Source organism: Peromyscus leucopus, chromosome 5, assembly GCF_004664715.2.
Source record: "Peromyscus leucopus breed LL Stock chromosome 5, UCI_PerLeu_2.1, whole genome shotgun sequence".
NCBI lineage: Eukaryota > Metazoa > Chordata > Mammalia > Rodentia > Cricetidae > Peromyscus > Peromyscus leucopus.
Window position 1 is genome coordinate 77,223,073 of NC_051067.1, and position 144,179 is coordinate 77,367,251.

At 42.6% G+C, this 144,179-nt stretch overlaps 2 pseudogenes; one reads left to right on the plus strand and one right to left on the minus strand.

Moving 5' to 3' along the window:
• Nucleotides 1–20,278: 20,278 nt before the first annotated feature.
• Nucleotides 20,279–93,479, plus strand: LOC114709957 (annotated as a pseudogene).
• A 31,558-nt stretch (nt 93,480–125,037) lies between these two features.
• Nucleotides 125,038–125,646, minus strand: LOC114709958 (annotated as a pseudogene).
• Nucleotides 125,647–144,179: the final 18,533 nt, after the last annotated feature.

The following is a 144,179-nucleotide window of genomic DNA, read 5'->3' on the forward strand; positions in this document are numbered from 1 at the left end:
TTGCAGGATATTTGATTGCACTGTGACACCTGAGACTGTGTTAATAAAGTTAATCTTGAATCAGGGGGTGGAGCCAGTGGCTAGCTGAATGGAACTAGCCATAGAGAAGCCGGGAATACAGATGGAGAAGACACAGGAAAGACTAGGGAGGGACCTGGAGATTTCTCAGTCTCTTAGATCTGGGACTTGTGGAGAGAGAGGCGCTTGCTGAGTCTCCTGTGGAAAAGGGAAGGCCAGCTGGTTGCTCCTCTGCCACTTCTTTGATCTATCAGGTTTCCACTCCAGTATCTGATTTGATCTATCAGGTTTCCACTCCAGTATCTGATTACTGAGTCTTTACTGGTAATAGAATAACTAAGATAAAAGCAACATCCTGGTTTAATAGAATCGACTGGAAATCAGCTAACCTTCCTAAGCCATGGTGGTCTCTCTTCTAAAACAATAGAAAGAGAGGATGAGAGGGTCCCAAATCTCACTTTCCAGGCTTGATGTTATTTGTTCCTCTGTTCATGCTGTCATGAAGATGGCCAGCACACCAACAATGTCCTTCAGCAATGGCCCCAGATCACAACCTCAGAACACTTCCTGGGGCAGAATGACTGCAGTGCAGTGGCTGGCGGATGGAAATGAGGTTAAGGCCCATGGATGGTTCAGCAGTCACTAACCTGCCACCCAGAGTTTGGGGCAGGAGCTGTAGCCAACATCGCCGTCTTTCTCTGAGCACCTGGTGGCCCTGTTTTTGATGTTGTTTTCGTCTATGTCAATAGTATAGAACGTAGAACAACACACTGAGAAAGCACCCCCTTTTCAGAACATGCCACTCTCTCCCCGAACCCCACTTGTCCCATTGTGTCCAGATAAAACAGAAGGTTTTGCCTCTCCTGGTCTAATGATCTGCATCCCATGAGGCTTTCATATCTGGTGCCCCTTCTGTTCCACACTGGCTGTGTCGCGCTGGAGACAGACTGGCAACCTCTTGGCCACAAACTTGTGTTGAGGTCATTTTGTATACTCCTAGCTGCTCCTCATCTACGTATATATTGAAAACTGTGCACACTTCCTCTAGTTTGGGAGACCTTGACAATACATAGATGTACCATACCAACAGGATAACCGTTTCTTTTACACACTTTGCTGTGGGATGCTGTCTTTACTGAAGGCACATCTCTCCCACTTTTGTATCCCTGCCTGTTTCTACTCCATAAACATAGAACCGTCTATCTGTAAATAGCCGGCTGGCCTGCCATCTTCTGATTTCTTAGGAATAGAGGAGTTACACTAGCAATTGAATTTCATCTCTACTCCCCAGTCAGCTGTGGCAGATGGCTGGCTCTGGGAGCCAGCAGATTGAAACAGGGTCTCTTGCAACACACCCCATGTTCAAGGTTCATCTTGTTCAAGGGCACAGTGCAAAGAGCAGCCATAATCAAAATGAAAGCTGTGGCTTATGAGGGTTCCCCACTTCTATTAACTCCACATCCCTTTGCCTCCAGCTCCAGCTTCACCACAGCACAGCTCTTCCTCTGTAGACTAGCTTGTCTACCAGATCCCTCCTGTCTGGTGGAGTTTGGGTGCTAATTCCAATTCAATTGATCCTACATCATCACCATGGAAAAATGATCTCAAATTAGTCTGAAATCACTTACCTAACACTCTCAGGATACCTCAATAAGGGACTGAAAGATTAAACAAAGGAAATAGTATAAGAAATGACAGCAAGCACTGACTGAATTGTGTCTCATACTATCTATGCATTCTTACTGCATCTAATTTGTACCCTGGAGATCGATAAATCACAGCTCAGACGGGTTCAAATAGCTTTGTCAGAGTTAGAGAGCTAGAAAGCACCATCATGCCGATCTGTACACTCAACCACACCTCACTTGTCTTTTGGGAAGATGTGAATGGAATCTGGATTTCTTAATCAACCAACCCTTCGTGTGTGTGTGTGTGTGTGTGTGTGTGTGTGTGTGTGTGTGTGTGCACATACAACACAGACATGACACAAGTGTGGAAATCAAAATATATCTTGGTATTGTATTTGCCTTCACTGGCCTGTGACCTAAGAGATTGTCTTGTCCTAGCCTCCCACCTTGTCATAGGGGCACTGGGACAATAGACATGTGCCACTGGTTCCACTTTTATATGGATCCTGGGGATCTGAACTCAGGACTTCATAGTTGCATGCCAAGTGCTCTACGTGCTGAGTCATCTCTCCAAGACCTTATTTATTTATTTATTTATTTATTTATTTATTTGATTTTGATTCAGGATCTCACTGTGTAACCCTGGCCACCTAGAACATGTGTGTAACCCTAGAACATGCTATGTAGACCAAGCTGGCTTTGAATTCATGGGGACCCACCCGGCTTTGTCTCTCAACTGCTGGTATTAAGGTGCACGCCACCATGCCCAGTCCTCTCTTTCTTTTCTTTTTCTTTTTGAGACAATGTTTTATGTAGTCAAGGCTGGCCTCAAACTCTCTATGTCAAGGAGGATGACCTTGAATTTCTAATTATTCTGCACATTGTGTATGGACTCTAAACTTCAAAGTCTCAATTTGAAGTGGTTAAAACGGAATAAGATCATTTTTTCTTAAATGACTTGGGTGCTGTCCAAGTGATCTGAGTGGGACCAGAATGTTGTGTTTACATTTTTGTCTTTAAAGAATTATTTCTATTTTTATTTATGTGTATGTATATGCCAAATTGTTGAGGTGCTAATACCAAAAGAAAGTGTCAAGTTCTCCAGAGATGGAGTTACAGGTGGTTGTGAGTTTCCATGTGGGTGCTGGGAACCAAACTTTGATCCTCTGGAAGAGCAACAAGTACTCTTAACTGATGTACTGTCTTTCCAGCTTCTACATTTCTTTAAAAAAAAAAAACCAAAAACCAAAAAACCATTTATTACATTTTATTTCTTTAACAGTGTGTTGGTATACAAATGGAAGTCAGCTTCAGGATTTGGCTCTCTCCTGGTACCATGTGGGTTCATGGGGATCAAATACAGAGGGTCAGGCTTGACAGAAAGCACTTTTACTGGTTATCTGTCTCCCATGCCCTTGTTTACATTTTAAAAAGGGGTGTCTGTACACAAACACTTGGCTCTTTTTTATGAAGAGACATTTGCATGCACAACTGCAAAAGACTACAGGCCATGTAATCGAGCAGAATGAATGGTTTTGCTGGTGAATGACATGGTCAGTGAAGTGCACTGTAGACACTCAAAGGTTTATGATGTGGTAGTCAAGGTAAGACCTCCAGGTTTAGCCTGTAGGAAATGGAAGAGTGGAGTGGAGAAGCCAGCTATAACACAGCCATGCACTGTGGGGAGCAGCATTGCAGCTGAGTTTCAGCCCCTGCCTGAGAAGATGCCACAGGAGAGTGAGAGCCTTGTTTTGCTGCTCTACTTGTCATGTACCTGAGAGCAAATTGAAGCCTGTTAAGGTTCTCCTTTCATTTGATGTTTCTCCTGCTTTTCTAGGGTCTGGTTTCTAGAGAGGTGTGAGAAAGCCTACACTGCAATTGCGTGATGGATTCACTTCAACGGAGGCAGCTAGATGCCACATGCTACAGGGTTCAGGTTGATTGTAGCATGGTTAGGCAGTGAGGCCTATTCAATAAAATTAGGAGGAGAGGCTCATTTTAATAAGCTGCAAGGGGCAATTGCCATCACTGTGTTGGCCTGTTGTGTAATGATGAGAGTGTGGCATTTATATTTCAACTCCACTAGGGCTCTTCAATGACCACTCCTCATCCCACTCATGTGGATTATGTCTTACTGAATGACAGTGACCAGCTCTCTAGGAAGTAGAAATACTCACACTGTGGAATTAAAAGATCTGTTGATAAATTTTGAGTCAGCCTGGCTTCCTTCCAGCATTTACAGCTCTCATCTCTGAACACTTAGTTTGTGCCTACTTGAACACATAGCTAAGGTAATTTCACTACCCAATTAGTGAGAGCACAGTTCAGGAAGCAAGCAGAAAAATATCCTAAAAACTTCACACATTACTAGCTCGTGTAAATTACTTACACTTTTCTTAGAATTTAGGGGAATGGATAACAATTGTATTGCAAACCAACTGTACAAAAATAAAGTTTTCCTTAGTTCTTAAAAACAGAGGCTCAAGCCGGGCGGTGGTGGCGCACGCCTTTAATCCCAGCACTCGGGAGGCAGAACCAGGTGGATCATTGTGAGTTCGAGGCCAGTCTGGACTACCAAGTGAGTTCCAGGAAAGGCACAAAGCTACACAGAGAAACCCTGTCTCGAAAAAAAAAACCCAAAAAAAAACAAAAACAGAGGCTCAGACAACTTGGAAGCATAGATAACTCTGAGATGTAATCACAAGTAGAGTAAGAGCGAGTACTTTTTTTTTAATCACTGTGATAGCTATGTACCCAAATGGCATGTCATACAGAGCTTTTGAAGGACTGCTAACCATAGGGAACTGCCACACAACGTTTATGGCACTTTAGTACTGTTTTGTTCATTCCCATGTATGGGATGCTCTTGCCTCACTGGTAACAGTTGGGGCCATTTCTTTTTCTAGGAGCCTACCTCTCCCAGCTGTTTTCGAGCTCAAGGTAACCTGAGGAAATGGTGATAACTATGGTGCTGTCTCCCAGAGATTTTCAGAACACAAGGAGAGTTCAATGAGACAAACATTGTGTGTGTGTGTGTGTGTGTGTGTGTGTGTGTGTGTGTGCGTGCGCATGCGGTGGTTACTCATGCTTGGCACACACGCACACACACACACACACAGAGTCTTACTTTTAAGAGTGTACCTAATTATCTAATAAATGGTATCTCAATCTCTCTGCTGATTTCTTGACTTTTCTGTGGCCTTCTTTAACTTATCTAGCTCATAGCAAAACAATTCCAATAGCTCTGGACCACTGATGATGTGAAGTACAGCTCTCAGAAGTTCTGATCTCATCTTATTGATATAGAGCTGTATGAAGAACATGGTCCTCTTCTACAGAGCTCATTTTTCAGGAAGAGACAGGCCTGAGTCTATGATGCATGTGGGATCTTCTAAATGATGACATGCTTTTTTTTTTCTTTTGTCATTTGAACTACATATCAAAGTGATTTTCAGAAATTCCAACACTGTTGAAAACCATTTCATCTAAAATAGTTCAATATTCTCAAGAAGTCTGCAGAAAACCCTAAGGCATGTAACATTCCTGTCTCTTACAAAATTATATCAAATGATAGTAATTATTATATAAGGAATTCCTATATTCTGTGTGTTAGCTTTCCATCCCTGTGACAAAATGCCAGAGATAAACAATTGAAAGGAAGACAATTTTACTTTGGCTCCTGGTATCAAAGGTTTCAGTTCAATCGGCTCCATCACTTTGGACTCGTGGTAAGGGAGAACATTATGGTGACAGCATACTGTGGAGCAAAGATGTTCATCTCACAGTGGCAGAAACTGAGAAAAGAAAGGGAAAAGCGCCAGGATACCAACATCTTTTCAGGGTTACACTTCGAGTGATATAACTCCCTTCCTCTAGGCCCTCTCAAAAGGTCCCACACTTCCAAATAGTTCCCCAGACCAGGGACCAGTTCATTAACACATTGCCTTTAGGAGATGCTTAAGGCATAAACTAGATTACTTAGTGTTATTCAGAATTCACATATTATTCACATTTAAATTTAGCACTCAAGTGAAGACGCTCATACCACTGGGCCAGATTTTAGTGGTGATGTTTGAGGGGCGGAGAGCTGACGTCACTAGGCCTGTCCCTCAATACACACCACTTTCACCTGAGTTTCTCCAGTTTTGCTTAGCTTTGTGGCCTAACAAAGGAGAACCATGATAGCCCAATAAGAGAACAAAACTGACAAGATTTGTCATGATCTCACCCACGAGCAGCAGGAGTTGATCCTATCTACTCCTGTCTCCTTCTTTTCTCTCCCTCTTAGCTGTCCTCTTCCTAAATACTGCTTATCACACTGGGAGAACTTCGCATTTGACACAGATACAAATAAAATGCTTGACTTGGCTTCTATAATGCAAGATCCATGATCAAAGAGACAAAAACAAGCACGGGAATTTTAAGATTATTTTTATGTGTGAAATTTACTTTGACATGTGTGCACCACTTATTGCGCAGGCAAAAGAACTTTTAAAAATAAATTTTCCTGCATTTGGATTTTAGGTATTCTTTGCCTCAGGGTTCAACTTTAGTGACTTCACTATTTTTATTCTCTTCTTATGTGACCACATTTGCAAGTGAGTGGGATTTTCAGGTGCCTGAGATCATTTCAATGCAGCCCTTGGGTAGCCAGCAGTGAAGATCTGAGTGAACTGCTGGGTGTCTTGCCTGGGAGGCAATGGGAAGGAGTGGGTTCTATGGTAGACCAGCGCATGCGCGTCCATGACCTCTGCATTAGCTCCTGTCTCCAGGATCATGCCCTGTTTGAGTTTCTGTCTAGACTTCCTTCTATGATAGACTATGATGTAGAAGTGCAAGCCAAATAAATCCTTTCCTTCTCAAGTTATTTTTGATCATAGTGTTTTATCACAGTAATAGTAACCCTAACTAGGACAGGTGATATCTTAGTTAAGCTTTCTATTGCTGTAAAGAGACACCATGACCATAGGAACTCTTATACAGGAAAACATTTATTTGGGCCTGGCTTACAGTTCAGAGGTTCAGTTCATTATCTTCATAGCAGGGAGCATAGTGGTAGGCAGGAAGACAGACATGGTGCTGTAGAGGAGAGTTCTACCTCTGCATCAACAGACATCAGAAAGAGAGAGACCCTGACCAGGCTTGAACACTTGAACCCTCAAAGCCCATCCCCAGTGACACACTTCCTCCAACAAGGCCACACCTAATATTGCCACTCGCTATGGGCCTGCAGGGGGCATTTTCATTCAAACCACCACAGGTGGTATACTATCCCCCCTCCCCAATTTTTTAGATAGGGTTTCATGTAGCCCAGGCTAGCTTCACAGTAGCCATGCAGCTGAGGATGGCCTTGAACTCCTGATCCTCCTGCTTCAGCATCCTAAGTGCTAGGATTACAGTGATGCCCCGCTAGGCTGTCCAGCTTCCCACAATATTTTAAAACATGATTTGAGTCAATAATTCAAAGTCAAGAGTGTTTTAAAATGTCCTATGTTTGGTTTCCTTTGGAAAAAAGAAGAAAGATTCAACAATCACAGTTCTACATTTTCGCATAGGGGTGGAGAGTGACTACACCTGTGTGAGGCGCAAAGGACTCACCAGGGAGGCTTGTTCTGAAGGGCCTTCTCCTTGTTTAGGAATAAGATAGAGGACTCTGATTTTCTGTGTTTTCTGACATGTCCGCATGCACCACACAATGCTTCTGTGCATATTATCACAGACAAAGGTGCAGGCTTAAACCTTAGATGTGTGTTTTATTAAGGGCCCTATTGGTTATACCAGAAGCCTGCTTGAGTTATTTTAAGGAAAAATCAAACAAGGGAGAGTTATTATAAATGTATAGGTATGGTGATATTTTATTTGTACTGAAATATGATTTTATTTGTATGTTAATAAATAAAGTTGCCTGGGGGTCAGAGCTAATAGCAAGCCATAGCAGAAGTCTGGCAGTGATAGCACACGCCCTTAATCCCAATCACATGACAGGCAGATCTCTGTGTGTTCAAGGATACAGTCAGCATGGAGACACACGCCTTTAATCTCAATACCAACCATAGAAGACCTGGAGGTCTGTATAGATGGGCAGTGACGAGGAGGTCATGTGGTTGGGTTTATAACCAATGAGAAGACAGAACAGTTTATAAAAAGACAGATACACAGGAAGTAGCGCTCTTGAGGAGAGGAAGGACAGCAGCGGCAGTGAAGGGTAAGGTTTTTAGCTCTTAGCTGCTGCTCTGACCTCTTGGGCTATTAACTCTGCATTTGGCTCTGTGTTTCTTATTTAATAAGACTGTTACATCTACATATAGGTGTGGCTCATGGCCCCACAACAACTCAGATTTCAGGTAAGAATGGGATTAAAGATACACATGGGTAAGAATGGTCATTTCCTAGTTTTCATCTTAGCTGCTCTGAACACATTCTTGTTCCCTCTGTTCTCCAGAATATGTGGCCACTGGAAATACCTGGGTTCCCATGTTGTGGTGGTCTGAGTAAGAATGGTCCCCCAAAGGTTCATAGATTTAAATGCTTAGGAAGTGGCACTATTTGAAAGGATTAGGAGGTGTGGCCTTGTTGGAGGAGGTATGTCACTGGGGGTGGGCTTTGAGGTTTCACAAGCCCAAGCCAGGCCTAGCGGTTCTCTTTTCCTGTTGCCTGTGGATCCAGATGTAGAACTCTTAGCTCCTTCTCCTGCACCATGTCTGCTTGCCATGCTTCCCGCCATGCCTTCCTCATGCTGACAATGGACTAAACCTCTGAAGGCAGCCCCAATTAAATGTTTTCCTTTATAAGAGTTGCCATGATCATAGTGTCTCTTCACAGCAATAGAACACTGTCTAAGAAACATGCCAAGATCCTTGCCATAAAATCCCAACCCATAGATAGTCTCCAGGACAGGATCACAGTAGCTAGCCTGATAGAGAGGTTAATGATTTTCAGAGGCACCACAGTTACCAGGTAAGGTTGAGAGGAGGCTAAGGATGAGCTGAAATTCTTTGTCTAGGAAGCATGGTAGACAAACCCAAGCCTACCTACAGGTCAGGAGAAGAGACAAGTTCCCTGGCCTACTTGACTCATGAGCCATTGTTGGCTTCAAAGAAGTATGTGGGCAGGAGAGATGGCTCAGCAACTAAGAGCACTTGTTCTTGCAAAGGACCTGGGTTCAGTTCCCAGCACTTACGTGGAGGTTCACAACTATCTGTAACAACCATCTGTAACCTTTTCACGAACACCAGGCACATATGCAGTACATATGCATGCATGCAGAAAAATAATTGAATAAATAAAATAAATATAAAAATAAATAAAATAAGAAAGTGATTGCAGACTCAATCATATCTCAGTAATAATAATAATACTAAGTCATGGCAAGGGTAGCAATGACTAGATGCATTGATTTCTTCTCTCTTCAAAATACAATGCAACCTGTAGAAATTAAGTAAAGACAAAGCTGACAGCCCAGAACAGGAAACTTCTGTGTTGTGAGTGAAGCTGTGTGGGTGGCGTTAATTAAATAGCTCATAGGAACTATCTTTGGATTTGGAGTCAGGCGACACATCCATTGCTCCATCAAATAGAGGTGTTCCAGGTGTATTTCAGTGGGTAAGAAAATGGGGTTAAATGTGACACATGGAGAAAAGAACTAAGTGTTAATAAGACAAGGAGGAGCATTCAGATGTGCACATTTACTCTCTGTAATGAGATCTTGGGTTACCTGTAGAAACATTTAGCTCTGATTGTTTTAAAGAGAAGAGATAAAATGTTTAATATGTGGTACCCTGGAGTGTGCCTTTTTTCTATTGGAAATGATAATCCTAATGCATCAGCTATACTGTGCAGAGATCAGCTTGTACAGCTTCCTATCAAAGGATGCAATTGAGAACAATGGTGCAGATGTTACATATTCAGATGATGAGGTGAGAGCACTTCTGAGGATAAGAGATGCTCAAGTGCCTTCTGTAGACTGTGGAAGCTCCCACCTGGCCCCAGAACTCACCTGTCTGACTTTGACCAAGATGTGTCACACTGCATGGGCCCAAATGCTGCGTCTACCCTGTAATTAAAAATATCCTCTGGGGCTTTTCCTTGAGATCTGAGAAAGTCTGACTAAAATTACAATGAGTCCTTGAGACCCAGACAAGTGGTGCCAGAATGTGGGATCAAGAAAAAAAGAGAATCATCTACAGGGAGGAAATAACCTACTTGTTCTGAGGTAAAATCTTTGGCTAAGGTTTGCAGAGGTCCTTACGTTTATTTGCACATTTTCCTGACTGCTCCAGGCAGATGCATCCGAGAGCTGCCACGTTCTCCTGTCACACTGGGGTCTCTCTTGGAAGAGAAAAGTTACACTTTTCCCAGGAATTAAGTAAGGAATGAGATGGGAAATACTCTTTTACAGAGGTCAAGTGACAGGAAAGACAGCTGAGTCATTCTGGCTTTCCGTTATTGAGTCCTTAAATTGTTTCTTTTTAAATAATTTTTCTTCTCTTATTAAAAATAGATTCTTTTCTTATTTAATACATCTCGATTACAGTTTCCATTCCTCTACTCCTCCCAATTCCTCCCTACTTCCCCTCTGGACCCACTCCTTTTCTGTCTCTCATTAGAACAGAATAGGTCAAAGAAACCCTGTCTTAAAAAAAAAAAAAAAAAAAAAAAAAAAAAAAGAACAGAATAGGCTCCTGGTAGATAACAACCAAACATGGATATATATACAAAAACTATCACGTTGAGGCTAGACAAGGCAATTCAACAGAAGGATAAGAGCCCCAAGAGCAGGCACAAGAATCAGAGACCCATTTGTTCCCACATTCAGGAGTCCCATAAGAATACTAAGCTGAAAGCTACAACATACACTCAGAGGACCACGTGCAGACTCTTGTAGGTTCTGTTCTTATTGCTTTGATCTCTGTAGTTCATGTGAGCCTTGCTCAGCTGATTCAGAGGGCCTTGTTCTCCTGGTGTCCTCCATCCCCTCTGGCTCTTACACTCTTTCTATCTCCTCTTCTACAGGATTCCCTGAGCTCTGAGGAGAATGATTTAGTGGAGACATTTAGAGCTGTGTGTTCCAATGTCTCTCACTCTCTGCATATTGTCTGGCTGGGAGTCTTTGTATTTGTTCCCATCTGCTGCCAGAGAAAGCCTTTCTGATGATGGCTGAATAAGGCATCGATCTATGAGTATAGAAGAATATCATTAGGAGTCATTTTATTGTTACATTTTTTTTTCACTCTAGGTCTCTGAGCTATCTATTCTCTGGTCCTTTGTCACTCAGTGTCAGCTATGGGTTCCATCTTGTGGAATGGGCCTTAAGTCAAATCAGGCATTGGTTGGCTATTCTCATGAGTTCTGTGCCACCATTGCCCTAGCATATTTGCAGGTAGGACCTATTAGGTTGAAGGTGGCTGGGTTGGTGTTTATGTTTCTCTTTTGGTAGCCTTTAGAGTACCTCCCTGCATCAAAGACACTAGATCTTAGAGGTGAAGCCTCCATGCAGGCTCAGCTCGATTTATCCATGTTTAATGAGTTGTGTGGGTGTTGTCCTCAGCAATGGGGTCCCACTGTTGTTGGAAGGTTTCTCCAGTCCTGCCTGGTCCCACTCGGCCACATGGTTCCTCAGCCACTTATAAAATAATCATTCAGAGGCTTAATATTAATTATCAACTGTATGGCCTATGGCAGGCCTCTTGCTAGCTAGCTCTTATAGTTTAACTCAACCCATAACTATTAATCTATGTATTGCCATGTGTTCTGTGGCTTTACCTGCATCCCATTACATGTTGCTTCTAGCATCTCCCTCACTCTGCCTTTCTCTTTCCTGTCTCTCTCCTTGGATTTCCCACCAGCCTCTAAGCGGCCTTGCCACAGGCCAATGCAGCTTTATTTATTGACCAATCAGAGCAACACATATTCACAGCATAGAGAAAGACATCCCACAGCATCCCACAGTCAGTTTGTGGAGAGCAACCCTTATCTTAGCACTAGCCTAGGTTGTTTGGGGATTCCTATGGGATCCCTTTGACCAACAACTCAATTGAATGCAACCAGTCCTAGTACTAGAAGACTGGTTTGGTGACAAGAGATGACCAGTTGTGACTCTATCACTCCCATTATTAGGAGACCTCATTAGGCTCACCTTCATAAATTTTAGGGAGTTACCACTGCACTAGGTTTTCATACCATCCCTCAAGTACCTCTCAATTTTATCTGCCTCTCCCCAAATTTCCTCCCTCAAACCTATCTCTCCCCTCCTTACCTAATATTCCCATTCACATCCTAACCCACTCCCAGTCTACCCCTAAAATTTATTCTATTTTCCCCTTCTGGGGAGATCCATATGCCCCCTCCCCAGCTCCTGCCTCCATACCCAACTTCTCTGGGTCTACAGATTATAGGTTGGTTATCATTTATTTAATGGCTAATATCTACATATAAATGAATACATCCCATATTTATCTTTCTGGGTCTGGATTACCTCACTCAGAATGATTTCTTTCTAGTTCCATATATTTGTCTACAAATTTCATGATGTCATTTAAACAGCTGTATAATATTCTATTGTATAAATGTATCACATTTCTTTATCCATTCTTTGGTTGAGAGACATCTAGGTTGTTTCCAATTTCTGGCTATTATGAATAGAGCAGCATGAACATGGTTGAGCAAGTGTCCTTATGGTAGGATAGAGCATCCCTTGGGTATATGCCCACAAGTGGTATAGCTGGATCTTGAGGTAGATTGATTCCTAACTTTCTGAGGAATCACTATATTGATTTCCACAGTGGCTGTACAAGTTTGCACATCCACAAACAATAGGATGAATGTTTCCTTTATTCCACATCCATGGCAGCATGAGCTGTCATTTGTGTTATTGATCTTAGCCATTCTGACAGGTGTAAGATGGAATCTTAAAGTAGTTTTGATTTGCATCCTTTACTGATAACTAAGGATGTTAAACATTTCTTTAAGTAATTCTCAGCCATTTGAGATTCCTCTGTTGAGAATTCTGTTTAGATCTTTACTCCATTTTTAAATTGGATTATTTAATTTTTTGATATCTAGTTTCTTGAGTTTTATATATATTTTGAATATGAGTCCTCTATCAGATGTGGAGTTGGTAAAAACAAAACAAAAACCATTTTTCATTGTGAAGGTTGCCACTTTGTCCAAATGATGATGTCCTTTATCTTATAGAAGTTTTTTAGTTTCATGAGGTCCCATTTATTAATTGTTGGTCTTAGTGCCTTTGCTATTGATATTATGTTCAAGAAGTTGTCTCCTGTGCCAGTGCATTCAAGGCTAATCCTCACTTTCTCTTCTATCTGGTTCAGTGTATCTGGTTTTATGTTGAGGTCTTTGATTCATTTGGATCTGAGTTTTGTGCAGGCTGGTAAGTATGGATTTATCTGTATTCTTCTACATGCAGACATCCAGTTTGACCAACACTATTTGTTGAAGATGATGTCTTTTTTCCAGTGTGTATTTCTGGCTTCTTTATCAAAAACAAGGTGTCCTTAGGTGTGTGGATTTATATCTGAGTCTTCAATTCAATTCCATTGATCAATGTGTCTGCTTCTTTGCAAATACCATGCAGTTTTTACTATTATAGCTCAGTATATAACTTGAAATCAGGGATGGTGATACCTCCAGCAGTTCTTTATTGTACAGGATCCTGGGTTTTTTGTTTCTCTATATGAAGTTGAGAATTGTCTTTTCAAGGTCTGTGAAGAATTGTTTTGTTATTTTGATGGGGATTGCATGGAATCTGTAGATTGCTTTTGGTAGGATGCCATTTTAATATGTTAATTCTACCAATCCATGAGCATGGGAGATCTTTCCACATCTTCAATTTCTTTCTTCCGAGACTTGAAGGTTTTTTTTTTTTTAATCATACAAGTCTTTAACTTGTTTGGTTAGAATTACCCTAAGATATTTTATGTTATTTGAGGAGATTATGAAAGCTGCTGTTTCCCTGTTTTCTTTCTCAGTCTGTTTGTCATTTGTACAGAGGAGGGCTACTGATCTTTGTGAGTTAATTTTGTATCCAGCCACTTTGCTGAGTGTTTATCAGCTGTAGGAGTTTCCTGGTGGCATTTTCAGTGTCACTTATCATATCACCTGCAAATAAAGACACGTTGACTTCTTCCTTTCCAATTTGAAGTTCTTTGATCTCCATTAGTTGGCTTATTGCTCTAGCTACGACTTCGAGTACTGTATTGAATAGGTATGGAGAGAGTGGACAACTGTGTCTTCTTTCTGACTTTAGTAGAATTGCTTTGAGTTTCTCTCCATTTAATTTGATGTTAGCTGTAAGTTTGCTGTAAATTGCCATCATTATGTTTAGGTTTATCCCTTGTATCCCTACTCTCCCCAGGACTTTTATCATGAAGAGGTATTGGATTTTGTCCAGAACTTTTTTTTTTTTCTTTCAGTTTGTTTAAATGGTGGATTACATTTAATGGGTTTTGTATATTGAGCCATCCCTGTATCTCTGGGATGAAGCCCACTTGATTATTGTAGATGATCTTTTTTTATGTGTTTTGGGATTTGGTTTGCAAGTATTTTATTGAGTTTTTTGTATGTATGTTTATGAGGGAAATTGATCTGTAATTCTCTTTCTTTGTTGGGGTTTTATGTGGTTTGGATATCAGGGTAACTGTGGCCTCATGCAATGAAGTGGGCAAAATCCCTTCTGTTTCTATTTTGTGGAATGATTTGAGGAGTATTGGTGTTAACTCTTCTTTGAAATTTTGGTAGATAAAAATCATCTGGCCCTGTTTTTATTTGTTTGTTTGTTTGGTTTGGTTTGGTTTGGTTTGGGAGACTTTTAGTGACTGCTTCTATTTCACTAGGGTTATAGGTCTGTTTAAATTGCTTATCTGATCCTGATTAACTTTGGTAAGTGGTACCTATTGAAAAATTAACCATTTCTTTTAGATGTTCCAATTTTGTTTTAAAGGTATGTCCTTATGATTCTCTGTATTTCCTGGTTGTCTGTTCTTATATTCCTTTTTTAGTTTCTGATTTTGTTGATTTGGATGTTTTTTCTCTGCCATTTAGTTGGTTTGGATAAGGGTTTGTCTATCTTGTTGGTTTCCTCCAAGAACCAACTCTTTGTTTCATTGATTCTTTGTATTGTTCTCTTTGTTTCCATCTTATTGATTTCACCCCTGAGTTTGATTATTTCTTGCCATCTACTCTTCTTGGGTGTGAATACTTCTTTTTGTTCTAGAGCTTTCAGGTGTTCTGTTAAGTTGCTAGTACAAGATCTCTCCAGATTTTTTTTTTAATATAGGTGCTTAGAGCTATGAACTTGCCTCTTAGCACTGCTTTCATTATGTCCCATAAGTTTGAGTGTGCTGTGTATTCATTTTCATTGAATTCTAGAAAGTCTTTAATTTCTTTATTTCTGTCTTGCTCAATTTTTCATTCAGTAGTGAGTTACTTAGTTTCCATGAGTTTGTAGGCTTTCTGTTGCTTCTGTTGTTGTTGAAATCCAACTTTAATTTATTTTGGTCTGATAGGATGCAGGGTGTTATCTCAATTTTCTTGTTGCCTGTTGAGACTTTGTGTCCACGTATGTGGCCAATTTTGGAGAAAGATCCATGAGGTACTTTCTTTTGGGTTTGGGTGAAATGTTCAATAAATATTTATTAGATCCATTTGGTTTTAGCATCTGTTTGGTCCAACATCTCTCTGCTTTGTTTTTGTCTGGGTGATCTGTCCATTGGTTAGAGTGAGATATTAAAGTCTCCCACTATCAGTGTGTGAGGGTCAATATGTGATTTAAACTGTAGTAGTGTTTATTTTGCAAATTTGGGTGCCCTTGTATTTGGAGCATAGATGTTAATAATTAAAATGTCATTGTGGTGGCTTTTTCCTTTGATGAGTATGTAGTGTTCTTCCCTATCTCTTTAGGTTAGTTTTAGTTCAAAGTCTGTTTTATTGGATATTAAAAATGGCTATGTCAGCTTGCTTCTTAGGTCCATTGTCTTAGACTATTTTTTCCAATTCTTTACCGGAGGTAATGTCTATCTTTGATATTGAGGTGTGTTTCTTGTATGCATCAGAAAGATGGATCTTGTTTTCATATCCATCCTGTTAGTCTGTGTCTTTATATTGGGGGAATTGAGACCATTGATATTATGAGATATCAATGACCAATGGTTTTTGATTTTTGTTATTTTTGTTTCTTTGTGGTGTTGTGTGTATGTGTTCTTCCCTTCTTTTGGTTTTGCTATTGTGAGATTATTTATTTCCTGTGTTTTTGTAGGTGTAGTTAACTTCCTTAGGTTTGAATTTTCCTTCTAGCACCTTTTGTAGATATTGTTTAAATTTGATTTATTATGGAATATCTTATTTTCTTCATCTATGGTGATTGACACTTTTGCTGGACATAGTAGTCTGGATTGGCATCTGTGGTCTCTTAGAGTCTGAAGCACATCTGTTTATGACTTCTGGCTTTTGGAGTCTCCATTGAGAAAGAGGGAGTAATTGTAATAGTTCCTTTATATGTTATTTGGTCTTTTTCCCTTGCATATTTTAATATTCTTTCTTTGTTCTATACATTTAATGTTTTGATTATTATCTTCCAAGGAGATTTTCTTTTCTGGTCTAGTCTATTTGGTGTTCTGTATGATGCTTGTACCTTTGTAGGCATCTCCTTCTTTAGGTTAAGAAAAATGTCTATGATTTCATTGGAAACATTTTCTGGGCCTTTGATCTGTTTCCTCTCCTTTTTCTATTCCTATTTTTCTCAGGTTTGGTCTTCTGATAGTGTCCCTGATTTCCTGGATGTTTTGTGTCAGTACTTTTTTTGGTTTAACATTTTCTTTGACATGTTTCTGTTTCTTCTATCATATATCAATGCCTGAGAGTCTGTCTTGCATCTCTGGCATTCTGTTTGTGAAGCTTGCCTCTGTAGTTCCTGTTCCAAATCCTAAATTTTTTATTTCTAGGATTATTTCAGTTTGGGTTTTCTTTATTGATTCTATTTCCATTTTAAGATCTTGAATAGTTTTTTTCATTTCCATATACTGCTTGTATTTTCCTAGATTTCTTTAAGACTCAAGAGAAGCTAAAAAGTTCCAGAAATCTTAAAGTTATTATGATTATGAGATAGTTTAGGAAGAAGAGTGAAAATAACAAAACTTTCCAAATTAATTTTCTCTCTAAGGACCCTTATCATCTTTGTATGGGCAGTTTTAAGGTCTTTCTCTTGTGCTTCAGCTATGTTGGAATATTCAGGGTTTGCTGTGGTCAACTAGCTGGGTTCTAGTGGAGACATATTGCCATGGATGTCACTGATTGTGTTTTTCTGCTAGTGTATATGAATTTGGGATTGGGCTAATTATAAGTCTAGGTGAGGATTTCTGGTTTTGTCTTTATTGAGTGGTATTCTGTTCCTTGGTTTCTGTTTTCTCTCTTGGTTTTCAGAGAGTGTGATGCTTGTGTGTTGCCTGATAAGAAATTTTCTTTGGACCTAACAGTTGTGGCCACTGGGGGTTCCAGGTAAAATGTGTTTCTGGGCATTGGGAGCTGACACTTAGGAATGGAGATAGGCTAAGTGTCTGAGGGTTCCACAGGAGGGAGGAGAGCAGAGTGTTCAACAGAGATATGTTTCATTTCATCTCCTTGGAGTTGGGGGAGACAGTGAAGAGAGGTCACCCCAGAAGGCCTGCCAAAGCACTGGGGATGAGACTCTTGGGTTGGGTCTAGAGGAACAAAAGGAGAGGAGAAGATCTACAGGCAGTCTGCTTGCTTTCTTGGTGGGAACGATCTGGGTTAGCAGGGAGTGTCTGCTGGAGTTGGGGCCTGGGATAAAGCAACAAGTGGAGAGAAGGAGGTTAGGAGGGGAAGATCTGTGGAATCTACAGGAGGAGTGGAGGAGGGAGAAGGAGGGCTGCAGCAGAGCTGGGGATGTAGCAGAGCTACATGTACAGAGCTGTTCTGTAGCAGAGCTGGGGATGAGACTGGGGATTGGCTCTGGGGAACAGAGGGAGAAGATAGGATCTGCAGACAGCTTATCCTACTTGGTTTTCTGGAAGGCATGGTAGGTGGGTTAACAGGGGGTGCCTGTTGGTGTTAGTGGCTGGGATGAGGGAATAAGCGGAGAGGGGAGAGGTTAGAAGGGAAGACCTGTGGGATGTGCAGGAGATTGGAGCAGAGAGTAGGGAAGGCTGCCATGGGTGCTCTGCTTCAGAGATGGGGTTGAGACTCAGGTATTGGATCTGGGGGAACAGAGCAAGAAAAGAACTCTTAAATTGTTTATAAACCACAAAGTCCTTTTGATTTATGAAGTAGTTAATGCTTTAAAAATGGATCTAAAAAGATTTGTTTTCACACAAAAGTTGAAGTTTATCACTAGCATGCTCTCCCTGAAGAAAACACTAAGGAAATAGTGAACACAGGCACGCACACACACACACACACACACACACACACACACCACACACACACATGAATGCATACACACAGACATACACATATATGTACACATGCGCACTTATACATGCATACATACCCACTTGAGTTGAGAAAAACCAGAAAAATGAGATGAATAACAATATATCTATAGAGAGATATAAATAAGTAGACAACATAAAACAAGAGAACAAAGACAAAAATTCTTGAAATGCAGGGGAATGAGGAAGTGGAACTGGGAGGTGGGGACTCAGGAGAAGCTAAAAAGTTCCAGAAATCTTAAAGTTGTTTTGACTATAAGGTAGTTTATGAAGAAGCGTGGAGACAGCAATAACATTTTTCAAAGTTCCTTCCTTACTGCACTAATGTACCATGTGACATGACCCATGAAAACGGCCAGTTAAAAGTGTTGACTAATTTGGCCTCATCTTTTTCTGCAATTGCACAATAAAATTTGGACTAAAGTTGACTCCACATATTGTGAGCAGTAACCTATCTTGATTTGCAAGCAAATTGTAACCTAATCCAAGTGAGTACTGTAATAACTAAGTAACTGAAGCTCCGCAATCACAGCAACCATACCTTCAGACAATCCAGTCTAACAGATGCCATGTATTTTAGGATTACCATTACTGTGAAGAAACTTTGTGACCAAACCGAGTTGGAGATGAAAGGGTTTATTTGGCTTACACTTTGACATCACTGTTCATTGTTGAAGGAAGTCAGGGTGGGAACTAGAAGGAAACCAGAGACAGGAGCTGATGTACAGGCCATGGAGGGGTGCTGCTTACTGGCTTGCTCCTCATAGCTTGCTCAGCCTGATTTCTTATAGAACCCAGGACCACCAATCCAGGATGGCACTACCCGCAATGGGTTGGGTCCTCCCCTATCAATCACTAATTAAGAAAATGCTCCCACAGACTTGCCTACAGCCTGATCTTATGAAGGCATTTTCTTAACTGAGGTTCCCTCCTCTCAGATGACAATAGCTTCTGTCAAGTTGACACAAAACTAGCCAGCACACCACATTATGACTAGATAAGGCAAATGTCAACTGTAACCAATCAGGATGTTTCTGTATGTCACTTCCTTTCATGGGCTATAGAGTCTGTGCATAGGGTAGGATGGGACATTATGAATCAACTTTCTCCAGGAATGCTGCTCAGTGATTTTCTTCCTTAGTAATTCTTAAGTTTAACTCACCTCAGATTTATCTTTAACAGTTAGTGTGCAGTTTAGGACAAAAGCACTAAACAGGGTAAAGAAGAAATAATAAAAACTACAATGTGAAAATAAAGCAAATCACATCCATGAGGAAGGCTGATCTCATGAAACAGATCAAAACTAACCAGTGGACATTTTAATCATCCTTCAGAATTGAGTGTGGTTGTGTATACACCTTTGATCCCAGCACTCTCAGCCCTCAGGAAGCTTGTTAGTTTGAGGGTAGCCTGGGTTACATAGACCCTGTCTCGAACAACAACAATAAACAATCTGTCCTGGTTGGCTTCTGTTTTTTTTTTTTTTTTTTTTTTTTTTTTGTGTGTGTGTGTGTGTGTGTTTGTTTGTTTTTTTGTCAACTTGGTACAAGCTAGAGTTATTGGGGAAGAGAAACCTCCATTGAAAAAAATGCCTCCATCGGATTGCCTGTAGGCAAGTCTGTGGGCAGCATTTTCTTGGTTAATGATGTTGAAAGATCCAGATCATTGGGAATGGTTCCACCCTGAGCAGGTCATCACAGTGGATGGTATAAGAAAGCAAGCCATGGTCTTTCTGTAGCTGGTCTGTGTTGATGTCCAAGCCTGTGTCACCACTGAAGGCCATTGGATGACCATGGTCTGTGCTGTAGCCTGAAGCCATGTTGATGTTATGGGCTGTGCTGCCACTGGGGGCTATGTTGATGTCCAGGTCCATTCTGCTGAATAGGGCCATGTTTGGGTCCATGGTCTTTCTGCATCCAGTTCTATGTTGATGTCTGTGGCCCATGCTACCACTGAAGGTCATTGAATGTCTGTGGTCTGTGCTGTAACTTGAAGCCACGTTGATGTTCATGGGCCATGCTGCCACTGGGGCCATGTTGATGTGGGTGGCCTGCGATGCCACCTGGGGCCATGATGATGTCTAGACCCATGATACTGCCAAAGGTTGTATGGGCAGATGTCTGTGGTCTATGCTGTTGTCTGAATCAATGTTGATGTCCCTGATCCCAGATGCATTATAGGGCCTTTTCTGCGCCCGTGGCCCTACAGCAACTGGGAGCCCCATTTGTAGTCTGTGCTGTCAACAGAAACCATGTGGAAGTCCATGACCCATGCTCCATGGTGCGTAAAGAGCAAGTAAGCTACTTTGGCAGTGATATCAATGACTGCAGATGCACAGTTGAGAAAAAGGGACATGGAAGGCTTCTATGACAACTCCTACCTTCACTACAACACCTCCTCCCTCCCCACACACACATATGCACAAAATAGTAGCAGCCTAAACAGGAAGCCATCAAAGAGAATTCTTAAAAACTGTGATAGGGGGGGCTGGAGAGATGGCTCAGAGGTTAAGAGCACTGACTGCTCTTCCAAAGGTTCCGAGTTCAATTCCCAGCAACCACATGGTGGCTCACAACCATCTGTAATGAGATCTGGTGCCCTCTTCTGGCCTGTAGTCATACATGCTGTATACATAATAAATAAATAAATCTTTTTAAAAAAAAAACTGTGATAGGATGCTGAAGTATCTCTCTCTACAATAAATGGCTTTCAGTAGGGGTGTGAGGTGTGTGTGTGTGTGTGTGTGTGTGTGTGTGTGTGTGTGTGTGTGTTTTTGTGTGTGTAGGACTCAGTTCTATTTAAGGAATATGCCCCTGATAGCATACAGATAACATAGATTGAACTTTTTTTTTTTTTTTTTTTTTTTTTTGCTAGGGTGGGTAGGTCACAAAGGTGGAGGGAGGGGTGGACAGCAAAGGACTAGGAAGTGAATGTGATAGGAGTGTATGATGTCATCTTTCCAGAGAATCAATGAAAATATTATGTTGAGAAAAAAAAGAAAGAAAAAAAGAAAGCCAAGCAAGCCATGTGGAGCAAGCCAGTAAGCAGCACTCCTCCATGGCCTCTGCTTCAGCTCCTGCCTCCAGGTTCCTGCCTTGAGTTTTTATTCTAACTTCCCTTAATGATGGACTAAAACTGTAAGCTGAAATAAACCCTTTCCTCTCCAAAATGCTTTTGGGTACAGTGTTTTATCACAACATCAGAAATCAAATGTAGAACATGACTCAATCCTATAATTTTATTTTATTTTTCTAATTTTTAAAAATATGCATTAATTTATTCTTTTATGTGTATGAATGTTTTACCTGCATATAAGTCTGTGTATCACATACATGCTTGGTGTGTATGGAGATCAGAAGAGAGCATTGGATCCCTTGGACTGGAATTATAGATGGTTGTAAGCCAACCAAACCCAAGTCTTCTGCAAGAGTAACAAGTGTGTTTGGCTACTGAACCATTCTCCAGTGCATATCCATATTTTTAGAATAGTAGAGATAAAAGAAAAATTGTAAAGATTGTATAGAATTCCTATGTACCTTACATCAAATTTTCCTATTAATATCAACTATTAACAACAGTGTGGCATGTTTGTTATAATTAATGGACTGACACTGATAAATTTGATTAACTAAATACACATTTTATTCATCTTTCCTCAGCTTCTACCTAACGTTTTTTTATTTCAGTATTTCTTCCAAGAAACAACACTCCATTTAGTCACCATGTCTCCTTAGGTTCCTCTTCTCTGAAGTAGTTCCTCATATTCTCCCTGTTTTTGATGACCTTGAAAATCATCAGAAGGCTTGTTTGGACCACACTTCCAGAAGCTTCCATCCATAGTTACTAAACTTCAGGGCTCCTGGGCCTATATGGAGACAGAACATCACAGTGGACAACATGTGCTGGAGCAAGGTAGCTCATTTCAAAGTGAACAGGGGATAGGGGGAAGGATTGGGAGAGAGGGAGGGAGGGGAAGGGAAGAGGAGAGTGAGAGGAAGGTATAGTCCAGGGGTAAGGTGTATTCTTCAAAGTCATTCCCCCAGTGACCTTCTTCCTCCAACTGGGCCCTTCCTCCAATAACCCATTCATAGATAAGCTCATCAATTGGTTAATTCTAATTCATCACAATAGCACTACTAGCTGGGGTCAGGCCTTTAGCATGCAAGCCTTGAGTGGGATACTCCATCTTCAAGTCATAGCATGACTTTATATCTGGCAACTCTGTTGAACTCACTAATAGTTTTGAGTATATGTTGTTTATTTAGAGTTTGACTTCTTTTGCAATCTGGATGTATTTCTTTTTCTAGACTAGTTACTCAACTAGAACTTCTGGAGCAATATTGTGTGGCAAAGGTGAAAACAGGCATCAATGTCTTGCTCCTGATCTTTGGGGAAATCTTTCAGTCTTGTATTGCTTGTGGTTTTTCAAAATGCCTTTTATTAGATTGAGGAAAGTCCTTCTATTCCTAGTTTACTATGAAAGAGTATTGAATTTTTGTAAAATGTTTTTCTGCATCTACTGGGTTACTTATGGTGGTCTACATTTATTATTATATGGCATATTAAACATAGTATATTACATCGATTAATTTTCCAATGCTAAGCCAACCTTGGATATCTGAGATAAAGCTGACCTGGCCATGAAGTCCTGTTTGGCTTTTTTATATGCCATAGGATTTCAGCATTTTGTTAAGGATTTTTGTTATATTTTCATAAGCCTTTGCTTGGCTTTTGAATTAGGGTAATGAATCTTCCCTGTTCTTATGGGGAAGAGAATTTATAATAGACTGTTGTGAATTTGATTCTTTTCGGTATGTTCTTTATTAATTACATAGAATTGTTTCATTATGACGTTCTTGCACAGGTACATAATGTATCTCCATCACATTTGCCACCACTACTCTTTCCTGCCCCTTTCCCACTCCCGTTGGTCCTCTCCCTCTTCCTAATCAATCCCTTTCTCTCTAGCTCTCCCCTATGCCCTCTGGTGGCCTAATGGGTTTCATTGCAGTTGTTTACCAGGAGCATCCATGAAGACTTGCCTACAGGAGTGTGAGCACCTTATCAGTGCCTACAGCACTGAAAAATAATGGATGCTCCCTCCTCCATCATTCAGAATTGATGGTCTCAGTCTTGTGCAGGTAAACACAGCTACTGTGAGTTCAAGAACACAGCAGATGTTCCATGCCCAGGATTCAGCATTCTACACCACTTTTCTTATTTTGTATCTAAACTTCTCTCTTTTGTGAAATTTCCTGATGCTTGGAGGGATGGTATAGAGGTTTAATTTATGACTGAGAATGTTGTGAGTTCAATTATGCATTTAGTAGATAGTGGAATTAGTGACAGTACTTGGTGCTTTCTCTCTCTCTCTCTCTCTCTGTGTGTATGTGTGTGCAGTTTTGATTTATCATTAAAACACTTTCTTATATGCCTATTCAAGTTTTCTCTCTTCTTTGGTACTTTGCCCCTTTCTAGAAATGTGTTCACTTCACCCATATTATATAATTCGTTGTGTGTGGTTGTTTATAACCGCTTTTACAAATTTTTTTTTAAAAATAGGGTTATCATTTTAATTTCTTTTTAAAAACAATTTATTTATTTTTATTTTATGTGCACTAGTATTTTGCCTGCATGTATGTCTGTGTGAGGGTCTCAAAATCATGCCTTAAACTCTGTCATCACTTAGCTTAAGAACTAACAGGGAGGAACAGGAGCAAGTCTTGTTTTTATTTTGTTCTTTTGAGACAGGGTCTCTCTGTGTGGCCCTGGATAGTCTAGAACTTGCTGTATAGACCAGGCTGGCCTCAAATGTATAGATCCTCCTGTCTCTGACTTCTGAAAAGTTTTTTTTAATTTTTTATGAGCATTTAATGTTTTGCCTGCATGTATGTCTGTGTGAGGGTGTTAGATCCCCTGGAACTAGAGTTACAGACAGTTGTGAGCTGCCATGAGAGTGCTGGGAGTTGAACCTGGGTCCTCTGGAAGAGCAGTCAGTGGTCTTAACCATTGAACCATCTCTCCAACCCCCTTAATGTCTTACTTTAGCAGTTTGAATTCTCTTTTTCTTGGTCAATCTAACTAGAAGTTTTCATTTTTGTTCATCTTTTTGAAGAACTTTTACTCTAATTGATTTTCTCTATTGTTTTTCTGTTCTTAATTATCTTAACTTACTATTTATTATTATTTCCTTCTTCCTAGTTGTTTTGGTTCTAATCTTATCTCTTCATTCTAATCTTGAGGGGGAAGGTTAGATTATAGATTTAACTTTTTCTGTATGTGTAGGTACATAGTGTGCTGCTTGTACATGGCGTATGTACTTATTAGTGTTGGTGTATGCAGATGTGTGTGCATGCATGTGTGTGCACAAACACATGGAGGCCAGGGGTTGGTGTCAAGTGTATTCCTTGATCTCTTTACATCTTTGTTTCTTGAGACAGAATCTCTCCCTGAACCTGAAGATCATTCAGTCAGCTAGACTGGTTGGCCAATGTGCATCATGGATCCTCCTCTGTCCACTTCCCCTCTCTCCATCTCAAGGTAACAAGTGTGTGGACTGTACCCAGGTTTTTATGTGACTTGGAGATCTGAACTCAGGTCTGCTTTCTTGTGGGGCAGGCGCTTTACTGAGTGAGCCTTCTCTCCAGCCCCAATTTTTTTCTTTTAGAATTGTAGATGTTAACTTTTATAGTGATTTGTACATTGTGAATTCATTCAATTCCAAGTATTTTCTGTTTTGTTTTCTTTATTCTGTAGTGTGTTGGTCATTTCACACAAGTTTGAATCTATCAAATTTCCTTCAGCTATTTATTTCTAATTTCATTCCACAATAATAAGAAAAATACTTTGTATGCATTCAATCCTTTCAAGTTTACCAAGACTCTATCCTGAAGAATGTTCCATGTCCACTACAGAGGTCTGAGTGTCCTACTTTCACTGGGTGATGTTCTATATCACCTTGTTGTCTAATTGGCTTATGATATCTTGTTAGCCTTGTTGAGTCTAATTGGCTTATGATATCTTCTACTTGCTTGTGTGTCTTTTGTTTAGTTGTTCTGTATGCTATTGAAGATGGGGTAATGGTACTTCTTTTTTTATTTTTATTTTTATTTTACAATACTATTCAGTTCTACCTAATAGCCACAGATTCCCTTGTTCTCTCCCTTCCTGCCCCCCCCCCCTTCCCCCCAGCCCACCCCCCATTCCCACCTCCTCCAGATCAAGTTCTCCCCCAAGGACTGGGATCAACCTGATAGACTCAGTCCAGGCAGGTCCAGTCCCCTCCTCCCAGATTGAGCCAAGCATCCCTGCGAGGTACTGGTACTTCTAACAATGATTGTAGAGCTACCCATTTATTCCATCAATCGTCTTTTTTGAATTCTTGTATTTTGTAGTTCTGTTGTTGGTTATATGGAGGCCATGATAGTTTTATCTTGTTGGTAAATTTACTCTTAATGTTACAAAACATTTCCCTGCATTTTTCTGAAGTTCTAGTTTGCCTTCTACAAACATTATAGAACTATAATAAATTATAGTTATAAACATTCTGGCTCTTTCTGGTGGTTGTTTGCAGGAGCCTGGCTGAGCAGACTTAGGAGCAGAGCATTCTAGAGTTAGTCATATTTGTGTCTATAGAATAAAGTACCTTTGAGGTGGTACTCAAGCCTAGACATGGCAAATTGTTACCTGCCCCTTCACCGTTGCATGTTTAATTCACTCACATCCACGAAGACCATTTTTAGTGTGTTTCGGTGTGCCTCTGCTTGAGGTCAAGTAGAGGGTTTTGTACTTGTGGTACCATGTGTGTTCTGCAGCACTTGAATTTTTTAACATTTTGGTTTCAGATTTTAGATTAGAGATGCTAACTCTACATATCTCTCTACGTCTCACAACACATTTATGTCTTTTAATGGAAAGTGAATTTTGTGTAGTATATGGTTGAATCATATTTTTAACCCCTTCTGTTGGTCTCTAACTTTACTACATCTATTTTTACTGTAATTACTGATAAAGGAGAATTTATGTCTGATGGTCTCTTATTCATACTGTATATTCCATGTTTTTAAAAAACAAACATTTATGTGCATGAGTATGTATGTGCATCATGTGCATGTCTGCTATCCACAGAGGCTAAAAGAAGGCATTGCATCCCTTGGGACTGGAGTCACTGCTGGTTGTGAGTCACCACCTGGGTGCTGGGAACTGGAGCTGGTCCCTGCAAGAGCAGCTACTGCTCTTAACCACTGACCCAGTTCCCTAGCCCCTCTTATCTTTCTTCAGCTCATGTGGAAGCCTATTCCTGCCTGAACTGTAGCCTCTCTGGCTTTATGGAGATGTCTCTTAAACTTTTTGTTTCAAGTTTTTTGTTAGTCTACTGTTCATTCCACATATTATTCATAGCCCAAAGCATCCAGGATTTTAAATTATTTGACAAATTGATGGACATGATTCTAATGAAGTTACAGAAATGCAAGCCAAAGAGCCACCAAAATGGTCAAATGATTTCTCTTTGATAATGAGACAGTGTTTCAGCTCCATTCTGTCCCTTCTCACATCTGGAATGCTACTATTATTTTATGGGACTTTCGGAGTGGGATGGGGGAATGGGAAAAAGTAGCTGAAATGCACAAGGTGGCTTGATCACTAAACTCAGACTTGCCCCTTGTTTTTGCTAAATTCTCCCAAGTTTTCTATGAGCTCTAAGTTAACTTCCAGAGTTCTGGAAGAGCTGACTTTAAACATTTCTTTCCCATTACATGTTTGGAGAGACAGTTTTATGGAGTCCTCTATCTGATGTTTCTGCTGGTGTGTCGACCTTGACACTTTGTATTGTTAACTATTCTGGAGAGGCCCTTCACCACACTGTGTCACCAGTGATTTGACTGAAGCATGTTCTGGGGAAGGCACCACGGAGATAGAGTGCCTTTCCCCTTACAAAACATCACCTGCACTTCCCACATGCACAGTCATCTCAATCAGTGGGTGATGGAGCACTTGTACCACCTACTGAAAGTTACTCTCTGCCTCCTCCTTTCTGTGCTCTACTCTGAGGAAAGAAGTCACAAGACATGGCTACTCTTGAGAAGTGTGAAGTTAGGGTCACATCATTGTGGGTGGAGTTGCTGTGTAAATGATTTGGAATTTTGTGTGTAAATAGATTTATCTATTTCACCCCATGTTTAATTCAAGGGTTTCTGTACAAACATGAGTTTGTGACTCTATTCTATACTTTGGGCTGTAGCTTTGTTTCAGGCAGCTTTACATCACTGCGACAAATAAACAACCTAAAAGGAAGATGTGTTCTGACTCCTGGTTTCACGGTTTCAGGCCACTGTAGACAGATTTTTCTTTGGGCTGCCAGCTTACAAAATCATGACACGAAGACTTAGTATTAATTATGAAATCTTGGCCTATAGCTTAGGCTTGTCCCACTAGCTCTCATAACTTAAATTAACCCATTTCTGTCCATCTACGTGTTGCCACATGGCTCATGGCTTTTACCTCTCCTCCTGCATGTCTTGCTCCTTCTTGTGTCCAGATGGTGACTCTATTTTCCTTTTTCCCAGACCTCTTTCTGTCCAGAAAGTCCTGCCTATACCTCATGCTTAACTATTGGCCATTTAGCTTTTTACTAAACCAATCACAGTGACACATCCACAAAATGTAAAGGAATATTCACAACAGTCCATGGTCACTTGACTCCATCAGTTTGGGCCTCTGGCAGCACAAAACATCATGGTCCTTGAAAGTGGCAGAGATTTCCCAGCTCAGAGCACTCAGAAAGAGAAAGAAAGAGAAGGGGCCTGGGGTCCCAACATCCCCTACAAGGGCAGACTCCAGTGACCTCACTTTCTCCCTAGGTCTAGTGGTCCTGTCATCTTCCAGGAGCCATCCCAGATCCAGATTAGAATAACCCTACACTGCTGTATCTACTCTGCTACTCAGATCATTCATGGTTTATCAGCAGTTGTTTTTCAAGTTGGCTCCAGTGCACCTTTGAGAAAGATTTAAGAAAGAGAGAGAGAGAGAGAGAGAGAGAGAGAGAGAGAGAGAGAGAGAGAGAGAGAGAGAGAGAGGTGGGGGAGAGAGAAAGGAAGAAGGAAAGAGAGAGAGATGAAGAGGAATTTGATCATATGTGCTTGATCTGGTAACTGCAAACAAATGTTCATGTCATTCAAGTGTAAAAGACATTTTTTTCCTATATTTTCATAAAAACTAAAGTTAGCCATGGAGAAAATCTTTAATTCTTAAAGAAAAAAGACAAAAACACTTCAAAAGCAAAGCACTCAGCATTTAAAATTCAGAAAAGTAAGCAGATAAACTAAGTAACTAAGAAGAGGGAATTAATAAGATGAAAGTTGAAATAGTGAAACAAAAAATGAAAAAAGATAATTGCAGAAATTGGTTCCTTTGAAAAATGCTGTAGCTTTCAAGCCTAATTAAGGCAATAAAGAATAAAAATAGGCAACATTTGGCGTGAGCAAGGGGCTATATACATTTGAAAAATTACAAATAAGAATTGTGTGTAACTCTGTGACATTCAGATTTAAAGCCTTAAGGAGATAGGGAATTTTTAGAAAAACAAAATTACTAAATATAACTCAGGAGTTGGAATAGTTGGCTGAACAAAGACTGTAGGAGAATCTAAAATTTTATTTAAATTCTGTCCTGGTGAGCTCCATATGGTTGAGAGGAGTTTATTCCATAGAGAATAGATTAATCTCTTAAAAATTATTTATTCATTTTGTGTTTATGTGTTCATGTGTGAGCATGTACCTGCATATGTGTGTGTGTGTGTGTGTGTGTGTGTGTGTGTGTGTGTGTGTGAGTGTACATGCCTGTGTGTGCAGTGGCCAGAGGAGGTCTTCTATCACTATTCCTTGGAGGCAGAGTCTCTTCCTGAGCTTGGAAATCACATTTTTCTCAGCTAGTCTTGAAGCTAGCACACCTCAGTGACCCTCTGTGTCTGTCCCTCTTGCAGCAGGAGCTACAGCATGTGTAAGATGCCTACCAAATTTTAACTGCTAGAGCCATCTCTCTATCACCAAGAATAAATCAGGATGGTGCTTGGTAGACATTTCAGGCCATGGAAAATACAAACCTTCACATTCACTTTATAAAGTGAAAATTTTGCATAAAATTTGCTTTAAACAAATGTTACTTATGAATAAAGAAGCATTTTTAGACTTTCCCCACTATGTTTAAATTTTATATCAAAGCAATAACTATGATTTATTCAAGGAATGAAAGATCAACATTGTCATATATCAGTATAATTTATAACAATAATGAAATAAAGGAGAGAGTCATATCAGTAGGTAGAAAAATATTTAATATAATTTAATAGCTGTTAAAATTGTGAATAAAATGGCAGTAAGAAAAAACAGAGTTATGATGTCAAATAATAGTTCAGAGGTGCAAACAGCAAAAGCGAATTTAAATAGCAAATAAACAAATTTCAGTCAATCTAATGATAGCTGGAGAACAACCCGTACAGCCAGTGTTTAATACTGAGTCTTTAAAAGTGAGCATAAAAACTGGGCTTGCTGGCACATGTCTGTAATCCCTGCACTTGGGAGGTAGAGTTCAAGGCCATCTTTGGCTACACAGCATGTTTGAAGCCAGTGTTGGTTGCATGCGACCCTATCTCAAAATAGAGAGAGAGAGAAAGAGAGAGAGACAGAGAGAGAAGAAAAAAAGCGACAACAGATACAAAGCATGAAACAAAGGATATGAATATTGAGGGGGAAATTAACAACTATATTATTGAAGGTTATTTGCAAACTTAGAGAATCAAAAAGTTAGAAATTAAAGTTAGAATTAAAAATTGTTTTTTAAAGAAACTGAAAATTTGGAGAGGTATAGAAAAATGAATTACACCACTCTAGAAATCATTCCATCAAAATATGCAGACATTATTTATAAAAAACAAGTTATACAGTGTTTAAAATAAAATATACATTTAAAGCTGCAGGAGCTATTTGATGACAATTATAAAACTGTACTGATATTAGAAATATCTTCCAGAGAAACTTATCCTTGAATGGGAACTCATTTTAAGTCAGCTCTTCCTAAATGGATATATGGAAATTATGCAATTTCTAAATACAGATACTTTGTGGAACCGCCAAAGAATCTCATAATATATGTTAAAGAATAAGTCTCTAGGAATAACCTAGAAAACCATAAAGAATACTGATGATGGAGAATTTTCCTTTTAAGATTATGTTTGTATGGGTAGACCAGATGTTTCACTGGGTAAAGGTTCTTGCCTCTAGTCCTGATGACCTAAGTTTTACCTACAAAGCTCACATGGAGTAAGGAGAGAAGGACTCTTGAAGGTTGTCCTCTGTCCTTCTCAGGAGCACTGTGGATCATGCATGAATGAACACCACAACACACACACACACACACACACACACACACACAAATAAATAACTATTATGAAGTGAAATCACTGTAAATCTGTGCCATACTTGAAGACCAGAGAAATAGAAAAGATACTTCAAAGATGTATTTGTGTTTGAAAACATGATATAGGACAAAAATGGTTAATTATATGGGGACAAAGATGATGGCCAGTTTAATAAATGTGCTAGAACAATTGCACATATAGCTGTATCAATTCTTATACTCCTTTCAAAAATAAGTTTCTCACAGACTCCTCCACGTTTCTAGTTATAATAGGACAGAGCCATGTTAGATAGCACATGACTGTGTTTAAGTATGTCCTCCAGTATTTCATGTCCTGGAAGCCCGTCTGTACTGGCTTACAATGGGAGGATGTGAGACCTTTAAGAGATGACCTTTGGTGGAAGACAATTAAGTCATTGGAGGCACTACTCTTGAAAGGCATTATTACAGTTACTCTGAGACTCCAAGTAGTCCCCACAAAGGAGGGTGCTATAAAAAGAGTGAGCTTGATCCTTGAACTGCTCCGGCTTCCCCTCTGGTGTCTGATCTCTCTATACAAGCCCTTCTGTAATGATGCCGTCTTCCATGTTGTGATACAACTGGAGGGGCTGTGAAATCCACAGGACTGATGATCCTCATACTGAGCTAAGAAAAGCTCTTTTCTTTATCTAGTCTCAGGAATTTTATAGCAGGAAACAGACAAAGACAGTGCCTTATACAGCCAAAAGCAAACACAAGACCTAAGAGCTTGAGGCAGCAGAGAATGAGATCTACAAGAGCAGAGCATGTGGCCAAACCTGCCTTCATTCCAGCCTAGGGAACAAGAAAACTAAATTTGGACTACTAAGTGCACTGAAGAGGATGTGGAATGGGGTATGTGTGGCCATGCTTGGCTTCCAAATTCTTAGTATGCAGAACACTCAAAGCAGCACCAACAGAAACTTAGATTTGGGCTTGGTGAGGCTGAGGCTGCATCTCCAGAAGCAGTGATTGGAGTTTCAATACAGTCACAAAAGGATCTGCAAGAACAAAGGAAAAAACACTTCTGCTGTTCAGCAGAATCTACAATTGTTACTATAACTTTCATAATAGAATTGTTACTATAACTTCTGGATCCCATCCAAAATTATCTAATGTACAAAGAACTAGGAAGATGGCTGGGTGTGGTGATGTAGGCCTGTGAAACCAGCACTTGGAGTCTGAAGCCAAAATATCATAAATCCAAGAACAGTTTGTTCTGGGTAGTTCATTCATTAGATTCTTCATGTCAGCCTGTCCGTTATAGGAATACTTTTACTCAAAAACAAACAGCCACCCCAAAACAATCACAAGAGAACTAAGACAACAGGTCACTTTCTCGAGAAACTGTGACTATTCTATGGTAATAATTTTGTCTTTAATGAGATAAGACAAAACAGGTTGTCAATGAATGAAAGTCTCAGACAGACAAGGAAACATCACCATAAAAATAGGAATTTTCTAGGATTGAAAAACAAAATATTTAGAATTCAATGGTTAGATTTAAAAATCTAAGCAGATGTAGCAGGTGAAAATTAGAAATTGAAGACAATGATAATGAAGACAATGATTGAGTGGTAAAATTGAGAAATAAGAAAATTGAGAAATAAGAAAATTGAGAAGGCAAACAGTTTAATTGCATGTTTTACGTATTTGCTTGCATTTATTTGGTGTGTGTGTGTGTGTGTGTGTGTGTGTGTGTGTGTGTGTGTGTGTGACAGTTCATGTTTGGAAATCAGAGGACAACTTGTGGATGGGAGTCAGTTCTCTGTTTCCACCCTGTGAGTCCCAGGGATGGAATTCAGGTCATCAGGCTTGGGGACAAGACCTTTACCTGCTGAGCTGTCTTGCTGGCCCTGTATGTTTTATTTTTAAATATTGTCTGCGTACTGCATTTTGGTCAATCTTCTTGGGCTACTCAGAATGCAATCATGATGCTTCTGTTCCATAGCTTTTTTATTATCATTGTCATTTCTGGGTCAGTTTGATTGACTTTCCTCATTATGGGTTGTACATGTCCTACTTTGCTCACTTCATAATTTTTGCATATTTGCCAAGTTTTGTCAAATTTTCCTCCGTGGATCCTTTACATATTCCCACATATACTTGAGCCACACTTGAGCATACAGTCCTGTTCCTTGGAAACAATTTGATCCTGTCAGGTCTGATTTAAAGTTTGATAACGAAGCAACAGGGCAATGTCTGTTTAGGGTAAAATTTTCTCTTCTACTAGGCAAAACTCTTTTGAGTGTTCTCCAAATCCTTAGGATTCTGAGGATTTTCCACTCCAGATAGTGAGAGCAGGCATTGTTCTGCTCCTCTGCAGGCCTCTTCTTTATAATCGTTTGCTGCCTCTCATACCTGAACAGCACTGGCACTCTGGCAGCTCTCGGACTTCCCTTGCTCACAGCTCTCTCTCCTGTAGCATGTTGCCCGGTGATTCCAAGCCCCCACTCATGCCCACAACGTCTGGAACACAGCAGAGCATAGGGTGAGATCTGTACCCTTCCTGGGTTGCCCCTGTGTGTCCAGTGAGAAGTTCTCTCCAGACCATACACAGGTGCTCTAAGGCTCCTCCTACTTGTAGCCTGTCTTCCAGGGATCACTATCCTTAACCCAGAGGCCAACATCTTGAGACTTTCCCATAATGCTTTGTCCCAGTTGTTAGTTGTTTCAGGCAAGAAGGCAAATCTGTTTCCTGCAACTCTCTCACTAACACATGCCTCTAATTCCGAGCTCTGCCACCCAGGCACTCTGAGAACCCAGTTTCCATCTTCTGTTGGAAAACAGCGGACCTAGTAGCTGATATAATCTTGAAAAGCATGAGTAATCTTGGAATACTCATACTATCTGATTTAAAGACTTGCTATAATACTACGGGCGGTGGTGGTACATGCCTTTAATTCCAGCATGTGGGAGGCAGAGGCAGGAGGATCTCTGTGAGTTCGAGGCCAGCCTGGCCTACAGAGTGAGTTCCAGGAAAGGCACCAAAGCTACACAGAGAAACCCTGTCTCAAAAAACCAAACCAAACCAAACCAAAACCCAAAAAACAAACAAACAGAAAAACCCAAAAAACAAACAACAACAAAACTATGGCAACCAAGATTGTCATAAAGATGGCCATATGACCAACAGAATGGGGTAAAGTTCAGGACAGTACATATGTGTTTGTGTGGTCAGTTGAGTGTCAAGACAGCTGAGAAGGGATCATTTTTTTCAAACAGTGGTGGAGCAATTGTATATTCACATGTAAAAATACAAACTAACACCCTTGCCCACACTATACAAAATTAACTCCAAATGAATCTTCACATAAGAACTTAAATTATAAAACTTCTGGAGAAAAACATAGATCTTTTGTGAATAGGATACAGAAAGCATAAAATGGAAAAACACGGACTTTATTTGGGTTAAATGCTTTTGAATTAAAAAATAAAAAAAACACAGGCGAATAGACAGGCAGTCTATAGAGTAGGAGAAAAGTTTGGGAAAGCATGCATCAGACAATGGACCTGAACGTAGAAAACACAAAGAACTAGAACTGAAAAATAAAATAATTACTCAACAAAATTTGAAGAATGTGCTTGGTAAAACAAGGGCCAGATTTGTAAACAGATATTGTACAAGTGAAGATATGCAAAGATAACCAAAAAGCATATGAAAGAATTCTTCACATCACTATTCATTACAGAAACACCAGTCAAAATTTATATCCTGTTTCATTGATATAAATAAGTACTGACAATACCCAGCACCACTGAGGATGCTCGAAGGACCCTGAGTCCAGCTGGAGAGGTACTTGCACATCCTTGTTTATTGCCATTCTATTCATAATAGCTGGGAAATAGAACTAGCCTACCTACACGAAATTGTCAAACAAATTAAATTTAAAAAGAATAGTAAGAAAAGAAAAGAATATGGTAGTGATTCTTGCCATGTGATCCAGAAATTCCATTCCTAGGTATTTACTCAAGAGAAATCGAAATATTTCCATAAAGACATACACACAATACTTTACAGTGGGGTACTTTGTAATCATCGAACAGCGGTGAACAGAAAAGCCATAGTTTATCTGTTCTATGGAATTCTAGACTTCAACAAGAACAAAGATGGCAAAGGCATTCTACATCACGTTTGCATCTCAAAAACATTGTAAGTGAAAAATCCAACATGTACAACCATACTGAGTGATCCTTTCCGTGAAATTCTAGAAAACGGCAAACCCATAGTAGCAGAATGTAGACCAGTGGCCACCTGGGTTGAGTGCGGGGGGTGTGAGGGGCTGTTGGATTTGGAGCTGTTCCATGGTGACTATGGTTACTTGATCCTACACAATAATCACAGCGTATCACACAGTATACTTAAAATAAGGATGTTTTATTTTACATAAATAATACCTTAATTTTAAAAAGAGAAAGTAAGTTTCATATTACCAAGGTGCTCAAGTTTGAAAAAAAAAAACAACAAACTCAAGAAAATCTTGCAATTTAAGAATCAGGGAGAAATTCTTAGCTAAAATAAAAATACAATGTTATAATTATAATTCCAAGTACTCGTGAGTTCAAGGCCTGCTGGGGCAACTTCACAATAACCTATCTCAAAATAAGAAGAAAAAGGAGGCCTGGGGATATAGTTTAGGGGTAGAGTGTTTGCTGAGTATTTACAGTGCCTTAGGCTCAATCTCCAGTGTGGGGTGGGGGAGGGATATGGAAGAAATGATATTTCTTTCTTTTTTTTCCTGAGACAGGGTTTCTCTGTGTAGATTTAGAGCCTTTCCTGGAACTCACTTTGTAGCCCAGGCTGGCCTCAAACTCACAGAGATCTGTCTGCCTCTGCCTCCTGAGTGCTGGGAGTAAAGGTATGTACCACCACCGCCTGGCACAATAATAATGTTTTTATGTGACTAAGAAGGCAATTAAAATTAAAAGGCAAGAACATCAAGAAAAAAATCATGTAGTATAAATGACACATAGAGGTAAGTAATCCGTATATTCAAAATTCTTGTCCAAACTGACAAAAGCAAATCCAGATGGCTTAAGGGATATGAAAAGATGGTTAATGTCAGAAGGATCCAGGGTCAATGGGCAGTGATGTCCCAGTTTGCACTTATCAGGAAAAGCTGTAGCTCTTTGTACTCGGAGGACCATAAAGAAGACAACACACACACATCCTGATGGAAGTGTTTCATGTCATGGTCCTTGGCAGAAGTAATCTAACATCTATGAAAAATAAAATCATATAGTATGTATCATTTAACCTTACTAGGTCCCTACTGAGAATGCCAATGGAAATCAAAATAGACATATCGACACAATGAAATGTTTATTGCTGTGCTGTGTCTAATGGCACAAAACTAGATCACAGTGGGTGTCTATCAAGAGACAAACACCCACTAAATTCTACTACACACATACAGCATTCCATTGAGCCATCAGTAAAACAAATGATTTGGAGCTACCAGTGGGTGGCTTTGTCTGCCACTTACTATGGAGCAAGACATTAAGATGTAAAACAGTCTATTTGTTTTTATAAAACGAAGTAAAATCAAACTGCACGTACACATTTCTAATCGAATGGCAGTATGAGCATTAGGATAAAACACAGAAAGCTGCGACCAGGTCTTTAACCCTTCTCTGAAGGCGACCACACCATCAATGTTGATGACCACGTGGGTGCTGGTGGACCCAACCACCAAACCAGCAAGACCAGCAGTAAGTCCCAAATGGAAAAGCTGGTCTCTGTCCACACATGCATTGCACGGAGACAATTAGGTCCCAGCGCACAGCTGTGGGTGTGTGCCACAATAAACAACTCAAAATCAAGTGTTCAGAAACCCAGGGTGTTTCTGGCAGCACCCGGATATGCTGCTTTCCTTGACTGCACCACAGCCTTGGTTCTGAACACACACCACGAACACCCTGCTGGCATTGCTGCCATTCAGTGAGGAAGAACACCACTGGAAACATCTGGCTCAGATTCCAGACTAGTGTCTGCTAGGGATTTCAGTGGCTTTACAGTATGCACAACCGTTCTGCTCTTTCAGACATCTAACTGTCTAATTATGGGAAAATGCTCTTAATATCTCCCTACTGTCGTTTCTCAGCATGTAAGTATCAAAGCAACCCATAGCACATTAGACTGCTTTTTTGAAGAAAAAAAAAAAAAAACCAAAAAACTGCTATATAGTTGCTTACTTAAACTCCATTAAAAAAGAACTCATCAAATGAGTGTTGGCTTGAGGTTAGGTCAGAATTTCCAGCAGTGTCTGAAATGGCCTGACCATATTTCTGCCATTTTGTACTGTGTATTTATGTGAAGGGGTGCCCCCAGTCATTTCCCACAACACTGATCAACTCTAAAAACCCCGAAGCTGCTCAGCTTCCTAGAGCCTCCAAAGTTCAGGTGAGATTTAACTTGTTTTTGTTTCTAAGAAAGCCTAGAATGATGTGTATACCAAATAATTGTTTTAAAACAAATTTCTTTGGGATTTATTATCAGTAAATATTCGGGTACTTGTATATCTGGGATCATGCAAAGGTTTCTCAGATGGAAAAGAGTCACAGTTGGGAGGATTAGGAAGCCTTGAGTGAGGTTACTCTATTCATAAACTACCCAGTGTCTCCATATTAATAATCAAAAAACTGTTTCTTGCTCATGCAAAATGTGAGGATCTGAGTGACTTCCTCGGCAAATGTTCTCATTGAGCTAGCTAAAACTTTCATTTGGATGTTATGGAATCTCCCTACTAACGTGTTTTCATGATTGCTACCATGGGGAGGTACGTCCAGAGGTGGGAGGGGGGATTGAACCAGACTACCACAAATACAGGTTTTTCTTCAGAAATAGATGCCCCTTTTTCTTTTTCTTTCATCTTTCTTTTTTATTTTGTTTTGTTTTTTGAGACAGAGTTTCTCTGTATATCCCTGGCTGTCCTGAAATTAGCTCTGTAGACCAGACTGGTCTTGAACTCACAGAGATCCACCTGCCTCTGCCTCCCAAATGCTGGGATTACAGGTGTGCATCACCACTCCCTGCCTTTTTTCTTTTTCATAAATCAAGGCACATGGCATAAATAAGTCCAAGGATTAAGAAGAAGGCAACAATACGCTGGTGAATAGCAAGGCACTAGATTCAATATATTTTTATGCATAAGATATAATATTTTGGAGCATACACTATTCTATGTATTATATATGCAATATATAAAACACAGCCTTGGTTTTGTTACATAAAGATGTAGAATATATGCATTTTAACACTATTCTAAAGCAAGTATGATTTAGATGACTTTTTGTTGTTTAGTTTTTGTGTTGTTTTGAGGATTTTTTTTTTCTCTTTTGAGACAAGATTACACTAAGTAGCCCAGGCTGGTATTGGAATTAGAATCCTCCTGCCTCAAGTCCCTAAGTGCTCATATTCAAGATGGTGACACTAGCCCAGTGTTTATAAAGAATAAAAGTCATTTTAAATAAAATTATAGGAAATGAATGATAGAAATTCATTCGGTTACTCCAACCCCAGCAGCTTGGGTAGGATCGCAAAGGCTGATAAAAATGTGGGGGAGAGTCTCTCCTGAGATCCTAAGGCAACGGCAAATATGCCTCCTTCTGAAACATAATCAGGTTGATGATACCAAAAGTAACTTCAGTTCTCTTTGTCTCAGCAGTCCAACATAAGAACTCATCCTTCCAGTCCAACAGATGTGAATCGATGCACACAAAGAACCGTTCACTCCTTCATAGCACAGTGGAGGGTCTAAAGCACACACACCAGGGATGAGTCATCAGCACATGCTAACGACACAACACGAGGGCATTCAAGAGAGGAGAACTTTTAAATTTGTTTCCACATTTAAAAAAGTTCATAGTATGTTATGATTATTGGTAATGTAACAAATATTCCTATTAACAGCGGGCCCAGGGCTCCCTGGTTGGATTGTCTTTGGCCCACAGCTATGTGACCTGGGGCGGAATACCTGGCTGGTACCCTAGTCCAATCTGACGTCTTTGCTTTCCAACCAGAAGTCTCTTCTTCCAGGTTTTCTTGGGCTTTCTCACAATGTGGTGATGCCAGGGTAGTCCTACTTCCATTACAGGAGGAAGCTGATGATGAGCAGGACGTGGGAGTGGCCAAAGTAGTGACAATTTGTGTATGGAATTAGCTTAGTAGTATGCCTGCATAGTCTGTATATTGAAGCAATCTAAAATCCTGCTCTAACTCAGTGAGATGGACAACATTTACTGCTAAAGAATAGGAAGGACAGGGAGAGATCATAGGTTAGGGGGCATGTCATAGTCACCTTTGCATTGAGGTCTGTGCTGTATTATAGGACTCAACCTATATAAATATTCATGATTTTTATATTTAAAATTCAGAAAAAATGTAATAAAACTATGTTTTTATAGGACCTAGCTCTTCAGGATACCTTTTATTTTAGCTTCAGTGTTTGATTTATATATATATTTTTTTTTTAACATAGTGAACACAAATTACTTTAGTAATCAGGAACAGTTTTTAAAACCATGATTTTTATATTGAAAACAAATTCTTTAAAACGGTATTTTTCATTAAATTTGCAGTGCCCACAGCACACGTTCAAATGGTTATTTTTCCCACTGTGGGAAATTTCAGGGAGGAGACTCTACATTTAAGTTTCCAGATTTGCAGATGGAGTGGGAGGGATGGATGGCTTCTGTGTAAATCTGAATTTGAGTAGTGAATTTAAATAAGACGCCATGGTTCAGGTTCATGAAGCCCAATCCCACCCAGATGAGAGACTGGGGCACGAGGCAGAGCCATTAGAGCCTGGCCATCTCCTGCACATGATGTTGCATTAGAAACAAACAAAACTGAAAACTGATGCAGACCCAAATCTTCAAAGAGAAAGGTCTGAGGGAGTAAGCGCCCTTTGCTGCAGTGGAAAGATGATCGCAGGCTTTTTAGTCATCTGTGTGATACTCGCTATTTTCAGCAACATCATTCTCGTAGCTGTCAGTTATCAGAATATCAAAAAAATAGAAGTGTGTACCCGAAGATTTTCCAGTGCTTTCTCCCATCTTCTCAGACATACCCAGAAGTCATATGTTGGAATTACATTGACACAATCATCCCCATGGAAACAGAGCCTGGTGTCATAAACATGGCATTATGACTTCTCAGCAGGAGGATGCAGATGGAATCTTGGCACTCAATGTGTAAGGTTTATTCAAAAACACAAATGTCTTGGAGAATAACACCAAGGGTGGGGAGGGAAAGGAGAGAAAAAGCGTGAATTTCTTCCTATAAAATATGTGTTTAAAAAGATGGCTTCTGAGGATTTGCTCACCTCTGGCAGACTCAACTTCATTCTTTTTTTTTTTTTTTTTTTTGTGCATTACTGTGCTTGGCATGGCATGCTTCCGTCCTGGTCTTGCCTGTCCAGAGTGCATTTTAGAAGGAGAAACCTTGAGACCTACAGAAGCAAATGGACTTGTCCAAATCACATCCATCAGTGTCCCTACCAAAGCCTTCGCCTGATTCTCAAGCCATGTTTTTCTTTTTTCTGTCTGTTATTTTTTGACAACATAATGTGTGATCAGTTGGATTGATTGGGCTGTCTGCTATCCTTTAGGTATGATTTGAGTGTGTCCCTTGGTGGTTTTGCATGCTATGAGTATGGTCTTCAGTGTGGTGGTAATTGATGGGTGGTGGGAGTTGGTAGCACCTTTAATAGGCAGAGTCTAGCAGGAGGTAGTTAGGTCATTGGGAACATCTCCCTCAGAAGAGATCGCTAGATTTGCACAATTTTTTCAGGACCCTGGTTAGCTCCCACCAGGGTTCCCTGGCCTAAAACAGTAAGCTTGAAGCTTAATTCTCTGACTTCCTCACCGAGTAATCTGCATTTGGTCCCATCATCATGCTGCATTCCAACATGAGACACCAGAAGCCAAGCACATGGATACCCTGATCTTCGACTTTCAACCCTCAAAATTGAGTTAAATAAATCTCTTCGTCCTCTAAAAAAAAGTATTAAACTCATTTTTTTTTTGTAGTAACAAGAAAGGGACTAAGATGCTGTTGTTATATTGAGATCTTTCTCTGTACCTATCAAAAGTATTTTAAATAGGATAGAATTCCTGCCCCCTCATAGGAGGCTATTTTTCTGCAAGCTCTATAGTGTTACCCTTACCCACTAGCATAGTCAGTCCCCCACCATATTTACACTGTAGATGGAGTAAGCAGAGAGCACACGCGCACGCGCACGCGCGCGCGCACGCACACACACACACACACACACACACACACACGCACGCACACGCACACACACTGCTTCCCAGAGCACAATTTGAAAGCTCCTCATGTTTACATCCTCTTGGTCAAGACTTGGTCATCTACCTGGTTTCAGAGGAATCTGGTTAGTCCCATCTTCGGCTAAAAGTGGGAGAACAGGAGACCAAATCTGGCTAACTATGCATCTCCCTCAGAGCAATGTTTTTATAGACTCTCAATCCCTTTCCAGTCACACCTGTGGTGGCTGAAGACTGGCTACAGTATTTATTTACTCAAGAGTAGTTAAAACTATAATGATTCTAATAATGGAGACTATTGAATCCCAGTGACCCTGAATACTGAGACTTGAAACCATGTCAGAAATGAGTTGCCCATTAGAATATGTATTAGGATTTGAACAGAGACTCTCCAATACTATGACTGTAGGAATAAATGATTGTTTTTTCTTTTTCGAGACAGGGGCTCTCTGACTGTCCTGGAACTCACTCTGTAGACTAGGCTGACCTGGAACTCAGAGACCACCTGCCTCTGTCTCCCTAGTGCTAGGATTAAAAGTGTGTGCCACTACTGCCCAGCGAATGTATTATTTTTTTATTCGACAGTCGAAGGTTTGTGGGCTAAGGTTGGTGAAGCTGTTTGTACCGTGGGAGGAGGCAGAGTCATTCTTATTGGGCAGCTAGTGCTTTTCTCCACAGGCAGCACAGCTGGAAGAACTGCTTCCAGTTCATCCCATCCACCTCTGTATCTCTCATTAAAAGATAAAAGCAGGAAAGGGAGATCAAGAAAGGGAAAGGGGGGGGAGATGGTTTCCTGGATAGTTAGGTCTGGGTTTGTATGCTCCTAGGTAGCTTCTGGGAAGCAGGAAGGAGGGCCATGGTATTTCCTTAAATACTTAGATTACATTGCCACCAAGATTGTTCCAGTGCAGTATTGGTCAGCTGTTTCCCTTGAGGCCCCCCTGGATCCAGAAATATTCCTTATCACTGTTGTTATGTAGCAGCTGCAGTCTGTAGGAGGAAGTTTATGTCCCCCCAGGTTCCTCAGCTGTTCAGTCCCAAATAAACACACAGAGGCTTATATTAATTACAAACTGCTTGGCCTATGGCTCAGGCTTTTCATTAATTAGCTCTTGCAACTTACTTCAACCCATTTCTATTAATCTAAGTTTTACCACGTGGCTTCATGGCGTTTACCTATGTACCATTACATCTTGCTCCTCTAGCATTGCTCTGCACCTCCTCCGACTCCACCTTCTCCTTGTCTCTCCTTGGATTCCCCACTTGGCTCTATTCTGCCTTACCATAGGCCATAGCAAGTTATTTATTAACCAATGGTAGCAACACACATTCACACGTACAGAAAGACCATCCCTCAGCAGCAGTTTACTAGTTTCCAAGTAGCTCTAGTATTTTCATGTTCTTAGTTACCTTGGTCTTTGGTCTTATTGGCCACAAAAAGGCAGACTATTCCATGTGTACATTTGTATCATCTCAATATACATACTCATCCAGGGTCTGTGCATCTGCAACAGACTTAGGCTGGCTTTCAGTAACAGGATTCATTTTTTTTTTCCACAATGACTCAAACAAATCCTGTTTTCAGACCCATGACATCATTAATCACACAAGGCAAGTAGGACCAGTGCTGTTCACTGCTATGTCCTTAGGGATTAAATGATCAACCACCTCCCAGCAGGCATTAGTTCAACTGCTGCTTGGGCATCATCACCCATTAAATAAATTGAGTTCAGCTCTCTTCAGACTCATAAGCATTGACAGTTGTTCCCGCTCATCACAAATGACATCATCCTGTGTGAAAAAATGGAGCTGTTGGTTTGTGGTTCTCCTACCTGCAAAGGTCGGGTTCAAAATCATTTTTCACAAGCAAGTAGATTCTTATGCTAGAAATGCAAAGTTCATAGAAGAATTTGAAAATCAAGCACTTATAATTCACCTTATTAATAGTTCTTAATTTTTGACAGAGAGTGCTAGAGGAATGTAACATCCTCACTATGGATTGGCTTTTCTCTTAACATTGTATGTAAATATGCAATGATAGTGCAAAATGGGGTATAGACATAAATGTAAATCTACAACAGCAAAAAACCCTCAATATATAACATAAAACAATGAAATCTTAAATATGACATTTACAAAACACAACAACAACAAAAAGGAGTTTACGGAACTGAGAGCACTTCTTAGGAGTATTTGCTATTCTTCCAAAGGAGGAAATGTCGTTCCCAGCACACAAGTGCTTTTAGGTCCAGGTCCAGGGATCTAACAGCTTCTTTTGTTCTCCACAGGCATCCATACCCATGTGCACACACCCACCCACACAGACACGTAATTAAAAGTTAAAATACTTTGGAAAAAAATAAAATTATCAGTTTGATTTCACCAGAATTAACCCCACCCATTTAGTCTTGTCTCTTCTCAAGACAAGAAGGGGACTGAAGAGATGACTTAGTTGGCGAAGTGATTATTTCACTAGCATGAGGGCCTGAGATCCCAGACGTCCATGTTAAAAGCTGGAAATGCTGTGTGTGCTTATAACCTCAGCTTTGGGGAGGGAGGGTACCTTTTATGTAGTTGTAGTCTGAGAAACTGAAAGGAAGGAAAGTTGATTTTGGCTCACAGCATCAGAAGGTTTTCAGTCCGCCATACAGGAAAGGCATGATGGCAGGAGGCATCTACCCAACATGGTGGAAAGCATGCATCTACTGATGATCTCATGACCCACAGAAGCAGGGACTGAAGAAAGAAGCAGGGGCAGAGATAACCTTCAAAAACCTGCTCCTACAGAGTGTAGTGGCACACTCCTGTAATCCCAGCACTCAGGAGGCAGGGGCCGGTAGGTCTCTGAGTTTGAGGCCAGTGTGATTTATACCATGAGGTCCAGGCCAACAAAGGCTATGCAGCGAGACCTTGTCTGAACAAATAAAAACAAACAAACAAAGCAAACCTACTTCTAGTGACTCCTAGGAAGGTCCACCTCCTAAGGGCTCCAGAGCCTACAGAATAGCTCTGAAAGCTGGGACTTAGTGCTCAGAACATAAGCCCATGAGGAACATTTCAGGTTCAAACCCTATCAAGGCAGAAAACACTTAGGTAACAGCTTCTCTACTCTAGCTGAGCACCATGGGAAAAGAAGGGCTCCCTATTCCCTCACATACCATCAAAAACCAAGTTAGAAAATTCAGCTGTCATCTTCAAGAGCTGTACAAAGGCCCCAAGACCCATCCCAAAGAGATGATACGATGGAAGACCAAGCAGAGAGAGCTAGGACCTTCTGCCCCATAGTGTCAGTGAAGCTTCTGGACTTGTACTAAAGTCAGGGTTATTACAAGGTATCCCCTCTTCCTCTCTGGTAGGCATGAAGGCAGGAAGAAGAGAGCTGGATCTTTCTCTACTGCCTAGTGGTATTGACGTCACCCCTGACATAGAATCACTGGAGGTCACATTGTAAGTTCCACCTCTGCTTAGCAGAAATGAGGGGCCCCCAACACTGAGGGTCAATGGATGCTGAACAGGGACCTTCAACTTTACTCCCACTTGGTAGTACCAAGGCAGTACCCCCTTCCCTTACCAGAGAAGCTTCAAAAAATACAACTAAAAATGTTTAAAAGAGTATTTTGAGTTTCATAATATAAATAAAAATGTCCAATTTAAAAAATCATTTATCTGAGGGAGACAGGGTGGGGCCACTAAGGAAGGCTGAAGGGAAGTAGTGGTTGGTGGAGGTAATCAAAATATTCTGTATGAATGTGTGAAATGTCCACAAAATCAATGAAAATATTATAAAAATCATCTTATAAGGATATACAGAACAATATCAAACTTAATGAAAAATGACAACCAATACACGTTGACACAGAAATTTTAGACTTCTCTGACACAATAATAAAAGAAACTCAGTAAACAATTATCAACATTTTGTCAGCAGTGAAGAAATAGACACATCAGTGAAACAGAAGATATAAACAATGAAGGGTGGAGAAATGAAGTAGCTGAAACCAATCCCAGGGATGCTCCCTACCCACAGCAGAAGGAGGGAGGAGACTGGGAAGAAGTGAAACTCCAACAGTAGAGGTTGCTTAATCTAAACAACTGAGAGAAAAGGAGTCAAAAAATGTGAACAGCTCGGGGACATGGGGGACTATTACTGCAGATCTACTGTTTGTGCCATTCGGGTCTCAGGAGGAGGGGACAGCACAGGGCTGATAGGGAACCTGAACTAGTAACGGCTGGAACGCCCCCAAAGTTGCCAACAGATAGAAATCTACAGACGGGAAACGCTGAGCAAATTCCAGGCAGGATAACACCCTCCAAGTCACTCCAGCACATACCAATGTTGGCCTCCAGAAACTAAAGAGGAAAACAGTCTTGAAAGCTGGAGGAAAGTAACAAAAAGGGAACATGAGCAATAGTGGGCTTCTAGAAGAAGTCCAGAGGGAAGCAGCCTAGTGTTGTTCTGATACAGAAGGGAAAGAGCTCCCAGACCCGAACCCAGGGTGTATATTTTTCAGGAATAAAGGAGAAACCATGATTTTCGTGGATAAAAAAATCTAAGAGGATTTATTGCCTAATTTGCTTGTATAAAAGTAACTACAGGAAATTCTTTTAAACAGAAAAGGCAGGAGAAAAGTAGGAAGCAATAGCCGACAGTTCACGGGGAGAGGCAGGACCCAACAGCCCCTCTTCTGTTCATGACTGACTGTTGACAGATCCAAGCTCACACAGGCCCAGTAAAGGGAGCAGTTGCTGTGGGGGGTGGCGTCAGGCCCAGAGGACAGCATTTCATAGCGTTTCTCCATATCATCTGGCCCTTACACTCTTTCTGTCCCTTCTTCGGCAACGTTCCTGGAGCCGTAGAGGGAGTGGGATAAATGTCCTGTTTAGGGCTGAGCACTCAATTGTCATTTATTCTCAATACCCTGGGCAGCCAAGAGCCTCTGCATTCCTCACAGTTCACTGCAAAGAGAGTAGTGTTTGTCTATAAGTATGATGGGGAGTGGGAATTGTCTTTAGTTGTATACTCGTTGGTGAGCTCGGCAGGCTCCTGTGGATAGTTCCACACTCATGGTCATGTGCATGGCCTGGTTAAATTCAGTCATAAACCAGAACAAAACACAATAAGACAAGAATGAACATGTGGAGAGGACTTGTAGGGAGGAGGGGGGATTTGATAGGGACTGGAGGAAGATAAGAGAGAATGGGGGGGCCATGTAAGAGTAATCATAATGCATAATATATGGGTATGAAATTGTCAAATAAATTTTTAATTAAAAAGAGGTAGCAATCTCAGAATATCAGCAAGGAAGCCAGAATGTGATAAGAAGTAATATGACTGGAATGACAAATTTCTCTTATGTATTAAAATTATATTCTTTTGAAGCCAAAATATCATAACTTGCTGTAGCTTTAAATGTTAGCTACACGTGAAAATAGAAAGCACAAGGAAGTAAGGCTTCTTTCTTTATGGTGCTAAATTGTTGGCAGATAGGTTGAGGCTTGATAAGGTGTATACGTGTGTGTGTGTGTGTGTGTGTGTGTGTGTGTGTGTGCTCATGAGTGTGCATGTGCATTTGTGCATGTGTGTGTGTGCACATATGTGTATGTTTATGCGTGTGTGTGTGTGTGTGTGTGTGTGTGATGCAAGACTTGGATTAGGCATGTAAACCTGTGGCTCAAGTAGCCATGAATTCAATCTAACTGCAAAGGATAAACTTATCTAAAACATGAATTTTTGTGTGATTTTTTTTCTTGTTTGTAGCTTGATTGTGTGGTTCTTGATTGTGAACTTTGTAGATGACAAAACCTTGCCACAGTGTCACACAAACGTGTGTGTGCTTTTATTATTTGTACCCATGTGTGGCTTCAGCGTGGTATGCATCTTCCAGTTGCCTTCAGCACAAATGGTCGAACTGGTACCATAGTCATTATGTATGCCCATGGAGAGCTGGTGAGTCAATAGTGCCTTACCCCACTGTCTTAGCTAGGGTGTCTATTGCTGTGAAGAGACACCATGACCATGGCAACTCCTATAAGCAGAAAAACATTTGTTGGGGTGGCTTACAGTTTAGAGGTTTAGTCTGTTATCATCATGGTGTGACATGGTAGCATGCAGGCAGACCTGGTACTGGAAAAGGAGCCGAGAGTCCTGCATCTTGTCCTTCAGGCAACAGGATGTGACCTATTTCACGGTAGCTTGAGCAAAGGAGACCTCAAAGCCCAACCCCACAGTGACACACTTCCTCCAACAAGGCCACACCTACTCTAACAAAGCCACACCTTCTAAGAGTGCCCCTCCCTTTGGGGGCCATTTTCTTTCAAACTATCACACCCACCACTGTAAAAATAGGCATTTGATGTTCTTTAGATGACTGTTAAGTCTTATTATCAAGGACACTTCTACTCCCTGTGGAAGTACCTGTACCTCACTCTTGTGATTCAGACTACATTGGAAGTTGAGATGTGGAAGGACTCAACCCCAGCTTTTTATTGCCCTGTCCATTAATTTTCATAAAAAGTAGACATAGTCTCTTGTCAATTATATTTTCAGTTCCAGCATGACTTCTACAAAGTCTCAAGAGAAAATAGAACCCAAAGGGAAAAATTATAAGTGATAATAATACATATTCCAGGTTAAATCTTTATTTTTTGTTCTCGTCAACTTTTGTACTTGGCTTTTTGTGCATTGCCCGATCATTTCCAAAATTACATATCCATTTGTTTATCAACATTTTAAGTGTCTCCACATTACATCTTCCTTATGACTGCTTTAGGTTAGGGATGTCTGAACTTTTGGCTTCTTGGGCCACACTAAACAAAGACTTGTCTTGGACCACACATTAAGTACACAAATAGTAAAGAAAGCTGTTGGAGTCCAAAAGGACTGTCTGTATTTTGTGGTATATCTGCAAACCAAATGACCTGATTGAAAAAAAGTGGGCAAAGGACTTAAACAGGCATTTCTCCGCATATTGTATGCAAATGTCAACAAACATTAAAAAGCCCAAATGTCACATTACAGCTATTAGGACGGCTACTATTAAAAACTAACAAGCCCCAGGAAACATTTTGGTGAAGATGTAGAGAAGTTGGGACATTGTTTCCTGCTGGTGGGATTGTACAAAGGTGATGCCAGTATGGAAAATAATACATAGTTTTTTAAAACACTAAAAATAGAATTATCACTGGGCGGTGGTGGCACACATCTTTAATCCCAGCACTCAGGAGGCAGAGCCAGGTAGATTTCTGTGAGTTTGAGGCCAGCCTGGTCTACAGAGTGAGATCCAGGACAGGCACCAAAACTACACAGAGAAACTCTGTCTCAAAAAACCAAACCAAACCAAAAAAAAAAAAAAAAAAAAAAAAAAAAAAAAAAAAAAAAAAAAAAGAAAGAAAGAAAGAAAAAAAATCAAAACAAAACAAAAATAATTATCATATGATCCAGTAATTCTAATCCTGAGATTAACTCACGAGAGTGAATTTATTTATATATGTATGTATTGTATTTATTTGTTCTGTACTTATCTATGTACAAAGGATAGAGTGGGAGGATGCCAGTGCATGTTGAGGCTGGAGGTCCATGTTAGGTGTCTTTCTTGATCACTCCCCTTATTTTTCAGACAGTCTCTCACCGAACATGGAGCTCATTGATTTCACTAGATTAGCTGGCCAATGAGCTTCAGGGATTTGCCTGTCTCTGCTCTACCAGTGCATCGCTGTGCCTGGCTTTTTACAAGGCTGCTGGGGACCTAAAGTCAGTGCATGGTAAGCACTTACCAGCTCAGCCATCAGCCCTACTCAGGAGAATTGAAATCAGGGTCTCCAAGATATCTGTACACCTGTGTTCATAGCAACACCACCATGTAACTGAGAAGTGGAAGCAACCGAAATTCAACTGATGATGAATGAGTAGACACATGTGATTATACACACATGGGCACACACACATCCCTGCTTTAAAGGGGAATAATATAATCATGCTATAATGTATTTAACTTTTGATGATATTGTGATAAGTGAAATAATCCAGTTGCCCAAAAAACAAATACCATGTCATTCTATGCACATGAAAGTCTTTAAAATAGTCAAATTCATAGAAGTTTCTAGAGTTTGGTTTGTGTGTGGTGGGGATTAGGTGGAGAAATGAGGAGTTACTTAATGGACAGAATTTCAGTTTTGAGTGGTGAAAAACTGGAGGTCTGTTTATGATCATGTGAATAAGCTCAATGTTCTGAACTGTATGTTCAAAAATGAACCAAAGCTCTCTTAGCTCAGCAGCAGGAGTGTCTTTGTGTGCTAATGAGGCGATGGAGTAATGAGGAAGCCCTCCAGTTTCAGAGGAAGCCCTCCACACTTTCAGAGCAGCTACTGATCACCAGCATAGCCAAGCGCAGGTTTGAAGACTTCAGTCTTCTAGCTTTGCTCTACCTCTCAAGAGTGGAATGGGCTTCGTTCTCCAGCAGATATTATTTAACAAGTTGTGCCTGTGTAATGAAAACTCCTCTAAAGCTTGAAACATGAGGTTGGGAAAACTTGCCGGTTAGTGAGGCACATTTGTGCCTCAATGTAGGGTTTCTGAAGAAGGTGTAGCATACCAACCTCATGCCTTGCCCTCCGCATCTCTTCCATTTGATGGTTCCTGGGGTACATCATTGTTCGTTAAATAGTTGTAATGGCAAATGTAGCACACTTCAGAAATCTTTGAGATCCTTAGCAAATTCTCTGACTTGGGGAGAAGAGACAGAGTTGGCATAACCTCAGCTACAGCCTTCACAGAAGTGCAGATATTTTGGGGACCCCAGCTGACCATGGCTAGGTTCTGAAGTGGAGCCAGTCTTAGGGGACCAAACCTATAACATGTGGAGATGTGTGATAATTTTGAGAGTTAGTGTCATAATTGAATTGAATTATAGGAAATCCAGTTGATAATAGATAACTGGGGATTGGCTATTGAACAAAAGACACACTGTAGCCATTGTCTGGAAGGTGGAATGATAAGGGTAAACTGCAGATGATTCGGGGGACAAGTCTCAAGCCCTGGGTAGCCACCCAGGGGAGAGGGATGAGTGGAAAAGATGAAGATTGTTTGGATTATGGACAGACTATGAAGGCAAGGCCATGGTGATATGCTTATAGACACAATGTGGCCCTGGAGAGAGAAGAGTCAAGATTCATTTAAGGGTTTGGAAGCATAGATCAACAATGTATTTTTCCATTATTTAAAGAAAGAAATGTCATCTGAGCCACTTTCTTTCTGTGACCCAAACTGGCTTCTTTTCCCTCTTGGAATCGATAAAAGGACCAAGTGCTGATTGAACAGGAGGAAAGTTTATTACTGGGTGAAGAATAGAGGGATTGAGGTGACAGGCTCATAACTCAGCTTCTCAGCTTTTGGAGGTTGGGGAAGTTACAGGATAAGAGAAATGAGAGGAGACAGACTCTTTAGGGGAGGGACATTTCATGACTTTGGGGACTAGATGGGGTTTTTTCAGCAGTTTGTGAATCATCTCTTTTCACTTCTTTCATGGTTCTTCCAGTAGTTATGGCAACCATCAACTCTCAAGACTCTGAAAGGCGTGTCCTACAGTAGGCGGTGGGTTATATTGAAGGGTGTGTCCTATAGTAGGCAGTGGGTTATATTGAAGGGTGTGTCCTACAGTAGGCAGTGGGTTATATTGAAGGGTGTGTGTTATATTGAAGGGCAGTCCTAAGTAGACAGTGGGTTATATTGAAGGGCAGTCCCTACAGTAGACAGTGGGTTATATTGAAGTGCCTTTCCTATAGTAGGCAGTGGGCTTATACTGAAGTTAGAGGTAGTCCGGAGGTTACTCTGTCAGTGGTTTTTGCTCCAACAGGTTTTTAACTAGCCTAACTAATGAGCAACCTCTGCCATAAAGGCATCCTGCCCTCAAAAAACAACAGGGTTGTGGCAGGGAAGAAATTTGTCTGGGTCGCTTGGCAGTGCACAGGTAGCCAGCCCTTAGGGAAAAACTTCAGAGTTGTGTGAGCAGGTTACATGTGACTAACCCATTCCAACACTCCTGCCCTGTCTTTTCTGTGAGATTATTTTTTCCATTGCATGAAAGGATTTCTTGCATTTACATTATATTCTGTACAGATCACCATCTAGTCTGGTTCCCCTCAGTGAAATAAGCAAATAAAACCTCAGTGAGCTGAGTTGGACCACTGGATTAGTGTCTGAAAATACAGTCACATATGTAGATGTACATGAAACTAAAACTGCTCCTGCCTCTTGTGCCTAGCACTTTCAAAGTCCATTTCAGACATTTCCCCAGGTTGTTAGTAAGAAATCTGCAAACTCTGAAGTTGGTGTGTGTGTGTGTGTGTGTGTGTGTGTGTGTGTGTGTGTGTGTGTGTGTGTGTGTTGTCTTCTTCTCTGGGGCTTGGCTTTGAGTTTAGTCTGAATCTGAAGTTGAGAGTCCAACCTGAAGGCAAAGGAAGGTTTTGGATATGGAGCACGAGGAGAATTAATGTCCCTTGCAATGTAAAGGCCTAAAGTGAGGTTGCTATGAACTCCTCAAGAGAAGCAGAGTTATAATCTCCAGACAGAGCAGGGACGCTGTCTCTAATGCATGACGATTATCAGTGAGGCTCAGAGGCTCAAGATACTCAGAGGCAGCCAACTCCTCAAAAATCACCAACTGAATCCACAAGGTCACATTCATACCCAATGTTGACAGAAAACATTGGAAGATTGTGTGAGTCCAAACACTACAAGATCTGACTTTTATCCAGATTTTGCTTGTGTCTACCCTATGGACATATAAATCATATTTTATACAATTGTACAAATTGTATTTTATGCAATTATACAAATCATCTTCTATAACAATTTTGAAAGTTCCCTGAGTCTCCTACTGAGTCTTGAGCTGAAGATACCCAATTCTTTTCAAGTTATTAACATACTGAGAAATACCTCACATTCTTCACAAGCCCAGAATGCCCTATCCCATCAACCATTCTGTCCTCCTGAGCCTCGATCTCAACAGGTCTTCAATTCCAGGTGACCATATAAAATTTACCATTGGGTCCCAGGACCACTGGTCAGATGCAATGTAATGGCAGCTAGATGCCGTTAGTCCTTTTGTCTTCTTATCAACCACAGCCAAGTCTATTCTCACTCTCCTGAAGACTTTAGTCATGAAGCAACTACATGTAATATATCCTGGCTTACTTTATTGAGTGAAATTCTTAGCCAAACGAAGTTAATTTAAGAGGAAAAAAAACGTTTATTAAGAGCTGAGGATAGATGGCAGAATCAATCAGAGCTTCAACTTGACTGGACAATAGGATTCCAAGATATTTGGTCAAACATTATTCTGGATGTTTCTGTGAAGGTCGTTTCTAAGATTAATGTTTAAATAAGTAGACTAAATAAAGAAGACTGGCCTCTGTAATGTGAGTTAAAGTCCCATCAGCTAAAGCAATAAAGATTTCTTTGCCCAGGAAGAATTCACACTGCCTGACTGTCCTCTAATTGGGTCAGCAGCTCTCCCTGTTTGGACTTGAACTGACCTTTATCTCTTTTCTAATTACTCTCTGCAGCTCTTGGGACTTGCCAAGCTGCCACAATCACATGAGCCATTTCCTTATAAAAAAAAAAAAAAAAAAAAAAAAAAAAAAAAGCCTTTATCTGTCCCTTCTTCCCAAATGGTGTTCTTCATCTGAAGAATCCTAATAGGAGTCTAGGAAGATCTTCCAGTACCTGAAAATTAAACTGTAGCACCAGGCAATCAAGAAAGTGATTCCTGTGTCATGGGATGGAAGTTACCACCACATCCACAGTCTGGGCAACATTGGAAAGTGTATCAGAATGTGATTAGCCAGTCCGGGATTGCTGGGTGGTTTCAGCAAGATGGTGTGATCACAAAGGCAAATAGAATGAAAATTTTAAGAGATGCCAAGCCTTGGGGTTCTCAGACACCACAGATGTCCAATACAACTACTTATAGTTACAGAAAGGTTATGAATATATACTATCAAAAATATCCAAACCAATATTTGTACCTTCTGCCCTACTCAAATCTTACCAATTTCCTCATAGTCGACCATCATCCAATTTTAATCCTTCTAAGTCATTTGCCATGCATCTGTAGATGCTTGTGCAGACTAGTATATATGCTACTCTTCTAGATGATGGCCATGAGTCAGGGTAACCTTCAGGGTGGGTGGGAGAGCTGATTTGATCTCAATCCCTCCCACTTTCTAGGTTCCCTGGTACATCTTCACTGACTGGGATGACATGGATGGCTGTTGATGTGGCCTATAGAGGTTAGCCTCTTGGCACAGAGAACAGGGTAAGAAGAGACCTAGAGAGATGAGAGAAAGCTATCCACCAGAGAGACATTGGGAGGTAAGTGACAACTCGTGGATGATTGTGAAGAATAACAGCACATCAGTTTGTTCTCCTGGTCAGTCGCTCCTGTATGTTGCAGGTGTTAGGATCCTGCCCTCACTCCTGCACATGCGCATCTCGGGATCTTGCGTCTTATGTCATCGGGGCACTGGCAACTATGTACACATGGTGTGGTCACATAATCTGTGCCTTAAAAGCCAGATGCAGACCCCACCATCTCTCTCTGCTCTCTGTTCTGCTCCCCTCTTCCCCCACCCCACTATCTTTCTCTCTCACAAGGCCTGGTCCCCTTCCCCCACCTTTTCCCTTCTAATAAAACTCTGAAAACTAACACTGGGTTCTGTTGTGACCGTGACCTTTCCACACAGTAACCAGCACCACCACCAGTGCCGCTTGTCATCCTTTCAGCAGGAGCATACATGGAGTCGATGTGTCAGCATCATTATTTTACCACCAGTATAGGAAAGAGACCCATGACCAAGGACTTGCAGATACACTTCTCTCCCTGTCCCTGCTCAGTGCTGACTGTCCTTTAGCTGTGAGCCATCTGCTCTCAAAGCCACCCCTCTGTCTCAAGTTCATTTAGTTCCCTGGAGGGCATATGGGAAGACCCAACTTCGTAGTGGCAGGGTTTGCTAATCTCTCAATATTCTCTGCCCTTATCAGTGAGTGAAAGCAAACTCACACTTTCTTTCCTGGCTCTGACTACAGGAATAAACACACAGGAGGAACATCTGTCTGACCCACAGATGTGGGTCAAGCATTGACATCTTTGGGAATTTAAAATTTGCAAATCCCCAGCAGACCTTTTGATATGTTTTGGATGAGTGTTCCCCAACAGGTGCACATCTCAAAGACTTGCTCCCCAGAGTGTTGCAGTTGGAGGTGGTGGGACCCTTGAGGGGTGGGACCTATGAGAGGTCCCTCAGTTATGGGGAGCCATGCCTACAGTCTCAGTCTCTCTGCTTCCTGGATTTGGTGTCTGCACTTTGTTCTACTACATATTCTGGCTATGATGTGATGCTCCCTTCAGAGAGGCCCTACACTCCTTCTGATCTTGAATTGGAATCTGCAGAGGCACAAGCAACACAGACCGTTTCTCTTTATTAGGTGTCTTAGGTATTTCATTGAAGGGATGTGAAACTAATGCACATTTCATGCTCTGTTTGGCTTGCTTCATGTGTTTGTGTCTGTGTAGACAGGTGACCCCAACTCCCTATTCTTACTCATTTGTTATTAATATGTTTTGAGGACAAGCATAAATGAAAGACCTCTACTCTTCCAGACTAACTAAGGTACCTTCATCAAATGACCCCGGCGACTGGTGATTCTTTGTAATCTTCTACTTGTCCAGGATGGTACACACTCAGCCATGGATATCTGAATAATTGCACCCTGCAGCCATTGTGCAAAAATTCCTGTGTCATATCCTTGAAGAGGGCCAACACAGTGAGCTACGGATCTGAGGTTTTTAGCAACTTTTTCTCAAAAACTTGGAAAAGGATTGACTTCTGCTGGATCCTGGATAAACACTGAACATTGTTGAGAGCCAGGCTGATTCAAGGCTTTTCAGAGGTCCTGATGAAAGGACAGAAAGAAACTGGGTTTGTGTCCCTGCCAGGGGAAGACTCAGCAAGGTCTGGTCTGAGGCTGGGGCTAGAGTGTTCTGGGGCTGGGGTCAGGGTGGTCTGGAGCTGGGCCAGGGTGGTCTGGGGCTGGGCCAGGGCCTCATAGGAGTTAAGGTTTTCTGGGAACTTGGCTTTTCTCCCTGAAGAGCCTGGAGTTACTAGGTCTATGGCTGCTGTGTGCTTGGCCTATGGTGCCCTTGACGTAGCTCATGTCCCCTTTGTGCGATGACTTTGCTTGATTAGCTTCTTGTTGACTTTGTTCCACTGTATGACAGTTTTGTTTTTTGTTGTTGTTGACATGGTCCCATTTTCCTTTAAGAAAAACTGTATATAAGATGTTGTATTTTTTTTTTTTTTTTTTTTTTTTTTTTGGTTTTTCGAGACAGGGTTTCTCTGTGTAGCTTTGCGCCTTTCCTGGGACTCACTTGGTAGTCCAGGCTGGCCTCGAACTCACAGAGATCTGCCTGGCTCTGCCTCCCGAGTGCTGGGATTAAAGGCGTGCACCACCACTGCCCGGCCAAGATGTTGTATTTTTAAATAAACTTGTTTACATGAGTCACTGGCTGTGTGAGGCCTCCTTATTCCAAACTTTTTAATCTTTTCATTTTTTCATCTCCTGATCATTCCTCTTAGAACTCTTTCACTGAAGAATGACCTGCTGGTCCAGTTCAAGACATGATCACTACTACTGAACTATTTCCTGTATGTATAAAAAGATATTTCACAGTGCCTTTGCACCCATGAACCCACAGAAGCTGTGGTTGTCTGTGCAAGATAAAGACAACTGATATTTCAGCCTAAAATGGGAAGTGTTCACAAAGCCTACTCCAGCTGAGAGCAATTGGCAATTGGTGTCAGCTTGGGAAGGAAAAGTAAGTTTTCTTTGGGTGTTTGGCTCCTGCTAGGTTGTGCTAATTAGACTCAATGTGTTATAATAAAAAAAAAAATAAGATGACATGAAGCTGGGAAGTAATATGGGGGAGAGGAGAGGAACATGAGGGTTGGATACGGTCCAAATACAATATATACATGTATGAAAATAAATAAATGAATAAGACATTTTCCAAGATCAAGAGATTAAGTGACTTGCTTCCAGATTCCACAATCTATTGATGGTTTCCATTAAATCACCACTGAGAACTGTCTGAGTAGGATTCTGGTTTTCAGGAGGTAATAGCAAGAATTGACAAGTGGCATTGTGTGAAATTAAAAAGCTTCTGTATAGCAAGAGAAACAATTATCAGGCAAAGAGGCAGCATACTTATCTGACAGAGGATTGATACCCAGAATACATAAAGGACTCAAGTTTAAGCACCTACAGAAAAAAAATTTAATCAATAAATGAGCAAATGAACTGACAGGATAATTTGTAAAAGAAAAAGTACAAATTGTCAATAAACACATAAAATATTGTTCAGCATCCTTTCCACTGGGGAAATACAGATCAAAACTAGACTGAGATCCCATCTCAAAATGGCTTAAAATCAAGAAAGCACAAAACAAAAAATGTAGTGAGGATGTATGGGGGAAAGGAACCCTTATATACTGTTGATGGGAATGCAGATGGCATAAAAATTGATATGAAGGTTCATCAAGAACCTGAAATTAGAGCTACCATGTGGTCCAGCCACATTCCTGGGCAGTACAGAGACCCCTACACAGCAGTGCTCACGTGGCTTTTTATGGCCACCTGGTTATGTTCTCAGCCTAGGTGTCCATCATCAGAGGGATGCAGGAAATGCAGAGCTTTATTCTGCCATAAAGAAGAATGGGATCATGCCATTGTAGGAAAATGGATGGTGATAGATTAGTCTTTAAAATGAGCCAAGCTCAGGAAATACAGGTACCACGTGCTCTCTTCTCATAACTGGAGTCTAGGTTGAGAAAAAGGCATGAAAGCAAAATGGAGACCTTTAGGGAAGCAGAAGGAGGAGGTAAGAAAAAAGTGGGGAGTAGATATGGTCCAAGTACATCATACACACATATGAAAATGTCACAATGAAATTCAAGTTTTGTGAAATTAATATGTGCCAATAAAAGATGTAAAAAGAGAAAAGTATGGGTAACCTCTCTGTTTGTGTGTGTGTATGTGTGTGTGTGTGTGTTCATGTGTATGTACCTGCGTATGAGGGTGTGTGTGTGTGTATGTATGTGTGTGTGTGTGTGTGTGTGTGTGTTCATGTGTGTGCACCTTTGTATGCGGGTATGTGTGTGTATGTTGTATGTGTGGTGTGTGTGTGCACACATGTGTGTAAGACCAGAGAGCAACCTCAACTGTCACTGTTCCCCAGGTCCTGCCCACCTTGTTTCTTAGGACAGGGTCTCTCATTACATTTATGGACTTGGTGCTTATGCTAGATTACGGCAGGCTGGCTGCTGGTCTGTCCCAGGGGTCAGCTTGTCTCCGTCTCCTCAGCATTAGGATTACAAGCGTGTACCATTACATTTGGCTCTTTTTCTCTTACATACACTGAGTGATTGATTGTGCGTGTGTGGTGGGGAACATGGCAAGGTGCATTTGTGCAGGTCAGAGGTCAACTGGCAAGAGTTGGTTCTCTCCTTCCCCTTGTGGGTTTCAGTAATCAAACTCAGGTTGTCAGGCTCAGACGTCAAACACCTTTACTGCTGAGTCATCTTGAGGGCCCTATATGTTATGTGCATTTTGGGAATCAAACTCAGGTCCTTATGGTTGTGCAGCAAGCACTTTGGTGGCTGAGTTATCTCCCCAGCCTGTGGTGGTTAATTTTCATTGTCAACTTGACTGGATTGATAAATACCTAGGAGATTAGTGAAGCATACCTCTTGGGGTGCCTGGGATGGGACCTTGAGAGGCAGGCAGATCATAAAGACTCTGGCCTAGTGAGTGGATCAGTCCATTGGTGGATTTGGAAAGTGGTGAAAGGTAGGAGATCAAATCTCACTGAATGAAGTAGGTCAGAGCGGAGGGTGTTGTTACAGACTCTGTTTTGCCCTGGACCACTTCCTGTCTCTTTCTCTACTTCCTGTTTAGCCTGCTGTGAACTACTCTGCTCTTGTGCATCTTTTTTATCATGATGGACAGATACTTTCATAGCAACCAAATTTAATCTTCCCTCTGTTTGAACCCTGAACTAACATAGCAGGAGAGAACCAATTCCCACAAGTCGTTTTACACACACACACACACACACACACACACACACACACACACACACACGTCCTTCAGGAGATCCTAGAGATCTCCCAAACAGCACAGACTATTGCTGTTGCCCTTGGTTGCCCATGATAAGAGCTGCACCACACACTGGCTTACAGGACACTCTTCAACCAATCAAGAAGCTCTCTCCCTTCAGTATATCTTTCTTAGTACCAGAAGGTGCTACACAAGCTGCCGGGGAGAGGAGGAGGAGCATCAGTAGTCTTTCCCAGCTCTGGACCCTGCATGTTGCTGTGGGATAATGCTTTTGTACACTGGTTTAATAAAACACTGATTGGCCAGTAGCCAGGCAGGAAGTATAGGTGAGATAAGCAGACAAGGAGAATTCTGGAAGAGGAAGGCTGAGTCTGGAGACACCAGCCCGCCGTCCAAGAAGCAGCATGTAATGGCACCCATGTAAAACCACGGAACATGTGGCAACATATAGATGAACAGAAATGGGCTGAGTTTAAGTGTAAGAGCTAGTCAGTGGTAGGCCTGAGCTAATGGCTGAGTGGCGATGGGACTGTGAGGCCGTGGGAAACAGGCGGACACAGGCAAAGTTTCAACTACAGCATGTTGTATTACTAACCTACCAGGCAGGACATACCCACTGGTTTAACAGTACTATGACTGTTATGGGGGTAAATAACCACTTTCTAATTTATTTGAGGCCTGTTCCACAGGAGGGAATCTTGGGCCTGTGTGATTGGTCAAAAGCCCATGACTGGGAAGTCAAAATAATCTGGCTATTGTTATTTTGCTGAATGGACTATGTTGACAATCATATACCTGGACATTGCTCAACTTTGGTCAGAAATGCTTCTTTCTGCAGAGACTGAATGCTTAAGCTCTAAATGCAGCATCTGTATAACTCCCCTCTACCACCCTGAGCTCAGGGAAAGAATGTAAGAGCTGGAGGATAAGGAAGAGTGTTGCAAAATGCTGTCTTCTGGACATGGCATGGTTATTGTACTCATGAACTCACAGCCTCTGGGGTTATCTGCGTAAGACCTGCACAAGATCATGCCAACCAAAGTTCCTGCATAGATGTAGCAGATCAGTGGTTCTCAAACCTTCCTAATTTGTGACCCTTTAATATAGTTCCTCATATTGTAGCTTCCAAACATAAAATTATTTCGTTGCTACTTCATAACTGTCATTCTGCTACTGTTATGAATTATAAAGTAAATATCTATGTTTTCCAGTGGCCTTAGGTGACCTCTGTGAAAGGGTCCTTCAGCTCCCAAAGGAGTCTCAACTCATAGGTTGAGAACCCCCGTGTGATCTCCAGGCCCCACCCCTTATGTAGAGCTACTGGCAGTTGCTATTTTCTGAAGGGGGGTGCGGAATTCATTCTGTTTTTAAAAAAAGATTTACTTATTATCTTTATTTATGTGTATGTGCCTTAAGAGTTTATGTGCACCATGCTTGTGCAGTTGCCTGTGGAGACTGGGGATATCAGGTCCCTGGAACAATCGGCCTGATGTGGGTGCTGAGAACTGAACCTGGGTCCTCGTCAAGAGCAGTTGTACTGCTGAGCCATTGTTCTAGTCAGGGAAAATAATTCTTTACGCAGGATGTGGCCACTAGCAGAATTCCCATTCTCCAGTGGATGACTCCAAACCCATGTGTAAACTGTTAGCACCAGCTCTACTTAATGGGAGATGTGTGTGTACATATAGATGCCATGAAGTCAGGAGGGGTACGTATTGGAGGTGGGGAGAAGTGACAGGCAGATGTGATCATATTTCATTGCATACATGTATTGGAGGTGCATACGGGGAGTTGGAGAGAAATGGCAGGCAGATATGATCATATACAATATGATCTCATTGTATACATGCATGAAATCCTCAAGAATAAAGAAAAAATTTAAAAACTATTCTTTTATCTACTTCAAAACAAAAGAGAGAGAGAGAGAGAGAGAGAGAGAGAGAGAGAGAGAGAGAGAGAGAGAGAGAGAGATTTTAAAGACAAGACTTTAAAAACTGGCCATTGTGACCTGGGAGAAGTTGTGTGGGACCTTCCTTTCAGGGAAGGTGGTAGTGGTTAGTGTTTACTAGAATCACCTCCCAGGGAGGGTGGATATGTGCGTCATGGAGTCATGGTGTCAGTGTTCTAACTGTCAGCTTGACATGGCCTAGAATCACATGGGAAGGGAACCTCCATTGAGAGACTGTCTGGGTCAGATTGGCCCAGGGGCATGTCTATGAGGAACTGTCTTGATTCTTAATTGATGTAGGAGGGCCCAGCCCACTGTGGTGGCACCATTCCCTGGGCTGGTGGTCCTGGCTGTATGACAAAGCTAGTTATGAGTGAACCAGGGAGCAAGTCAGTAAGCAGCATTCCTCCGTGTTTTCTGCTTCAGGTTCCTGTGCTGACTTCCCTGAATTGCAGGCTGTAATCCATAAGCTGAAGCCAGCCCTGTCCTCCCCCAAGGTGCTTTGGTCAGTGTTTTGTTACAGCGACAGAGTGAAACTAAGACACAGGGGAAGCAGTGTGCCTAAAGATTCAGCTCCACCCCTACACCATCAGTGATGGTTGGAGTCAACTGACCTTTAGTAAAACTGACGCAGCACTTGGGACAGCTCCTGTCCCCAAAAGTTAGGTCAGTTAGACTCTAGTAGGTCCTTTCTGTAGTGCTTAGAGTTGCTGAATGTGTGAGGACTCCGGCTCCTGCTTCTCAGGCTGGGTTCTTGGCTGTGGAGGGACTTAGAGGGAAACAAGCTGTTAGCTAGCTTCTATGGCGTCCCCCTTACTCTCACAGAGTAGCAGGAGGAGGCCAGTCCCCTCATGGCTCTCTACTTCCCTCCATGACAGCTTGTCCTGTCTTTCCCATCCGCCCCTGGGCTTCTGCTTGGCCCAGCACAGCAGCTCAGTTCTGACCTTCCACTGAGGCTCAGCTCAGGAGCCACAGGGGCCCCCTGAGAGATCTGAGAAGGGACTCAAATTCAACAAGAAAGAGACCCTCCACCAAGGCCATCCCATGGGAAATGTGGTCATCAGTAGCTCCAACTCAATTACTGGTTAGTACTGATGGAATACTTTACTCCCCAAAGTCTCTTCTCAGGCATGGTTTCATTTCTCTCTGAAATAGCCATGGGGCATTTCACATTCATTTCTTCACTTTTCTGTTTTTCATTATATTTCACAATAAAAAGGTGAAATAAAACATATACAACTTGAGTAGGGTGGCAGCTTTATTCCTTTTTTTTTATATTACAGATGGGGAGAGGAGCACAGAGGCTGTGAGGCTTGACTGAATAGAGATGCTACATGGAGTTGTGCAGGGTTTTCAGTGTGCACGGGACCCAGCAGAGAGATGAGTGGAAATAATACAGCTTGGGTTAGCCATACCTACCTTCCACCAGCGCCATCTGCTTGGAGGAAGGGATACCCTTTTCTGCTTTGCATACGGAGTCTTTAGGGTTAGGAACAGCCACTTCCCAGGGCTGAGAGAAAGATCAGTAGCATTGCTGGGCACAAAGGCCTGTCTCTATACTCTTGGGAGTCATCCAGCATACTCACTTCCCTGCCTTCTGCCTCTCCACCTCTGGTTACCTGTACCTGGGCTCCACTTGCCTGCACCCCCACCCTTCTAAATCCAACAGTGCTGGGGAGAGAATGAAAAACTAAGACTAAGGGGAGTCAGCTGGAAGGAAAAACCGCCCCCAGTGGACAGCCAGGTATGCAATAAGAGGAAGCGTTCTGTGAAGTCATTGTTTGCTCCTGTAGGGACCGGTGGCCACCCCCAGTGCCTAACACCTGCCAGCTGTAGCCCAGGGGTCTCTCTCTAATACATCATTTGGTGATTTCTTCTTGGGTTTCTGTGCAGTCTTCACTCTATTTATTTTTATTTATTTTTTATTTTTTGGCTCTGCTGTGGGAAAGTTTCTGATGTGCCTACAACTTCCTTCAGTCTCCACATGCCTTCCCGCCCTTACTCTCTCATTTCCAACGCCTGCACAGATAGCATTGGGTGGGGGGAGGAGAGATGAAAGGGATGGGGGAGAGGGTGGCTTTCCTGCACTCTTGGCAGCTCCAAACACCAGCAGGAAGCTCTGGGCTCACAGGAACCATCTTTAGTGCCAGAAGATGAGGGAGGTGAAACTCCGACTCTCAGAAGCTCTGTGTCACCAGGGCAGCACTGACCCCAAGGTGTGCATCAGTCATTTCTGCACCCCAGAACCCACCTCTGTGCTGTTGCACCACATTCTTGAGGGAGTTTTCTCTCTGCCAGCATCTGCCATCTGGGAGAAGTGGGTACTCTGGCGGAGAAAAAAACTAAAGGGGGCACTGCCTTCTCCCGGTCACCACCTGGTTGCTGAGGACAGTAGATCATGAATGAGGGAGAGTGTAAGAGTGGAGGCCACACAAATGGAAGACACCCGGAATCCTATTCCATTGGGTGCCAGGCTTCTTAGAAGTTGCTTTTGCTAAGTAACATTGGCTCTTTATTTAGGACAACAAGGCAGGTAAAAGCAAGATGGAAACCAGACAACTGCACTTTGGGTTTGTTGCCCTGGCAGCCTTGGTTGGAATTTCTATTGCTGGGATAAAACACAATGACAACCAACCAACCAAACAAACAAACAAACAAACAAACAAACAAACAAAAACAACTTGGAAAGGAAAGGGTGTATTTCATCTTACAACTTGCAGTCAGTCCATCAGTCAGGGCAGGAACCCAAGGCAGGAGCTGATGCAGAGACCATAAAGGAATGCTGCTCGCTGGCCTGCTCCTTGTTGCTTGCTCAGTTGAAGGGAGCAGACAAAACACCTTGGCTTGAGTACTGCCGTTTTGACTTCAGACTCCATTTTACCTGAAAGATGAAATAAAGTTCAGGTTTCCAAACCCTAGAGGAGCTGAGAACTTTCCAATAGCTGATCAACCCCCACCCCCACCCCCCAAACCATAGAAATAGTCGTTATGCATCTTTGGTTCTCTAGAAACATTATGGCTGTTCCCAACAACAGAAGGAACAAAAGAATCTGATCAGTTGGTCTGAAAGGCTTGCATTATATATTCACTGACAATGATGGAAGTCCCTAATCTCTAAATCCCCTCTGATGAAAATTATAACTGTAACTTGGCAACAAATGTTTGTGAATTTTATGCTTATAAACCTCACTTCTGCCTTTGCTTGGGCTGTCAGGAGAAACAAGGCTCCCGAGTCCTTGTCCAGCAGCCCTGATCCATCAGTGACCTGCTTATGTGGTGAATTATTAAAATCTTTGTAACACATAAATGCTGTCTCTCTCCTTCCTCATGGTGCATAATGACCTAGGAGTAACACAGCCTACTTTCATACAGAACCCAGGACCTCTTGTCCAGGGGCAGCACCATCCACAGGGAGCTTTACCCTCCCATATCAACCATCAATCAAGAAATTCCCCAAGGCTTGTCCTCGAGGCAATCTGGTGGGGACATTTTCTCAACTGAGGTTCCCTCTTCCCAGGTAACTAGAGATTGTGTCAGGCTGACAACAAACTAGTCAGGACATTGGGTTTAGAGCAGACATTCTGCTTGACTCTGCCCAGGGCTTTTAAGCACTGAGGAATGTCTGTCTAAAAACTGGGGATACCTGACCCACTTCATCCCCTTGCAATGCTGAAAGCACAAAGAAAAGAGGAACTGAGACATCTTTTTGTCAGTTCTACAGCATCCTGCTCCAAGCTACAAGAGCATCTGAAAGTTTCTAGTCATTGTCCTAAACCTGTAGTCACCTTGGATTGTAGGGTAGGCAAAGCCTTACAGATAGATGCGAGCCCCCCTCCAAGCAGAACAGATTATCCCAAGCAACAAGGACTTCTCAAGTCATCTTTGAAAAGCAGAACTGAGCTAGTGATCAACCAGACCACACCTTGGCCAACACTGCTTAGTTCTTTTCAGGGTCTCTGTGATCTCTGAGGGACAGTCCTCTGTGGGATAGTTTCCTAGCTGTCAACCTGGTCAACTATTTAGTTCTTTCATGCCCCTAGGTCCTTCCAGCTGCACAGAGAGGTCTACAGCACATGGGCACACTCAGTCCAGAGATCCAGCTCCTCTTCTCACTCTGTCTTGCTGGGAAGAAACCTTCTCCAGAGATGGGCCTCCTGGGGCCGTGGGACACCATCACTGGATTGGGGAAAGAGGGGCCCCCAGGCCTCTTACTAAGGACTATTCTACAACTCCAAAGCAAATTTCTAGGATCTTAGAACTCAAGAGTTCCAAGTAACAACTACCAGCCTGCACTGAAATGTTCACAGTGCTGGAATTACATGACCATTATAGGTCATGTGAGTAGAGAAAAAAAAAAAAAAAAAAAAAAAAAAAAAAAAATGACAGCAAGAGGCCTGCCACCCAGCTCCCAAGTAAATCACACAAGGAGGCTTATTAATTATGAATGCCTGGCCTTAGCTTGGCTTGTTTCTTGCCAGTTTTTTTTCTAACTTTAAGTTAACCTGTCTGTCTTTTGCCTCTGGGCTTTTCCTGTTCTCTTACTTCTGTAAATCTTACTCTTATTCTCACTCCATAGCTTGCTGTGTAGCTGGGTGGCTGGCCCCTCCCGGATCCCCGGAGTTCTCCTTCTCTGGCTACTTCTTTTTTCTCCCAGCTTTCTCCTGCTACAGATTCTCTCTGCCTGCCAGGCTCACCTATCCTTTTTCCTGCCTTGCCATTGGCCATTCAGCTCTTCATTAGACCATCAAATGTTTTAGACAGGCACAGTAACACAGTTTCACAGAGTTAAAATAATATTCTACAACAGGATCTCTTCCTTCTGCTCAGAAGCATTGCTAGAGGAGTCCTCACTCAGAACAAGGCCTTTCTTCACAGGTTTATCACATTTCTCCCTCCACTTCCCCGCCTCAGATTGTCAGAGAGATCACATTGTCCAGTATGCAATTTGGTTGTTAACCTGTCCAACTGAGAACAATGGAGAAGGTGATTTGCACAAGAAGAGATTCTCTGGCCACCTCTCCCTTCTGTCCCTCCTGGTATTTGCTGGGCAGTCTGCTTCCCATAGCATCATGCTTTCTTCCTGGTACCCTGGTACTTCTTCTGAATCAGTCAGCCTCGCATTGGCCTGGAGACTTTGAGGCTCAAAGCTGTCTGACTTCTTTTCAGGTCTCACTGCAGATTCAAAAGTTTAATAATTGACTTTAGGGGCACAAATTCAGAGATGGGAGATGCTACCAGAAGAAGTCAAATCTTTCTCATCTCATGAATGCAGGAGAGTGCTTGCCCTCAGACATTTGTTGGGATTTTTGTTCCACTTACGAGGTCTCCATACAGGTTAAGCATTTTCAAGTGTGTTGGAGTTCCATTCTTTTGGGAATTATTTGAGCTGTTAGCTTGGATTAGGGTCTTCGGTGTGTAAGAGGGCCATGTTTTGTTTTAAGGTGTTAACATTAAGGCTTTTCAATAAAAGACTGGAGAAGACTTTCATTGAAGAGAGATTTAAAAAATTTTTTCAGTGAAGGAACTTAAAATTCTGAACATTTACATATGAAATTCAGCTGCAGCATATCTGGATATAAATAATACAGTGAAATTTTCATGTCGTTAAGCATCACAGGAGTCCGACAATTTCTGCAAGGATTTGCATTTAATTCTGTTTTTTTTTTTTTTAATGTGTTAACTAAAAATAAAGTAATTTCAGGCATATGGAGTAACCAAGACAGTAAGGAAATTTGCAATGGAAAATGTTCCATTTAATTCAGTGCCTGCATCTTGAAAAATCCCTGAGATTAATTTATAGGACAAGGTCGCTCAGGGTGTAGGAGGGAGAAGGTTGTTGGGGCTTTGGCTTTCAGCTGGACCGGCTGTAGGTCCAGCTCTCCTTTTGTTCCGACAGTGTTAGAGAAGCCCTCCTACAGCTAGACTACCAGAGGTGCGGAGACAGGAAGTAGAAGGAGAGGGGCAGACAGAAGGCGGGGAGACACTGCACCCTTTGCGTCCACTTTCCCCAGCGGTCGCTAGGGCTGCGCCTCTCTTTTGGATGGAGCACCTGAGCAGGCCTCCGACTGGAACAGTCTTCTATGATTGTTTTGCTCTGCTAGCTAACATAGCAGTGTTAGCTTAAACAATGAAAACATGCTTTCTTCCAGCTCTGGAGGCTGCAAAGTTGGTCCAAGTGCTGGAAGGTTCTGTGTCTGTAGAGTATCTGCTTCCCAGCTCAAAGATGGCGGCTCTTTACTGTATCCTCAAGGGAGGAAAAGGGCTTCTGGTTTTTTGGCATCTTCTTTAAAGTGCCCCATGATCATGATCATGAATGGGTGTGGTGTGCACACCTAAAATCCCAGCACTTGGGAGGTGGATGCAGGAAGAGCAGGAGTTCAAGGCCAACCTGAGCGGCATAGTGAGTCCAGCACGGGCTGGATGAGACACTCTCTCAAAAGGAGCAAAGGTTGCCAGGCGGTGATGGCGCACGCCTTTAATCCCAGCACTTGGGAGGCAGAGCCAGGCGGATCTCTTGAGTTCGAGGCCAGCCTGGGCTACCAAGTGAGTTCCAGGAAAAGGCACAAAGCTACACAGAGAAACTCTGTCTCGAAAAACCAAAAAAAAAAAAAAAAAAAAAAAAAAAAAAAAAAAAAAAAAAAAAAAAGGCATTGACCTGAATTTCACTTAGTCACCTCCCAGAGGACCCTCTTCCTAATTCCATCACAAGGCGTTGTGTTATTTTGAGGGCAAGCCCAAGAGTGGGATTCTGGGTCATATGATAACTTTCTTCCACATTTAAAGAACCAATATTTTTATTTTCATTTAACAGATGAAGAAGTGGACGCTTAGACAGTTTAGTTAATTTGCAAATAAAGCTAGCACATATCAGAGCTGGGACCCGAGCCTGTAACACGGAGCCTAGTCATCCTTCAAAAACATTTATTTATGCATTACGTGTGTATGTGTTTGAGCACAAGTGTACCATGGCATGTGTGTGGAGGTCAGAGATCAAACTGCAGGAGTTTAGTTCTCCCCTTGTACCGTGTGAGTGCCAGAGACTAAGCTGAGGTGGACTGGCTTGGCCAGCCATTACCTGCTGAATCATCCCAAGCTGGCCGTTTTGAGGGGAGGTTTGGCTACATCTTGGAAGAGAGGATGTTATCTTACCTGATGACAGTAGAAAATGGATTTAGGGTAGATTTAAGCCGTAGATGTGTGAAAAAGAGCGTTTTGTATTCACACAGGGAGTGTAGTTAAAGGCTCCTAAGGTTACAGCTTTTAGTAAGTCAAATTAACAGAGGAGTGGTAAAGGAGCCAGACCCCCAAAACCCCATCATGCATGCTCTCAGGACCTGAAGGTAGAATTTTAAGGACAAAAGAATAAAGTTCTGTGTGTAAAACAAATCTGAAAAACATAATCCAAAAAAAAAAAAAAAAAAAAGACAAGCATGCTGAGAAAAGAATGTTTGCAGCTACATGACACTGAGTTAATAAATTCCTTGTAAAAAGAACTCTTAAAAAGGATTATTGAAACCTTTGAACTGGGCTAGATAAATAGACAAGGGACACAGATGACTCACAAAGAAAGACATAGAAATGTAACGAGGCAAACAAACTTGGAGAGATGTCTGACTTTCAGCACAATGTGAGACGTACATATTTAAATGACAGAGAGAGATCACCCTCTGCCTCTCAGGTAAGCAACTGTTTCTCTGAATAACTGCTGATTCTGGCAGGACTAGACTGAAAGATGTCCTCAGGACAGTCAAAATAAAATGATGTCTGAGCTGGGCAGTGGTATTATCTTTAAAAACTACAGTACACGTAATTCTGTGTATAAATATACACATATATAGTTTAAATAAAATTTTCTCATCTGGACTGACAACACTTCCTCCAAGATCAAGGGCCACCTAATCAAAACCCTGACACCAGGTATGAAAGATCCTCTTATGAGTTGTTGATCACGGTTGTCCAAGAGACTCTCCAAACCTACGGCTTATTGCTATTGTCCTAGGTTGTCTCAGAGGTGGAGGGTACTTCCCTATTGCCAAAGTCACCATGTAGTTCAGACACAAGACCCAGAGGACCTAAGCTGGAACTGACCTGAATGTCTCTTCTCTGAGGACTAGCTTGTGTGGTATCAGAAAGCACCATGTAGGTAAAGCAACCAACAGTCCTACCCAGCTAGATGCCTATGAACCACACCAACAAACAGCATGACACAAGGGTGTAGTAGTGGCACATACCTTGGTTGTAACCAACAGCTCTTAAATTGGATTTAAGATCCTCTCAACAAGAGGGAAACCATACCTGGTATTGAAAGCATTGCCAACTGCCCAGGGCTAGTGAGGTCATGGATCTTGGAGGAAAACCTACAACTGGCATTTTTCTAAACCAGCACCATCTCTAACTTCATTCTAAATATTTGTCCTTATACTCACAGGTGAGTGCAGTCCTCATCTTTCGTCAAGGAAACTTCTCTTTGCAACAGAGACCATTATAGAGAACCACAACCAACCAAACCACAGAGTTGTGGAGCCCTGTCCTGATAGATTCATCTGCAAAACAGCTCTGAACCTCAGGCTCAGCAAACATGGCAGAAGAGGAGGCTGGAAGACTGTAAGAGCCAGGGGACCAGGGAGTTTACTATGAGACTGTGTCTCCTAGCAATGTCAGAATCTACACTCATAAAGTCCCACTAACATGACTGCCCAAATGTGAGCTGAACAAGGACAGTAGACACACTAAAGTGGACAGGGATATCTAGGAGGTCTCGACTCTAGACAAAGAACTATAGGCAACTAAGGATTGCTGAGAATAAGTAGGAGAAATAGTCTTCTCCAAGGAAGGGAAAATGATGTAATTATAATCTCAAAATAAAAGAAAAATGGGGGGGGGTGCTGTATTCATTTGTCATTGATCTTGCCATGTTGTTTAGAGATGTGTTTTCATGATCTCATCTCAGAGACTGGAAGTTCCTCAGAAGACCTGGTGTCTTGTTGTCTTTGCACATTCCAGACTGAAGGCAGGTCAGGAGCCCCTAAGCACCATTACATGGAGGAAAAAGGGTGAGGTGGAAATCAAATGTGTCCCAGAGCAGGAGGCCCTTCCCTCCTCCAGGGAAATTTGGGCCCGTGTGGACAGGCATGTAGGAGAGTCAAGTTGGACAACAGGCGGCATCAGTGACCAGAGATGACTGATAAGAGAGAAGGGAATCCCAAGGCAGAGGGAACTTCAGGAGCTCTAGGGTTGTCTGAGAAGCTCAGCTCCAAGGCTGGACCAACCTCCTGCACCACTGGGCCTCGGTGATGTGTGTTGCTGTTTGTAGCCCAGATCTACTGTGGGACAGCCATGAACAGTCTTCCAGCTGTAGGGCATGTGGCCGGCCATGGCTCCCACTGAGGAATTTCCCTCTGCCCAAGGAAGCCACCTCATCTAAATTCACATCTCTTCCCAAGGACAATCCCTATCCAGTGATTTTCCAGTGAGGGGAAAATAAGTCTGGACCACTGTCTCTAGGTTGGACAATTGATGCCCTGTCCAACCTTCAGACACTGCATGGCTCAGCTGGGGTCCTTTTCTTTCATCAGCAATAAAGTCTATGTAGATTTGCCTCCTGCCCATTCCCAACTCCTCTCTCAAACAGGTATGGGTTCCTACATCACTTCCTCAGTTCCTGGGATGCATGTCTCCATCCCAAGGTCTGTTTCCAGAGAAGTAAGACAAGATGAGTGACATTTCAGGTGCTTATGTTTCTAACCCTGTAGCTTTTTCTGGACAGGAAAATACAGCTTACATACAGCCACCACATGAACGAACTCGACAGTGGTTCTGAACTTCTGTCAGTGGCCTCAAAGTTAATCACCAATTGCCTCCCGCTCTTCATTTTGACTTGAGTCATGTTTTGGGAGGTGAGAGGCAACTTCTAAGGTGCCACTTATGTATCTGAGTGTCACATTATTTAGGCCTTTAAAAACATACCTGCTGTGAACCGCGAGTTGAGAGAAAAACCACATGATAGTTCCCTCTCTGTTAGCCTACATTTTAAAACATGTGTTTTTGATAAAGTATCTCATTATACAGACCAGACAGGGCATTCTAAGAAGTATTTGTGTGTGTGTGTGTGTGTGTGTGTGTGTGTGTGTACACGTGCGCATGTGCAGAGAAGAGGACAACTTTGTGGTCTCGGTTCTGCCCTCCCATCTGTAAGTCGATTCCATGGATCAAACTCAGGTTACCAGGCCTCTTATCCTGGGCCATCCATCTTGCCAGACCTTAGCTGACTTAAAAGATCATTTAAGCCAGTAAGGTGACTTAGCAGGTATAAGCACTTTCCCTCAAGTGAAGACACCTGAGTTCTACCCCTGGGCCCTAGAAGGTAAGAATCAACTCCCCAAAGTGGTGCCCTGAGTTCTGCACATGTGCCACGGTACATGCTTGCCTGCCCCTGTGCCCTCACCTCCAGTACACATACAATCTTTTTTTAAAAAGTGATTTAAAAAGAACATTCAGTCTCTCGGGTACTTCTGTGACAAGGCACGTGTGTTACTCTAGCTCTCGCAGGCTGGCGTAGGAATGTCTCGAACTCAAGGCCAGCCTGAGCTACATAGTGAGACCTTGTGGAAAAGCAAAACAGCTTCTAAGAAATATCACAACTTCTAGAGGAAAATGACTGACAAGAAGTTTTTTTTATCCGTAGTTGAGTGGGGGAGATAAAAGTTTGTTTACTTCAGATCAGCGAGAAGCTGTAGTTTTGGAGAGGAAGGTAAAGTATGCTGGAGATGTATTTTTAATGAATTAATTTTATTTTGTATGTCTGGGTGTTTTGTCTTCGTGTATGTACACTATGTGTGTTCCTGGTGCCCAGGGAATTTAGATGAGGGTGTTGGATCCCCTGGAATCAGAGTTAAGGATGGTTGTGAGCCACCATGTGGGTGCTGGGACCCAGTCCAGGTCCTCTGCAGGCACAAAGGCTGTTAATTGCTGACCCATCTGTCCAGCCCTCATGCTGGAGACTTTTAACCTAAGGCTGCAGTTGCTTATTTGAAACAGTGAAGGCTGAGATGATCAGACATACAGCACTGTGGAGTTTGCCCTGAATGGTCCCTTCCTGGCATCTCCCCTCCTCGTTTTGAGGAGGTGGGTGGCTAAGGTGCTATACTGGAAGGCAGACAAGACCTGTGGAAAGGGTCTGGAAGCTTAGTTAGATGCAGAGACCTTCCTTCCTGCCTTCCTTCCATGTTTAGAATTTGCTGTTAATCTTTTGTCTCCAGTCCATCCTGGGACACTGCCTCTCAGTCCCATTGAGATGCCTTCTTTCTAGTGGTGTCTTCACCTTCTCTGTCTTTCCATACTCTCCTCTTCACATTGTAGAACTTTGTCCAGGTTCTTCAGTTTATTATTTCATAAAGTTGGTTTTTAAAGTTTATGAATTCACTTGTCGGGCAGACATTGTAATCAAGCCAGGAGTGACTGTTAGAAGTGATGTCTCCCCTCTAAACGACTGCATACCATGCTATGCGTATGTCAAAGGGGGCAGCATTAGAGCTTTCCAGACTACTTACACCACAGAACAGCTGCCACTTTGCCAAGTCCTCTAAGAATGAGATGTGGATTCCAACTCACCTTGCCAACTAATTCAGCATAAGATTTTACCAAAAGGCAACACTTTTTCATTTTGGTAGAAAGTCATATAGATACTTATAAGTGCTTAGAAATTGGAGTGGGTTAGGATATCCTCCCTCCCTGTTATATTTAGCATAAGAACATTTCTTTGCCAAACAAAGTCTGTTCCCAAAATTTCATCACTTTCGGGGAAAAAGAAAAATCATGCACCGAGAAGAAGCATGTAGATACTGTTGCTATCTGATTCATCTTCAAAGCTGTGGCACCTAGCTGGGTATACTCAGTGTTATGATACTGAATTAAATCCTAATGTGCTCCTACAGCATGGTACCACTTCAAGACTCACGGGGATGACTTAGATACATTTCAATAATCTCCAACTATGGGAATGCTTGTTTCATGTTCTTTTAGCACCAACTTCTAAGAATGGAAACTGGCCAAGACCGCACTATTAGCAGGCAGGGAATAAGGACTCAGAGTCTGAATTTAGCAGTGCATGGCTCCATGGTTGGCATTCCTTCCTCACCAGTTTCCATCACCTGACCTTGGTAACTTCATTTGCCCTTGAGTGCACGTATGCTGTTGCTGTATAAAATGCTTCTGCCTGGGTTCAGAACTCCTTAGTCAGATGCCTGGCACTTTCATTTTCTAACTGAAAGGGAGTGAGGGAAAAGGTTATAATACATTTTAAATAAAAACATCCCTGGAAGAGTTTCATGTAAATTCCATAGTAGGTCAGTCAATAGATTTAGAAATAGTTTGAAATATATATATACACACATAATCACGATACTCTCCACCCTAAAAGTCCCCAACTGCCTTCCTATTCCACTCTGAATGCATTCGGTCTTACATCGTGCCCCAGGACCTACTAGCCCCTAGGCTGGCAGTCACCAAAGCCCAAGGCTCCATGTCACTCCACTGTCCATATCCATCTCATCATTCTTTTATTACTATTTCGTTATTGTTCGTTGTCACTTCTATGAGGATGTTAACTCCACGACTGGAGGTGTCTTGTCTTACCCACCTCCTGTGCTGGATTCTAGGGCTAGTATCACTGTGTTCACTAATAATTGCAAAGTGATTATCATCAAGGGGGAGGCTTTATTCTTTGTAAAAAAACAGGGTGGGGGGGCACTTGGACCACAGAACAACTATGGAGGCAGCTCACCTAGCCCTTTTGCTTCTGCTTCTCAAAGCTGGAGAAGCTGAGGCTGGAGCTGTGCCTGAGGGTTGAGAGGCCGGGACTGCTCTCACCAGGGTACTTGGAGGAGGGCTCAGTGACGAACTATAGCGGCTGTGCTGAACTGCAGGACTCTCCTTGGGTCATGTACTTGTGAAGCAATGGGCTAATTTGGGTGCAGAGATAGCAAAATCAGGAAGGAAAGACCTGCTCACTACTTACTGATCCTGTGTGCAGCTGTTCTCGCTGGTGGTGCGGCTCACTGCGCCCCACGCTCATGCACATTGCGCAGTTGCAGAGGGGGGGAGGCAGCCACCTAGTCCCACCGCAGGTAGAAGGAGGGATGACTGCCTGGGCTGATTACCCAATCCACAGCCACTTTAATGGAATGTGTTCCTATGTTAATTGATGCACTTCTTCAAAGCTCCTTTTAACTCTCTTACCTCCTATTTGCCTTTGTTGGGACGAGTTTTCCAATTCAACTGAGCAACCTGCTGTTAACATTGCTGAAACCATTTTTTTTTTTCTTTTCACAAGCAATTGAGTGGAAATAACAGTTCTGCAGCCTTCCTCTTCTTTCATGCCACAGGGAGATTTATTGGCTTCAAAACTCTTTTCACGCATTTCTTATCCCTTTTCCTCAGAGTTTTACAGACTACATCAGGAAGCTGTTCTCTCTCCTTTCACTTTATAGATTCAAAATCCTTGGCTCAAACAGAAAAAGTTGTCCTCTTATGAGAATTTCTCCTCTCCTTGAATGCCTCTCAACACAAGTTTTAACATATGCAAACAAAGTTATTGTGGACATTTTCAGGAGGGTAGCTAAACAATAAATAAAAAGAAATGATTTCATGATTTTGGAATGTCTGTAGCTACTATTCATGTTTCAGCAAATAGCTCTTGATAAGGATAGATAACTACACAGAAAATATGTAATGTGGATGCACAATATATGTGTTTACAGCCTTTGTCTGGAAGATTATTAGGTATTTTTCCTCTGTTAATAAGTATATTTCCATGACATTTCAAAATAGGAATAGTATACAGTTGTGGTTTTGTACCATGATTTATGACCAATTTTTTTGTCGGTCATTTAGATAATTTCTGGTGCCTTTGTGATTACAAGCACTATTGTGGTAAGAAGGCCTGTAGCTGAATTGTATGCACATTCTCATTTATTTATTCTAGTCAATTCTTGGAGTTAGAATTGCTGGTTCACACATTTAAGGTCTTTTGATCCATGATGCTAAATAGACAATTTGTATTCCCACCAGCAGGCCATTTTCATCTACATTCTTCTGCTCTGGGTATCATCATTTTACAGCTTTTTTTTTTTTTTTTTTTTTCATTTTATGGGTAAATCTGGTATCTTGTTGTTTAATTTACTTTTCATACATGAATGATTAGATTGGATAGTTTTCCAGAATTTTTTGGTCCTGGAATCTTAACTTTCTTGTCATGTCCTTGCCTGTTTTTCTGACTGAGAATGGAGACCTCTGACGTGCATCCATGCTCTTCCCCCTCGGGCCTCCAGGGCTGTGGTTCTCCTTGAGAGAGCCAACGCTCTCGATGCTTCACAGACTCCTGCTTAGCTCCTACAACAGCTGAGAAGCAGACAGGGCTAGCCCTGGAGTCCGTACTGTAGAGGAGATTGAGGCGTATAGAGATTGAGGGGCTTCCTGTGGACAGATCCCTAAGCCATTGCCATTTTTGCACCAGGTTCCCTCAGGAGTCTTCTAAGAAAACAATCTAATAAGCTAATCACACTGATGTTTAATGACTCTCATAACTTATTATCTTTTCCAGAGTTATTTGCATTTAAATAGAGAAACCTGAGGCAATTGCTACTTAATGTGCCCCGTCAAGCCAGGGAAAAGAACTGTTTGGGGGCCTGGAGTCTTCCTGCCCCTGAAATCACACCGTGGAAGCCCACCTGCTCCATCTATGGGTGATCCTGGCATTTCTCAGTCTGGGTTGATGTAAAACACCAGCAATGGTAATACGAACATGCACAATATAAGGCCAGAGGGAATAAGACGCAGCCCTCTTTTGAGTTTTGTCTAGTCTTTTCTCATTTTTGCCTTTTCTGCTCAGTTTTTCCATTTCCCTCACAGAATTACTGGCAGCCACTGTCCCCTTCTTGTCAATGCCAGGGAGTTGCTAACCACCTCTCAGAAGCGTGCTCTAAAATTACAGGAGAACAGTTTGTGCGCTAGGAAGACCCATAGCCTCTCCCTGAACCTGTGCTCCAGTTGAGTTATGGCTTCCCACAGGCCTTTTATGTAGATTTACCATGGACCAGGGTGAGGGTGTCCTGGAGTTATAGGTACAGATCTGAGTCCCAGGGCACCCGCTGGAGTTTCCGGGCCCTTGTGTGTCATGACAAACAATTGGACTAGAGGCACAGGGCTGGAAATAGAAATAGAGAAAGGGGAAAAGTGCTTCAGGAATGGAGTGAGGTGGTAAGCTGCGGGGAGAGCCGGTACACAAAGTATTGGGCCACGGGACTCAGGACTCTTTATAGTCCATCAGCACATGGCGGGTTTTTCTCCGCCTGCTCTTTTTGCTTCATTTAGTTCAAGTGAAGAAGGATTTCTACCCTTTCTTTGCAAACTGGCTTTTTTCTTTCAAAAACCATTGGTTTTACATTTATTTATTTATTCTTTCTTTATTATTCCTAAAACTGATGAATTCAGTGTCTCAGTCACTGTTCTATTGTTGTGAAGAGGCACCATGACCAAGGCAACTTTTAAGGAAAACATTGAATTGAGGGCTTTCTTAGAGCTACAGAGGGTCAGTCCATGACCTTTACGGTGGGGAGCATGGCAGCAGGCAGGCAGACATGTCACTGGAGCAGTAGCTGAGAGCTCACATCCGATCAGCAAGTAGCAGATGTCACAGGCAGGAAGAGAGAGAAAAGAGGGACAGAGAGATAGAATGGGCTTTTGAAACCTCAAAGCCCAACCCTTGTGACACACCTCCTCCAACAAGGACACCCCTTCAATCTTCTCAAACAATTCCCCCAGTGTTGATCAAGCATTCAAATATATGAACCTATGGGGCCTATTCTCATCCAAACCAGCACACTCAGTTACCTATACAACCCAAGGGCTTTTAACAATACTGGAACCTCAGGCCCCCACAGACTCAGCTGCTGGATACTGCCTTCTCAATATTCAACAACTGAGACTTTTAGGACTGGACCAACCACTGACGTGAATACCTTACAGCACTAGACACAGTCAGCAAAACAGATTGACAGACAAAACAATGCAGCTTTCCAGATCTCCCAAGAGTTAATCTTGTTCCCTCCAAAGAAAGAGATAAAAATGTTTTACTTCGTCACTGCAATTATATCATGTATGTTCATAATTGTTTCCATGTGATTGTATGTATGTCGTTCTGTGTTGACACGGCATAGGGAAAATCTCAATATACCCCTAAAATAGTGCCAAATAATGGAGTGACAAATCCTGAACCACTTCAATTTTTTTTCATGCTGAAATTATTATTTTATTTTTTCCTATTTTCATATTCTTAATTTCTTGGCATGCCACCTTAAAAAATACATATGTGTGAGAGTAAATATGGGTGGGGATATAGTAAAAGGCCCAAAAGTATGTGCTTATGTAACATGAATCTTAAAAGGTCTTATTAATAAAAATAAACCCAGGGCCAGGTATTGGGGTGAATGCTGAAACGTCAGAGAAGCAGAACGAGCCACAGCTAACCTCATCTCGCCAATTCCTCAGCTGATCCTTTTTCCTCAAAGTGGAGGCCTCTGTGTCCTCATCTGAATGGATCTCAGCTGAACTGCTGCCAAAAGCCTAAAAGCTTAACCAGCCTCTAGTTCCTGGTCCTCATGCCTTATATAACTTTCTGCTTCCTGCCATCACTTCCTGGGATTAAAGGTGTGTGTCACCATGCCTGGCTGTTTCCAGTGTGGCTTTGAACTCATAAAGATCCAGATGGATCTCTGTCTCCTGAATGCTAGAGTTAAAGGCATGTGCTACCACTGCCTAAATCTACATTTAATATAGTGGTTGTTCTGTTCTCTGACCATAAGTTTATTGGGGTGCACAATATATCAACTGCATGCTTATAAACTGAGGGACTCTTATATTAAAAAAACCCATCAAAATGATATCTTTAGAGCTATTCAATGTTTTGTTAAATATTTCTATAAATTTTAATTTTTATTTAATATGTATGAGCGTGTCTGGTGTAGTGGGTGGTTGTTTGAGTCATGCCCTGAAGCACCGTCCTAGTGAGGTAGCCGGTAACTACTACACCTGCCTATGACCTTGAGGTACATACCCCTGGTGTGTGGCCGGTGGGGGACCCTTAAGACCTGGGATGCACTTAAATGCTCTCTCTTCACTACCTCGTGGTTTTGGATGCTGAGATATTGGACTAGGCAGGTCAATATGGGACATAGCTCAACTTTCCTGGACCCTGTGATAAATCTCCCGTGGTTGTGAGTTAACCCCCAAATAAATTCCTTTGCTCATTAAATAGACTCTGTGGATTAATCCCATTAATCTGGTGTGTGTGTATGTGTGTGTATGGTGTGTGTGAATTGTGTGCATATAGTGTGTCTGTGGTGTGTGTGCAGTGTGTATGTATGTGCAGTATGTGTGTGCAGTACAGTGTGTGTATGTAGTGTGTATGTGTGTATGCAGTGTGTGTGTGTATGTGTGCAGTGTGCATGTGTGTGTCTGTATGGTACATGTGTGCCACGGTGAACATTTGGAGATGAGAAGACAGCTTTCAGGAGTTGGTTCCCTCCTTCTGCCATGAGATCTGAGGATCAAACTCATGTCATTATCAGGCCTTCCTGGCAAGTACTTTCACCTGTGGAACCATCTCACTGGCCCAACTCTTTCACAAAATTCTAAAACTGCTATTTGTTTATATAAAACTACATTCATAAGAGTCATAAGACTTTCATTAAGCTATATAATTTAACATTGGATACACAAATTTTAATAATGGTTTCCTTCCAGTTTCTAGAAATAATTCTATTTCATTTTTAATAGTCATGACTAAAAATTACTTAAAAAACATAAAAATAGCTCTAGGCGATGTGCACCACAAACCCCTATGGAAGCGTCTGAGGCAGCTCCACAGTTAGGCGCACACCCTGCTCTTGAGGATGAGCCAGGTTTGGTTTGCAGCGCCCATGGCAGCTCACAGTGCTTGGATCTCCAGCTCCAAGGGATCTGATACCCTCCTCAGACCTCCAGGGGCGCTCTCCCCGATACACACATACCTCCTTAGTTAGGGTTTCTACTGCAGTGAAGAGACACCATGACCACAGCAACTCTTATAAAGGAAAACATTTAATTGGGTGGCTTACCGTTTCAGAGGTTTAGTCCATTATCATCACAGTGGGAAATGTGGCATGCAGGTAGGTGTGGTGCTGGAGACAAAGCTGAGAGTTCTACATCTTGTAGGCAACAGAAAGTGAACTGTCTCACTGGGCATGGCTCATATATGAGACTTCAAAACCTGCCTCCACAGTGACACACTTCCTCCAAAGAGACCACACAGGTGCCTTGTGGTCCAATCAGTCCATGCCTCCTAATAGTGCCACTCCTTTTGGGGGCCATTTTCTTTCAAACTACCACATTCCACTTCCTGGTCCCCAAAAGGTTGCAGCCATATCACAATGCAAAAACACATTCAGACCCCATAGTTTATCACAGTCTCAACAAATGTTTAAAAGTCTGAAGTTCAAAGTCTCTTCTGGCATTTATGCAATCTCTTAACTGTACTCCCTTGTAACTCCAAAATCAAAAAGCAGATCACACACTTCCAACCCATAATGGCACAGGAAATACATTACCATTCTAAAATGTAGGGAAGGGAGGAGAGTGAGGAAATACTAGACAAAAGCAAGACCAAAAACCAGCCTGGCAAACTCCAAACTCTTCATCTTCATGTCTGATGTCAAAATGCTCTTCAGATCTCCAACTCCTTTCAGCTCTGTTGACTGCAACACACTTCTTTCTCTTGGGCTGGTTCCACTCCCTCTTAGCAGCTTTCCTCAGCAGGTATCCATGACTCTGGCATCTCCAGCATTTTGAGGTCTTCAAGGCAATCCAGTCTTCACCTTTATAGTTTCACACAATGGCCTCTCTGGGCCTCCATGCTGGGATACCCCTGACACATACCTGGCTTCAGTGACTTTCCTTGGTAGCTGAGGCAAATTCCATAGCCCCTTTCCTCTATGGAAAAGCTGCCAAGTTCTGCTGCTTACTGGGGCTGGAACATGGCCCCCTCACTCAATTACATCTTCACAAACTTTCTGTTTTCTTTGGTTACCTTCACTGCCTAAGCTTGGCTGTCCTGGAACTTGCTCAGTAGACCAGGCTTGCCTCTAACTCAGAGATCTGCCTCCCTCTGCCTCTGCCTCTGGAGTCCTGAGATTAAAGGTCTGCACCACCACACCCTGCTCTAAGCTTTTCTTTAATTCACTTTCACAAGTTGGAAATTTTGCTGGGTGGGATCTTGCCCTGAGGTCATCACTCCCTTTATTCCATTTCTTAATCTGTTTATCTCCTTGAGCACAGGATTTAGCTCCAGACCAGTTCCTGTTCCCTGAAGATGTAGGACTCTCAGCTCCATCTCCGGCACTGTGTCTGCCTACACACTGCTATGTCCCGCCATGATGATGATGGAGTTAATCTCTGAAAATGTAAGAGAGTCACCCCAACTAAGTGTTTTCCTTTATAGGAGTTGCTGTGGTCATGGGATCTCTTCACAGCAATACAAACCCTGACTAAGACAAAGGTCTTTGAATAATGAAAAGAGAGGAGTAAGTTTACATCTTAGTTACTTTTCCTATTTCTGTGACAAAATGCCCTGACAGAAGCATTTAAAAGAGAAAGGCTTATTTTGACCTACAGTTTGAAGACAGCCGGTCACAGTGTGCAAGTCAAGGCAGCAGGAGCTGTGTGCTCACGCGGGAAGAAGAGTACAGTAGATGCCGGTGTCCAGCTAGCTTTCTCTTTTTTACGCAGTCCAGTACTCAGTCCCCAAGGTATGGAGCTGCCCTCCTTTAGGGTAGGTTTTCCTATCTCATTTAATCAAGAGAATCCCTCATAAGCATGCCCCGAGGCTAATGTAATTAATGTAGCTTCTTCCTCAGAGGTATTCCTGGAGGCCCCTCTTCTAGGTGATTCCAGATCGTATCATGTTTGACAGTCAACATCAACCATGACAACTTGGAATGATAGAAAAATTTTACCCATTCAGGGGTCTAGTAGGTAGGCAAGAGCTTATTGTGACATGGAGGTAGAAAATTGGATCTTTTCAAAGTTCCCATGAGGCAAGAGAAAAATCAAGACAAGAGACAAATTTAGAAATGGGCAGTGCATGCTAACTAGTTGCTCAGTGATGTTGAAAGCTCAGAGAAGCTCCCCAGATTTTCTTATATTGCTGAGGATCCATTTTTGAAAACTGAACCCAGACTGCAATTGTCCCTGAGGGTCCAGGTATCTTCCAGGGTGACGTTTTAGGATAAGAATGGACAGATGACAGGCAGCTGGACTGTTGAGCTTCCTCTTTTTGCACTGGATTTTGTTGTGGGCCCCTTTCCTGGTAGAGAACCATGAAGACCTACACATAAGAGGAAAAGGATTCAGAAACCCTAAGGCTTGATGTAGATGAGCACACTACAGTATGGTGGATTTGTCCTCCTTTAAACCCCCTCCCTCAAGTTGTACAAAAGAGGTTCAGCTGCAGGGTGGTACTGTGTTTAAACTTTGATCCTTTAGTCAAACTTTCCCTCTTTCTCCCTTTACACTTATTTTTGTTTTGTTTTAATTCGTGTTATTTTATTTTATGTTTATGAATGATTTGCACTGGTACCCAAGGAGGACATGTATTAATCTCCCTGCTCTGCGGCCACACTCAAACGCTGCTTCTCAGCTGGGTTTTGTGTGGTGACATTTCTCCTTGTTCAGAATCACTATGGGCCATCAGAGGTCTCCGAGTGGATCCCCTCACACTACACGCTTGCTTCCTCCTGCCCTCGCTGCCTTCCTTCTCACCTGATAGCTTCTACCTGCAATGACTTCAAGTGTGTCGAATACCTTAGGAAGGAGGAGGCTTTGCTATGGCGATATTTTATTTGTTTTCAAATGTTATTTGTATGTTAATAAATAAAGTTGCCCGGGGGTCAGAGCTATTAGCAAGCCATAGGAAAGCAGGGCAGTGGTGGTGTACACTTGTAATCCCAGCACTTGGTAGGCAGAGCTAGGTAAGTCTCTGTGTATTCAGGGATACAGCCAGTATTGGATACACATGCCTTTAATCTCAATACCAATCATAGAAAACTTGGAGGTCTACACAGACAGGCTGTGATGAGGCAGTCATGTGATTGGGTTTACAACCAATGAGAAGGCAGAACAGAAACACTATAAAAAGACAGACACACAGGAAGTGGCTCTGGTTCGGAGAAGTAGGACCACCGCAGGAGGAAGGGTAAGGTTTTAGCTTTTAGCTCTGACCTCTTGGCTTTCTTCTTTGCATTGGTTCTGTGTTTCTTATTTAATAAGACGGTTGGTTACATCTACACATTGCAGTGTTCTCTGTCACTACTTTGTAGCACCCCCTACACATTTGTCTGGATCTAACACCTGCTGAAGAGAGGCACTCATCTCTGTGGCAAGAGCTCTCACTGCATCCCTCTGTTTTACTCTGTTCCATCTTTTGAAGAGTTTTCTGTAGGTCTGCTTTTGGTACTGTCTGTGGAACTAACACATGGATAAAAGAATCCCAATGCTTGGTATAGATAGGTATGCTACAGTATTGTGGATTTTCCCCTCTTGTAAAAAACATAAAAACTGACCCACAGTCAATTCTCCATCAGCTGGTGATTGCGAGGAGAAAGATTAATCACAGAACCATAGTTTGGTTATCCCAGGATAGATCAATCATGGGCAAGGTTAGGACGGGATAGGACTGCTCTCAGAGGTCCAGGGGGAAATAATCAGGCAACAAATATTTGCTGCCATGTGTGAGTGTGTGTGTGTGTGTGTGTGTGTGTGTGTGTGTGTGTGTGTGTGTACTCACCAGCACCCTGGAACAAACACATAAAGTAGTGGGTTGGTTTACATCAATTAGGACCAATACTGACTCATTGTGGACCTATTCACAATCCACAGACACCAGGATATGTGGTTTATCTTTGAAGAAAACATGTCAGAAGCTAGAATGACAGGTACATAAAAATCAATTTTTGTAACAAATCTTTTCTTGCAGTAAAGACTTTTTGTGATTTCTGTTTTTTCTGGGAATTGAACTCAGGACCTTGTGAACGCTAGGCAATGACTCTACCACTGAGCTACAGCATTTCCAACGAATCTTTTCAAATAAGAAAAGAGCTCATACCTACAATCTTGGCACTTGGGAGGCTGAGACAGGATTGTAGGAAATTTGAGGCCAAACTAGGTTACATAGTGAGTTTCAGGCCAATTTGGGCTACATAGTGAGACCCAGTCTCAAACAAACAAACAAACAAACAAACAAACAAACAAACAATAAGACAAAGCAAAACAATAAACCATTGTCTCAAACAGACAACAGTAACAACAAAAACAAAAATGCAAATAACAATAGGAAAAAGGAACTCACATAATATTCCTCAGAGAAAGGCCCCCTCATGGAGTCCATTTCTCAGTCTTCAGCTGTTTCATATCTGTGTGCGCAGTAGCAAAACCACCCAGAGGAGCAGGCTGGGCGTCAGGCTGAAGGAAGGCAGCTGCTCCTGCTGGAATCAGAACTCTCCTTTCCTCCCATTCTGTCAGGAACAATGTGTTATTTTGGTAACTCTTTATTCCCCACACTGAAGTTTCCATGTAATTATTGAGTGCAATTCAGTACTCCATGCTGTATAATTACTCAGATGTTTATGTCTCCGGATGCTATGAAAATAAATGATTGTGAAGGTCCATGGTGAAAAGCCAGACTTTCTACTCACCTGATACTGAGTCAGAATCTGACAAAACAAAATAGAAACACTTTGTTTTTTTCTTCTAGCTGCTATACACATGAAAGCAAGCAAAACATACTGGTTGGGTAGACTTCTCTTGATTTAAGTTGTAGCTTTGCATTCTGGTTTGTGAGAGCATCCAAACAAAATCTCTGTATGACATGAAAAATGAGGTGATGGACAGACCAGAGTCCAGATGCGTTCCACAAGCACAGCTTAACTAGGGCGGGCACGGGGCACTGCAGTGTCCTGCTTCACCTCTGCTGCAGTCATTCTTCTGGACAGGGAAGAAAGAGGAATGGCAAAGTGTATTAATGTAGAGCAAAGGTGTTGCTTCTTATAGGCCACTATAATTGCTGGAATTCTTTGACTGCAAGTGACAAAAACTCAATTTCAGCCAGGTTAAGGAAAGAATTGGATTGTTGGTAAGAAATGGGGCTACCCCTGAGATAAAAACCGGTCTGTTGGAATACATGATGCTCAGAGACTGGAGCTGGCAATTTGATGATGCCAAGGTGCTATATTCTCCATCCATTTTTGTTTCCCTTTTGATCTTGGCTCCATTCTTTTGGATACCTTCTCAACATAGCAGGTGGTGATCTCCCTTAGCTGGAACTTTGTGATCCTACCTCTGTTTCTTCCAGTAAAGGAACAAGGGAGCCTTCCAAGTCAGTCTCTGTTAAAAAGCAAAAGCAAAAAGTGGCCAGGTGGTGGCGCACTCCTTTAACCCCAGCACTCAGGAGGCAGAGGCAGGTGGATTTCTGTGAGCTTGAGGCCAACATAGTCTACTGAGCAAGCTCCAGGACAGTTAGGACTGTTACAGAGAAACCTTGTCTCAAAAAACCAAGAAAAAAAAAAAAAAGGTAACACAGAAACCCCATGAGTTCTATAGCCTGATCTTGACATCCATTGCCACCCACTGTAGTCTTGAAGGGTAAAGATAGTAAGATTTGGCCACCCTGGGTCCCATACCCAACCGCACGTGAGGAGCAATGTTTCTGACCAGATGATGGGGACCTGGTCTGAGGGAAACATGCTGGACTGTGGTAATGACAGAGTTTCCAAATTCAACTTTGTATAAACTTAAAAGACAAAGGCTCAAGAAAATAGTTCAGAGCAAACACGTGCGAATACTTCATGTAGAGTCTCAGAATTCAGATTTCTGTTTGTGAAACTGGCATTTCCCTCTCATTAACCAGGACTCTTTACTCTCTAGTGGGGTCATGTAGAACGGCCTAAGAATTACTTTCCCATTGGCTTCCAGAAGAAAGCTGGCATCAAAATGCTATAAGCAGCAGCAGAGAATGGTGGCTGTGAGGACAGCCAAGGGCTTAGGAAGTCAGCAGAAACCATTGTTCAGCTGACGAATCAGCCAAACTGCTGGCCGCGGAAACGAGCACGTGGGTTATTTCCCACTTACAGACAAGGCCATAGAAAGGGGGATCCATGTCTTGTCCGTCCTTCGCCTCTCTCATTTTTGAAGGGAATTGTAGCTCTTTCTATAGATGGACAGATGGATGAAAACATGTGCCGAATAGTTCTCTATTTCCTGAAACAGTTACGAGTCAAGAACAGGACCAAGCACCAAATTTCACATTTGTTCCTTTGGTCCATGAGCACAGTATATTGGCTCATTTTCTCAGAAATCAAAGTCCTTTGGCGGCCAAGCTCACATGCGACCTCTTCATTAGAGAGAAGAGCCTGAGGAACAGGGGGAGTGGGGCAGAGAAGGAAGGGGTCTGCGTTAGCTGGCCATCGCTTTGTAAGTGGTAACCCGTGTGCTCCCATGGGACCATATCCTGCAAGGTCAAAAAGAAAGCTGATGAGTAGACTGGTCCATCTGTCGAGTAAGGGTGGAGTCCTGCCAGACTCCTTCTCTGATTGGCCAAATGTTTGACCTGTAGGGTATGAATCCCTTGTCTTTCAGATTGTACAGTGAGCATGTTTCACACTGAGGTCAAATGAGGACATCCCGGAATAGGAGTCTGGGGTGAGTGGGGAAAGTCTAAGTTGTACTGTGAGGCTGAACCTGAGTCAAGCGAAGTTGCCTCCCACAGAGCATGCTGTCTGGACTAAAGGGCCCTGAAACCCAGAGGCAGGCGTGGCTGCGAAGACGGAAGTGAATAACGAGAGCTCCCTCCCTCCCCCTTCTTCTTTCACAGCCAGAATTTCAAATCTCAGAGAGATCTTAGAAACCCTTCCCAGATAAGCAACTCAAACCACACAGTTTGAGACCTGTTACAAAACGCACCCAATCACACCAGTCAACAACCGAACTTAGAACTTGTCCACTCTCAACTCCCTAGGCTGAGCTGATTCTTCAGTTTCTCAAACCTCAGACAGACCCCTATTTGCATTTGTGACAAAATTTTCCAGACACCTTACTTGGTGAGAAGCAAGTCAACAACTCCTAAATATTCATGTGCTAATTAATGGCTCGATCTCAGTGGGTAGAGATACGTCTATCAGAATCTATTTATCTTCATTACTTCAGTGCTGTTTTGGTGCCAGGCATAAACAGCTCATGACATGCTGACAGGACAGATGAATGCCATCCATAGTCTGAGGGGGAGAAGCTAGCTCTTCCTGCTAACAGGACTCAGAGGTGTGGCTTTAAGAAGACAGTAGGAAAAACCGGTATTATGTGCATAGCCCTCTACGTGCATAGCAGTGCGTGTCTGCCTTAGCCTATGCTTGCATTGAGTGTCTTCATAATAGGACCGGCAGAGCCTCTACTTCCTAGAAGGAGTGTGACACAGAGTGGGAGGTACAATTCTGTGAGCATATGTATCCTCACACACCTAATAGTTTACTATCTTTCAGATGGTAACGTCAAACTCAGAAGCCATCTTTCTTCAATTCCTTCAAATTTTCGGGGAAGGTCGGGTTTCTGAAAGAAAACATTCAAGTGTACAGCCAGGTAGCTCTGCCATCTAGAACTGCGGTTTTGGAGAGCTTGCCTGAACTGAGAGCTGATGGATGCTCTGCATTCTCCCAAATGATGCACACTTATTATGCTAGGCCTGCTCCCTGCATTCCTCCAAACAAGACACCATGTTAAACTCTCCTTCCCCCACCATATATATTTTGGGGAAAAGTATCTGTTGAGTTATGTTAAATATTACCCATATTTATATAGCAGAGGCGAGGGGAGAAAGGGCTAGCAGCCATGCAAGAAGGGGGGTGGCATATGTTGGGATTTGAAATCTAAGCCTCATTGGTTAGAGCCACCATCTAACCAATCGTTACCATGCCTCCACGAAGCCTGGAGAGATGGTGTTGACAGCTTAGCATCTAGTATAACTCATCTGTAATGCACTGGCTTAGACAAATTGCCTGCGTACCTCAACGGCATGTGCTGGGATAACATAAATAGAGAAAGCTGGAAGTGTGTTTAAAAGGCTAAAGGATGAGTTGGAGAGATGGCTCAGTGGCTAAGAGCATGGACTGCTCTGGCAGACAAACTGGGTTCCCAGAATGCATATTGGGTAGCTCACACCTGCCTTTAGCTCCAGCTCCATGGGATCCAATAACTCTGGCCTCTGCAGGCACCGGCACAGAAGTGGACATACACAGACAGGCATCCACATATATAACTAAAAATAGCACACACCTTTATCCAGGCCCTCAGGAGACAAAGGCAGGTAGATCTCTGTGAGTCCAGCCTGGACATGGCAAGTTCCAGGCCAGCCAGAGTTACATAGTCTAAGACAAAAGAAAACAGAAACCCTGGAGTAAACAGCAACAACAACACAAATAGTTAAAGGATACGAGGGGAATAGGTGACTGCCCTTCTCTGTCTGTTACTGTTGGTCTGTTTCCCTCCACATTCTTGGGTGTTATTTGTGTCTCCTCAGGTGACCCTCACTTCTACCACATGTGAGACATACAGTGCTCCAGGAAAAAAACATGTGTCTGCACATCTCTCCATTTGGCTTTCAGAATTCTGTGATCTAGATACGACAGGGGTGATTTCCTTGTGTTTCAATGGAAAGTGAGTCTGGAGTGGACTGGTGAGTGAGCACCTCAAGACTGTGCAGTGAGAAGGAAGGCAAGCTGAGTCCTCTGCTGGCTCCATACCACATCAGACTGTAGCTGGAAGTTTCTCTGGTCCCACCCAGCCCCACAGTCCTGTTTCTCCTTCCTGACCTGTGGTCAGGATGAATCCCTCCCACTGGAGTCCTACAGTCACTTGGTCCCAAGTAAACACACAGAGATTTATATTATTTACAAACTGTATGGCCTATGACTCAGGCTTCTTACTAGCTAGCTCTTATAACTTAACTCAACCCATAACTATTAATCTATCATTGCCGCATGTTCCATGGCTTTACCTGCCTCCTGTGGCTTTACCTGCGTCCCATCACATGTTGCTCCTTGGACAGCAGTTTGGCGTCTTCCCTTTTCACTATCTCTCTTGGATTTTCCTGCCTGGCTCCATCCTGCCCCGCCATAGGCCAATGCAGCTTTATTTATTAGCCAATGGGAGTAACACATATCCACAGCATACAAAAAGACATCCCACAGCATCAGACAGCATTCTGCACTCAGAGCAAGTTTTGTTGGTGTTGGAGGGTGTGTGTGCATGTGTCTGCATGTGTGTACCTGTTGTGTTTGTGTTCTTGTGTGTGTACATATGTATGTGCTGGTGCATATGAAGGCCAGAAGTTGACATCGGGTGCCTCCTTAATTGTTTTTTAGGGGATAGGGTCTCTCACTGGCCCTAAGACTCACCGATTTGGCTAGACTGGCCAGCAAACCCCCAATATCCTCCTGTCTGCCTCTGCACTGGGATGCCAGACACACACCACTGTGCTGGCTTTTTTGTGCATGGTGGACACATGAACTCAGGTAAGCTCATCTGCACAGCAAACATTTCACTGACTGAACCATCTTCCCAAAGCAGTGTTTTGGATCGGGATCTCACTTTGTAACCCAGGCTGACCTCAGACTCATAATCCTCCTGTCTCAGCCTCTTGAGCTCCACTACTCCTGAGGAAATCTTGACACAGTGTGTGATTTGTGCTGGGCAGGCCTCTGGGACGTGAGGACAGAGCAGGTTCGGGAGATTTCTTGTCAAGGCTCAGTTAACCCTTCACATCTATGTTGCCACACAGCTTTCCCACTCAGCAGTCTGCCTCAGTGCGCCTAGTACCAAAGCCAGAATGATCTCAAGCCAGAGAGGAAGAAAGACAGAAATCCAGTGTGGTTTCTGAAACTAGTTCTTGGCTTAATTATTGCCTCTGTATTTTAACACTTTTATACTGGTTATGTCACATATATCAATAATTTGCAAGGGACATGGACATTCACTTGCTAATGTCTTTCATGAGCTGATAGATGCTGCAGGGGAGAGATGACTGTGGTGGACTCTTTAGATCAGGGCTCAGTATACTATCTTTTAAAGGGCCAGACAACAAATAGTTTGAGCTTTATAGCACATTGCTCAGCTATTCCTTCATAATAGGAAAGCTGCAAAGCATGCCTGGGTGCTACTAAAACTTTATTTACAAAACAGTGACAGGTCAGATTTGGCTTGCAGTACATTTTCCAGTTCTTCTTTATTCTGTCTTAAAATATGCATGGTAAAACATTAAAATATCTGTGTGCAACGTTTTATGTGGCAATTATATAATACATGATGAAATAGCGAGATCATAATTGTAAGATCCTGACATACATGCTCTGTGCAGCCAACAGCCATTCAGCAACAGTAATTACCCGATAACAGTAAACTTCTATATGAGTGAGCTAGAATACTGATCAATTATTCTTTTAATGTTAGAGGCAATAGGTAGTCTCTCTGAATATTTAGGTTAAAAAAAATCTAATTTTGCCTGAATTATTTAAGCTGACTGGTGAGGCTCATCTTGGGAGTCGGGTGTGAGGCTGGCAGATCTGTCCTGTTTCCAGAGCCAATAACCAACAAGCTCCAGCCACCTGCTCTTTGCCCCAGGCCGGGCAGGTGCGATTCAGGGAGCACCAGTCCTGGTTTCAGACAGCCATTGTCTCCAAGGGTTACCAAAGCCAGTGCTTCCCTCTGCTGCTATCACTGCTGTTTCCATGGAAATGGGCACCTCCTAAGCTAAAACAAGGTACCTAAGTTTTAAAACAGTGATTGTTTGGACTCTTAGTTTCTATGAAAATCACAGTTAGCAATCAAGACAATCTAAACAGACCACTGTTTAGATCATGACTGTCTCATCCCTGAGATAGGATGCCAGATGTTGTACAGTGGCCTTAACTATAAAACTAGGAATGACAATTGTGTTTGACTCATAAGAACATCACATGGATGAAACAAGGTTCTGCATGCACAGCACTGAGCACAATTCTCCAGATTGACGCTGGAGAATCTGCAGATTAGTAAAGACAATTAGGAAATTGTAGACGTTGTGCAGGTATCAAAACAACATTACAGAGAGTGGAGAATGACAGATATAATGTTTCTACTGAAAAGCTAAGTGGTAAAATAGTCTGTCTTATATGGTCTCAGTAGCTTAGAAACATACAAACAGAAAAACTGGACATGACAGTGTAACTGGGGTCCTAATTTGTGATCTCAAATTATTTTTTTTTTGTCTTTGCAAAGTGGTTTTACATTCCATGCTCGACTTCAGCTTCTGTTCTTATGCACTGTTCTATATTGCTGCATTTTGCATGTGTTTAATTTTTTATGATCTGGGCGATCTCAAAGAGAACATGGAAGTGGGTTTCCTGGAGGCAAAAAGCTGTTTGGGGTTGTATGTGATATAAAATGATGCCTCTTTGTAGAGTGAATATAGCCTTCTGTGTTGTTCTGGGTTAATTATTCTTGGAAAGACTGGCACTGTCCCCGCTTTCTCCCTCTCACCAGGATGGAGCCAGTGGGCCAACTCCAGGTGCTGACACCAACAGCATTTGCTGTCTTACCTGTCTGTATATGTTGGGGATTACAGAACAGTCCTGGATCGGAGAAGGGACACAGCCACTGCAGTGACAAGCAGTAGAAAAACCAAGTGTTCCAGCCTGAAGAAATGGGCTCGTTTTATTTTTCCTTCCTGGAATCTGACTCACTCTCTTTGCCTACCCCTCATCTTAGCTGGAGGTACTTTCTCCCCATCTGTGGTGGCTATTCTTGGTTGTCAATTTGACTACATCTAGAACTAAAACTCAAAGTGGAGGGCACACCTGTGAGGGTTTTTTTTGCTTAATTTGAAGTAGGACGGTCCACTTCTAATCAATCAGATCTTTGAGTTAGGAAGATACAAGCCTTTTATCTGGACCTTGAGGTTGGAAGACACACCTTTAATCTGGGCCACAGCTTCTCTTGGAATCCTATATAAGGACATGGAAAAAGGAAGTTTTTGATTTTTGCTGCTTGCTCTTGCCTTGCTAGCAAGTCCACCCCTACACTGGCATTAGATCAGGATTCTAACACATACTGAAAAAATCAGCTGAGACATCCAGCCTTGGGAATTGAGCAACTGTGGGATTTGTGGACTCTCCATTTACAGCCAGCCATTTTTGGATTAGCTGGACCACAGCCTGTAAGTCATTGCAATAAATCTCCTATATCTCTATTTATCTCTATCTCTATATCATCTATCTAAATCTATTCATTCTAATAGATATAGATATATCACCTTTCCCTCTTATTCTCTCCAAAGCAAAACACTGTTTTAGAAGATTAAAGAACTTTTAAATAGGATTCCTATCGTGACATAGAAATTAGAAGATTGTTGAAAACAACATTTCCAACCAGTGGTGACACACTCTCTTTCTGCAGAGTGATAAAGCTGAGCATTTCAAACCCCTAGTGACGTTTATATCTTTCCATTCACTGGTTCCTTTTCTGGGAACTTATCCTGAGGAAATAATCCAGCATGTTGACAAAGATCTCCCTTGAACTATTTTATTTCCATCTTAGGAGGAAAATCTACAGGAAGGTGAACAATGATGTGCCTCACAGCACATTTATACACATGGGGTGTGCAATCCTGAAGATACTTAGAAAGTTTTGGCAAAGAAATTCTTGTGTCATAATTAGTTTTTTTAAATCAAGATTTTTATTAAAAATATAGTCAATTGTTATTTGTTATAACATAAACTTACAATGTAAAAATGGAAAGAAATGGGTGTCGGGAGATGGCTTATTGGTAAAATGTTTGCCCTGCAAGGACGGGGAACTAAGTTTGATATCCAGATCTCTTCTAGAAAGCCAAGCATGGCATCATGAACTCATGATCTCAGTGTTAGGTAGAGACAGGTGGAACTCAGGGGCTCAGTGGACAGCCACTCTAGCCAGAACCAGTAAGTTCCAGGTTCAGTGAGAGACTCTACTTCAAAAAAACATGGTAGAAGGGTGATGGGGAGTAATTCCCAATATCAAACTCTGACCTTTATGCTGTTGCCAGCACACATGTGCACACATGCAACACACACACACACACACACACACACACACACGCAACACATACACACACACACACCAGAGAGAGAGAGAGAGAGAGAGAGAGAGAGAGAGAGAGAGAGAGAATAAAATAAAATGGATCACATCAACAAGAAGATTATAATTTATTTTAAAGTTAATGTCTAGATATAAGAAATGTGTGAAGCTGTCCAGGGATGGGTCCATAGGTCATTGTTCTTGATTTCTATTGTAACTTAGAGAGAAACACGATATCCAGAGCTCTTGATGTCCTGTAGATGAAGGAGGACGATGTCCTCAGATTCTTTGCCACAGGAACCCACTTAGGCAGCACCCAAACCTTGACTTTTGGATGAAGCAGCGCATCTACAAAAAGAAAACGATGGTATCTACATCGTGGATCTGAAGCAGACCTGGGAGAAGCTGGCTTGCAGCTCGGGCTACTGTCCCTGTTGAGAACCCTGCTGATGTCAGCCTCATCTCCTCCAGGAGCACTGAGCAGCGAGCTGTGCTGAAGTTTGGGGCCGCCACTGGAGCCACTCCGATTGCTGCTGCTTCACCCCTGGGACCTTCACTAACCAGATCCAAGCAGCCTTTAGGGAGCCACGACTTCTAGCGGTGACTGACCACTGACCTAGGGCTGACCACCAGCCCCTCCCAGAGGCATCTTATGTCAACTGCCTGCCATTGCTCTGTGTACCACAGACTCTACCCTGTACCATGTGGACATTGCCATCCCAACAACAAGGGAGCTCACTCAGTGTGTCTGATGTGGTGGATGCTGGCCCAAGAAGCACTCCACATGCATGGCACTATCTCCCGTGAGCACCCAGGGGAGGTTATGCCTGATCTTTACAGAGACCCAGAGGAGACTGAGAAGGGGCAGCAGGCTGCCGCTGAGAAGGCTGTGACCGACCAAGGAGGAATTTCAGGGCAAATGGACTGTGCCAGCTCTTGAGATCACTGCTGCTCAGCCAGAGGGGCAGACTGGTCTGCGGGTGTGGCGGTGCCCTCTGTCTTCATCCAGCAGTTCTCTACTGAAGACTGGAGTCTCCAGCCAGCCACTGAGGACTGGACAGCAGCTCCCACGGTGCAGGCCACCACGTGGGTTGGAGCCACCACTGAGTGGTCCTGCCCTGCTCTGCAGATGCCTGAGCAAAGGCTGCGGGGGGGGGGGGGGGGGGAGCGGGGTCGAAGGAAAAGTTCCTAAAAACTGAAAAAAGTGTGACTCCATTAAATGGCTGCAGCAAGGCTGCCACCTTTTGACCACTGCATGTGGGTCCACTACCTTCTCCTCTGAGGTAATACCTGACTTTGGTTGGGGTGTACTGAACTTTTAAAACAATCTAATTCACTATTCTTCATGGTCTTTTCTGTATTTCTATAATAGCATATGGATGGGTATTTTATGCAGCCAGAAGCATTTTGAAATAGAGATACCATCTTACGCCCATCAGAGTAGAATCTCTATAACAATTCATGCAGTAACACTGTTTGCTGGGATGTGGGAAAGGAGTGGAGACTGTTGCCGTATTTCTAGCACAAGTGTTAATTGACAATTACTTTAGAAACTGGCTTTGTAAAGCTGAGGATGCCTCTTTTTAACTCAGTGGTGACAATCCTAGGTACATGCCCTGGAGGAGCTCTCATAAACAGACAGAAGCAGGACATGAGTTACAGCCTGTGACGGTAAACTCAGGAACAAAGTAAATATTCATCTGTGGAGAAATGGATGTGGTACATGTCTGAAATCCCAGCTACTTGCAAGGAAGAAGCAGAAGGAACATGGATTTGAGGCCTGCCTGGGCTTCAGGGTGAATCCGTCTCAAAAAGAAAAAAGAAAAATATTCAAACCACTTGCAATTTCAATAAAGATGGAGAATCCTACTTCATTATGTTTCCTACTGAATGTAACTGAATAGCACGTGGAGTGATCGTCTGAGGAGTAGAAGGCCAATGATATCAGGCTAGGGAAGAATCTGGCTTGAAGCAGGGGCGGACAGTGGTGAGTTCCTTGTCTCCCCCTGTGTCCTGTGGCATGTTCTCAGAGGAGCTGGGTCCTGGAGGAGCCCCTGAATGTAGGAGGAATGAGCTCCACGGGCAGGTCCCTGGAGGACCAGGAATATAAAAGGAATGAGCTCCACGGGCAGGTCTTCCTTCTGGTCCGAGGAGCTGGAAGAGGAGCACCTGTCAGAGAGAGTTGGGGAGCTTCACACATCTGTTCTTTTCTCCCCAGTCCCACGTGGGCAATCAATAGCAGTGGTGACAACACCAGCCAGCGAGGCATCCCAGACTCTGCGGACGCAGGTCCTCCATGTCACTGTTAGTGGCTGTCCTAAGAGTAGAGCCTTATCACAGGGTCAGCCAGGCAGACCAAATAGTAATAAACAACACAGGAAAACAAAGCCACGCCTGTGCTATTGGCCGAGCATTTGTAATTAATGTAAGCCTCTGTGCTTTGGGTAATTTGGTAATTTGGGAAACAGCTGCCAGGTATTTGGGAACAGGTGGACAGGACAGGAAATATCCATTTACAAACAATGATTCTGAGAACTGAGTTCAAGGATAGACCATCGCTTGGGTCCTTGGCTGATCTAGGATGGCAGATATCCAGAATATATCTGAATGATACTGCAAAAGCCTTAGAGGGAACTTAAGAGATTAGTGTGTGATTCATACTGGGCCATCCTCTGGCATTTGAGGACAGAGTGATTTCTGGTCAGCTTTAGTTATTCCCTCCCGTCTAAGCATCCACCCACCGTTCAGAAGCATTCTTTGTTTTCATACCCCATGTCTGTTCCTTCCTCAGCACCAGGGCCGGGGTGAGATCAGCCCAGAGAGGAAAGAAAACAGCAGCCTGATACTTCTGCAAGGTTTTCTTAAACTACATCACGTGTGTAGCTCTAACACCTTTTGATGGTTCATAGTTATATCATAAAAATCCCTATCACTTTATACGGGCTGCAGTGAAGACTTAAAATGGTGAAGTTCCTGTCCTGATATTTGCCTTCCATGACTTGATAATTATTGAAGTGGAGTGAATTATTATCTGTGTATTATAAAGAAAGAACATGTATCCCCTTACATATCTAAAAATTAAGAGATATATTTCAATGTTACACATAAACTAAGATGTCTGTTCAGTTGTCAACCTGACATACATGGTAAGACAGAATCTCAAGGAACTACCTCCATCTGACTGATAAGTGGGACATTTTCTTAGTTGCTCATTGATGGAGAAGGGCTCAGTCCACTGTGATGGTACTGGATCTGTGCAGATGGATCTGCACTGTAGAAAAAAAGTGGGTTGAGCTCTTGTGAGTGCCACCTTTCCTGAACGAGCTAACCCTCCTCCCTGTAGTGGGTAGCCATTCCAGCTTGGATCTGGAAGTTCCAACCCCCATTGAGACTCTGGCAACTGTCACACCTACGAGGCGGGGCCAAGGGAAGCGTCTGGAGACCCGAGAGCTGGATGGGCCAGCGCTGGCTCGGTGCGCTCTCTCTGTGCTGGGACGCTGAACGGTGAAGGTGGACTGCGCAGAGCTCCGGAGAACACCGCTGGACTGCGATACACCTTCCCCAGACCCTGCGACCTACCTTTCACTTAATTTGTGAGTTACGCCATTAAATAAATATCCTTTTAACTACGTGGAGTGGCCAAAATAATTTCTCCAATACCTCCCCATAAAAGCTTCTCTTTACAGCAAATGGTGTCCATCACAGAAAACCACAACTGGACACAATGCAGAGACCAACAGGTCATGGGCAGCCCAGCCCCAGTGGACACTTCGACATCACGGCTCCTGCATCTATGGCTCAGAGAACACTGCCAAGAGAAGATCATGGAAAAGGGGCAAACAGATGATAAGAGCCAGAATGCCAGGAAGTCAGCTATGAACGTCTGTAGAAATAGCTACAGAACCAAGACCAGAGCAGTGGCACTATCAGTGAACATGTTAATGTGCAAGGGGAAACTGTAATGGGGGCCCTTTGACAAAGAACTCTAGTTAACTAATGACTGCTGGGAAAAGGAGAATTAGCTCCTACTGGGGATGAGTCCATTTATTGGTTGTCAGATGCAGAGTGGTCATCCTTGAAACCATTTATACATAAACAACAAAAATGGACCCAGCAGGTTGTATGTATATGTATTTGTGAATATACATATGAACACACATATGTGCAACAATTGTAATCAAAGAAAAAGACAGTAGAAGGATTTGATATTGTAGCTGTGGGAGGGGTTTGAGTAAGTGTAGCTGGGAGGGACTGGAGGGAAGAAAGACAGGGAAAATGTAATATAATTATATTTCAACTAAACCCATTAAAATAAAATAAAGCTTCTTTAAAAGTCACTACAGGCACATGCAGTTTTAATTTAAGGCTTTTACCCAATTTTATTAAGTGTTATTAGGGAAAATAGGATAAAATTAAAGGATTTGTTAAAAAAAAGTAAAACAAAGAAAGAAAGCTGAGTAAGCCATGGGGACCAAGTAGTAAGCAACATTTCTCCATGGTCTCTGCTTCAGTTCTTTGTTGAGGGGTGTTTGATCACACTGTGTGAAGATGTTCTTTGTCCTTCCTGCCTGCCTAAGGCACCTTATGACTGGTTTAATTAAGAGCTGAATTGTAGTCATCTTTTTTTTTTTTTTTTTTTTTTAACTCTTTGGGGAGCCTGCCACCCAGCTCCCAGATAATCACAAGGAGACTTACTCTTTTTTCTATGAATGCCCAGCCTTAGCTTGGCTTATTTCTAGCCAGCTTTTCTTAGATTATCTCATCTACCTTTTGCCTCTGGGCTTTTATCTTTCTCTATCTCTGTATATCTTTTCTTCACTTCTTACTCCATGATTTGCTGTGTAGCTGGGTAGCCCCTGGTGTCCTCTATCCTTCTTTTCTGATGTTCTTGCTCCTCCCTCTTTTCTTTTTCTCCTTCTGTTTATTCTCTCTGCCTGGCAGGCCCGTCCATCCCTCTCCTGCCTTGCTATTGGCCATTCAGTTCTTTATTAGATTAATCAGGTTTTTTTGGGCAGGCAAAGTAACACAGCTTCACAGAGTTAAACAAATGCAACATAAAAGAATGCAACACATCTTTGCATCATTAAACAAACGTGCCACAGCATAAACAAATGCAACACATCTTCAACTAACATTCCACAACACTGAATGGCCAGTAGCTAGGTGGGAGAAGATAGGAAGGACTTCCAGGCAGAGATAGGAACTCCGGAAAGAATCTGAGGTGGGAGGCATTCACCAGTTAGATGAGGAGGAAGTCAAAGATACAGAACTGGGTACTGAGGAGAGGTAATGAGCCATGTGGCAGAATGTAATTAATATAAATGGATTCATTTAAGTTTTAAGAGCTAGTTGGGATCAAGCATACACTAAGACCAAGCTTTCATACTTAATAAGAAGTCTATGTGTCATTATTTTGGAGCTAGTGGTCCAAAGAAAGACCTGCTTCAGTTCCTGACTTCAGGTTCCTGCCTTGGTTCCCTCTGATGGTGGACAGTGACCTGGAAGTGTAAAACGAAATAAACTTTTTCCTTCTCAAGTTAACTTTTATCAGAGATTTATCACAGCAACAGATAGCACACTAGAATAATGTCTTAAACAAATATAGAAAAATTTGAACTGACTGAAAATTTAAATTTTACATTCAAAATTTGCTTGTGGAGTATAGTGAAAGCTATGTCTAGAGGGAAAATGGTAATTTCCAATGCTTATTAGCAGAAGGAGAATACATAAGCATTTCAAGAAGCCAGTGGCTGGGGACATAGCTCAGTGGTAAATTTCTTGCCTAACCAGTACAAACTTCAAAAATAGAATAATTAATAAAATAATTAATGAGACAATATTATTTTAAAGGATAATACTATTTGGTATGTCAATTGAGGTTGATTGAGAAAAATACAGAGTATGTCTAAATAGTTGTGTATAAAATGCCAGGTAGGAACAGAGGAGGCAATCTTTCCCAGGTTACAGAGAGGAAAGGGTGACCCCAGGGCCACCTATACCAGGCAAATGCTCTACCACTGAGTCTCGTCTATAGCTTTGGCATGAAATAGACAAATTCCTGGACAAATGCAACTTACTAAAGTGGACACCAGAAGAATTGGAATCTTACAATGTCCTTTTATGTGTACATGATAGATGTCAGGAAAAAAGGTTGACATTTTAAAAATTAAGTTGAGAGTCAGAACTGGAAGGGCAGCCAGTCAGTACATTGCTTTATAACTGGCCCGTAAGAAGATGCATGTCCAGATTCAAGTTTTAAGAAACCTCAAGCTCGCAGTACCATATCAAACAATGGAGGCAGCAGTTACCTTTAATCTATGCTGTGGGATGTTCTGTATGTTAAATATGTTGCTCTGATTGGTTAATAAATAAAACACTGGCCAGTAGCCAGATAGGAAGTATAGGCGGGACAAGCAGAGAGGAGAATGCTGGGAGGTGGAAGGCTGAGGCAGAGAGATACTGCCAGCTGCCATGAGAAGATGTTAAGATATCGGTAAGCCACGAGCCATGTGGTAACTTATAGATTAATAGAAATGGGTCAATTTAAGATATAAGAACAGCTAGCTAGAAGCCTGCCACGGCCATACAGTTTATAAGAAATATAAGTCTCTGTGTGTTTACTTGGTTGGGTCTGAGTGGCTGTGGGACTGGTGGGTGAGATTTGTCCTGACTGTGGGACAGGCAGGACCAGAAAAACTCTAGCTACAAATCAAAATGAAGTAAAGACCAAATTGAAGTTCTTTGCTCTGCTGCAGATTGCTGTGAAACTGGACAAAGTGATGTTGAACTTGAAGAGATTAGAAGGTTAACAGTTGAGGAAGACCAGCTGGCCCACGGCCTCCTCCACTGCTGTTTCACTGACCTTCACCTCCTTGGCAGCCAAGGAGTTCTTACTGTCCTAATGCCAGCACGTTTTCTCTTTGAATTCAGGGAAAGACTGGTCTGTATTTGCCTTGGAACATCTCAGAAGTGAGACCAGCTCACTCCCTTCATTCTCTTCCCATATTCTAGGATGACATGTCTATAAATCATGGATACATACTTTGGCAGGGGATCTGCCATCAGTTTAAAAAGGGAATTCCTTGTAAGTCAAGCTGGCTTTAGGCTTTGTCACAACATGCTACCTGTTACCTTTAGACTAGTGAGTTTATGTTTATTCTTTTCTTACCACTGTGATAAAAATCCCTGACATTCTGAACAATGCAAGGAAGAAATTTGTTTCAGTCCAGTTTCAGGAATTCAGTCCATTGAGGCAGGAAAGCATGACAGATGGATCAACTCATAGTATGGTGGTCAGTAAGCAGAGGAAGAAACTGGAGGGCAGCCACAGCCTCTAAAGGCACAGGTCCAGTGACCTATTTTCTGCAGCTAGGACCCATCTCCAAGTTTCTACCACCTCCCACAACAGTGCCAACATGTTGGGAAACAAGCATTCACCATGGGAGCCTATTGTAGATTTTTTCAGTGCAAAACTATAACAAACTTTATTTAAGGGTTGATCAAAGCAAAATTTGGGTTTGGCTCTGTCTCTTTTCTGTTTGGAGTATCAGTCTCTTCCTGTTACTGTATCATGAATTTATGTGTCATTATGGCCTTGCCACAATCTTCAATTTCTCCACAAAGCTCTCCCAGGCCATCCCCACCTCCTGTAGGCATGTTCTTCATTCTCCACTGAGTGACACCCCCCCCACGCCCCCAGGCTCCAGCTTGGAGGTCTCCTATCACAGAGAGTAGGGCTTGAAGAATCAGGCATTATGGAATAGTGCACAGGGGAAAGTTAAAATCAAACCAGGGTGGACTCAGAGTCCTATCTCTGGTCCTTATAAGGTTCATCCTATTATACTTTAGGGATCTCATTTTCTCAATTACTAAAAGAAATAAAGAATACTAGATTATTTGATAGGTTTGTGTTGTAGAATATTATCTTAACTAGGCAAAGATGTGTTACATTTGTCTCTGCTGCCTTTGTGAAAGATGTAAAGATGTGTTGCTATTTCACTTTGCCTGTCTAAGGCACCTGATTGCTCTAATAAAAAGCTGAATGGCCAATAGCTAGGCAGGAGAGGGATAGGCAGGGCTGGCAGGCAGAGAGAATAGGAGGAGAAATCTAGGTTTGAAAAGAAGGAGGAGAGAATAAGGGAGAAAGAGAGGGACATGCTTGGGGCCAGAAGCCAGGTAGCCACCACCCAGCCATGGAGACAGCAGGAAAGTAAGATATGCAGAAGTAAAGAAAGGTAAAATTCCACAAGGCAAAATGTAGATGAAAAGAAACAGGATAAATTAAGTTAAAAGAGCTAGCTAAAAATGAACCTAAGCTAGGCTGAGCATTCATAACTAAGAATAAGTCTCTGAGTCTTGATTTGAGAGCTGGTTGGTGGCCGTAAGAAAGCCTGCTACAGGTTTATAAGAGCATTAGTGAGTATTCAGAAAATACCATATTTGGGTTTCTAGTCCTATTCCTTGAATTCCCATGACCAGAGCTTACTCTTGTCTTTCCGCAACATGGGGTGTCATCTGAAGAACTTACATTCTCCCTACAATCTTCCAGTGACCTAGTTTCTTCCCAACCTATTCTGTTGCCTTTCAAGAATCATGGTCCTTGGTTTTTCTGCATTCATGCCAATATCTTAAAAGAGAAAGGAAAGAACCACATGCTTCAACCTCAACTAGATGTATTGTGGTTCTCTTATACCACTGTCTAGATTAGCATTGCATCCCACACATCGAAGAGCCTGGTGATGGTGTAGATGAGGAACTGAAATCAGAGCTCAGCCACTGGAACTTTCGGGATCTGAGCAATGATTTGGACAGAGAATTGTCTTAGTTAGGTTTTTATTGCTGTAACAAAGCACCATGACCAAGGCAACTTATAGATGGAAGAGTTTATTTGTGTTACAGTTCTAGAGGAATGAGAGTCTATGTTAGGAAGCATGGCAGCCAGCACCAGGCATGGCGGCTGTTGCGGTAGCTGAGAGATCACATCTTAAACTGCAAGCGGGAAGCAGAGAGCCTCCATCTTAAAGCTGTTGAAGGGTCCCCAAGGGTAAATTTCTCATCGAAACAAAAGCGTGTTTGTTACTCAAGAAATTTAAAGATTCTTAGAGTTTCCATGCCAAGAACCCAGGATGAGCCCTAAAGTCTTTCCCATATCAGAGCATCTAATAAGCAATCTTAGACTAGAATAAGAGAGTCTATTCTCCTAAAAGATTGAAGGTACATTCCAAAGCCAGAAGGTGTGGGATGAACAAAAAGCTAGAAAACAGACATCTGGGGACTCATTCTGCTCTTGACCTGATTCAAGTCAAGGGACACATAGTTAAGGAACTCATCAAATGCTCTTTTTTTAGTGTTGGAGGATGGTGATTATTTGAGACAGGGTCTTACTCTGTAGCTCTGTCCTTCTATGTAGCCCTGGTAAGGCCCAAATTTGCCATCCTCTTACCTCAGACTTCTAAGTGCTTCTAAGGGTTCCAGGTGTGTGTCCAAGCTAGCAGACACCTTTGTCACATATGTTTTTCTCATTTCTCAAGAATGAACTTGGCTGATGATGAATTCTCCTTAACTAATGATAGCAATTAGGACTTTAAAATATATTTTAAAATTTATTCTTTGATAATTCCATACATGTGTATCATGTACTCTCTTATCTCCCTAGTTTGGGAATTTTTGTTTTGCAAAAGCAATGCTCCCTACAGATCCTTATCTGTGTTTGCTGCTTCAGGGTCTTTTTCAATGTTATTGAGTGATTTTTTCTGTAAGAACAACAAAGGGGTGTGTGTGTGTGTGTGTGTGTGTGTGTGTGTGTGTGTGTGATAGAGAAAGAGACAGAGAGACAGAGACAGAGACAGAGAATATGACAGTTGGTTGTTAGGTCCAAAGTGGTGTCCAACCCCAAAATGACAGTCTGGGCTCAGCCCAGGCTGGACTCTGACCAGACAAACAGGACTGCTGGTGATAAAAGTCTAAAGTCAGCCTTCCTCAGGAGCTTGTGAAGCAGGCTTCTGTTAGGAAGAGCCACTGATAGTTTGCTGCTGAAAGACTACACTTACTTCCCAGTTTACCTTGCGGTCTACATAAGTCGTTTCCACACCTATGAGAGGCTGCACCCATCTTCTGTAGGCATTTTGGCCATCCTCACATGTGGGTGAAAAAGACGTCCCCTAGTTTTTCCTTCTTTTCCTCTTTCATTTCTCTATAGTTGCTCTTAATTAATTTTACAGTGGTACCAGACTATATTTATGGTTTAAAATTTTATTTAGATGCTAAAGGATCTCCAATTCCATTTTTTTTCCTTTTGAGACAGTGTTTCTCTGTGTGTAGCCCTAGCTGTCTTAGAACTCACTCTGTAGACCAGGCTGGCCTCAGACTCACAGAGATCTACCTGCCTCTGCCTCTAGAGTGCTGAGATTAAAGGTGTGCGCCACCACCACCTGGCTTTAATTCCATTTTTAAAGGTTCAAACTTAACAGAGACAAAACTGTAAAATCTTAATCTTATAAAAGATACCAACTTGTTGTAAACTGTTAAAGATAATTGAGATATTAAAGTTAATGATCACCTTATAAATGATCGAATTATTTAATGTGATCAGAACTATGTTGTATGTCATGCTAAGTGCAAATATAATTTATTTATAGATACAAGCTTAGCAAGAGAGACCAATTTATATCTCCCAGTTTATTGTCTTCTGTATATATTGTCAAAGCTAAGCCTGAAAAATAATTTAAAATAAGTTTAAAGTAAACTTAGTTATTTTAATGTAAGATAATATTCAAAATACAATATATAAAAATTGGTTATGAAAGATTGAATGCTTGAGTGAAGTGGGTTAAATTTATAATATACTTGCATGCAGGAAACCCCCAGGCTCAAGCAGTTCCCTTGGATGGAGCACAAATCATCCCATCAGAGTAAGGTGTATGCTTGCCTCCTTACAGGACCAGGATGCATGGGAAATAAGACATGCCAGAAGTCTGCTGCTTCTGCCTCTGGCTGTGTAGGCCTGACCAGCTCCAGCCATGTAGACCAAACGAAAAACACAAAATGAAGCAAAACCTCTTCCTTATTTAAAGATGAATTACCCCTCCTGTCTCACGTGAGAGAGGAATGGATTCCTTTGTCCAGAGGAGGATCTCAGAGTCTGCACCTACATCCTAAACATCTCACACAGCAGAGAGGCAAATATCAATTACTCTGCCCTCGGCATCTCCTGAACTGACATGTGAGGATGCTATGAACAGGGAAACCTCGTACATAAGTCTACCACCGACTGGCGTGGGACCTGCCTGATAGTTCAACAGGTCATGCCCTTTACCCTGGCATTCAATTCCTCCTCCCAGCAAAAACTAATGTCAGGGTCTATACCCTAGTCACCCATGTTGCCTGATTATGGGAGGATGCTCAACAGATACTGCCATCAATCTCACAGCTTTGGAAGGTTATTCAGAATATCCAAATGGTGTCTTTGACGGTCGGTTTTGTGTCTGTATTGTCAGCAATGATTCTATTAAGTGATGTCCCAAGCTCTCAGGCTCTTCAGGAGGAGATGACTCAGATGAAGGAGTTTCTCTCCAAGCTGGGCTAAGCTGCGGTACTTTGAGAATATAATCCAGTCTCTACCCAACAGAGAGTTCTGAGGCCAAGCCTGTGCTCTCACCTTGAAGCCTACAAGGAGCATAAGGGCTTTGGCAGTGAAGTCAAGTGCCTGAGTGAAAAGAGACCTTAGTGTTCTCCAGGCCTCCAGTGAGGCTTGGGAATATTTTCTTAAACAATTCCAAAAGCCATCAGCTCTTTAATTTGGCTATCTTGCTTTATAAATCATACCTCTAAACAACCAATCTATTTTTAAATAGATTTTTAAAATATTTCTAAATAGACTTTTAAATGTTAAGAAATATGCTTACTGCTGTCAGTGTGTGGTGACCTAGAGATCTGTCCTTCTGCAGAAGGAGTAAAGCATTGGCTTTAGCCGTCTTTGTTAATTCAGTCCATGTTACATGTAAATTATTTGTTGCCGACTTGGCATGACTGACTGCTTTCATCTGTTGGTTGAGTGTGTGGAATAAAAATGTTGTAGAGAAGTTTTAAAAGGCTTTGTTAATAGGGTTAATTTTAGAAATCTCTGTAAAGCGAATCATTTACTCTTGACAAGGCAGGCAGACACTGTCTCTAGGATTATACTATTTTAAATTAGAAATTGGAAATGATTTCTTTTTGGGGAATACAACTTAGAATTAAAATGTCTCTTTACACAGTTTGACAATATAAAATATATTGACTATAAAATCTTGGAATGTAGATATAACAATTTGATGTTAACAAAATATGTATGTTTTCAAATACTAGATATGGTCACTTAAGGTAATAGTCTCAATTTTTAAAATTTACCTTATTGAATTGTTTCTAACCCAAATTTTCTTTCTTTTTTTCTTTTCTTTCTTTCTTTTTTTTCAAGACAGGGTTTCTCTGTGCAGTTTTGGTGCCTGTCCTGGATCTCACTCTATAGACCAGGCTGCCCTCAAACTCACAGATATCTGCCTGCCTCTGCCTCCCAAGAGCTGGGATTAAAGGTGTGCGCTACAGCTGCTGGGCTCCCAAGTTTTCTTTTACTTGATGTCTGAGTTAGGGTTTTGCTGCTGTGAAGAGACACCATGAGCACAGCAGCTCTTATAAAGGAAACATTGAATTGGGGTGACTTACAGTTCAGAGTTCAGTCCATTATTATCATGGTGGGAAGCATGGTGACATGCAGGCAGACATAGTGCTGGAGAGGTAGCTGAGAGTTCTACATCTGGATCTGAAGGCAACAGGAAGAGATGGTGAGCCACTGGACCTGGCTTGAGCTCCTGAGGCCTCAAAGCTCACCCCTAGTGACAGTGACACACTTCCTCCAACAAAGTCACTCCTACTCCAACAGGTCCACACCTAATAGTATCACTTCCTATGGACTTATGGAGGCCATTTTTATTCAAAGCACCACACTTGAGATACTCTGTTTTTGTACATTAAGCAGTAGCTGGTATTGTTAATATTTGAAACAAATATACAAAGTTCATCATATTTGGAAGCAATGTAGTAGAATATTATTTTAAGGTGTGTTACTTTTGTTTATGTTGCATTTGTTTAACTTTGTGAAGCTATGTTACTGTGCCTGTCTAAAACACCTGATGGTTTAATAAAGAACTGAATGGCCAATAGCAAGGCAAGAGAAAAGATAGGTGGGGCTGGCAGGCAGAGGATAATTAGAAGGAGAATCTGGGAGAAAAGGAAGAAGGAGCAAGAGAAGGAAGAGGACCCAAGGGGCCAGCCACCCAGCTACACAACCAGCAATGGAGTAAGAAAGGAAGATTTACAGAAATAGAAAAAGGCCCAGAGGCAAAAGGTTGACAGGATAATTTAAAGTTAAGAAAAGCTGGCTAGAAACAAAGCCAAGCTAAGGCTGGGCATTTATAAGTAAGAATAAGCCCTCGTATGTGATTTATTTGGGAACTGGGTGGCAGGCCCCCAGAAGAGTAAAAACACCCAACAATAAAGCAAGGACCACCACTTAGCTGCTTTCTGTTCAGAGTCATTCATTGGGTGCTGACTTTGACTTCTGTTATTAACCTTCCAGGAGCTTGTTCCTCATGTGGGAGACTGATGTAACAAACAGCTCATTAGTCACCGTATCTTTCCACAGAACTCTGGCACATGGTCCAGCCACTTGTACAGTTGCCTTTAATTCATGTTAATCTTTATGTCAACGTTTTCCCCATGTCACCTTGTCTCTTAATGTTCCCCACAAAGTTGTACAGTTATTACCTTCTGACTTACTTTCTGGATCTTTGCCAACTGCTAAGTTCTCTCATGACCCCTTGGATGGACCTTCTTCTGGGGCTCTCTAACTGCTGCTCCCCTCCCTTCTGTCAGCCTTGAAGCAGTTGCCAAGAAATTGATGCCCCCCTCCGAGTCCCTAAGAGCAGTTTAGATGACTTCTTAAAGAGGACTATTGGACTCTGGACTATCCAATTCATCTCTCTTCTTGCCATTCTAGACATGGTTTGGGGACTCAGAACTGAAACAGCTGGACTGAAGCCTCCTTTGCCTCAATTGCTCTCTGTCTCACTGGCTCAGATCAGCTTAACGTCCTTCAGGACCAGCTGGACTCCATGACCGCTGCAGTACTCCAAGGTTAAAAAGGCCAGGATCTGACTCCTGCTAAGGATGGGATTTGTGCCCTCCTGGAACAATCCTGCTTCCACACCAACAAATCCTAACTGGGTTGAAATGGGATCTAAAGACACAGGCACTAGACAAAACTTCCTTCTGGTTCCCGCCTGCTCCGGCTCCTCCCCTGGGTCAATCTTTCCTCCATATTACCCTCACACCTGTGTTGTTACCCTGAATTCAAATGTTTCCTTTTCTGAACTTCACCCTGTACCCAGACAAATGTTCCACGTCAGCTCTCCCAATAGCACTTACCCTCAACAATTTCATTTGCTCCTGATACATCTGCAACACATTGCATCTTTTAGATACCATGGAGAAACTGGCTAAAGGGGTCATCCCTTTCACCCCAGGCCAGATACAGTCCTTTCCACCAGTCCACTATTTCCTCCTGTTCCCTTCCTTTGATGCCCTGTCCTCCCTGCCACATCCGCTGGCTTATCTGGTGCAGCAGTCCTGGCAATGGGACCAGGCGTTTTCACCTTGAATCAAATCTATACTCACTTTCTGTCACTGACCCACTCTGTCTTTTCTGCCTCTGCGCTCCCCCCTCCCACAACCTTCCCAGAAAAATCTCTCAGTTTTACATTATAACCAAACCCTCTGCTTAAAGTCCTCTATAATTATTTTTCAGGTCTCTTCAGGAATGCAGAACAGCAATTGTACGATCCATTGCCGTCAGTCAAGCTTAGACTCTCCCCCTGCTACAGGACCAGAGACCACGTCTTCAATGCACAGAACTACTCTCTCTGACATAGACCTCCTCAGCACAAAACAGCTATAATGCCCCTGCCCTGCATTTGTATATCCCCCCAGAGTTAGGAATGGTAGTTTCCTGCTAAAAGACTACACTTCCCAGTTTCCCTTGCAGAGTTCAGAAGTCATTCCTGCCTCTATAAGGGGCCTCATTCCATCTTCTTCTGAAGGCATTTTGACCATCCACGTACTTGGATGAAAAAGATGCCCCCTCACAGTGAATAAACATGGTCCCACCCACAGTCAGAGCAAATCTCTCTTTCTTTTCCCCTTCCATCCCCGACAGCTGCTCTTTAATAATCTAGCAGCCACTCCTTTCCTTATCTCTCCCAACAACCAACTGCCTATCTGGAAAATGGGGCATCTAGTTCCCTATGAACACAAACCTGTAACAATAGCAAAGCTTTTCCTGCCTTTTGCTTTCTCTTTGTCCCCAGAGAGAGAGTCATGGCAGCTTTCAATTTCCTCCAATACAGCTTTCTTTCTACCATGGAGTGACTTAGTTCGGTGGCTTCACTGTGTCCCCACCATGGTGACAGTGACGACAGGACTGGAGAAGTGAGGCCAGCACCCCAAAGCAGCTGTTCTGAGGATGTGCTTGTGGGAGGCCACCATGTCACCAGAGAGCTCTGCTTCCTGATTCTTTGTTCTCTCCTAAAAGAGCACCTCTGCCTGGAGCCTCTACATGACTGAGGCCAGAGGAGGTGCCAGCACACCTGTGTGGGCACACTGGACTGCCCAGCCATCCCCTCTCCATCCCTCACCCAACTTGCTATAAGTCTTTTACAAAGGCCTGAATCTAGCACTTCGAGGGTACCCACTGTGGTTCCTGTAGATAGATGTTTGAGGAGTTAGTTCCCCTAGACTCTTAGGTACCTGAATGAAGGCCAAAGGAGGATTCCTGATTTCAATCCAGAAAATAATTTCAAGACTAGACAGAATGAAGTGGAGTTGGGTTTAATAAAGACATTTTAATATACACTTTAAGCATAAGGATCAAGAGAAAGAGGCACCCCTGATGAAGGGTATGGAATTCTCAAATCTTCCTCCACTGTCTTTACAGTAGTCATATATTGTGGATGGAATGAGAAATGTCCCCAGAGGCTCATGTATTTGAACACTCCCCAGTTGGTGGTGCTGTTTGGGGAAGTTATGGAACTTTTAGGATGGGGAGCCTTGCTGGAAGAAGTACGTCATTGGGGGTGGGCTTTGAGAGTTTATAACCTTGCCCCACTTCCAGTTGACTTACTCTGCTTCCTGTTTGCAGATGAGATGTGATCTTCCGGCCCCCATGAACATCGAGCTCTCTGGTACCACAAGCCCAAACCCTTCCCTGAGCTGCTTGTAGTCATGGTATTGTATCACAGCAATAGAAAAGTAGGGAATACACCATGCATGTCATTTTAGAAGTCTCTGGAATTACTGCCTTCAAAGGTCTTCTTCGGTCTAGGTGGCTCCTAAGAGGCACCTAGAAGGATTAGAGTTGCTGAGATTACAGGGACACAGGAGGGTAGGAAATCTTTACTTCAAAGTTGATTCTTGTTTGAGATTCCCAGAAAGCATTCTGGAAAGGGAACAAATCCCTGCCCGAAGTCATGCACTCACAGGCCTGAAGAGTTTTCATTACTGTAGCTATATATGAAAGGAGTATTATTTCTATGCTGGCAAACTTTATACAAATCTTAATTGCGATTGCTGGCAGGAGGCTCCAGTCAGACTCTGGGGTGAAGGGCCCTTCCTTCCCATGCAGCCATGATTCTCCCTTTCTATCCTGCTTCAGTGATGGTCAGAGTCTGTCCTTGAAGCTGTTAGTTTAGAAATTTTATCATGCCAGATTATTAGTAATGATGATGAAGTTGATAAAATGATAGTTAACATTTTTAGTGCAATTAAGTGCCAGGGGTTAAGCCTTTGTATGATTCTGCTTCCTTTTCAAGACTTCCAGCCATGTCTGCTCTTATCTGACCTCAGGGGATACCCCCCCCCCACTTTGTCATAGCAGTATTGCTTTCTTTGATGTATAAATGAGTTCACTGGGGCTCAGAGAGGGTAGATAACTTGTTTAATATGCTTTAACTAAAGAGGTCTGTTTCCAACATGGGATGTGAACTTCAAAATCCATATTCCTAGTTGTTAGCCATGCCACTGCATTCTAGTTTGTCCTTAATGACATGAGTGAATCTCTCTACGGTTTACTTTGAGTGCCTTTTGCCTCCAGATTTTCCTATCCGCCACTGATTCCTGGAAAATTCTTGTCTTAGTTTGGGTTTTTATTGCTGTGAAGAGACACCATGACCATGACAACTCTTATAAATGAAAACATTTAATTGAGGGTGCTTGCTAACAGTTTTAGAGGTTCAGTCCATTATCATCAGGATGGGGAGGGAGCATGGCATGCAGACAGATGTGGTGCTGGAGCTGAGTGCTATATCTTGACTCGGAGGCACCAGATAGTTGACTGACTGTCACACTGAAGGAAGCTTGAGAAAAAGACCTCCAACCTCCCCCGACCCATGACACACTTCCATCAGAAGATGTGGCCCAGATTAAAAATGTGCCCTCCAGCCTCAAGGTCTGGATTAAAGATTGTGTCATGCAGCCTCCTCCAGGAAGACCACACTTCCTCCAACAAGGCCACACCTCCTGATAGTGCCACTCCCTATGATTTTATGGGGGTCAAATACATTTAAACTACCACAATCTTCACATAGGGCAGCATCAGGGTGGTTGGGGTATGTGAGTCCTAGGGAGAGATGCTAGGAGCCATATGGGGGGTGGGGGTGCAAAGATAGAAACGGTCTTGGTACCAGCATCCAGGTGTATGCCTGGTGGCTTCAGCATCTGTTTTTCCAATCAAGAGAACTTTCTGGTCCCACCCCAGGGTATGCCACTGTCTGGAGGTCATCTCACAAATGCTTTTACAGATGATTAGTGCCACCAAGAATGTTGACCTGCAATTGCCTCACAGATTGGTAACTGTCCCAGGTCACAGTAATTCGGCAAGTGAAGTTCTACTGGGTAGAGGCTGACAAATATCTTCCAGGGTAAAGGACTCAGGGATAGAGCAGTGAAAGGAAAATTTGGGGAGTCTCATCAGAGAACAAGCCTCAGTTTCACCCATTTCATTGCCCTTGAAGCCTTCATGAGATATAGGACTTCACTTGTACAAGGTGCCACATTTAGTAAAATATGCAGTTCTTACACTATGAATTTTCTTCAACAAATCTATCTAGGACTAGGCATCATGGGGATTCAAAGATAAATCACCTGTGATCACTGCCTTGAAAATCCAGAGATTTATGTGAAAGATAAGATGGATCCACAAATCACACAATACAAGGCAAGACATGGCAGTGTGTGGCCTGGGGGAGAGAGGAGTAAATCGATGTAGTATATAAAAAAAAAAAGTAGGTATTTCCTCTTGATGGTAATCAAAGCCTGCTACACCAAGAAGGTGGGGTGTTAAGCTAGAAATCACAAGCTAGAGGCTCCTCTCTGAGTCTAAGCTATAGACATAGCAAAGAATTATAGACTCACGGCGGAGCTGCAAGCAAGACACATAGACATTGGGGCAAAATCTATTTGCCCTGGTCTGTTACAGAAGGGACTGACCACAATACATGAGAAACGGGATTTAGAATATGGGCCGAGACCAGGTGATGTAGCGCTTTGCCAAGGAACATAAATTTCTCATCTTACTAAATATGTTGTTCCGTAAGAGACCCTCAGAAGCTTCCTGTAACTAGCCCCTCTCCAGGGGAACATTTAAGAAGGATGGAGGTGAAGTTGTGATCTACCAGGTGACAATATTATATGCTAAGAGGGGTTTATGGTTTCGGGTCTGGGAAAAGATTACCAGATGAGCATTTTTGTGTTTACGGATAAATAAGAAACAAGAGGGCACATTACTAGAAGCACAATGCACTCTGTGTGTGCCTCATGCTTACATAGTCCACAGATAAAGATCCCTAAAGAAGCCGGCTCCAGGCCATGGCTCTTTTGCTATAAATACCTGTATGTACCCTTCTTCCTGCTCTGCTCAACCAGCTGTCTCTTTAGCCCCTGTCTTGGACACTGCAGGTTGGAAGAACTCCACCTTTATGCCAATTATGGGTCTTGTTAATATGTTCATGGGCAGTTTTCCAGAGTCCTGTCTCATTGTGCTGCTGATTAAGTAGATTGTGCTGACCCTGCTCCACTGGAAGCACAGGTGGGACAATTATGACAGATCTTGTCTTCCTTTTTTCCTGATTTGGAGCCACAGCTTGTTCAGAGATCTCTTCTCTTCTTACATCTATCTCTACCCAGCCCCAGATCTGAGAATTCTCTCTATCTCTTGGCCCAAGGAATATTGAATTTGCTACTCTAGATTCAGGGCAGAATTGTCTAACTGCAAAGCTGTATTGACAGAACTTTAGTTGCATTTCTGGAATGTGATGAAACTATGGAACCAGAGCTGAGAAACCTGGATTCTAGCCCTGAGTCTGCGATAACTTTTTGTGGAGGACTTCCGTGGATTGTATTATGCCCATCACCCATTTTGTTTTTCTCTTTGCAACAACATTTAACATTTCTAAGTCAAGAGATCCTGGTGAACCCATCCTCCTAACTCCAGTTCCAGGTGAAGCTCTGTTTGGCTTCAGCTGGTCTACATATCTTCTTCCAGTGGTTCCAGTTCAGAGATGTACCCTGCATCAAGGTGAGACTTAGAGCCAATAAGATTAACATCTGGAGCCTTGCTTGAACTACTGATGAAAACAGTGTTCCAAGGAGGGAGCATATAGTTCTGAGGTGCCTTAGGGTCCATGTTGATTCCACTATGAGGGAGAGGGAGGAATGGAGAGGGAGGGGGAAGGGGGCTAATGTCATCATTAGGTTTCAAATCTAGTCTGCGTGAGTGGGAGATGTGTCTCTAAACCATACAATTATATGAGCCAATAATAAATTCATTTTGTTCCACGAGCCTGTTTGGAAAGAAACTTAACTTTCTTATAGCTCATTCATCTGAGCTGTCTGATGATGATTGGCAAGTTAAGTTCCCTCAGACCTTCAGTTCCCTTGCCTGTCCTATGAGCATCAGGGCTGCTGAGTTACATTCTAGAGTTTGGTTTGGAGTTCTCTGTGGGAAACCAACCAGTCTGTTTCATCTGACAAAAAAGGCAGAAAAGATAATTGAGTGAAAACCTTCTCTTTTGGTAGATGGTAGTAGAACTGGGCGATTCTTAGGAAACCACAGTTTTTAGTTGAGGCCTGAAGAATGGGGAACCGTGAGTCTGGCAAAACAAGGTGTTTTCCTTCCAGATGTTAGAAACATCCAGGAGTAAGCAAGAAATCTGGGGATAGATTATCTCAAATAATCTATCCTGCAAATCATAATTACAGAAGCAGACAGCTATCCAGTCCTGGGGTTCTCATGCCTACTCCTTTCCTACATCTGCCCCCATAAGGCAGAGTCTTATGTAGGCATCTTACATTTGTATTGTGACTGTGAATTCCTGGAGCATCAAGTCAACTCAGCTTCTCCATGGTGCCTAGCTTGGCGCTCTTTCTGTTCACAGTGAGTGGAGAAAATGAGGAACAACTCAAAGACAGGGCAAAACACACCGAGCTCCGACTAACAGGCTGCAGGTGAGAGATGAGAGGAAATGGGGGATAAAGTTACATGTTGAGAGCACCTCAAACGCCCAGATGAGGTCCATGCACCACCTTTCTAGAGAGGGTTAAACAATAAGGCACCCAAAGGACACACCTATGCAACCACAACGCTCTCGGTCTCCCTGATGATCTAAGCTGGTGACAGACCATTTGACATGGAGAATGTGTGTGAACTGAAAACATATTTTTCTCTAAAGACAGCTTGGGAAGGTTCTGGCTTTTGCTTTTGGCACCCTTTCAAGAACAATCAATTTCCTCTTTAGGCTCATTCTCTACAGGTATGAAAAATCAGGGAGCTGGGAGGAAAAAAGCAAAATCAGACAGATATTGGGGTATATGGGTCCAGAGCAATCAAAACACACCACTGCTTAACAACCCCACAAAGGACACACATATGTACAGAAACACACACACATACACACATGAAAGAGAGAGAGAGAGAGAGAGAGAGTCACACAGACACATAAATATGAAACATACATACAGTATGTATAAGGAAACACATACATATAGAAAAACACACATAGGAACACACACATACAAACATAGGAATGCATCCAAATATACACATAGGAATACATACATCACATACATAGGAATGAGTACACACACACACAAACACATTGTGCTTAGCTACTATTCTGATTCATCATACACTAAAACCAAATTCATCTTAATCTTCCCTCAAGCCTAATTTTTCCTATGAATTATTTGTTTTTCTGTTTCCTTTTCCCAAGAAAGTTACCAGTATCTTTACAATATCGCATGCCCCACACTAAGCATCCTGACTTCACCTCCTGTCACTATTGCCTCCTTGTCCCGTCTACGAGTCTTTCGGTTTTGTCCTCATCATCTTGCCCTGGTGACTCCATGTTCACATTTTCATTGAGGCTGCCTGAACAACTGTTGCCTTCTCTACAGTACGTTTTGGTTTTGAAACAACTGCAAACTTACAGAAAGTTATGAAAACAGCACAAAAATCCCTTTTGCACTCAATCCAGCTGAGAATAAGTTACCAAAATGCAGCTTTATTACCTTCAGATAATGCAGTTACTGTGAAATCTGCAATACAACCTCACTTCCAGGAAATTAAAATGGATACGTGACAGTGTTAGGATAATCTTTTTGTACACTGTGTAAAGATGTGTCTCTGTACTTCCTTGGTCAATAGCTCTGTACTTGAATGGTCAATAGCTAGTCAAGAGAAGATAGGCGGGACTTCTGGGCAGAGACAGGAACTCTAGGAAAGAATCTGAGGTGGGAGATTTGCCAGCCAGACATGGAGAAAGCCATACGTACTGAGGAGAGGTAATGAGTCACGTGGCAAAACACAGCTTAATATAAACAGGTTAATTTAAGTCTTAAGAGCTAGTTGGAAACAAGCCTAAGCTAAGGCCAAGTTTCATAATAAATAGTCTCTGACTGTTATTTGGGAGCTGATGATCCAAAGAAAGACCCATTACATGACTGGGCTAGAGAGATGGTTCAGAGGTTAAGAACACTAGTTCCTCTTCAGGGGACCTGCGTTCGATTCACAGCACCTACATCTACATCTGACAACCACCTGTAACTCCAGCTCCAGATGATCTGACTTCCTCTTCTGATCTCTGCTAACACTTTCACTCACATGCAAATAGCACCCTACAGAACTCTCTCTCTCTCTCCTCTCTCTCACACACACATACACACAAAGAGAAGAAAATGAACACATGACTACAACCTGCTATCCAGATCCCACACAGGTCTTCCAGGTGTCCCTGTGCTCGTGGGGTAGACAGACACAGCTCAGCTACATGCTATACTTCATTGCGAGTTTATTCAGTCTGTGACAGTGCCACCTTCTCTTGACATTTCTGACCTTAACCATCTTGAAGGCCGTAGGTGCTCGGTGGATGATCTGGTATGCTGCGATTGCCTCATGAGTCGATGACTTTCCTGTCTTCAGCATGACATGATAGAAGTGACAGGATGCGCCTCTCATTGATTTCAAGCTGTTGCCTTTGATTACTTAGTAAGGAGGTTTTATCCAGCTGCACAGAAATTTCTTCTTCCTTTACAGTTGACAATTTTTTCTTCTTTTTCTTTTTTGAGGATAATCAAAGTTTTATTGCAAACTACAGAACAGTTAACATCAAGAATACAATGCATTTGTGTTTTTATTGGGTAACTTTAAAAAAAGATGTTTTCAGCCACAACTGCCATCAGGCTTTACCTCAAATGAAGTATGCTGTGCAGCTCACAATTGCTTTCTAACCTCACTATCAGGAGACTGGGGCAGAGGCAGGACACAGACATCCCTGTGGGTAGGTGGCCTGTTCCTACTTAGAATGACAATTTTTCTTCTTGCTATTGTCACTCTCAAGTGCTCTCCCCAGGCCTTCATCCAGGATGAGACCCAGCATTCTCATGTGTGTGCGGCTACAGCCAACTCCAGGACAGGCCTGTTTCACTTGTTCTAGAATTTGTTCACAGTAGCTTGCTCTTCATAGGTGTGGCCGCACACTAGCAATGGCTTCCCCTTCATAGGTGTGGCCACACACCATTTCTCACCAACTTCTTTTCCAGCTGTGGTTATGGGGCAGATGAAGTTGGTCTTTTTGTAAAATGGTATGCTAGAGGCCTTGGCTGGTTTGAGCCAAGGGTGGGCAGCAGCCAAGGAGGCATGCCATGCAGACGCAGTGGGTAGCAGCCTGGCGAGGTGGACAGTTACTCACACCATGCAGATATGACATCCACAGGGAAAGTTTTATCATTAAAGGGGGAGGGGAGAGGGGATAGAGAGGAGGGGGGGAAGAGGGAGACAGAGAAAGAGAAAGGGAGGGAAAGAGGGAAAGCAGAGGTGTGCACTACCTCATGGTGAGAGAGGGAGGAGGAGGAGGAAGAAGAAGGAAAAGAGGGCGGGGCTTTTCTCTTAAAGGGGACTTTATGTAAGATGACATCAGGATGCTGGACGGGTCCCCAAGGGGTGGTTCAGAATGCTAACCTTTCTCCATTTTTAATTATTATAAAAAGATGAGTTATAGATAGCAAGTGATGGGGGAATGAGGGTGCTGAATTCTTTTTTTTATTTTTACTTTCTTGTGAATTTATTCTTTTTTTAATTTTATAATTTAATTTAATTTTACATATTAGCCACAGATTCCCTTGTTCTCCGTCCTCCTACCCCGCCCCCCCCCCCCGCCTTCCCCCCAGCCCACCCCCCATTCCCATCTCCTCCAGGGCAAAGACTCCCCTGGGGATTGAGTTCAACCTGGTAGACTCAGTCCAGGCAGGTCCAGTCCCCTCCTCCCAGGCTGAGCCAAGTGTCCCTGTATAAGCTCCAGGTTTCAAACAGCCAACTCACGCAATGAGGACAGGTCCCGGTCCCAGTGCCTGGATGCCTCCCAAACAGATCAAGCTAATCAACTGTCTCACTTATCCAGAGGGCCTGATCCAGTTGGGGGCTTCTCAGCTATTGGTTCATAGTTCATGTGTTTCCATTAGCTTGGCTAATTGTCCCTGAGCTTTTTCCAATCTTAGTCTCAACAATTCTCATGGATACAAACCCTCCTCTTTCTCACCAATTGGACTCCTGGAGCTCCACCTGGGCCCTGGCTGTGGATCTCTGTATCTGCTTCCCTCAGTCATTGGATGAGATTTCTAGTATGACAGTTAGGGTGTTTGGCCATCCTATCACCAGAGTAGGTCAGTTCGGGCTTTCTCTCGACCATTGCCAGTAGTCTACTGTGGAATTATCTTTGTGGATTTCTGTGGACCTCTCTAGCAGAAAGCATCTTCAACAAATGGTATTGGCACAACTGGATATCAATGTGTAGAAGGCTACAAATAGATTCATATCTGTCACCGTGCACAAAACTTAAGTCCAAGTGGATCAAAGACCTCAACATAAATGCAGTTACTCTGAACCTGATAGAAAAGAAAGTAGGAAGTAGTCTTGAATGCATTGACATAGGAGATTACTTTCTAAATATAACACCAGTAGCGCAGACACTGAGAGAAACAATCAATCAATGGGACCTCTTGAAACTGAGAAGCTTTTGTAGAGCAAAGGATATGGTTAACAAGGCAAAGCGACAGCCTACAGAATGGGAAAAGGTCTTCACCAACCCCACATCTGACAGAGGGCTGATATCCAGAATATATAAAGAACTCAAGAAATTAGACATCAAAATGCCCAACAGTCCAATTAAGAAATGGGCTATTGAACTAAACAGAGAATTCTCAACAGAGGAAGCTCAAATGGCTGAAAGACATCTGAGGAATTGCTCAACATCCCTAATCATCTGGGAAATGCAAATCAAAATGACTCAGATACCACCTTACACCTGTCAGAATGGCTAAGATCAAAAACACTGAAGACAGCTTATGCTGGAGAGGATGTGGAGCTAGGGGAACTCTCCTCCACTGCTGGTGAGAATGCAAGCTTGTACAACCACTTTGGAAACCAATATGGCACTTTCTTAGAAAATTGGGAATCAATCTCTCCCCAAGACCCAGATATACCACTCTTGGGCATATACCGAAGGAATGCTCAATCATACCACAAGGGCACTTACTCAGATATGTTCATATCAGCATTGTTTGTAATAGCCAGAACCTGGAAACAACCTAGATGCCCTTCAACTGAAAAATGGATAAATAAAATGTGGTACATATACACAATGGAATACTACTCAGCAGAGAAAAACAATGGCATCATGAGGTTTGCAGGCAAATGAATGGATCTAGAAAAAAATCATCCTGAGTGAGGTAACCCGGACTCAGAAAGACAAACATGGTATGTACTCACTCATAGGAGGATACTAGATGTTACACAAAGATGACTAGACTCCTACTCACAACTCCAGGGAGGCTACCTAGAAAACAGGACCCCAAGAAAGACACAGGGATTGTCCAATGACAGAGAAATAGATAAGATCTACATGAACAACCTGGACGTGAGTGGGGGTAATGAAGGGCAAGGGTCGAGGGAAAGAGAGTTTAGGGGAGCGGGAGATCCCGGCTGGATCAAGAACAGAGAGGGAGAACAAGGAATAAGAGACCATGATAAATGAAGACCACATGAGAATAGGGTGCCGAATTCTTGAGACTGCTTCCTGCTAATTTGGAGGCAAAGTGGGAAGCTGGGGGTCACACACAGTGGGAGGTGTGAGTGAAGAAGCATTCAGTTAGCTGTTATCCTGGAGACCCCTTGAGGGAGCTGAGAAGGTAGGCTGCTAGGGAAAAAAATAGATTGTTATCATTGGCCTCATGAGTGGAACTAGCCATGGGAAGAGTGATAACTGCCAGAATAATGGGACAGAAAAGTGCTCTGGTTGAACAGAAGAGACAAGGGTGGATGAGCGAGACAAAAGAGTAGATATGGCCTTGAGTCTGGAGAGGTGGTACCAGCAGTGATGTTCCAGGAACTTGGGGGAATGGCACACCAAATCAGGGATGATGTGTTCCAGAAGTACAGGAGCGATCACATCTGCTGTTTCTCTTGAGATGGGAAATGCTCCCTTCCATTCTGCAAAAGTGTCAACGAATTAGGAGATAACAGAGTTTTTTTGAGTAGGCATGTGGGGGAAGCCAACCTGCCAGCATTTGCCTGGTTGGTGTCCTCAGTTTGTGCAGCAGCTGGTGGTGTATCTGGAGGGCCTTTGAGGGTCTGGCCTTGGCATGAGTCTGGCAGGAGGGGTGGGGGTCTATGCAAGAACCTGCAAGTGTTTGTAAAACAACTGCAACAGATTAATATCTTGGTGTCATAACAAATGCCATGGCTGTGGGTTAAAAAGTATGAACATTCTTTAGGGCCTGGTTTCAGCCCAATGAAACATTAAATCTTTAAATCTATAACCAGAATATATGGAATGAATGGAAGTGGTTGAGTGAGTGAAGAAGGAAGAGGGAGGATTCCCTAAACATCATCAAATCTGAGAAGGGTAAGTAAGTGAACAGAAGTGAGACAGTTTTCCTAGCTTCACATACACAAACCTTAAAGCTGTTTCTTTTTATCTAATTCACCAGGAGATACTGAGAACGATATTAGCTCTAAGAGAATGAGGCTGTGAATTTTACACAGAGAATTGAAAAGGCAGCTACAGCCTTGGTTGCTGCTGCTGAACTGACAAAACCTTGGTTGTCAAACGACATCAGAGATCTGAGAAGGATAAATTTTACCTGAGTTAGAGATTGAAAGTGGCAGAGACTTACCTGCTGGCTACCTAAGCAGCCACCCCAGGGTCCTCCATGGTTGCTGAGGGCAGAGGTCTTTGGCTGCCAGACCTTCTTCAGAAAATCTGAGAGTTGTGGGGTAGGGGCTGGTGGGAAGGCCAGCCTAGCGGGTTTGATGCAGTGGGTTGTAGCGGTAACGCCCGCATTACTGATACCCGTTTACCATGTCTGAGCGAAGGGCTGCGGATTAAAAATAGAGACTAGAGACAGCGAGTCATTCGCCACGACTGAATGCCGAATGCCGTTTATTGAAAGAGGGAAGAAACCTTAAATACAGGCTTACAACACAAATGGAGGATCCCCGGAGGGCAGAAGTTCACTACCAATGGTCTACATTCTAGACCCAATGTTCTACATTCTTGCATCTAAGTTGTTTACACCATAAGCAGGATGTAGGAACAAAACCTCCGGTAAGCTCTCCGGTGATCCTTAGGTGAGAAGGAGACCAGCAGGGAATCTGAATAGGGAGGACATCTGGTAAAGGTGAGCAAGCAGGGTGGAAGCCACTCACAGTTGGGGGCCAGGGCCCATGGCGCCCACAGGTCCCCCCTTTTTATTAAATGAGTTTCTGACTTAGGTTGCGTGGGACGTCAGCAGACCACCTTACCCATCATAGAGACACCTGCCCAGGCCACACAAGTGCTCTGTCTTAGGTTGATGGCCGCCCCCCAAGAATTACCCGTCTCTGAATACTCATTATCATACAGACTCAACCACATGAGCTGTAGAGTGACTGCTGCCAAAGATCTCAAAGTGGCACTGGGCTTGCAATCTGTGCAACACAGAAAAGACCAACAGAAGTCCTAACCCACCCATAGCCAGGAGGCTAAAGGCAATTGAACCATTCCCTTCTTAAACGAGCCTTACCACAAATTGGAGTCCTGTAAGGTGGTATCCCATAAGCAAATGGAACTTGAGTTTTAATAATTTACAACTTACAAAGCCAATTATAATGTATAAAAGTGGAATTAAATTTATCATGCCCAATAAGAAGAAAGATTAACTAACTGTGGTAGCTACTTTTGCTGCCAGGGTCTTCATTGTGCTAGCTGTAGTAACCAATTATGAAATAGCAATCCCAGAAACAATAGCAGCAGTGGCCACCACTGCTATAACAGCAACAACGGCAACAGTGATGTCAGAGTCTCTTCTGGAGCGTGTGAGCATCATCTGTGTCTAGCTGCGACGGTCCACTGGCATGGACACGGCTCCAGGAACACGAACCACCAAGGCCCATTTTTCTTGATCCCAGCACTACTTAGGCTGGCAGGTCTGCAAGAGAACAACTGAGAAACAAAGAAAACAGAAAACAAAAACAGCAAACAAGGAGCAGAATAATGGCTACATTCAGGCTCACAAATTTTGAGATATCTTCAAAAAGGCTAGATGAATTTCAGGAGGCAAATAAATGTTGCACAGAGCCATTCCTGAAAAGTAGGTACTACACCAGCTTGAGAGGGGTTGCAAAATGAGAAAAAGGCTTAGCTGGCATGCCACTGTTAGCAAATGAAGTTCATTGACCTTCAGAGTTATCCTTAATCTCCAAGGTGTGATACATTCTCAACGTTTTTGAAAAAAGTTACCATACATTACCTTCTGAAGAATCCAACCACATGGCTACAGTTCCTAGGCTTACAATAATGTTTGCCAAGGCTGGCCGTATTGGGCTCTCAATCCCCATTGGCATCAGAAGGGGAGAGTTTTTTACGAAGGCCCAATAGGTCTCTGCCATGTTGGGATTCAGCAGCAGCCACAGGGCGCACACAGCGTTCAGGAACCCAAAGAGGAACTTCATTGTCCTGCGGAAAGATACAAACAGATCCCCAGGCCACACCAATACCGGATCGGGTCCCTCCAAGTGCCAGTAGAAAGATCTTTCCATCGCACCAGAGGATGATTTGCAACAGGAGCCCTCCAGTGCTTATCTGCAGCAGATACTCCAGCAGAATCCACCGATAAAAAATTTAAAATATATAAAACAAGGGAAAGAATAGAATGTGGAGAGGAGAGATGAGCCCCTAGCTCCCCCCTTTTTACTTTAGCAATATAAGTTTTTAAGGTACGATGGCAGCGTTTTACTATAGCCTGTTCTTGAGGATTATAAGGAATACCAGTCTTATTAACAATAGAAAAATCTTGGTAGAATTTTGAAAATCTCGTACTACTGTAGGCGGGACCATTATCAGTCTTTATGCATTTTGGCACTCCCATGTAAGTAAAAGCATGAAGACAATGATTCTTTACATCCTTAACCTTTTCCCCTGAATGGGCAGAAGCAAAAATTAGAGAAGAATATGTATCAATAGACACATGGACATATTGTAATTTTCCAAAGGAAGGCACGTGTGTGACGTCCATCTGCCACACATGATTAGGTAAAAGTCCTCGAGGATTAACTCCCAAATGAGGAACAGGTAAAAATTCCACACAAATAGGGCATGATTTAACTATCTGGATGGCTTGTTCCCGGGTTATGCCTGTATGATAACGGAGAGATCCAGAATTAAGATGATAACGTTGATGCAACTGAGTAGCCTTATCAAAGGCAGAGCAGACTAATGTGACAGCCATATGAGTAATGGTGTCAGCCCTCTGATTACCTTCACTTAGAGGTCCAGGCAATTGAGTATGAGCTCTAATATGGCCCACATAAAGGTTATGTGAGCGGGACCATATAAGTCCTTGCATTTGTAATAAATATTCATGAATGGAAGAAATGGATGGTATGTTGGCTGTTGTCTCTAAAGGCATAATGGCATGTGCCACATATTGACTATTGGTATAAATATTTACACTCTCATCAGAAAACATCTGTAAAGCAAGCAACGGCGCCTGTACCTCTGTCACCTGGGCAGAAGTGCCCTGGACTTTTATTCTCTTTACTATGTTACCAGAAACCACCACAGCAAAACAACGTGAAGTGCCATCAGTAAATACCACACGGGCCTGAGGAATAGGAGTCATTTGTACTATCTTGGGAAATATAACAGGATGCAATTTAAAAAATTGACACACATCATTGGAGGGGTAGTGAGTATCAAACCGACCCTGCATGGAGCATGTCAATATGGCCCAATCATTATCATTAGCTTGCAACCATGCTACTTGAGACTGGGTGTATGGGGTCACCACAATATCTGGCTCCTTACCAAAAGTTTGAACACTGATCTTGATTCCCTTAAATATAATCTGAGCAACAGCCTGTGGATAATGATTTTTGCTGGAGAAGCTGGGGAATGTACCCAAGAAATAGGACCTGTTTGCCAAAACACTCTAGTAGGTGAAAGAGAAAAACAAAATATTCATGACCTAAATAATGATAGGGAAAAGATACCTGTACCTTTTCTGGGGCTATCTGTAAATTAGCCAGGCTAAGAACCTCTTGTAAATTAGAAAAGGCATCAAAAACAAGTTTTTTATCTTTAGCAGCCATTAATATATCATCCATATAGTGAATTATATAAACACCTGGAAAAGCTTTTTGAACTGGAGCTAGGGCCAAAGACATATAAATTTGACATATAGTAGGGCTATTGGCCATTCCTTGAGGCAATACCACCCACTGATATCTCTGATAAGGTTCCTTAAGATTTTCTGAAGGAACACTGAAAGCAAAGCGAGGACTGTCCTCGGGATGCAAAGGAATGGTGAAGAAACAATCCCTCAAGTCAACCACAATTAAGTGCCAATGTTTAGGAATTGCCACAGGGGCAGGCAAGCCAGGCTGTGTTGCTCCCATGAGAAGCATGGTTTTATTTACAGCTCTAAGATCCTGTAACAGCCTCCATTTTCCTGATTTCTTTTTAATAACAAATATAGGTGAGTTCCAAGGTGAAGTGGAAGGAATGATATGTCCAGCATCTAACTGCTCCTTAACCAACGCATACGCAGCCTCCAATTTTTCCTTAGTAAGGGGCCACTGCTCCACCCATACAGGGTCATCAATTTTCCAAGTGATTTTTATCGGTTGTATTATTGAAGGCTGTTGTGCAGTGACCCCTATGGAAAAGACCCTAATCCTCTAGTATCCCCAGGACCCCTAGTGACACAGTTTTTGTCTGCCGCAGGGAGCGGATCTCCTTGCAACATTTTCCCTAAGCCTTTGCCCGGGCAGTAGCCCTGACTCTTCAGCATCTGTTGTACAGGCTGTGTAGTAAGTACAGCTCCCATGCCATCTAACACATCGCGTCCCCACAAGTTCACTGGAATATCAGGTAGCACAAATGGTTGAAAAGTTCCTGCATGACCTTTCTCATCCTTCCAATTTAAAAGTAGCCTGCTCTGCAATGGCGTTTGAGCTGTGCTGATACCTTGTAGGTTAGAGGTAGAATTTTTAAGGGGCCAATTAGGATCTCAGGATTCTTGTGAAATTATAGATATATCTAGCACCAGAATCCAATAATCTTTCAATCTCAATTCTATATAGTTTTATTTATTTTTTTTTTTTGGTTTTTCGAGACAGGGTTTCTCTGTGTAGCTTTGCGCCTTTCCTGGAGCTCACTTGGTAGCCCAGGCTGGCCTCGAACTCACAGAGATCCGCCTGGCTCTGCCTCCCGAGTGCTGGGATTAAAGGCGTGCGCCACCAACGCCCGGCGTATAATTTTATTTTTAATTTAGCCTCTTTATCATTGATAACTGTTTGTCAAAACACCTTTTCCCCTGTACTTCCAAAGCCTCCAGTTCTATATATTGGCGCCATTTTGAATTTAAAATATGAAAGCAATAATAATTGAGCAATTCTATCACCAGCTTTTGTTTCCATGGTCCTTTTTACATATGCCAATTATAAAAGCATTAAATACAATATTTATAGGATTTGAAAAGGTAAACTTTAGGTAATACTCTTCAGTAGTATTTTATAAAATCTTAAAAAGAGGATTCTTTTTTATAGATCCCAAATTACACATTAGCACAAATAGCCAATTATTAACAATGTGGACCAAACAATTTACCTGTATTTTATTTACTGGAAAAATAATTTTGTAACCTCTTTATCAGGAAGAGATTATTATTTATGGATTATCTTAGCAACATTATTTAATAGGCTAATAACCCAATTCATTTCAGGTGTTATATTTTTATAGAATTAAACCAAGAATTTCTAGAAAGCAACTTAAATTGCAGAGCCAAATTTTCAGTAATGATCAACAGACAAGACCATACTTAATATATAGTTCAAAATATATAGTTCAAAATTATGAATCCTGTTCCTTTAGTTTATCAACCATGAGGATCAAACACTCATCCAAACATTTATTAAGGCAATCAAAAGAACAGAACATCCTTTATTCAAACAGCATTGACTTAGCATTCAATGTCCTGACCGAAACCATTTTTCACCAGAAGTTAGGCCCATTTAAACTTTTAGTGCTAGTCCCTTCCCGGCCTCTGCTCGCTGAGGCTGCAGCTTAGCTTTGCTCTGCCAACTGCTCCGGCTCTATTGCCAGCACCTGCCTGGGCCGCACTCCATCACGGCTCTGCCTCCTACCAGCGTGTACCTGAACGCCCGCTGCTGCTTCGGGCTATCTTGTGCACGCCTTTGTCCGCCACAGCCGCTGGGCGCGCCCCGCACACACAAACTCATGTTTAAACTTCCTACTTCCATGAAGGGACTACCTAACAATGAGTTATTCCCACCATAAGGGAAAACAGAAAAACATTTCCCACGAAGGGATCCTAAATATTGAATTATTCCCACTCTGAGGGAAAAATAAAAAACATTTGAACCCAAATTAAGCAAACAGACAGCAAAACTTTAAGCTCTGGGCTCCCTTGCTGTTCAGCCAGCAGCAATGAGGCCTACCTGCCGACTCTTTGTAATTCAGATGCTGCTGCTCTGCACTTGCAGGAAGAAAAAACTCAAGAGTTTTCGGCTCTCCTGAAAACTCTACAGTTGGAAAAAGTCTTTTCTTCCTCCATTACCACTGGGAAGAGGATTCTCTTTTTCCTTCATCCTTCCTCTACAGGGCCCCAATCTTTAGGCCTAGTTTCAAAAATTTTTCCCCTTTTTACCGGGAAAATTCTTTTTTCTTGATTAAAATTTTTTCTCCCTTTTCTAACAGGAAATTTCCTTTCCTTCCCTCTTCTCTATTGGGAAGATTTCCTTTTTTATTTAAAATCTTTAGCTGTCTTGCCCTTACTTAACTTTGGTGCCTTCCTGCTTCAACAGTCCAATTAACTGACTGTGAGCTAACTGCACCCATTTCAATTCACTCTTACCTTTTTTTTCTTTTTTCTTTAAAATGCTGGCCTGCCTTCCAAGAGTGTCCGTCAGCTCAGTCCTTCTTTCTCAGATCTCAGTAGGAACCTCCATTTGTAGCGGTAACGCCCGCATTACCGATACCTGTTCACCATGTCCGAGCGAAGGGCTGCGGATTAAAAATAGAGACAAGAGACAGCAAGTCATTTGCCATGGCTGAATGCTGAATGCCCTTTATTGAAAGAGGGAAGAAACCTTAAATACAGGCTCACAACACAAATGGAGGATCCCCGGAGGGCAGAAGTTCGCTACCAATGGTCTACATTCTAGACCCAATGTTCTACATTCTTGCATCTAAGTTGTTTACACCATAAGCAGGATGTAGGAACAAAGAACCTCCGGTAAGCTCTCCGGTGATCCTTAGGTGAGAAGGAGACTGGCAGGGAATCTGAATAGGAAGGACATCTGGTAAAGGTCAGCAAGCAGGGTGGAAGCCACTCACAGTCGGGGGCCAGGGCCCATGGCGCCCACAGTGGGTGTCAGTCAAGGAGGCCTGCCATGGAGTTGTGGCAGGCCATGGCATGACAAGGTGGAAAGTCACTCACACCATGCAGACACAACATCCACTTGGAAAGTTTTATTATTAAAGGGGGAAGGGAGAGGAGATAGAGAGAAAGAGAAAGGGAGGGAAAGAGGGAAAGCAGAGGAGCGCACTACCTCATGGTGAGAGAGGGAGGAGGAGGAGGAAGAAGGAAAGGGGGCGGGGCTTTTCTCTTAAAGGGGACTTTATGTAAGATGACATCAGGATGCTGGACCCCAAGGGGTGGTTCAGAATGCTAACAGGTCTGACTCTTGGTCACAGTCATATCTTCACCAGCTCCTTCTGTCCCATTGGCCCTTCTGTCTGCTTGCACACCATTCTTCTTCTTCTTCTTCTTCTTCTTCTTCTTCTTCTTCTTCTTCTTCTTCTTCTTCTTCTTCTTCTTCTTCTTCAGTTCTTTCAGCTGTTGCTTAAACTGCACAATGTATTCATTGTCTTTAAAGTCAGCCTCAAAATTCTTACCCTGTAAAGACAATATTTCCTTCTCTAATAGTAAGTCTCAATCTTTTCTTCTTCTTTGACATGATTTATTGTAGGCTGGACAGCCTTAATGTAAGGATTTAGTTCAAGATCCATTTTAACAGATTCAGCCATGGCCTTGTCCACATTTTCTTCACTGCTCACATCCACAAGGTCGAAAGCAATGCTAGAAATGTGTGCATTCTGGAGCTGAAGCAGGACTGGGAACTTTTGAGGAGGAGAGAGAAGCTTCAATACCATTAAAGGATGTGAAATGAGTTTGTATGGATGCCCTGGCATTTTGAAACTCTTCTCTGACCGTCTGATGTAGCTCAGTGACATCCACCTGAGCATTACACACAGGCCCCAATTTCTCCCCTTCCATACTGACTCTTTTTTCTCTCTCTTGAAGGGAAGGAACGATACACTGAAACTACATAAATACTCTATTTCATCTTTCAACTTATATTTCTATCAGCATGGAGTTGTAGATTCTGGTTTTAACCAGTTAGACTCTGCTGCTATGATCTGTTTTGATGCTCACACTACTCTAGATTTGATTAGCGGTGGACCTTTCATGCTGGATTCTGTACTTCTGATATGACTTATTGATTTTTCCAGCATATTCTCACTTTCCAGTATAACATCTAGGCTTGCCTTGTACGTGCCCATCTCAGCTCTAAAAAAAAAAAAAAAAAAATGATTTCTGTGAGGTGCCTTTTATTGAAGAACTACATTTAGAAATCCAGACTTATACTGTAGATGTGCTCGTTAGGATAAGATTGTCACAACTCACAGGCATTCTCAGGGGACAAGCAAAAGATGATCTCACACATTTCTAGCTCTGGTGTCTCAGTATCCACGTATTCTGAAAACTCCAGGTTAACAGAAGCACTGCCGGTTCATTATAATTGTCTCCCCTTGCATATTTGTAAATCTCCGACCATTTAGAGACTAGTCTCCCAGGTTGGAGGATGCAGCTCAGTGATAGAGCAATCATTCAGGATGTGCAAGGCCTTAGATTTTATGTCCCACACTGAGAGAGAGAGAGAGAGAGAGAGAGAGAGAGAGAGAGAGAGAGAGAGAGTTGTCTGCAGTTGTCCTTATTGTATTTATTTCTCAATCCTTTGTGTGTGTGTGTGTGTGTGTATGATGTGTCCTATCACCCCTTACTGGCACCCTCCTGCATCTAACACAGGCATTGTGTCACCCTATGGTGATATTTTATTTGTACTGAAATGTGATTTTATTTGTGTGTTAATAAATAAAGTTGCCTGGGGATCAGAGCTAATAGCAAGCCCTAGCAGAAGTCTGGCAGTAGTAGCACATGCCCTTAATCCTGATCACATGACAGGCAGATATCTTTGTGTTCAAGGATACCACCAGCATGGAGACACATGCCTTTAATCTTAATACCAACCATAGAAGATCTGGAGGTCCGTATAGATGGGCAGTGACGAGGAGGTCATGTGGCTGGGTTTACAACCAATGGGAAGGCAGAACAGAAAGTCTATAAGAAGACAGAGACACAGGAAGTAGTTCTCTGGCTGAGGAGGACTGCAGTGGCAGTGAAGGGTAAGGTTTTTAGCTCTTAGCTACTGCTCTGACCTCTTGGGCTTTTTAACTCTGCAATCGGCTCTGTGTTTCTTATTTAAAAAGATGGTTACATCTACATCCCCCATCCTGGGTTGCTGCCCTGCTGTATCCTAGGCACCATTCTCTGTCTGCTGTAGCCTGTGAGGTTACACTTTGTACCCTGCCTGGGCAAATACTCCACGCCGAACTGCCACCTGCAAACCACCGGCAGCTTCTCCGTCCCTTCCGGGCTCTGATACACTGAGCTGAAACGTCTCTTGTGTTTGAGTCCTTTTCATCCCCAGCGGGCTCTGAAATGCTTACCAAGCCCTTAGTGCCTTACCAAGTGCTCCCATCTTTCTTGGACACTGCACAGGTCCTCCACGTGCCACTGCCTTGGTGAAATGTCTCAGGTGATCTTCTGTCTGTCCCTGCTGTGTCAAGTCTGAACATCTTTCTATCGTTCAAAAGCTCTCAGAATAAATACCCTCTGTTTAAAACCTCTTCACTTTATTTTTTTCCTTACTTCCTTGTAAGTAAAGTGAAGAGGAAATGGTCCTCTTCACTTTTTTCCTTCCTTCCTTCCCTTCCTCCTTCCTTCCTTCTTTCTTTCTTATTGAAAGAAATTTGGTTTCATACAATATATTCTGATCATGCTTTCCCCCTTTTCCAACTCCTCCTAGATACCCCTCACCTTTCAACTCCATACTCTTTCTTTCTTTTTAAAAAACAGACAAAGAAACAACAAAAACAAGAAACACACCCACCCACACAAAACCAAAACAGAAGCTGAAATATACAAGCAAAAAAACTAATACAGCAATGAATGTCCAAGCACAACTGAATCAGACAAAGTCTACAAAACCACTGCTGAGTTCTTTCTGTGTTGGCCATCTGCTGCTGAGCATGGGGCTACCCTGGAGTGTGACTAATATACTCACTGAGACTCCATTAGAGAACACTGATTTTCCTTGGCCAATAGGTGTCTTGCAGATGACTTCTTGATTAGGAGCAGGAGCCCTTGTCCATTTCCCCCTTCAACACTGAAGCCCTATCTGGCCTGAATCTCTGCAGGCCCTGTGGATGCTGCCACAGTCCCTGTGAGTTCTATGTACATCAGTCCTGTTGTGTCTGGAGGGCATTGTTTACTTAGTCATCCATCATCTCTGCCTCTTACAGTCTTTCTGCCTATTCTTTTACATAGGTCCTTGACCTTTGAAGGGAGGGTTTGATGAAGACATCCCATTTAGGACTGGGTACTCCAATATCTCTCACTAGCTGCACATTGTCTAGATGTGGGTCTCTGTATTTGTTCCCATCTACTGCAAGGGAAGCTTGATGATTATCTTTCTCATCTGGTAGCATGCAAGGTACCTTCTAGTACCATGAATACTATTGGAAGGGATGAAGCCTCTAATTAGGCGCCTGCTTGACTTCTCCATGTTCAAAGAGATATGTAAGTGTTGTCCTCAGCAATAGGGCCTTCCATTATTGAACAGCCAATAGCCATAGAGATAGCCCGAGATGTTTGGAGGTTTCAAAGGGACCTCTTTGGCCCATGACTAAACTAAGTTCATCCTTGGCACTGGAGAGTTATTCACTGATGATGGAAGTACAAGTTTGTACAGCCACTATGTAATTCAATGTGGTGGTTCATTGGGAAGCTGGGAATTGATCTACTTCAGCTATAGATCTATCTTCAGATGGAGCACTCTTGGGCATACACCCAGAGGACTCTACATCCTACCACAGAGATGCTTGCTTATCCACATTCACTGCTGCTCTAATTATAATAGACAGAAATTGGAAACAGCCTAGATGTCCATCAACCATCAATAATAGATAATGAAAATGTGGTACATTTACACAATGGAATATTACTCAGCTGGTAAAAACAGGAAATCATGAAATTTGCAGGTGAATGGATGAAACTAGAAAAAAAAATCATCCTGAGTGAGATAGCCCAGATCCCCAAAGATAAATATTATGTTTTCTCTTATATGTGACTGTGAGCTTTTAAGCCTTCACAATGCATGTTATAGTCCATATAACCACAGAGGTTAGGTACCTAGTAAGGGACTAGGTCAGAGAAGATGATCTCTCAAGGAAGGGGGAATATAATATATTATTATAGAGAGACACAGCGGAGACTAGAGTGGGAGGATGAAATGGGGAGGGGGCTGGGAGGAAGGGCTAAGTTTACCACTTTGCCTTCATGCAGGCTACAGCTCTCCTCTAACAGACCACATGGCATTCTTCAACTGCTCCTCATGTTTCTGAAGTGTGCCTCACACTAGTTGAGATCTGGATATGGAATTCCACAACCTGTCCACTCTAAGGACATAATCCCTAATTCTTGCCCAACCCAGCATCTGCCATCCTTATGGTCTCCATTCAAATGTCTCCTGTCTGTGAAACATTTCTGGACTGCCATGCTCTAAGTTTAGATACAAACAAAACAAAACAAAACAAAACCCTTAGTTCCTTTAATAACTATATTCTTATAAATGAAATTGATCTTGAAATCAATCCTCCAAGAGTTACTTTATCCTCTGAGAGTAACCAGTTTATTCTCAGGGTTGGAACTTTTTTTTTTTTTTTTTTTTTGTTTTTTTCAAGACAGGGTTTCTCTGTGTAGTTTTGGTGCCTGTCCTGGATCTCGCTTTGCAGACCAGGCTGGCCTAGAACTCACAGAGATCCACCTGACTCTGCCTCCCAAGTGCTGGGATTAAAGGCATGCACCACCACCGCCAATACCTCCTGGATCCTTCCCACCCAACTTTATGTTCTTTCTCTCTTTCAAACAAACAAGCAAACAACAAAAACAAGAAGCACACACACACATACACACAAAACCACAAAATCAGACATTAAAACAAACAAACAAAGGACGAATAAGACTGCTAAACCAAGCTGTATGAGACAAAACACCACCAAGTTTGTTTTATGTTACCCATCTACACTTGGGCATGAAGCCTGTCTTGATGTGTGGTGAATGTACTCAGTGAGACTCCATTAGAAACAAACAAACAAACAAACAAACAAAAAAAACAAAATAAAAGACAAAGGAGCTTCTTGGCAAGGAGTGAGAGCATATTCCTCTCTCAGTGCTGGGACCCTGTCTGGCTTGAACCTGTGAGGGCTGCCACAGTCTCTGCAAGTTCATTGGTGCAACAGTCTTGTGTCTGGAGGACATGTTTCTTTGGAGTCATCCATCACCTCTGCCTCTTATAATCTTTCTGCCTCCTCTTCCACAGAGTTCCCTGAGCCCTGAAGGGAGGGATTTGATGGAGATATCCCATTTAAGACTGTGTGTTCCACATCTCTCACTCTGCACATCGTGGGTTGGGAGTTCATGGCGTGCTGCAGTTCCCAAGCATCATGACCCTCACCAACAAGCCCAGATGAGCTGCCTTATTTGTTCATCAGCTAAATAAAGATCAAATCTGACTCCTGTAAAATGAAGATTTGGGCATTCTGAGCATTTGGTCCAGGTTCAGGCTCCACTTCCACGTTTGCTGTTTTAACAGGAAGTTCTTGGCTGAGCTCTGATGTCATTGTCTCCATGTTCAATGCAAAAGGACGGTACTCAGGCAGAACATTGTGTAAGTACACATAGCGGCTATCTGACCACTTCATTAATTTGGTCACTTGGAGCTTGGGGCTTCAGAATTATTAAGATCAAGGCAAATATCATCAGCTTGTTATTTCATAGAATTTTTAAGGGAAAAGGAGCTAGCTTCAGGCTCTCTTCTGGATCCTCACATGCAAGTTCCCAGAATCTGGCTCACTTTCTACCAGCACATGGTCAGCTCTGCTACCAAAAAAGTCCATTTCCTACAGAGAACACTGGGAAGAGGGGCATTTTCTCTTTTCTAACATACCTTTTCTTCCTAATAACAATTTTAGAGGATTGGTTCTTCTCCTTAGAGAAATGAGTTCAGAACTAAAGAAGGCAGCCAGCAGAGACCAGAGCAGGGAACAGGGCCCCAGGGGACCTGAAGGTCCAGCCCACCCACTGCAGCCCCACTAGCCCCTGTGATGTTGGCTCCATGACTAGTCCCTCAGACTCCAGTATAACTTACTGAGTGTTACCATGTACTGGGTTCTACACATGAGTTCTCTGAGGTCCGTAAGTACACAGGTAGATGTGCCCTGACACATCTCAGTCTACGGCATTCATCTTAATGTTAAGCTGTTGAAAAAGTGATACATATGGCCAAGTGTGCACGCCTTTAATCCCAGCACTTGGGAGGCGCAAATAGGTGGATCTCTGTGAGTTTGAGGCCAGCCTGGTCTACATAGAGTTTCAGGGCAGCTGGGGTTATATAGTGAGACCCTGTCTTTTTAAAAAAGGGGAAAGGATACACATATAGTCTGAAGCATACTTCAAAATTGGAATTTGATCTATTATTATTTCCCAGGTAAGTTATGCAGCATAACACTTTCTTGTGATAAGGTGCAGAGCAACTGTAGCTGCTGGTGAGCCATAGATCAGGAGGCATTCCTAAGCTACGATGTATTACATGCATTTCTGATCTGTATTTTCAACCCACAACCTGGTTGTTATGGTTAACCTAACAGTAATTGAGACACATATGTATAAACAGGTGGAAAGTGGTCAGGACCTCGGGTACTTAGAAGAATGTGCACCAAAATCACAAGGCAGTGTCTCCATACATCTGCTAGAAGTATCAGAAGATGGTAGAAGTGAAACAAAAAGTGTAACTGTCTGTATTCATGTTCTATATTCAGATGTACATTTGTGTTTGAGAAAGAATGGGAGGGGAGGAAAGAACAGGACACAGAAAGAGAGGTAAGGGTTTCCTAACATATACTTTATATACAGCAAAATGTACCCTTTCCAGTACTCAATTCTGTGTTTGGACAAAAGCCTAGAGTCATAATTACTACAACGCCACTTCCAGCAACTACTGGTCTATGTGTCACATCAATGGTGCAGTGTGCATGGAATTATATATGCTATGAACATTTTGTATTCAGTTAGCATAATACGTTCGAAACTAGGGCCATTGTTGTGGGAATAAGTTGTTATTCCTTTTTAAAAAAATTATTACATTGCGTGTGTGTGTGTGTGTGTGTGTGTGTGTGTGTGTGTGTGTGTGTATTGTACCAATGCCCTATGACGCATATGTGGTGGTCAGAGAATAGCGTGTGGGAGTTAGTTCCCTCCGCCCACCATGTGAAACCTGGGAATCACTCAGGTCTTCAGATTCATTGGCAGGTACTGTCACATGATAGGCTGTCTCATCGGCCTTTCATTCTTTTCGTTGATGAGTTAGTATGTGGGATAATAATTTTTCAGTCATATTTTGTCTGTTGAAGAACTTAGATTGTTTCACAGTTTTGATGATGGTGAGCAGAAGCAGTGCATAAGCATGTAGCTATGGTTTTATTGCATCATATACTGCGACTTGATGAGATGAACGTCTTAGGGGCAGACGTTATGAGTCACATGACTGGTGATGCTAAGGCCACTGCTCAGTTGCTTTCTGAATAGGTTTAACTATTTTGCATTTCATTCTTCAACCTTGCCAGCTTGAAAGAAATTCTGGAGCCAGTGATATGGCTCAGAGGATAAAGGCACACCTGTCCTGCACTTGACAACCTGAGTCCACACCCCAAGACTCGGGTAGAAGAGACACTCCTGCGGGGTGTCCTCTGACCTCCCCGCATCACGGCACAAGGACATGCACACTAAAATGTAATAAAATAAGTGTGTGCTGGTGTCATGGCCTGGATTTTGTCTACATTTCTCTCAAGATATTGTATCTACAGCTCCAGAGGATCCAACTGTCTTTTCTGGGCACTGAATTCACTGGGTCACAGACACACGTATAAAGACATAATTACAAAAAAAAAAAATCTTTTTAAAAAGATCCAAGGCTACAAAGATTTTCCTGTGTGATTGTTTTCAACAGTTTCATATTTTTTGATTGTACAGTTTTGCCTATAACCCACCTGCACACTTATGTCTATGATGTGAAGTATGTTTTAGAGCTTTGTTTTGTTTTGATGCTGCAACAAAATGTCTGAGAGGAATAATGGAAAGAAGGGAAGACTTATTTAGGTTCACAGCTTCAGAAGTTTTAGCTATGACTGCTTGGCCTCATTGCTGTTGGCTGGCATGATACAGAGCCCTGGGAGAAAGATGACATTGATTTGGTAAGAGCCCTGGACAACCAACCACCTCTCAGCAGTTGAGTTTATCAGCTGAGGATCAATTTTCAACACATTAGTCTTTTGGGAGACTGCTTCATATCCAAGTGACGGTATTGGATAAAGATTAATTTCCAATAGTGATTTACATAATGGAAAGAGTATGATTTTGCCACTGAAATGTCTTTTACCTCTGTCAAAAACATCACAAAGGTGGCTGGTTGAAGGTCAGAGTCCCACAGACAGTGGCTGAAATTGTCTGGGAAAATGCAGAATCTAGGCAACACACACAGACAAAACACAGAAAGAGAAGCACTGAAAATATGTTAACGTTCATGACGTTTTGTTTGGCTTGGCCCTACTTCTCTCCAGGGCAGGGTGGCACCACCTGAAGAAAACCTTCAATCCACGTTCTGATTCTCCCTCGGGGAATTTCTTCTTTCTTTTTCCCTCCCTCCCTCCCTCCCTTCCCTCTCCTCCCTCCCTTCCTGTCTTTTAAAGTAAGAATGGGAAACAACACTGTGTTGTCTCTGGGGCTGGCTTAGGGACTGGCTTCTCTCACCTTTGGTTGGAGTATTGAAGGCAAAAATGGCATAGTTTAGATAGGATGCATGCTACTCTGAAAAAATAATCAAGAACTTCAGTGTGCTAATAGCAGGGAGTCTGTAGTTCCACAGCAAGCATCATAGAAGCAAAAGGTGATGAACAAGAGAATCACAATAGAGATGGAATCGGAAGGCTCCCAGGCAGAAGCAGGGACAACCCTCTTTAGAAAATAACATAGTTTAAAGCAGTTTAATCCCTTTATATTGGAATAAAAATACCATCCCAGAGAAGATGCACACTTGGGAATGTTTAGAGGCTGGAAAACTAGCTAGGCAGATCTGTGGCATCTTCCCCTGCATAAAGCCAGCCCATAAAGACCAGAAACAGTGACTTTTATTCAAATACCTACATCTGAACAAAAGCTCACAAATCATACAGAAGAGACAGGGAAATGCAGGTCAGGTGAAGAAACAATGAACAGAAACTGACCCTAAAGCCACCAGGTCTCTAAATGAAGAGTTTAACACAACTGTCAGCCAGGCACAACTAGATAAACCAAAGCTGGAAATGGGCAGAAAACATATTGAAGATACTTTTAAAAGAGCGCGCGGGGGGGGGGGGGCATATTTTGAAAGGATGAAACAGAAATGTTGGTCTGGAAGTACGATGACTGAATTTAAAAGTTGGATGGAAGGGTTTGCTACCATACTCGATCAAGCAGAAGCATTAGTGAGCTAGGGGAGAGGTCATTTGAAATGACCAAGTCCGAAGACTGAGATAAAGAATGAAGAAAGGCAAAGGATGCTTCGGGACTCACTCATGGACTAGAAGGAGAAAGAGAAAGAGAAAGAGAAAGAAGAGGCTCATTTGAAAATGTAACATCTGACCCCCAAATCTGAAGAGTTAAGCAGCATATCACATTAGGAGTCTAAAAACCCTCCAGCTGTTAGAAACCTAAAGAGACCCACACAGCACAGTACACTCAGCTTGTCAGAATAAAAGCAAAGGGAGGGTCTGGGGAGGTGGCTCAGTGGTTAAGAGGGCACATTGCTTTTGCAGAGGACCCAGGTTCCCTTCCCAGCACCTACACTGTGCAGTTCACAACTGCCTGTAACTTCAGCTCTGGAGGACCTGATGCCCTCTGACCTCCATTAGCACCAAGACTTGTATAGACATATTTTTTTTTGATTTTTGAAAAATTAAAAAAAAAGAGGAAAAGAATATTCTTGAGAACGACACAAGAAAAGCAGCCGATAACATGCCAGGGAACTTAGTAACATTATCCATGGACTGCTCGGGAGACCCCACATGACCAAAGAGAGTAGGATGACACATTCAAACTGTTGGAAGAAAAAGACAGACGGCAAGGACAATCAATGCACCAAAGCTGTCCTTCCCCAATAAACGAAAGCTGAGTGGTATATTCCCACTAGGCTTGCCCTACAAGACCAAAGGATGCCAGAGAACAAAGTGAGGTCATTCAGACAGAAGTCCTCCAGCAAAGGCAAATGGATGGGAAAACACAGACATCAGCACCATCTCTGCACAAACTGGCCTCTCGTGCTTGTTTAGAATGCAAAGAAAAAGGTGTACACATAACTCTTCACACTCAGAAAACTCAAAGTGGAAATAAACTTACCCCAACCTGATAAAGCCACATTCGGAAGACTTCAGGGTGAACACCCGTACCAGGGAAGGGGCGAAGGCTCTCTGCCTTTACCATCAGGAAAAGGCAAGAATGCCTATCTTCACCTCGTCTACTCAAAAGCACTGGGATTTCTAGCCTAAGCAATAGGCAACAAAAAGATGATGGTCATTTAAATTGGAAAAGAAGGAGAAAATTTCACTCTGCTCGCAGGTGATATGATCTTACACATAGAAAATTGTGTTAAACTAATAAGCAAGTTCAGCAATGTACTGAGATAAAGTAATATATGAAAACCAATTGCATCTCTATACACTATCAGTAAACAAAGGAAAAAGGAATTATAAGAAAATTCTGTATATAGCACAGTAAGAATAAAATGCTAGAAATTTAATAAAGCATACTGAAAGAATTAAAGATTTACACAGAAATGCATCCTATGTTTGTTTGTGGATTAGAATATTTAATATTATAAAGATGTCAACATTATCCTCAAACAACCTATAGATCCAGTACAGCCTCTATTTTAAAAAATTCAAAATATTTTACATAAAAATGCAAAAACTCATCCCCAAGTTTACATGAACTATTAAGAGACTCTGAATAGTCAGAATAATCTTGCTAACAGTTTTTTTTTATAGTCTGGATCTGGAAGACTCTCTAAAGGCTGCTGTATTTGAGGCTTGGACCCAACTGTTAGTGATTTTATGGAAATTATAGTGGACAGGGCCTGGTTGGAGGAATTAAGCCACTGCAGCAGGTCTTTGCAGGGTACATCTGAACCCTGGACCCCCCTCTCCTCCACTCTGCCATGTGACGCCACTATGCTCTACTACAGGGTTTCCACAAGTGATGCTTGGCCTTAGTACTAAAAGCGGCGTGATGAAGTGACCGTGAGCTGTATGCTAACTCAACCTCCCCTTTTAATTGTCATGAAAATTTTCCCACAGTGATAGACAGCTGGCTGTCACACAGTTGGGAGATCCACACTTCCTGACTTCAAACTTTGCTATGAGCTGTAGCAATCAAAACAGTGTAGTACTACCATAAAATCCAACAGAAAAAAAAATGAGAACGCCTAGAAATAAATCCTCACATATGTGGTCAAGCGATTTTTAGCCATGGAGTGATTTTTAGCCATGGTGCCAAGAATATTCAGTGGAGAAAGGACAGTTTTTGCAACAAATGGTGTTGAGAATGCTGGCTATACTCCTAGTACCCTTACCTAAGACCATGTACAAAATTAACTCTAAATGGAGAGAAGACTGGAGAGTTGGGCTGGACAATGATTTCTCAGATATGATAGCCACGGCCCAGGCAGCAAAAGAAAACAATTGTCAGACTGAACTTCATAAAAAATTAAAAAATGATCAAAAGTCAATATGAGCAAAGCAAAAGGAACCAATGGGATGGGAGAAACTCCTTCCAAATTTATATCTGATAATGGATTAATATGTAGAATACAGACAACTCTGAAAGTTCAGCAACACAAAGGCAAATATCATTTCAAAATAGTTAAAGGACTTAAATACACATTGAGTTTCCAAAGAAATGCCAGCGGCATACGAAAAAGATACTAAACATCACAGATTATTAAATAAATGCAAGAAAACCTACCTCATATCTGTTGGACTGGCTACTTGAAAAGTAAACAAACAGAAAATAAAACACACTGGTGAAGCTGAACGGTGGTGGTGCACCCCTTTAATCCTAGCACTTGGGAAGCAGAGGCAGGGGATCTCTGTGAGTTCCAGGCCAGCCTCGTCTACAAAGTGAGTTACAGGACCGGCACCAAAACTACACAGAGAAACCCTATCAAAGAAGGAGGAGGAGAAAAATAAGGAGGAAGAGGAGGAGGAGGAGAAGGAAGAAAACAACACTGGTGAAGATGTGAGGAAAAGGAGTCCTGTGAGCTATGTGTGGATTATAAAACAGTGTAGGCACCATAGAAAACAACAGTGTTTCCTTCAAACAACCATAGAATTAGCCCATGATTCAGCAATCCGCTTCTGGATATATACCCTAAAGAATGGAAAGCAGAGCTTCAAGGAGCTCACTGTTCACTCGAGTTCAACGGCAGCGTTATCCACTCTGTGCAAGAGCTGAAGTGGCCGAATCTCACTGATGGGCGGTCCACGGGCACTTAGGAAGTCTCTAGTGCTGCCGTAGACAATGGGCGGCTCAAACAGCAGAAACTTATTTTCCTGCATTCTTGTGGCTGGAAATCAGGTTCAAAATGCAAGCAGGGCTGGTTTTCCCTGAGGTGCCTCTCTTTAGCTTGCAGAGGACTGCCATATCACTGTGCTATTACCAGATTGTTTGTATCTGTGCCTCTCTGTTGTTGCTATCTAGGGACACCATCGTCCTATTGGATTAGGACTCCATCACCTAACCCCATTTCACCTTAATTATCAGCTCAATAGTCTTATCTCCAAGTATAATCACAAAAGTTAGGGCTTCTACATATGGACTTTTGAGTGTAAATGCATACATAGCTCAACCTGTAGCTACATATAATGGACATCATTCAGCTGTAATAGAAAAAAATGTCCTGTTTCATGCTACAACATGGGTGGGCTTGGAGGACATTACCACTAAGTCTATGTCAAAGGCCTCTATGGTTTGATTTTTGAAACTGCCCCCTCTTGCCCACATGCTTTCTGCCACATGTCCCTTTGTCTGCACATGGCTGCGCATGCTCCTAGAATGCCTTTAGCCCCCAATGGTGACCAGCTCTGAGAAGCTGATTTTGCTAAAAAGCATTAACTTCTCACTTGGAGCACAAGGTAACTAAACACAGAATGGAAGACAGGCACCTCTGCCTTCATTCTGTGTCTGTTTCCTTTCCTTGGGCCAGACTCCTGCTGGACTCTGCATGGCCGTGTTAGTCACTGGAGTCTGTCCACCTTACTCACCCCTGCCTGACCACAGGCCCTCTAGCTGCTGCTTTCCCTCCCAGAAAGCAGGCTGCCTCCCAGGACAGAGTTGATGAGAAAGTGTGCCATGGCTTGCAGCTGTCATAGCAAGCAAGGGCCATCTCCCTCCCCATTACTAAGGCAGCTTTGAATTATATACAGCTATATTTATCAGGACCTTGTGACTTGTAGCACATAGGATAGGTCACATTCTACGGAAACACACACACACACACACACATACACACACTAAAAAACAAAACCCATGTACAAGAGCAAGAAACTCCATTATAGAGTTGAAGGCGCTCTCTCCCTTTGAACCCCTACATGCTGCCTATGGTACGACACTATGGCTCTCCAAATATTGTGGAAACTGAAGTGTTCGTCTCCTCCTTAAGGGCCCCATCACGCTGTCTATAGCATGATGCTATCACTCTTAATATTTTAAAAATGAGGATCCCCCGCCCCAAAGGACCTCTATAGTGCTATTCATGGTGGCTACTGTAGGGTCTCACAATGTCTGCCTATGAGCCACAACTCTCCAAACAAAGCTGTTGGAGGGGGATTCTATCCCAGTTTTCTTTCTACAATTTTGCCCTTTAAGGTACAACAATCCCCATCTAAGATTGGGGATTCTATAATGAATCATTGTCCCAAACTCACAGGTACCCTAGATTCTAGGAACAGCAAGACCTGCAGGACAGATCATTCCCAGGATGAAATCAGTGATCTGTGATGATGAGGCCATACCCAGGGGCATATCTTTTTATAGAGACCAGTAATTAGTAGATTAATAAATTTGTTAGACATCTGGCAATGCTGAAGCTGAGGCACTGGTAAGTGGGGCCATACTTGACTAACACTACTTAATTATGGATTTTTTGTCTCTGTGGGAGGCATGGAGGTTCTTGTGCTCACAGATAAGCACTAGGGGAACCAGTGATGTTAAGCACAAGTGTCTGTTCCTTCAAAAGGAGGGGTGTATAACCTGTTATCACCCAGAAGCTCTGTTGTTGATGGTTTCCTTTGCTGCTTCACCCAGAAGCTTTCTGTTGTTGATGGTTTCCTTTGCTGCTTCACCCAGAAGCTTTCTGTTGTTGATGGTTTCCTTTGCTGCTTCACCCAGAAGCTTTCTGTTGTTGATGGTTTCCTTTGCTGCTTCACCCAGGAGCTTTCTGTTGTTGATGGTTTCCTTTGCTCTTACACTTTCCTTTAATTCCTTTTCACAAGTTGGAAGCTTAGCTGGTTGGGGTCTTCCCCTGAGGGCACCACTCCCTTTACTGCATTTTGAACTAGTCTTTTCTTTAAACTTAATTTTCTTGAACACAGGACTTGGCTCTCACACTATATTTCCTGGTGTTCTTTTTCTCCTCAAACTGTACAGTTTGTATTTCCTTTTGTCCCACTTTCTCCTTTTCATTGTTGATCTCCATAAGATTGATCACTAATAACCATGTGACACAGTCAACAAAAGGCTCTCTTAAAATCTCCTTTACTAATGCTGTTAATCCATAAGTCTTCAATTTAGCCTTAGGCAGATTCTTAGGACAAGGGTAAAAAACAGCCACATTCTTTGCACAATTATCACAAAAGTAGTCTGTAGGCCACTTGCTAATATTCTTACCCTCTGAAACCTCTTGAGTCAGGCCCCCACAATCCACATAGATCTCAGCACTACAGTATTCCATGCTCTTATTACTGTGGCCCACTAAGCCCCATTTAAAGTGTTCAACCACTTTTCTATTCCAAAGTCCCCAAATCTTCCATATTTCTCCAAAGAACAGCATGGTCAGGCCTGTCACAGCAACACCCTAGTTCCTGGTACCAACTTCTGTCATAGTGGAGTGAAAACAGCCCTGTGCTCTGGAATGGGTTGGGGGCCCAGCACAGCCACATCTCCTGCAAGACATGCTAAAAAACAAAGAGGCCCTGAGCCTCCAAGGCAAGGACTTGGAAAGGGCAACTTACCCAGCTGGCGTAGAGCAGATGTGGGGGAGAGGGGTGTTTTCCCACCAAGTGGCCCTGGGCCAGTGGGGGAAAATCAACAACGCCCCCTCGGTGGAACCTCCAGATGATAAATCTTTTGCACCCTGAAAGCTTCTCCACCAACACAACAAACTGAATCAGACCAAATCAGGAAAAGCCCAGGTTTAATGGGTAAAGCGTTCCCAGGTGATTCCCCAGCCCTGCAGTGAGGAGACTGGGACTGAGACTGGAAGAACCACGTGTCTTTTTCTGGAGATGCAGCTTATATACCCTGTGGGCGTGGTCCTGAGCCTCTCTGGGGGAGGAGCTGTGTTTGGTGAGCTTTGAAGGGGCGGGTTTAGGGAAAGAGATGGGGAGGGGAGTTGAGGTGGATCTTCCACCAGACTCCTCCAAACATTCCAGACTCTTTGGGTATAGGGATGCCAGGGTGCCAGGGGTGGAGGTGCATCTCCCACCCAAACACAAACATTAAAATATATGAGCCTATGGGGAACATTCTTATTTAAACCACTTCAAATAACAAATGCAGGACAGATGTGCTGATTGAGAGAGACCATCATGCCTCAGCCAGATCCAAGGAGGCTAACTTGTGATGTGCTTGTCTATAGGTGGCTCATGGGATGACCTTAGGTCACATCTGGATGGATTCACTAAAAAAAAAAAATAGAGTTATAAACTTGTTTTATTCTGGAAAAACTGTAACTATATTTCAAGTCCTCAGTGTCTTGAGCTCATTGCTTTTCATGAGGCAAAGTGAAAACCAGTGAGTTCAAGTTAATAAAAGTGAATTAAATAGTATTACAGGTTGTACATGGGCATGGCAAAAATCCCAAGTGGCCAAAGATGAAGAAATACCAGGCTGGTTTTGGGCCTTGTCTTTGAGCAAAAGTATAACCCTGGGGCTGGGGAGGCACTTCTGTGGCTAGGAGTGCTTACTTCTCTCGCAGACAACCCACATGCTGACTCCCAGCCCTCTCTAACACCAGGTCCCCGGGATCTGATGGCTCTTCTGATCTCCATGGGCTTGTGCATGCACATGGTACACATAAATACACTCAGGCACACACACATACACATAAAATTAAATAAATACTTTTTACAGTACAAAGATGTTTAGAGGGTGCTTTTTTCTACAGTTCCTTACCCCTTTCAGTCTTCACTAGTCAGAAGAGAAGGGGTGAGCTGGACAGAAGAAACAAAAATGTCCCTAACTATTCTCCACCTGTCTTCTAAGATGCTGTCCGTGGTTTGTGAGGGCTGATGAGCCAATCCGTCAGAGCACATCAGCGAGTTCCTTTCACAACCGGGCCCATCAGCATTTATGGTGATTGTGTATTGTGGGCTCTGTAAGCCAGTGATATGTGTTCTGTGGGCCTCTCTTCCAGGGTATTTGTAAGACACACACTTAAAAAGATGGGTCTTTGGTCTGTGAGCCACAAAGAGGTGAGCACTTTAAAAACTGCTATGTAAGCCTGAAGCTGACCTTCCAGAAGGGTGGGGGCAGGTGACAGACGTGGAAGACGATGAGGAGGAAGACACAGATGGGGACAGGTGGCCGTGCCGTTTTAGACAACACAAAAAGATTCTTCGCGCTACAAAAGGAGTAATCACAGCGTTCCCATTGAATAGAAAGTTCTGTGCATTTTAAGAGGATTTGATTTATAAGAATCTTTTCAGCAACGCAGCTGCTGGGCGAAGCAAGCTATCCACACTGACTTGAAATCCATTTCATGAGCCAGGAGTCCAGGGTGTTGGGGAGTGATAAAACTCTTTTAGTTTCTAATTGACGGGTGATATTGACTAGCACAGTGAGGAGGCCAAGACTTGGGCCCCAGCCAGTGTGTTCCTGTAGTAAATATGCCTGATGTGCGGAGTGCTTGAGGAGCGATTCATTTATGTACTTGTGGCTGTTGCTCTGCAAGGCTCAGTGCTTTTCGGCTTTTGAGTCAAGTTGCCTTTCAGAGAACTCATGTTGAAAGGTGCCAGGCTGTACAGCATGAAGCACCCAGCTCCATGGTCTCTGGTAAGGGTACTTGGCTCCACACATTGCTGCAAGGCACGGACTTCTTGCATCTGTGGGTAGGAAGGGCACAGGGGGAAGGGAGCCGCACAAATGAGGACTAAGATCTTTGCCTTCCTTCCCGGGAGGTGTTTTAAGCCTTTTCTTCCCTGGGATTCCCATCTTCCTCTCTTGCTCTTGGCTCTCTCCTGTTGACTTTTCATTGTGACTTGTGTCTTGAAGAAATTTCCCAAGAGTTGTAGGGTCCTTAAAGGCCCTTTCTCTCCCCAGGTCCTGTATGTAGTGGTTCAATAGCAGAGCATCAAGGTAAGAACCCCAGAAAGACAGTTGCCACACTGCTGAGCCTGGCAGAGAAAATAACAAAAGGTGTTTGTTTCACAGGTTCGGAGACTCACTCTCCACAGCATTTCATTCTCATGCAAGCAAAGAAGGGTGTGGCGTGTAGGTGAGAACCACTTTTCTCTAAGGGTAAAGATATGAAAAAGGCAATCATTACCAATGGTAAGCTTTGAATGAGTGTCAGAAAGAGAAGGGAAAAGATCTACTTTGCACAATTATGAGAGAAATCCCAAGGAGAGTGAAATTGAGTTGGCTATGAACAGGACAGGGTGCCCATTTCTTGTAGGCAGCAGGCTGTCAAACTGCTGTCCCCTCCCCTTCCTTGGCTCTGAGGCTTGCTTTCACTCAGTGGAGTAGGAAGAAACATAAAACACACCTGGAGCTTGGCTGGCCTCCCTTCCGCGGCCCAGGGGATGTAAAATGGCTCTCTGTTATCCGGACCCCAAGAGAGAACAACACTGATGATAACGGTGATGCTGGCCCAGCCCCTGCTGACCTGCGGTGACACACAGTCCTGGCAGCGGACAGAGCTCTGGAGGACTGGTCCAGGGTTCCGTCCATGTTTGCCACCGCAGGACATGCGTGTCGACTCCATTCAGAGCTTCTGCCGAGTTGATCTTTTTCTTAAGCCGACTCAAGTTGACTCACTTTCATGTTATAGCAAGTGTCTCCATATCTGAGAAATGCTTATGGAGTCAAGATAAAAGTGGGAGAACTTTGGATGTCTGTCCAACCCAGGCACTGACATTCTGCTACAGTTGCTTATTCTTTCTCCAGCAATCAGCCTTCTGCCTGCGCATCGATCCACTCTGGAGTACACGTTTTGAGCAGGTTTCTCCAGGAGCACTCTTAAGTGATTAACGTTTCTACGGCTCCTTTTGTAATGGGCAACAATTGCCCTGTTGGTTTTATGTAGCTGTGAGGCTCAAATGAGTTAAGGAGTAAGAAGATAAAAGCAGCAATCAAATATGTCTGCCAGATGAGCACTCATTGCGAACGTTAGTGTCAGAAGCAAATTTGCTTGTTTGCTGAGGCTTTGGGAACATGAACTATATCCTAAGAACTCCGTTTTGGGGATGAAGTTGATTTCGTTGTGCTTTATTGTTTCATAATCCTAGCACATACCTTTCAAGATCGCCGTGACCACCACTTATTACAGGCATAGATACAGACACTTGACCTCGCTACTTTGCTTATTAATCCCCTTCCTTCATACTTTCAAGGTGTTCAGGGCTCAGATACACACTTCCCAAAAATACAGTTGCACTCACCCACACAAGTTCACATTCATGTGAGTGCAGCTAGCGTGATACAGAGAGTGTTTGAAAGGAACCAATTATCGAAACGATGGCGTGGACTGGAATGAGTTCTCCCCAGTTCTGAGTCTTCAAAAGCCATTTGTACTTGAAGGGCTCATTTGGAGAAGTGGGAAGAAAAACCCACTCTTTGCCAGCATGACTCAGGGCTGAAGAGCAAAGCAGTTTTAGGACCAAGAGGCAGAAGAGATGCTGCGCTGGGTTAGTGGTATCCATGGCAACTCCAGCGCCTGATAGAGTTAATAACCCTGTTTTCAGAACTCAGCTGCTCTCCTTCAGTGGTGGTGAGGATGGGGCCTGGCTTGGCTTCTTTCTACATTTTTATGGTTTTGTCAGCTGATGCCTGTGTTGGAGGGACCAATCCCTTCCTGTTGCACAACTCAGCAGGGACAATGG